General features: G+C 34.9%; 3 protein-coding genes across 3 annotated transcripts; 1 reads left to right on the forward strand and 2 right to left on the reverse strand.

Annotated features, from left to right (window-relative positions):
* Positions 1-656: 656 nt before the first annotated feature.
* LOC137923956 (RNA-binding protein 12) lies at positions 657-33,423 on the reverse strand. Its single transcript, XM_068767218.1, has 3 exons — positions 33,270-33,423; positions 28,712-28,868; positions 657-3,920 (listed from the first exon to the last, which is right to left on the reverse strand). The coding sequence occupies exons 2-3, from the start codon at positions 28,852-28,854 to the stop codon at positions 1,244-1,246; spliced, it is 2,820 nt and encodes a 939-aa protein (XP_068623319.1). The 5' UTR covers positions 28,855-28,868; positions 33,270-33,423; the 3' UTR covers positions 657-1,243.
* A 1,504-nt stretch (positions 33,424-34,927) lies between these two features.
* On the forward strand, positions 34,928-75,373 carry LOC137924431 (sex-lethal homolog). Its single transcript, XM_068767835.1, has 8 exons — positions 34,928-35,045; positions 37,343-37,555; positions 52,366-52,578; positions 53,959-54,066; positions 55,523-55,704; positions 56,796-56,883; positions 57,067-57,139; positions 73,722-75,373. Exons 2-8 carry the CDS (start codon positions 37,475-37,477, stop codon positions 73,991-73,993), a joined length of 1,017 nt encoding a protein of 338 aa, XP_068623936.1. The 5' UTR covers positions 34,928-35,045; positions 37,343-37,474; the 3' UTR covers positions 73,994-75,373.
* A 1,031-nt stretch (positions 75,374-76,404) lies between these two features.
* LOC137924407 (serine protease gd-like) lies at positions 76,405-100,472 on the reverse strand. The gene is made up of 11 exons (XM_068767805.1): positions 100,376-100,472; positions 98,428-98,654; positions 96,477-96,922; positions 94,353-94,469; positions 92,141-92,255; positions 85,449-85,556; positions 84,655-84,831; positions 83,637-83,804; positions 79,882-80,038; positions 78,434-78,466; positions 76,405-76,999 (listed from the first exon to the last, which is right to left on the reverse strand). Exons 1-11 carry the CDS (start codon positions 100,470-100,472, stop codon positions 76,806-76,808), a joined length of 1,839 nt encoding a protein of 612 aa, XP_068623906.1. The 3' UTR covers positions 76,405-76,805.
* Positions 100,473-144,179: the final 43,707 nt, after the last annotated feature.

Here is a 144,179-nt window from a genome sequence, read left to right on the forward strand (position 1 = left end):
ATAAAGTCTTAATGAAAATACTGGTGTATGTCATACACGGAGTCAGTTTTAGTGGGTAGGAATCCCACGTAATCCTGTCCATCTTCCAAGGTATCTTGAACATCCAAAAGATTTTCCCTCCGAACCAAAATGCATTTGTAGTCATGAGTTTTGTCGTGTCAGTGTACATTGAAAGATTTATCTGTTCTAAAACATCTCGTGTGCGTATGTTCATTGGTTATATATCTCGGGCTGTGATTACTTCTGCTACATGTATAGATCAAGGGCTGAATTTAAAAGAAATATACGGACAAAATACATGGAAATATTTTATTTATAAAAAAATAAACAATTATTTTGTACAAAATACTGTGTATACATTATAGAACGCTATATCTGTTGTTGAAGTATCCAGGGGTGGTCAAGCGTCTTAATAATACGATACAATTTTCGAAATTTAGGACAGAATTTTTTTTGTCACAAATAATAGCGTTGTAAAAAGGTATTATTTTTACAAGAGTACAAAATATTGAAATTAAATATTACATGAATTTGCTTACATTTATCGCGAGCCGCAGGTTGGTCACCCCTGGTATATAACACTATTGATAGATGTGGCAATGTCGATCTGAGAATTGCATTTTATTATCGAATTCATTCCTTCAATGTATATTGCATCGTTTGTGTTGTGGCCGATATCGTCGCGGTTTGTGTTGCGCTTGTGTGATAGAGGTAACACAGCGACGCGATAAATATACTATATCTGTGGCTTGTGAAGAAACTTTGTATGTGTACAAAACATGTCTGTGTGAGCTCCTAAACAGCTTCAACACACGGACCTTGAAATGTCAGAATGAGCGAAATTAAACCACGAATTTAAATAAAAATAACCGTATTTTATTTATCAAATCCTTATATTACATTTTAATTAGCCTACAACACGCAAGGGACTGCGGTAATTAACCTGAAGATAGTAGTACCTCATACAGCGCAGAGGGCGACCACCGAGGTGGTTTTGTTGGTAGAAATACCACACAACCCTCTCCTATCTCCAGAGGTTGGATATCTGGAACATCCAGAAGATCCCACCCACCCCGAAAACCAAAAGGCTTTTTAATAATAAGTAGTTCTTGTGCGTCTCGTCCATCGCACGCACATTTCGGGAGGGGATTACTTCACCAGAGGTAGGGTATCTTCAATATTTAAAAGATTTCGCCCTCGAAACCAATGTCTACATGTCACTGAGGGGCGACGAGGTGGTGGGCTATAGTATTGCTAGCGAGATGCGTCGCTCGTGTATGGTGTGTGTGTTGCGATCTCTCACGGCGCGCTGCGCGTCGCGTGGGGAGCGGAAGGCCACGCGTGCGTCACCCGTGGGCTGCCCGCGCTCATTGTAGCGCCGGATGATGTCATCCTGCGTGAGCTCGAAGTCGGAAAAGAAGGACAATATGTCCTCGACGCTCGCGCGGAAAGGAACGTTCTCCATGCACACCACGCAACCCGGGGCGCCGAAGCCTTCCAGCGCGGGGTCAGACTCCTCATCACCTCCCGCCCCTGTTCCTGCCGGGGGCTCCCGTCCTCCGTTCTCGAAACCGCCGCGCCCGCGACCAAAGCCTCCCCGCCCGCGGCCGAAGCCACGAGCTCCTCTCTCCCCCCAAGGCCCTCCTCGACCTCGGAAGCCTCCCCGTTCAAATCCACCCCTGAAACCGCCGCGATCAAATCCCCCTCGACCTCTAAACGGTCGCGGCGCAAAGCCCCCGCGCGGGTGCTCGTAGTACTGCTGCATAGGTTTGGCGTCCGGCTGTTTCGGACCTTCGAGCGCCTCCTCGACTACTTTCCGCGAGACTAAGTCGATTGTGATGCGACTGCCTTCCAGGTCGCGACCGTGCTTGGAGGCCGCTTTGCGCGCTTCTTGCACCGAGCGGAACTCGCAGAAGCAGTCGCCCGAGGGCAGGCCGCCCGCGTCCAGCATGAGATGGATGCGCGCGGGCACGGCGCCTGTGTCCGACAGGAACGTTACGATGGTGCGGTCTGTGGCCGCGCGCGGTAGGCCTTTCATTAGCACGCAGTCTAGCGGCTGGTCATCGGCTTCCGCGGACTCCGTGCCACTCGTGCCAGCTGCAGTTGCTGCGTGGAATGCGGGGCGATTGGCCCAATGCGCAGCGGCGGCGCGTGGGTCCATGGTGCCGGCGTTGGGGAAGAATTGCGGTCCCGAGTGGAATGGCGCGCCGAAGTTCTGCTGCACGAAGGGAGCGCCGGGGAAGAATGGTTGGCCGTGGTGCGCGTGTGGAGCGGGCGCGCGTGGGCCGGAGTCGGGTTGCCGGCGCTGGCGAGGGTCTCGTGGTGCAGTCGGGGGCGGAGCTTCTCCGCGCTCGGGCTGCTCTAACTTCTCGCGCTCGAAGTGCTCGTCAGCCACAGGCGTGATGACAGGCTGCCGGCGCCCGAACATGTACAGTTCGCGGCGCTCGTACGCCAGTTGCGCGTCCTCTGGCTTCGCGAACTGCACGAAAGCAATCTTGGACCGCGACACGCGGCAGTCGTTGAGTAAGATGGAGAGCAGTGAAAAGTCGCTGAACGCCTTGATGATGTCGTGCTCCTTCACAAAGTGTGGCAGTTCGGTCAGTTTGAGTACGCTGTAAGGCGCGCGGGACTCGTCCTGGTCTGCGATGACGAGTGACGCATCCTCCTCGTCGTTGTCGTCGCGGTACGGCAGGAACGAGTCCACGGCGGCCTCGTACGCGTCGTCGTCCAGATGTTCAACAGCGACGATTGCTCCCTTCAGCTCTGAACCTTTGCGCTGCAGCGCGAGTTGCTTGGAGCGCTGCTCGCAGAACCTGACGTAGATGTTGCCGGTGCGCCGCCCCATGCTGTCGTTGATCATCTTGATGCCGTGCTTGTCGATTATGTACGGGAAGAATCGTCGCACGTCGCCGTAGCTGGTGTGGGTGGGTGCGTTCTTGACGGCCACGCAGCAGTCGCGCTGCTGGTCGTCGAAGCGCGAGACGCGGCCGTCGCGTCGGAAGGGCGCGCGGGGCGCCGGCGAGGACGTGCGGGACACCGGGGTGCCCGCCTCGCCCTGGAACGCGTTCGGGTTCCGCTTCTTGCCCAGCTCCTGCAGTTTGGAGAATGCTTCTGCCATCGAGGGGTCAGTAAAACGGCTCTGCGGCGGTTCGAGTAATCCGGGCCCGTTGGGGAGCAGCGGTGCATTTAAGACAGGGACATGGGATTGCGCGTGTATGGGCGCGTAGAGCATGGTAGGGTCGGACACATCGTCGGTCTTCTCCTGCGAGTCACGCGCGTCGCGACGGTCCCCGCGACGTTCGCGCGCGCGCCTGCTGCCCGGTGAGCGGTCGCGACTCCGGCTGCGCTCCTTGCGGTCGCGCTTGCGGTCGCGTCGCTCACGACTGCGGCTGCGGTCGCGGCGACGTCGCTCGCGCGACCTGGATCGGTCCCTTCGCTCCCGCTTGCGATCCTTACGGTCTCTATCGCGTGACTTGGAGCGCGACCTCGTGCGTCGCCTGTCCTTCTCTTTGCTGAGCTTCCTCTCGCTCCTATCGTCGTTGTCGTCATCACCGTTGAGCAGGTTACCAGTTGGACTGATGAGAGGCGCGGGTGGTTCGATGACCGCCGGTTGTGGTATTTCGAGAGGGTTCCCTATTCCCGGGATGCCGAAGCCGGAGAGGGAGACGTTGCCGAGGGCGGCGGAGAAGGGTGTGATGGCGGGCTGGGGCAGCGCGACGGGTTGCGGCGGCGTGGCGAGGGGCGCGGGCGTGTGCACGGCGGGGGCGGGCGCGGGGGCGAGCGTTATGAGGGGCACGCTCTGCCGCGCGGTCTCGATCACCTTGTGCATCTCCGAGCGCGAGCTCAGCAGCAGCTTCACTTGGATCTCCTTGATCTTGCCGCAGTCCAACATCATCGCTTGTCGCGCGTCTTCATCCGTGCTGTAACAACGAGATACTTTTTAATATTTGTTAGCGGCGTACTACTGGCGATAACGTTTTCTTATAATAAATCATCAATAATTTCATCGAGCGCCACAACCTAACTAAGCGAATAGACTGCTTAGTTCAAACAGCTCGCACGTCCTTTTGCTCGCAACACGACAACGCTCGCCTGTTTATTTGTGCTTTTTGCATAACAAATGCACATAAGTAAGAAAAGGACCAATATTTAGCCACTTCCGCACATGCAGTGGTAGTCGTGCAACAAAGTGCACCGCCCGCCAGCCCGCTGATAAATGCGCGTGCAATACGAATTACACAACTACCACCGTTAAATTACTCAACACGTGTTTCACCCCTCCACGGGGCATCTTCAGGAGTTATGTTACACTGATTAGTGCCAAACCAGAGTCAATGGCACTAGGCATGTGCGGAAGTGGCTAAATATTGGTTCTTTTCTTACTTAGGATGGACTTCCACAAAATAACGCCTGATTCCATTAAAGAAATGTGTATAGAAAAATATTAATTACCCGCGTATCATTAAGACACCTGCCTATTACTTATCTCTTCACCGCCTTAGGTAGATAGATTGAGAATTTATAAAAGCATTAAAGCCGCCATTACATATATTGTTGGAAGGGTTAATTTATCTAATATATAAAATTCTCGTGTCACGGTGTTCGAACTTGAACTCCTCCGAAACGGCTTGACCGATTTATACCAAATTTTATATGCTTATTCAGTAGGTCTGAGAATCGGCTACTATCTATTTTCCATACCCCTAAGTGATAAGGGTTGTTCACCTATAAATATTTCTTTTTAATTTTTTGACGAAATTTTTTGTTTTTATTTTTTTATAATACAGCATACAAAAATACATACAAACCTGAATTTTCACCCCTCTACGATCAACCCTTATTTTTTATTTGTAAATTAAAAACATTACTTTTTTTGCATAACAACGTTTGCGGGATCAGCTAGTAATAAATAAAATTGTAAACGAACAACGCCCGAATATGGATTGAAAAGAGCATTGCCGTACACGGCGGAAGGCTTTCGGAACGATGGTTTTTCATATATGTCATTTTATATTTATGTCTTAATTGGCATTCTTTGAACTTCAACCACGTAGAAATTCAACAGCCATAGCTAGCATAATTTAATTTTCCTATGCCTTGTTCCAATAGCCATCTAAATAACAGTGTGACTTTCCACTTGCCTGCACGGCAAACTATGATTACCACTCGCCGATGTCGCGCCGATATGGGCACATGTAAATTTTATAATATTGTTTAAGATATAGATATTTTTAACACGTTACGTGCCGCGGCAATTTTTATAGATTTTTCATTTATATAGGCGCGTATACGACCCACACTTTAAAAAATCCAAATAGTTTAAGACGTATACTTTACACTTTTTCAAAGCTGCACCAGCTATAATTAGCGGGAGAAAATTATAAATTTTAACATGCAATACGTACGCATGCGTGACGTGAAGTTATCTATATTCGAGCCTGCAATTCATTTTAAGAATCCTTTGTTTTTCAATGAGAACTGCAAATGGCCTGAATTAAAAGTGCAGCGGGAGTCGTATATAACCCGCACGGCGTGGAATGTGTTAATGTTAGAGTACCCCACATTAAGAAGCTAAGTATTATTAATTGTAACACTGAAGATATACACATGGTTCATTTTTCAGTATAGTTCGTAATATATGTATACCCTCTACTTTAAGTTTTTGTAATCTTATTAAAACAATCTCGTTCCACAAAATATTAAAATTAAGTTGCATAGAGGTGACTGTCGATGTATTTTATATTTAAGCACTGTAAGAAGAGACGAAGACATGACCATATTAAAGTCGTTAGAACAAGGATTCAAGCCACTTCGGTTCTATTAGAAATCTATAGTAGAAGCCTATATCTAACACGTTCATTTAAACTTGATTTTTATTTAAGTAATTTCTTTTTATAAAGTAATAAATTTCGACCGCTATTTTGACGTGATCACAGAATACAGCCTCTGTCTGGTATTAGGCTCCCTCATTATAACAATTGCAAAAGAAATCATATCGTAAAAAATACGGGTTATTATAAAATACTACATTAATAAACAGATAAGTGTTTTTAGTGACCCATAAAGCATCTTTCTACAAGTTTTTTTTGAAAAATAATCGACAGTCGTTGAAAAAAGGGCAAAATGTATCCCTGACAAGAAAATAGTGATTTATATCTTTTCGATCTTGGGATATATACTCTTATATCTTTAACTCATTTAACTCAGAATGGCTCAGAGAGAGAATAAGGCAGCTAACACTAAACATATATCCTGTATATCTTCGGCTCTTTTAAAACGTGTGAAATATTCATATTAAATATATTGTCTTTGTCATAAAGCACAAAAAAGCTAAACGCCCGCGCGTGTGATTTCGTTCCGAAAATCCTTAGTTTACATTTTTATATAAAAATGCAATAGCTATACGTCTCTCTTTTACGTGTAAATTGTTAAATAAGCCCATCTCTTTCTCTCTAACTCTGAACAAGCGGTAATTTATCAGGAAAATTGAATCTTAATTATAAAGACATAGAGATATAATTGCAACACACACGCGCTGGAGAGTGATTATGTCTTTTGCAATATCTTTGCAATTTTATATCTTTCTAGTCTTTAGCTCGCGAACTATCCCTCCCTACAGTCGTTTGTCATTCTTGTTTTGACGTCCGCGCCCACCACACGCTGTTGAATGTTGTCTCTTTATTTCATATGCTTAACAAGCATATGTTGTAATATAACTTTTTATTTGACAAAATATTTAAGTTATTTTATTAGATTTTATATTAACTACTTTTCACAATAAACAAAACCACTTTATATTTATGATCAAAATATTTTACTTAAGTAATTTAAAATCCAAACATTAATTTTTCGACTAGGCTAAAATGTCGGCATTGTTGTCCCTACAGGAAGCTACCACCGACTCGAAAGGCAGTTCTGCTAAGAGCCGAGAAACTCAACAGTTGCTCTTTACAAATATAGTTTTATAGATGCGCGACAATAATTAGCTTCCTGAGTGAGCATCGACAATTAATTCCACGCATTAACATGAGCATAGTATTCTCGGATATAATAATATACTTTTTTAAATATTGGTTTTAATCTCTCCAGTGGCAGATCTAAAATTGTTTGTTGAATTTTATTGTACTTGTGCCATAAGTGATTTATTTAACTTTTGAAGACGAAAACTAAGAGTATACACTTACTAATTTTTATTTATGTTATTTATAATTGTGTTTATAATTTTATTAATTTTATTATTTTCAATGTATATTATGGATATAGGTAGCATAATATCGTCACATTCGTGGCAGACCTATATACCTTGCAATAAGAGTCTACCGGCTGGTATATATTATAATTATATTTATTACTTTACTATTTTATTGTTTTATTACGTCATATATAATTATAATGGCACTTAGTTCTAATGTTTATTATGTTAGTGATGATCTTGAAATGAAATCCTTGTTGATTTTAGGTATACCTCCAATATTCTTTTTGTATACATCCTGAATAAGTACAGGATATATCAGGGGCGGTTTAAACCTTGATAGCCTGGAGTTTCAATTTTGATACCAATCTTTTAAACCGAATGTTCACATTACTATTAGTTTTTTTTTATAGGTTGGCTGTACGAATTTTACTGTTGCATAATATTCTTTCCAACGAAATTTAAAAAAAAATCTATTTTTCCCTTCATCTAGACCCTCAAGCAAACACAGTAATATTAAAAAAAATCACTTTCGTGAATCAGGCTATTAAGGGTTAACTTAGTACAGGGTGTGCAATGCACACGAGCGCCGCCTTCACCCTCCCTAAGAGAGCTAAGAGCATCGTCTTGGACCATCATGGTACAACAATGATATGACAGAAGCGGCCAGCCGGTAGTTATCAAACGCGCCCTATGTGCGGCTTCTTTTTCAAACAATTTGTTTTAACTCTTAATAAATCTTATTTCACGTATTTAAAGTTTAGAAGCTACGGCAAAATTAATAGTTATAGCCGGGAGAGGGATGGATCAGGCCTAGAAGGTGCCAGGGTTTCATTGCACACGGGCGCTACACGAGCTAGAGTCGCCCCTGTCTGAAATTGCACGTGTAAATATTCAGTTTGGTGTTAATTACATATATCCTTCCATACATTGTCCGTCTGAAGTGATAGTTAAGCACGAAGTGGCGACCACGAGCCGGTAGACGCGGCATGGGTTGACCCCCCGTTAGGTGGAACAAAGACATTTAATGGAATCAGGCGATGATCCGTGGAGGGGTGAAACACGTGTTGAGTGATTTGGCGGTGGCAGTTGTATATTTCGCATTGTTTGCCGCATACGCATTTATCAGCGGGCTGGCGGGCGGTGCACTTTGTTGCACGACTACCACTGCATGCGCGGAAGTGGCTAAATATTGGTCCTTTTCTTACTTAGGAACGAAGACAGTCAAGGTCGCAGGATGCAATCTTTGAAGATTCCCATATTATGCCCATGAAGGCATTGCAGTAGGCGCCATTGTAACATGGGCAGTATTATGCGATATCCGAATTCTAACCCGCGTCCTTTCGATCGTATCTGAACCAACGCTACTCTGCATTGAACTTTTGGTATCTTATATTTCTAAACGACAAGCTCAGCGAATTTAAACGATGTTTAATATATATATATATATATATATATATATATACATATATATATATATATATATACATATATATATATATATATATATATAAATATATATATATATAATACTTAGTGTCCTAAGCTATTTTAAATATATATACAGGATGATTGGTTATGGGTATAGACTTTAAAAAGGTAAATATATAACTAATTTGTTAACAGGAAGCTTTACACCTTAATAAAACTATTTGCAATTACCTTTTTAGCTGAAATATGTTACATTTTTTATTTTATCTATTGGTAAGCGACAGACCAATATCTTCTGGCAGTACAAACTCTGCTGATAGATAATAAACAATAATTATTTTTAATATGTGTAGAATAGTGTATTCGAATTTTAAACACTTTCTTCCTGTATTATCAATACGTTATAAATTTTTGGATATGTTGTACCATAATTGATAGCAGGTAAAGTATACATTTACCACATTGTAAACTTCTTATATCTGTAGACAAACACCCTGTACAATGTTAATATTTGTATTGTCTCGGACGAAAAGAGACTCCGGGCCAACAAGTCTCTTTTACATTAAAGAAAATTATTAAATAATGTGAATAAAATCAACAAAAATCAGAATAAAGTATATTGACTTATTTTGTTATTTTTCCTGTCAACTGACTCCCGTTATATCGTGTGGGGCGAAGGAGTATCTCTGGCCTGGGCTTCCACGATGAAGTTCAAAGCAACCTTCATGGCTGGCCAAAGGCTGCTTGGAGTGGACTCGATCCATCCACCATGTCCAGCAGGTAGGTTGTGAATCAATAATGGGTGTCTGTTTGCTCTTGCAGACGAAATGGTGTCGTGGCATGGAAGGAATTCGGTATTGCATTTGCCAAAAAATTCTCTTGTTAGATGTATAAATTTACACTACTAGAGATAGTAATATAATCTCTATACTTCTTGTTACAGTCTTCTTTAGACGACGTACATTTCTCTCTCTCTATATATATACATATATATAGAGAGAGAGAGCGCGTTTCGTCGTCGAGTCTCCTTTATTAGTGTCGATTCTACCCCGCGGTGCCCCTTATATACGTTTAAGAGCAACTAGCGCCATCTATCGACACCGGCCGAAACCTCTGTTCCGACATTTATATATATTGTAGCAACGAAATGTTCTCTGTACCTATGGCAGACCACTTTGAGCTCCTGGGTCTGACTCTTACCCCGACGATAGCTACGGAAAAAAACACGTCTATGGCTAAATTAGCTGGTAAAAAGCAGAGTGTTTTTAATAAGATCAGGCGGCATTTTACACCGGGACCGTTGCTTCCTCTGTATCGAGCACAGGACCGGACGTGTGGAATCTTGTCTGCCACCTTTGGTATTGCTCGGCTACATATCAACTTATTCGGTAGAAAGGCGTGCTTTTCGACTTATAGGTGATGAGTTGGTTTCTAAGAATACTTCTCAACCTTGAACATCGCTGGTGAGGAAGGAGGCTGTGGATTTTTTACAGGAATCATTTTTGGGAATACGCAGCGGAGCTTCACGACCTTGTCCCATCATCCCCGTTTTTCTACAGTAAGAGTAGGAAGTCAGGTCACCACCATTATTACACTGAATTTTCCTTAGAGGCGTGTTGCGTGTTGATTAAACGTTCCTGATCTGCACAGTCCGAGTATGGACTTATTTCCCGAAAATTGTAGCCCAGGTCTCTTCAGAGTCAGAGTGAATAGGTACCTTGGAGCTGCATGAATTGTCAACCACGCGGACTCCATAACGAACGAACGAAAATTCCAAAATGTTATTGAAACATTTAAATCAATCATTATAACTTTTATATATTTTTTCTCATATAAATGTTCTACAAAGTTTTAGCAAATTTAAAAAGGAAGAATGAAAAACTATTTCGTTTTGGGTATAGATTTAAAAAATGTTTAATAATTATTAGTTGCTTTTTATTTGAAGGTGTGCGTGCATACCAGTTTATTTGAAGTTATAGCTCCCTTGTTCTCCTTTGTACTTATATGCAACATACGTAGGATAAAGTTTTAATGTTATATAACTTAGTTCTGCAGAGAAATACAGTTAACTATAACAACGCAGTAATATATCCGACTACCCACATTAGAGTACAAGAAAAAAAACTATATACATTTATATATATATATATATTATACATTCCAGTGACTCCCGATGTTAATTTAGGTTTAAGGCTATAGGTAATAAAGCTTTCTCGCTTGACTAAGTTGTGCTGGCCAGCTAGTGATAGACTTTAACAGAATTTTTTGTGTTAATTATATTCCAGCTTTTTAGGTGAAAAAAAAATATATCATGTCGTTTCTGGACCAAACACTCCAAGTATATTCAGATATGCTGTGCTTAGTTTATAAGGGGAAACTTTGCATCCGGAATAGATACTATGCCTTTGGTTATGATGTTTCTGCTTCAATAAAAGCCTCACATTAAGGCTCTTACGGTCAGGTTTTGTGCTGCAGCTTATGCCGTTAGGAAGATAAAACGCTCCTCTAATATTGATACTAATGGGACAGTGTATTTTAGTTATTTCCAAAGCATTACGTCCTATGTACTAATGCCTTGGGGTAGAGTTGCGGATATTGAAAATATATTTGGTTTGCAAAAGAGAGCCACCCGAGCCATTTGCGACATGAAGCCACGAATCTCCTTAAGATATCGGTTTAAAGAGGTTAATATTGTTACAGTGGTCCCATAATATTTTTATGATAATATCTTGTACGTTCACAATAATGATAATAAATTCACAAAAAAAGAGGGGGTTGTCCATAGTGTATTTACAAAGAACCGTGAAAAACAGTCTGTACCAAAGAATCAACTGCAAAGTTTAATACATTTGTAATAAACAGTATCAGAGTTTTTAATAATATTCCGCAAAACATTATTGGACTACTATTTACGAAATTCAAAACGTATAATTAAAATTAAATTGAAGGTAAAAGCTTATTATCCAACAAGTGATATATTTAAATGACAAGAATCCTTGGCAGTGATGTCGCTTGATTGTTTTGATTTCATTTAGGCTTTATCTGATAGTGTATATGTACACATCTGTATTGTTAAACTATATTAGAAGATGTGTTGTTGTGGAGTTTCTTCCTGATTCTTCTCCACAACTATACATCTTGCGAAGCAGAGTAGTCAAAAGTAAAATATATTAAAAAAGTTGACCAATAAAAGTTGTGTTAAAAGTTAGGATGTTATCCACTACTGTATTCCACGCATGTCAGAAGTTTCAAAAAGGACTCTGTGTTTGGCACTAATCGGTGTAACATAACTCCTGAAGATGCCCCGTAGAGAGGTGAAGCACGTGTTGAGTGATTTAGCGGTGGCAGTTGTGTGATTCGCATTGTTTGCCACATACGCATTTATCAGCGGGCCGGCGGGCGGTGCACTTTGTTGCACGACTACTACTGCATGTGCGGAAGAGGCTAAATATAGGTCCTTTTCGAACTCAAAAAGAACAGTCAACAGACCAATACACTTATCTATTTAGAAGATTAGAGCTAAAAGCCCTAGTGGAAACCGTAGATCTTGACTTGTTTGGTTCCAAACCACTTTAATAAAACCACTAACACAGTCTTAGTTCTCTACACGTAACATCTCGATGTTCCATGGATTCACAAAGCGGTGGCGGGTCCATCGCTCTGTATAGGAACTGGGTACGATGATCGGGTCTACCCGCGTAACAGGTTTATGGAAGTCTCCTTGCAATACGGTATATAAATAAATATATATATATATATATATTACTATATGTATATATATATTCTCCAACGTTGTCAAAACCACGGTTAGACACCCTAGACCACGGTTGCACAGACTTATTAAAGACTAGGAGCCACTCGGGCAAATCATGAACTGATGGCGGGCCGGCCGCCAGAAGTATAGGTAATTAATTTTTTTTGGTTTTATTCTGGAATAGAATTCAATATTTTTCGAATGTACGAGTATTATTTTTGCTGTCGGCGGGCCACCAGTATTCGACCGGGCCGCGGTCTGTGCATCCATGTCCTAGACTAACAAATCTTTCCATACATGAAAAAACCTTCAACATTATCCTTTATTAAAACCTTAAATTTATATGTTATCAATTTTTTCAAAGTGATCACTGCGAAAGGCTATTAACTTTTGACAATAGTCTGTCTGGCAATTATTGCTGTATTAATCCTTTCGTTACCAGCGCCGGAGTTAGACGGCATCCACCTTGTAATGTTCGCTTATGTGTAGATCCCTGTTTTAAGTTTCATCACACCCAAATAAATTACTACGAATTATCTTAACAACGAATACCTTAATAACGACAAGAATGTGTTTCTTCTATGCTAGCATCTAACATGGTATACCTCGTCATTGCTTAACATCAGGCGAGACAGGTCAAATGAATCGCCTAATACAAAAATAAACCAGCAAACTTAACTAGAATTACAAAAATATTAAATGATACGGCATTAAAAAATTACGCATTTATCACTTAAGAATGTGAACAGATTTAACCCTTTCGTTACCAGCGCCGGAATTAGGTGGCAACCATCTTGTAATGTGCGCTTATTTGTAGATTTATCGCAGCCATATAATTTACTAATAATTATCCTAACAACTTTTAATTAATAAACCAGTAAAACCTTTAAATATGTAACACAAATGAGAAAATTCGAATATCAGCCTACCGCCATGCAGTGTGCACACTTCGCGGCGCGCTGCCCGGGTTCAGTAGAGGCACTTCGGCAGAAAGTACTGCGGCAAGGAAAGGGTTAAACCAGACATTTCCATTACGTTTTCTATTTCATTTATGTAGGAGAATGCAAAAAGTGTAATATTATTTTTGTCATTTTATGTCTGCATATTCCTTAACCCTTTCCACTCCAATGTCCAGTGTCACTCGACACTGATTTTGTTCCACGAGCTCCACTGTCGTGTGATACTCGACATGGTGTAATACTTCTTTTTGCGGATAATTTTAAAACAGGAAAGATTTTTGTTACTAAAATGTTTGAATCACGAATGAATGAAACATATTCTAGAATCGCAAGATACTATAATTCAATTAAATTTTATCGATGCTACATAACAGCCTTGGAGTGGAAAGGGTTAAAATAAATGGATCAATGAAGAAAACTCCCTCAGTTGTCCACCTCTGCATTGGCGAGGAATTCCTGTAACTCCATTAGGAACACAACTATAGCTACCTCTGGCCTTTACCAAGATAAGGTAATGTGACATTTTTTTTTAGAGACTTTTTATCACAACATAATTGCTTTCAATTGATTGTGGGGCCTTGATGCCACTCAAAGACAAGTTTCCATATGTATATTGAAACATTCTAGATTGATTAAATTCCATCTTTGATTACCAACTTGTATAGCCTGCCGACAGTCTAACCAAACCGAATATTTTATACATAAATCTTATCTACTTGTTTTAATGTTTTATTATATCATGATAATAAAAAAAATATTTCAGACAGCGAGTTGAAACGTGTCGTTTCAGCCCATAGAAGCAATAACAATGTTAACAATGTTAAAGATATCTAAGGAGGGTATATCATAATCGCCACGATGGGCAGGTGGGTCAGCGATCGAAGTGTTGTATTATGGTACGCAGAGAACGCTACTGCCCATCCTCAATCATCCAAATCTTTGTGAACACTTACAATCTTATGTATAATTAATGCACACAGTGTGATTTAAAAGATTACATCTCAGGAAACGAACTCTCTACTTACGATCGCATGTCTCAGATCTTTATCGCTACCACTGCTAAAAAATATATATGAATTGTAAAATAGTCCAGCCTGATGATTTTTTAATGAACATGATACAACTTGCAGGAGCTACATTACGACACCGAATCCCACATTGGTGACCCCGACATGATTCAACGTGGGATTTTTCTTGAGGTCTTGTAAATAATGAAAACACGAAATCCAAAACAGAAGTGTGTATATTGTATTGTCATATTGTCTCATGTGAAATTTTTGCTGTTAGACTTGCGATTTTTACAACTTCATCGGAAACGAGTTCGCGGAACGGAGGGGTCCGTGAACTATATAAAATTACAGGATTCTAGTTTCCGAACCTGTATCAGTACTCGGCGGGAAGACGAGGAAGTCACAAAGGTAGTGGCCGCGAGACAGTAGCAGCGGGGCTCACCCAGCCAGCCCTCGAGGACACAAACCCAGCACGAACCAGTGGGCCGGCAGAACTCGCGACTAGCGCGCCTGTCTGGTCAGTGTTACTGAATGAGGAGGTGTATATTGATCAAACAGGCCATATTTATATCGATTTTTAAAACTATATTCGACCAATGAAAACCGTCAGCCAATCTCAAGGCGACAAGTATAGTAGAGCGCTCTCTTTCGCCCGACGTAAATTTAGAACACTCTTGCGTGGGATTCCCCTGTTGACGATAACGTAATGAAGTTCATGTAGACTGTGTGTGTGTGATCGTACCATTTTCTACATAAGTTATTGTTGTTACATAGAGTTTACTACTTATTTCCCTTGCAACTCGAGCGGCGTCATGTCTGTCTTTTGTAAATCGCATTATTTATGTGCGACGAGTTCCTCTCGGAAGTACTTTCATTGACTCGACTCCGCTGTTATTGTGGCCAAGCGAAAAAAGCCTGAGTGCAGAGTTAATTTTATTGAACACTACAAACCCGTCTGAAATGTCAGTCTACCCAAATGACTTCATCAGTTAGGTTGTATCCACTGGTAATGTTTTGTTAAATCAATAAAATTCTATTATTTGCATACTATTATTGCCTTTGGTGGATTCTCACTCCAAACCCTATCAAGCTTAGTCGCTCAACGAGTCATGCAAAGAGCAATTTCTATAAGAGATAAAATCAAGAATGAGATACCCAGAAAGTAACAGCTCAACATAGCTCCGCAGATTTGAAATAGCAGTGGGCAGACGATATATCTCGCATAATTGATGACCGTTGGGTCATTAGGGTTTTGGAATGGAGACCACAGGCACACATGCACCCATAAGGTTTATAGATGTCTTTGTTAACTTCATCAGAGGTTAAATGTGGGCTGCCTTCTATAGATCTTACAGAAAATCCATGAAGGAAGCCAATGTCCTAGCATTGGACATTTATCAGATGATATGATGATGTTCGCCTTAGGACCCCCTACCTCTTTGCAGTTCCAACGTACCTTTTTTTTAAATAAATTACACTTTTGAATCGATTATTTTAACAAGTAGTTTAAGTAGTAAGCTACCACCGGCTTAAATTCAACAGTTGCTATTTTTAAATGAAATTTAAAAATGTTTAATGTGTACGTTATAATAACAACCATATAAATGAGTCAACAAATCAAGATCCACACATTTAGATCAACAAAAAACTATGGAATGCTATAATAAGATTTATTTAATAATATACTTTTAGTTTTAGATATAAAACTAAGATATGGAAAGTATAAGATATCTCGTGGAACTACATTATATAAGCTTACACCCAAACCCATGAAGGACCCTCTGTGTGAAAAGCTGATTTTGAAGATGTTTACGTCTTCGAGAATACTTTTATACTTTTGAATGTTCTTCCTTTAGTGAAATAATTTTAATAAAATACACAATACCTCTGAGTAGGTAGGCAGCTACAAACTACCCAAAATTAACCGTTGCATACCAAACTTTGCCTTTATTGTTTATAATCGTGTCACCTTCCGAAAGTCTAGTTTGCAAGTTTATTAGGTGGCAAATTTAACACCAATCACTGTAAGAAAAGGACCAATATTTAGCCACTTCCGCACATGCAGTGGTAGTCATACAACATGCACGCATTTATCAGCGGGCTGGCGGGCGATGCACTTTGTTGCATGACTACCACTGCATGTGCGGAAGTGGCTAAATATTGATCCTTGTCTTACTTAGGATGGACTTCCGCAACTTAACGCCTGATTCCATTTAACAATCACTGTTTTGTTGTCACTACATATAGTTGATTATATATATACACTGCAGTCCAGGCTTGCTTATATTGTTGGCTCTTCAAACATAATTTTATTTAATATAACTTATAATTTCACGCCCATTATGTTATTTTACCAGGTCTATATGATCCATAGAATCGCTACAAGGTCATTAAACCACCTATATTTTTTTTGTATAAAAGACTCTGTGGCCGCGGATGATTTGACTGGTTGGGTCGATCTTGAACGATTTCGTTCGTAATTGTTTAATTTTGAAGCAAGCCTACGAAATCGTTACTAGAGTTTTTTTCCCATATATTCTCGCTGCCCGTTATCATGGATCCTCGGCTCGCCTATGGTCCACGCTGCGATCCCAATCTGCATGCACACAACATCTAGACATTCAATACACAGCTCTACTCGGGTAGAGCATTTTACTTCGTGCAACTAGTACGCGCCCTAAAGCCTTTTTAGTTTTCAAGTTCACGTCATCTTTCGCGCCGATGAAGCTGTAAAAGCCTTCGGGCTAACAGCATTAACATCAACAGAGAATAAGTGTTATGGCTAATATGAATTTGTGGTCTTTATGCACAAAAGGTTGAGTGCCACAAATATAGTGTTAGAGATTGTAATGTCTATACCTAATTGTATATTTCCAGGTCTTAAACTTAAGAATAACACAGTTCTCATTTAAAATATTAACTCATAGTTAAAATGTTTAAATAAACCAGAACAATAAAACAAGTACATGATAAGAATTAGACAAACTTTTAATCTACGAACTGTCTTTGTTATATTACTACACGATGTAAGATACTCGTATGTACAAAATGTTGAATCCACCAGTAATGACAACATATTTAATTTGCTTATTGCAATAACAAATAGTATACCTATTATTGTTACGTCTGCCTTGTAAGTCAAAATTTGTCACTTGCGGTTGGCCTTGAGTCGAAATGTTACGCGGGACCCAGGACCCACGCAAAGAACTCCATGAGGCGTTCAGCCAAGCGATTCAAGAACTCAACGGCTTAATCCTGGACCCTACAAGCCTGAACCGAGGCTCCAAGGTAGAGTTCCCTTTACCACTAAAACCGAGGTTTAAAGGAACATCTACGCCATATCCTTTCAAGATCAAAGAGTCTGTAATGCCAACAGGGCATGAATGACAATCTGTACCCAAAAAAATTTCTGAATATTTCTTTGTCGTTAAAGAACTCCTGGGTGATTTATTTTACGTCTTTTTTTAAATTATTTTACTGTAAAAGTCTCTAAAACTAATGAGGATCATTCAAGAAATCTATGATAGTTATTGTAATATGTTATACGCATTGTTGATTAAACAAACCACCTACAATCAAACAAAACCAAAACAATTTTCAACAAACTTTTGATCAGCAGTGTACACGATATAGAAGGAATGTTTTTATCACTTACCATCATTTTAATCTTTCCGCTTATCTTATCACCAGCTGTTTTAATTTTCACCAGAACTTTGTTTATTAAAACGCGTAGATCAATTTTTGTTAGTCCTTTATAGGCGAAACATTTGACCTGTTTTGCCTGATGGTAAGCTACAGCGAGGTCTAAGATGCTACATGCTTGCATAGAAGAAACCTATTCACTATTGCCTTGAAATTTTAAGTTCACGGACCCTTCCGCTCCGTGAATTCAGCTCAGATGATGTAAAACCCTCTGGGCTAATAGCACCTACATCTACAGAAAATAAGTGTCTTGAAGACTCCTAAGTAATAGTCGGTAGTTTGTTCCACTCCTTAGCTGTTCACACTATAAGTGCTAGCACTTAAAACGAAATAACGAAACACTTAGTGAGGGTGGAAGGAATTTGGGAAAATATCAAAGATATCTACAATGTGGTAGTCAATCATAGAGACAAAACTAGTTATAATATGACTGTGTTTGGCACTAATCGATGTAACATAACTCCTGAAGATGCCCCGTGGAAGGGTGAAACACGTGTTGAGTGATTTGGCGGTGGCAGTTGTGTGATTCGCATTGTTTGCCGCATACGCATTTATCAGCGGGCTGGCGGGCGGTGCACTTTGTTGCACGACTACTACTGCATGTGCGGAAGTAGCTAAATATTGGTCCTTTTCTTACTTAGAATGGACTTCCGCAAGATAACGCCTGATTCAATAAAATATAGTTATAATATTTTGTCTACGATTTCTGTTGTATTCTTTTCCTTGAATTGTTCCCACTGTTGGAATTTCCTGTGGGAATTAGTGTGCACCATTCAGGACCATTTCGAACTAGGTGGACACTTTTCGGTCTTGTGTTATATATGATGATTCCATTTTTCATTTGCGTGCAGTAACGTTGTAAAATTATACTTGTAGGGTAAGAGTCTGTAAATATCGCCACAATGTTTACATGTTTAGATCGATTATACTTAAATACACAGTTGATATTGCTCGCAACAACACATATTGATTTCTTTTAGTATGGTATTACAAAATAGAGATTATAGGTGACCAATTTTAAATGAGGGTAGTTTAACTTGTCAACGCGTTTTGCATAATAATCTAAGTAGCATGAGTTGAAAAGGAAATACGATAGAATAAGTCTCAGGATTTCAGACATCAGATTTTAGCATCCAGAAAAAAAAAGAAACGTTTCTAAGCGCTCATATTAATGAGCGCTTAGATATTAATCTACCTTGATTTTGTACTATTGCGTAATACATTAAAATAACCACTGTCAATAGGATCTTCAAATCGGAAAAATGTTCGCCTTAATTGATCGTGTAAATTTATTTTATTGCAGAGTATTCTTTCAAAAAAACGTCCGATCTTCTGAAACGCTCCAAAGCGACTGAATTTATAAAATCTCTGCATACCCTCTGCACCTCCCGCGTGCGTTGATGTTATTTTGTATTCACAATAATAAGCTAAACAAATATTGACTTTCTCTTATGACAGCATACCGAGATTAGATAGTTGACATTTTGATTTAGCTTTACATTCTATTCAATGAAGTTAGAGAAGCATATACAGCTCTGACGATATTGATTAAAGCTAAAATCACTTACATCACACAAATATTTGTATTTGCTAACGTTAGCATGTAAGTAAGATCTGAAGATTCAAATCTTGCGGTCGGAAGGCGTCTCAGCTATTCGGGTTGCAAGTCAGAAGGCGCGTGAGCGGCGACAACGGTGTTTATGTTACATTACATTGGCTCCAAACGATAGGAATGCCTTACTGGTAGTTGAGAAGATTCTGAAACTGTTGATGATGACCTTTCGTAATTCTATTGTACCTATAACACGCCCGACACATTCGCGAAAATCGCGACGACTTGCTACCTCATCCGGTCCAAAATGGCGACGGCAAACGGTTAATACACCTCGATGTGGTCAGCCTTTATCAGTACTGTGGGGTAGTTTTATTTTTCTATATATCGTAGAAATCGCTCAGCATCAGGTAAACGCATTTTAATAAATTTTTACAATAAATACCTTAACGTCATTGTATGAAAGCATAAATGTGAGTACAAATTCATTCGATTACATTCTAAAAATTCTTTTTCATTTCATAAGTAGGTGAATTCTACAGATTCATTTCACTGCAAGTTATTATTATAATTTTATTTTGAGATTTAATTCTATATTAATATAAATAAACTGAATATTGAAGAAAGTGGCCATATAAATCATAAGTTTTAAGATGCACTCTGTGTTTGGCACTAATCGGTGTAACATAACTCCTGAAGATGCCCCGTGGAGGGATGAAACACGTGTTGAGTGATTTAACGGTGGTAGTTGTGTAATTCGCATTGTTTGCCGCATGCACATTTATCAACGGGCTGCGCTTTGTTGCACGACTGCCACTGCATTTAAAGATGCAGCTGATAAGGCTTCACTGGTATTCATGTCATGACATTCACAAGTCTGCCATAATTGATCCAAAGAGGATAGTAATATGAACATCCTTTAGAGTACTACCTTGCTTTATATCAATATATACAACAGAACGATGCAAAAATAATGAAGATAATGAAAGAAGAACATTTAAGAGTTAGGCAACTATTTAGATGATGACCCTACAATGATGCGATGTGTGATGATATTGGTGATGATGAAAACGTTCTCTCTCGCCGACCTCGTTTTGTGCTGCGTGAAATCCTATCAACAATTTAAATACCAAATACAGAGACGAAGACAATGATTTCTTACATATCAGCTGTTATTTTTCTTTGCTCCATTTGTCATTTGATGTGCTTTTAATAACAAAGATAGGTATAGCGATTTACTTACCTTTGCTATATTTTTTTTGAATGAAACTTATTATAATACAACTTTTGTTCTATTTTCAAACGGCATTATTAAAAACCAGCTGTCCCCCGACCGCGTCGCGTGCTCGCAATGATTTTGTGGGTATGATTACATTATAGGATTTTTTTTAAAACAAAAGTAACTTAAGTTACTCCTTATTACATCAGCTACCTTCTAAGTTCCTTTATAATCAGGTCAGATATTTCAGAGATTCGCCAGAATAAACAGACACAAAAATTAAAAAGAAAAATAATTTTCGTATATGTATCGTATATATGGATGTAGTAAAAAGCAATTATTTTAAAATTACAAACAGATTCAATTTTATTTGTTTGTATAGATTAATGCATTGTTGAAAAAACAATGTTTATCAACGAGAAAAGTATCATAGACAATATTGTACATTGACGGTATTTGTCAAATTAGAAATATACTTTTTCTTGACGAAAGGTCACTGGCGTTGGCATTCACAGATTCCAAGGTTAAAAACAGGGTGCAGATGGTTCGTAGTTTAAGGAGCAGAAACAAGGGCTTGATTAAGTCCCAACGTACTTTTTGTTACCAGATAAAAAATATGATATTGGTTATCACTTGCAAGGACCAATGCCTACCAATATATATTTATTCTCGTACCTCTTTTTAAAACTTTATGAACAAATTTTGATATCTTCATACTTACTTTCTAAATTGCCTCGATTCTCTGAAAATCTATCTAGTGTCAATCCTAAATTTGTGCTTAATATTAATTTGCAATCACAACATACTCATAAAATGATTAATGGAGGGTCCATTACGTATGTTATAAAACACTGTTCAATGTTTTAATGATCTCTTTTCAGGATTACCGCCATTACTATTGAAATTTTCACATACCCTCAACGTCCCACTTACCCCAGACCCGTACAAGTTTAGAGCAGATTCCTAGATTTATAATCTCATATGCAGCTTTCATAATTTAGTTGGTTCCGATGGACGATATCTACCGTATTCAGAAAAATGGACAAAAAATGTGAAGATCGGATCCGAGTACAGATTTTTTCATGAGAAAGTCACTGAGTTTTTTAATGTATTATCTGTCTACACATAGGTGAACTCAAGCCAACATTTTAGTTCAATATCCGTTCCCCATTGTATTGTCATGCAAATGTATATTCCTAAAGTCTCCCGAGTTGCCCTGGAGGTCCAAGGGTTAAGAGCAACATTTCATTCTTAGATATGAATGTAGACCATAACAGCTCTCAGTTCACCTGCAGATGCTTATAAAAACATTGAAGACTGTGTTTGGCACTAATCGGTGTAACATAACTCCTGAAGATGCCCCGCGGAGGGGTGATTGGGACGCGTGTTGGGTGGTTTGGCGGTGGCGGTTGTGTGATTCGCATTGTTTGCCGCATACGCATTTATCAGCGGGCTGGCGGGCGGTGCATTTGTTGCACGACTACCACTGCATGTGCGGAGGTGGCTGTATATTGGTCCTTTTCTTACTTTGGATGGATTTCCGCAAGGTAACGCCTGATTCCATTAAATGCTTATAGAAACATTGTCAGTTATACAAGTTGAGGTGCTTATATTCTTTGAGGTTTAAAACTACGTGTTCGTTTGTATTTGACATACGTTTACAGACTACCTCATTTACTAATTTTTGGTAATGGTGCAGGACAAAATTGTTGCCAAGTAAATCTAGCATTTGTAGATTTCCAAGTCCCGTTTTTGAAGCCTCTAGTAATTTCATTCAATTTGATAGAATTGTTCCTTTTATGTAGCTTAACCTAACCTCACCATAAAGAAATGATCAAAAATTATTTAACCATAAAAACAAATTACAAATTATTTAATTACATATCACACCACGACTATCAAAATGTTAAACCTGTAGAAATAACTTGAAAAAAAAATTTGATCCACAGCGTAGCATAGTTTTCAAACAAATGAACCATCGAAGCGTTAGAAGTTAAATAATAGCCTGAGGCGATCATTAGAACGCACCCAAATTCATTATCTAAGAACGCATTTGTTTTTCGCCTCTCTTTTACACTCTGTACATCTCGCTCTCTCTGACGCCGCGCTACCGAACAGACGCGTCGCTTCAACCGCTGTACAATAAAGGAAATAATTGTAACTTAGATTAAGATTTCTTCTGTGATATTATATTATACGTTTTAAGCATCCGGCTAGTGTTTTTCTTACATCAGATTACCTGTTAAGAGGCGAGGAGCCTGTACTAACAACCGCCCCTCAATCCCAAGAAGAACTACGCATTATTATTTATGAAATTAACTAGAATTATTTTGGTTCATTTCAGTCAGAATTCATCGTTACAGATATTTCCTAATTAAATTGTGGTCGTCAACAGGTATTTCTATCTTTATTAAATATGTAATATAATTTTATATTTCAAATTACATATTCACGCAGTTGTTTTTCGCGTGTTATTTTCAAGACAGAGGCATTTAATCCGGCTAGCTGGTAGACATAACTTTACATCAATAAGAGATGTATCCATAGTATTTTAAAAAAAGAATTTTTGATTTTAATTTGCAGCATACCTTACCACTGTAGTTGACTCAAGATTCAAAAGTATATCATCAACTTACTGGGTCTTCAATTTATAATCATTCATGTCATGCGTTATTTATTCTATTACCTGGATATAGACCTCCTTCTGCAGGTGTTACAGGAAATCTATAAGGATAGCTTACGCTTAGTAGGCGTCATTCGATTGAAATGATGACTAGCGTGATTGTTAATAGGCCGGAATTTGAATTTGGAATTTAAAAATATTTTTAGTGTGGACAGACAACCTTATAAGTCCCTGGATGCAAGCCGCGTCACACCAGTGTTATTGGAAACCTACATAGATCTGCGTCTAGCAATGGATGTCCATAATGATGATGATATGGTGATGATGATTAGTGTGATTATCGATCAGAAATTTGAGTATTTGAAAATACCGAATACCATAGAAAATGTTCAAAAATAAAAATGTTTAGTATTCACAGCTTAACATGAAAGGTTCTACGAGCGATTTCCAAAAAATCCAATTAGCAGTATCCATATTAAAGTCCTTTTGATGATAAAACTGTTCTTCTGGTATATGATATAACGTGTCTTAAAAATAGATCTCTGGGCACCGAATCTTTGACAATCCTAGATAAAAAGAAATTCATAGAAAACACGACGTATTCCTATATCACATAAAATATACGAGTACCCTACAGAAATTTGTTGTCTATTAGATAGAAAGATCGCTGATGGATGGATTTGAAAACCATTGACGTGTTTTTATAGAATCTCCGAAGCAATAAAGAGACTTTTATACCGGCATCACAAAGCGATATTTCTATGCAATATCAAAGATGTTTTCAGCACGACGATTTAATAATTATTAGGTATTTTAGTTTAAATCATTGCAGAATAAAGTGCATGTTTTGTTGTTAAAACAATAACCTATTTTACACATTCGTAGGTGATCTTCGGTGAGATTTTTACGGGCAAGGGTTTGCAGACTTTTTCTTACAGATACGACGAATAACTTTCATTATTTTACTGCTTTTAGTGGATCTACCATACTGTCCCTACTCGACAAAAATGTATGTACTAACTATGGAAATTTCTGTTTTATCGTTGACATTCGCATTTATATTGGTAAAGAATCACACATGTTTATACAAGACTGCACACACCACAAGTCGTATTTTGTGCCTTTGCAAGTCTGAACACGCATTGCGGACGGAGACGGCACTTTGCAAGTGTCGTCAAAGATAACTGAAATATGCAAGTCTTTACAAGTAACAGTCCCGCTCCGGGAAGTGTTATCTACTTACATTGACAGGTGAAGCCAAGCTAACATCTAGGTCTTCACTATCGAAAGCAGGTAAATTTTCATGAACTGCAAACGAATTGCGTACCTCCATTTTATTATCACGCCGACTTGGTCTACGTTCTCGTGGACCACTTTGGGATTTACTGGTTTTGGACAATTACGTGATGAATGACATCAGATGGTAAGTGGTTAGCTTTACTCGTAACATTGGTGATGGACTTCGTAGTTACACAACATGGTGTAGGAGCTGAGAAGAGTTCATCATAAAATTGGTAATAAATCAGTTGAACGTGATCAATTAGAAGTCTAGACGCAATTATACACGAAGCATTTGGATGAGTCGATGGTTTAAGATTTTGTATCCTTTGTGTTGTTTTATCCCTTGGTTTGTATTTGTGTAAAACGAAACACTCGAAGTACTTTCAGACGTGATTCAATGTAATTGTCACAGTTGTCATTTCTAGATTATTTTTGCTTAGATTCAGTTTAGTTAGATTTGGATGTTTATTGATCGCTCTACCGTAGGTGGTCTTGACACAAGACCTGCGTAGTTGAAACTACGGTGGTTTTCGAAATCTTCCCGCAGTTTTGACGTTAAAAAACCGTAAGGTTTCGCAGGTAGGAATCCTGTATAAGTCATTGGCTCCGCCGCGGTTAGATCTTCTACATAAGGTATTGTCACGGAAAAATAGATATTGAATAATATGATGGTAAAATGGCGGTGACTGTTAAAATGGTTATAAACTAAAAAGCCAAGTAGCGTACAATAAATTGTTAGATGAAATAGTAACCTTTATCAAAAGTTGCAAAAAAGGACATTGAATATAAGAAGTGAGTCAACGAGAGTTTTTATATATTTTAAATGAACGTATCTAAAAACGATTGACCGTTACAAAAATGTTCTTTGACGATTATGGTATTTATAACATTCGCACAGACACTCTGACCCAATTTTAATTTTTTTTATTTGTAATTACACTGTAAACAATTTAGTTTCAGTTAAGTTTAACTACCATTGGTATAGTAAGTCAGCGCTATAGAAAATTTAATTGCTTTTTTAATGATGGAAATACTACCTGTATATTGATGAGATATTGACTCATATGAACAGTTGTCCCTAGAACTTTCGTATTTGTTTCAACCCTCAGTTGGTATGAGAACCAGATCTTATGTTTTTCGTCTCCTGGTCGTTATTTTACCTATGTCCTCCACTTTAGACACGAGATATTTAGTGCAGAGTCGAAGTGTTACACAAGGATTATAATTTTAGTTCAAGTAACATATAGATTTATAATTTGGTGGTAGATATATGTATGATACACCATTTAGCTGAGAAGATAATATCCATAAATCTATTGCCTCGTCCAAAAGTATTCATTTAACCTTATAATAAAAGTAGACTTTTATTACAGGGTTAAATGCATTTTATAAATGGGATTAAATAATTTATAGAGATAAACGTTTGCATTGATTTTTTAATTTGAACATCGCCGTTTAAATTCATCCTGTGACTAGGCAAGCAGGTCCTTTTGATTGCAAACCTTCAAATCGTATCGTGTAGCGTGTATTGCAATCTTTAGATATTTGATCAATTTCGTTGAATAGCGACACATGGGTCAATAAAATACACGCGTAATTTATTCTTATGCTATAGAATTATAAAATTTCTTCAATACAGTGCCCACCACATATTTATTTCATCCAGCCAATAAATACCTCCTAAATATAATTTTTATTTATACACTTACCTTCTTTACCACAAGTTCAGAATATATTCAGAGATCAACGCCTACATTGATCCCCCATAAATTTTTATACTAAATAGATATGAAATCATTAATTGTTAACTAAATCCATTGCATCTCTAGTGTTTTTTTTTTTTTTGATTTACCCACAAATATATTTTTTACATATACGAGATATTTCGTTATTATTTTTTTATATCGAAAAATACAGTTACGAGTAGAATTTTCAATTGGCCATTACTAAGGACTACAGTACACGGCAATAAATATGGCACATCGAACATTGGAAAGAGACGATCGGCTGATTTCGGCTTCGTATAGCGTTATATCTGTCGCACGACTGACAAAACGTCACATAGGTAGTGTGGGACAGAGATAATGATCTACGATGCCATAGCCGATTGTCTCTTTCCAAAGGTCGATATGCAATATTTATCGCATGGTACTATAAAACACAACGAAGTTAATGTTATGATATAATATACAATTGCTTTAGGAATCCAGACTGATGTCATCTTCGATGCCTAAATTCTTGATAGCAATTGTAAATGGTATATACAAGTGTAAGGTTTTATGAATTAGATCAAACCCAGCCGTGCCTGCTGACGATCCCACAGCTGAGGAACCGGCTGAAGAAGTAATAAATTTTGAGGCGCCATTTATACCTCCAAAAAGTTCCAATAAACGTACAGATATACTCAATGGAGAATTCTCTCTAACATTTTACTGTAGTCCAACGTTCTGATTAATCACATGATAGTGAGAAAAGAGATCAAACCCAATAAACACTTAACACACATTATATATCTTAATCCTTTCCACTCCAAGGCTGTTATGTAGCATCGATAAAATTTAATTGAATTACAGTATCTTGCGATTCTAGAATATGTTTCATTCATTCGTGATTCAAACATTTTAGTAACAAAATTTTTAAATAAAATAAAATTTTCCGCAAAAAGAAGTATTACACCATGTCGAGTATCACTCGACAGTGGAGCTTGTGGAACAAAATCAGTGTCGAGTGACACTCGACATTGGAGTGGAAAGGGTTAAAACTCAGATCACTATTGCAGCACGTACCTAAATGAGTCATTAAAACTGTATCTATGTGTGGTGTATGACACCTTTTCAAATACCCTCGATTTCTAACAATCACTTATAGGACTACCCTCACTTAGACATACCATTTTAATTCTTACTAACATGAGTAAAGTTAGAATACATATCCATCCTATCTAGGAAAGTAACATATTGTATCCATCCATGAAATATTTAGTCTTCTGGTGTTATTGTAAAATATTTTTTAAAATCAGGTAACTTATGAAAAATATTATTTTATGTGTACATCTCCTCGTGGTATCTTCACAGGTTTTCAATTTTAACCATAATATTTACCTGATACCAACCAAGTATACAGAACTGTACCATTTTTTTTATATATTTCCTCTAATATTATTTATGTACTCTCAATGGGGTCCATTTATCGCAGGTTGGGTATTGTTGATTTGAGATTTAGAGGATAAAACCTATATTTGTTGAATAAATCCAATGTTCCCATAGTGAAAGAACAAAATACATAGTTGCGGGTAGTTATAAAACTGCAAGATATGAAGCCCATATCCATTTAAATGTATAGTTTTCGTTAAATAAATCATGATGTGATCATATTTATAATTCTCATTGAAGTCTTAAATAATATTATTTATTGATAATATACTTACTATATACAATACCATGTTTATCACAGTAATGCCATTAAGTGAGAATCTAATATTGATTATCTACTTACTAAACAATATAAAGAGTACTAATGGTGTAGTACCGTACTATGAAACCATTAAACTATGAAATATTTTCAAGTATATGTTATCTGTGCCAGGCGTACGTGCCATTTATATATATAAATGCATCCTCTCAATTCCTCCAAGCGAGAATTTATTTTCAAGTTTGTTGTAAATTAAAAACAGGATATATTCACCGCTTGACCGCATTGAGATTTTTTTAAGTAAATAGGTTTATTATTGTGCAACGAATACATTTCCATTGTTCCAGTATTTTTTTAATAGTCATTATTTTTTTTAGGTATAAAGACAGTTCTTGTAAAACTCCATTTATTTAAATATCTTATACTAAAGAATACTTATATCAACATAAATCTATAATAGAAGCAGTTTTAGTGTTTCATAATGGGTACAGTTTGTACAGACAAACAATATTTATCTAAAGATAAAAAAAAACTCCAGTTTTTATATATACTTGAGAATGGTGCGTATTATAGCTACCTGAAAGCAATGAATGCATCTCCGAGCTCGCCTCCTACGATGTGAACCCCGCCTTCGGGAATGGAGAGCCCCCGAAAGAAATTCCTAATGTCCAGGGCATTGGCCGACCATGGAAGGTTCTGTAGTCTTATGATGACACTCATTTTCACCGCTGTACCTATAAAAATTGAAACAGCCTTTCCATTTTTTTGATTCGAGTAATTTGACCTACAAAATAGGTATCATTAACAAACAAACATATACACAACATCATATATAATTGTCTAACAACAAGTACATTACAAGTGTTCTTTACCAATCTTTTATGTATGTAATGTCCTCCTAAAACTTATATGTCGCTATGAAGGTTTCAAATACAGCTGATCTAAAAGACCACGACAAAGTCCGTTAATTTTTTAGGTATTATTTTTATGGATCACATTGGCAAACATTTTTAAAACAGAAGTTAGAACAATATATTCCCACACTGTGAAACATTGAAACAAATATTTATTCTTATGGCTTTGCTTTCCTAAACCACCTCCGAAAAGTTAAAATTTTTATATTATGTACATTAAATAAACCATTAATTATTTATTCTCTTTTTTTTACTTTCACAGTTTCTTTATTCTTTCTGAGACAAATGCGATCAAAGTTGGTATGATGTTTTTATTTATTATTGTATTTATAATTATGTATTATAAGTATATAAGAATAATTGTAAGCTATATACATGTGTATCTATATGTATGTATGTTTTGTCTATATATACACATTTACTATGCATTACTTATCCCTCTAATTTTTCCATACCTTGGTTGTCTAAAGTTGCTTCGTGTAATAAGACCTCCTATTGTACTTTTTCTTTACTATTATGCAACTATATATTCTATATATATATATATATATATATATATATATATATATATATATAGTAAATATTCTATATAGTATATATTCTAGTGTGTATAATGAAAAGTATTAATAAATAAATAGTATTATTGATTCTATACACCATATACTTTGGAAAGGTTCGGAATATTGGTGAAATCAAGAACCTACCAAATAGACAGTTATTCTTTTAAGGCAATTTTATTATTTTTTCATATAATAAACATTACATTTATCACTGTATTTATACTGTTGTGGGGTTCTCTTAACTAATTTATGTTTGATAAACTTTCAAATGTATTGCAAAATGGCATTTATATATCTATATGTTGTTTTACTATTATGTGTAAAATCTTAGCATTTGAATAACAAATATAAGTATATAAAACACTGTATCCAACTTGTGCAGAATAATATTCTTAAAATCATATTGAATTCAAAACTGTTTGGCCCTTTTCCTGGATTTAAAATTTATCTTTTTGGTTGTATGTGGTTGTATTTTTTAGGTCATCAATATAGACCTATTTTATCCAATTTACATATGTTACATATATAAGACAAGTGGATCATGTTACCTAAATAAAATACATGTAAGTTGCTTTATCATTAATATTTGCCAGTTGAATGAAATGTCAATCCATTTATATATCTATATTTAGTAAAGTTACTACAACATCAAACATATTTGTAATAATATAAATACAGAACTGAACTTAGGATTCTGAAAGATGTGATATTCATATGATATTGTACTTAAAGCTGAAGCACTATGATATACACATGTTAAAGAACATTGAAACAGGAGTGTGCGAGTATCAAACTAAACCTGTTTATATAGAATAGAAATTTCAAAAGTTAATGATCTTTATATCATATATATATATATATATGTAGTTCATTGAAGCCATTTCCATAATCTCTTAACCAAAAATTCACAGCTAACCTTATCTAGCTATTAACGGTATGCTGAATTATTAATATATCGTCATAATAAAAATAAGTAACAATTAATAGTAATTTTATGTTTCATTAGATAATTACTTAAAATGTATAATTAAATCTCAGACTAATAATCTAGAAAGATGTTTAAGATCGAAAATAACTCAAATCTAAAGTTTTTTTTTTGCCCGACTGCATAAACTGGTTGTGTGAGAAAGCAGGAAGCAGATACCATCTAGCCTATGGATGCACAGACCGCGGCCCGCCGGTCGAATACTGGTGGCCCGCCGACAGCAAAAATAATACTCTCGTACATTCGAAAAATATTTAATTCTATTCCAGAATAAAACCAAAAAAATTTAATTACCTATACTTCTGGCGGCCGACCCGCCATTAGTTCATGATTTGCCTGAGTGGCCCCTAGTCTTAATAAGTCTGTGATCTAGCCCGAAACGTCTTATAGGTATCAAAGCTTGAAGACTTCCTTTTAAAGATTTAACTTCTGCAGCTGATATTATCCATAAATGAGAAATATGTACATATACATGAGGTTCCAATCTCTCTGCTACTCAATTGTAATGCTATACATGTTTCAAGTGACAGCCCTATATTTTAGATCTAGGTCATTTCATGGTAATCCTTGTGCCCAGTCACTTCTCAATGCTATCTTAAAGTTCAATGTCACCCTAATCTGGTGGAATTTGTATTGTAATAGCTAGCGAATTACAATACAGATACCATATACAGTACCTGGTGATAAATATTGCACATAAACCTTTTGAAAGAGACAATCTGCTAATTTCGGCTTCGTAGAGCACTACCTATGTGATGTTTTGTCGGTTGTTGTATTTCAACAGACATCTCTATAATGTTCTATGAAGTAGAAATTAGCCAATTGTCTCTTTCCAAATGTCTATGTGCATTATCTATCATCAGGTAATGTAGTACTATTTAAAATCTGGTAAAACTATAAATGCTATTTACTAACGCCACTGACAAAAAATATACAACACCTATCTCGTATTTTGGCAGGTGATGGTCAAATAACTCCTTTTTTTGTTTTATTGTAATAAAAATGCTTAGCAAATGAACTATCAGGGTTAATATTATATTATGATTTTAAATTAATACATCCAGAAACATTTTTTTGTAAAGTAAATACACTGAATTGTATCATGTCCATTTTTTTAAATATTTTATAAATATCCAAAATAACAAATACAAAGATAGAGTTGTAGAATAGATCTAATATGAATATAAAGGAACATAAAGCTTGCATTAAAAATTGTTTTGAATGTTTTGACATATTAAGCTGTTTTGTTTGTTCTTATATAAATGTATGAGCAAAACAGAATTCTAAGGAGCAGGTTTCAAATATACGTCGGATAGTGTGGTTTAGTCCTTTATAGACTAGACTTATAAAAAGCAAGAAAAACTCAAATAATAAACTAGAAATTCATTAAGTAGTGTCTGAACATGAGGTTGCGATATCACCATCTCGCATGATGTTAACTGTAGGAGAGATCACATTGTGTTCTACAAAGATCATCACTAAAATTCTTCACAGATCAGTGAGAAATACAAACACTTGCATACCAGACACCTTTCAAAGACAAGATTTCTGATAGCAATTAAATTATTATTATATAAACCATTCATCCCAAATTATGGTGAAACATAAATCCATTGTAAACCTTATTGCTCTTGCAGGAAGTGCTTCACCAGTAATGGTGAGAATCTATGGAGGAAGCTAATGCCTTGCAGTGGGCATCTATCAGCTGATATCATGATAAATTCTTTATAGATCAGCAACAAACTTATACTTTCTGATTTTAAATCTTCAACAGACCCACTGTAAGAACTACACTCTGTTTATAAATTATACATGACCTACATAATGAAGATTATATCTTCATATGCCGAAGGCTTACAATATCTTTCTGCCACAACCTGTTTACTGCCTAAAATTGAACATTCAGAGCATATAAACCAGTATTAAGTACATGGCTCCCTTGCCTAATCTGAACTTAGTCAGCAACAACGGAGTGGACCATGGATCTGACAGGATTTATGTCCAAGCTGCTGGAATGCCTAGTTTGTTACATATATAAAACAGTAAATAACATTTGGTATTATTTGGTTGTCATAAAGTTATGTTGGATATAGAGGTATACAATATAACATTAGATATTGTAATAGCATCTAATAGCCCAAGTGAAGTCAACTGCTAAATTATTCAGGATTCTTTCCGGGTGTTGAAAAATTGCCTTAGAACATTACTTCAATATACCTAATTACAAAGATAGTTCGAGCATTTTTAATATTTCTATATAATTTATGACGACGCATTAGAAAGTTTTAAATAACATTGCCGATTTTAGGTTAGTGATAGATTAAGCAATTCCGGCAAATTACAACCGCACGTGTTTTCGTGTTTTAACAACAGTATCTAAGAATTTATTAGTCTGAGATGATATTATAACATATTCATAAATCCCCACATGTTTTATATAACTTTAAAAAATAAGCTTCTTGTAAAATATAAATAAATACCATGTATGAATCCAAAAAAGGTTGATTAAGTAAACTTGTTTGGAATACTAATAGTTATTTGTAAAATATTAGGAAGTACATATGTAAGCTTAAGTATAAAATATGTACGCCGTATAACTTGTAATAATAATGGTAGGAAATTAAAGTGTTGTACAACTAGCGCTTCGCAACGATAAACATCTATTCACAGACTTACCTACTAATAAACTACAAGATTAATTTCAAACACGCCAAAAAGGCAGAAAACATTACGAAACACTAGATAATATCACTAACATGTAACGCAAATCCTGTCACATACAAATTAAAATCATACGATTCACACACCGAGTTGAGGCGGACGAAAACACAAAATGGCGGCAAGCTTGCAGTGTTGTGCTGACGTTTGAGCCCAGATTATAATGAAATTAATTTTGGAATGTAATCCATAAATATTATTTAACTAAATGTATTTATACTAAATACTATAATTAAATACACTATTTATAATATTTATTTAATATACCTGGCGACTTGTAGTTTTTGTAGGTGTTAACGAAAAAGTTTTTAAACAGAAATATAAACATGGCACTAAAGTAGTGCAAGTAATAATTTATTTATTTAAAAGTAAATAATACGAAAGGCAAAAACATAATTTGCAACACAGATAGGTTAAAAACATTTTTTATTTCATAGAATCGGAAAGATCGACATTTTCCGGTTTATTTTCAGTGTTTGAATTACTTACAATAATAATAGACAATAATAACAATTTTCTTGGAAATGAAATGGAAACAATCATGGTCATAGCCACAGCATATGTTTCTGTAGCCTCCACCCTCCTTATTTATTTTATTTCTATTAATAATCATCCAGAAAGCTTGAGTTAAATTTGATGATCAAATTGTTATTCAACGATTTAGGTTCTCTTTAAATTGGACCTAGTCTTAATCATTTTAAACAAAATACACTCCCGTTTGTGCTTATCAAAGACTTTGTTTAAAAGTTCTTATGTCATATATTTCGAAATATTCCAAATATTCGTGGACATTTGTAGTCATAAAAACTGTAGTTTTCATTTAAGAATGTTTCGTATTGCTGGCCACTGCGGCCGCAATACATTGCTTAAAATAATTTTTGCGCATTTGAATTCAAACTTGAATGAGAATTTAAATTCGGACGCCTCCAGTTATGATCCCTTCGTCTTTGCATATGGGTTAATTTTTGAGGAGCAAATGCTTGCACATGTAGTGGTTTCCAACCACCCGCTTAATGCGTAAAAAATCACGAAGCTCTAGAAAGGCATTGTTTTTAAGGCGTTGTTCGGGGAGCGTTGGAGTGTTTCAATGTATTCTCCATCTTATACACAATTTTTACTTGACATTTATATTTTATACATTTTAAGTTTCAGTTTTTACCATTGATTGTTTATATTTGATTGCTAATATGAATCTCGTTACTCAACATGTCTATTTACTTCACTAAATATATATTTTTAATTGTAAGCAATAAACAGCACTGCTTGTATTTTTCCTCTAGAACGATTTTAACTTTTCCAATATGTAAATACATGTTTATGCTGTTAACATTAATAAATGCGCAAATTCTGGATTTAATTCTTTCCGGTAAATATAGTGAAATATTACTATTACCAATTATTTTTAATATAATATTCTACATAAGATAAACAAAAACCATTTTCAATATACTATGTTTAAAGGCTTTGTAGAACAAAGAAATATTTTTTAGCATCGGTAGTTTTAAGGAAATTATAAATTAATGATTTTATTATTATCATTAATAAATCTCGATTAATAACAATAAAAATACATGACATTAATTATATCTTTTCAGTCTGTGAGGTATATCGCTGAACTGTAGTATTTGTCATTCATGAACTTCTGATTCGTTCTGTTCTGTTAAACTCTTTAAAAATACAATACAGTAGTGTTTTAAGATATTTAATACATTTAATAGGCGACAAAGCATTATTGTAAGTATATGTATATTTAATTAACAAACAGAAATATTAATGATCCTACAAAGCAGCTTTTTTTAGTGAGCCTGTCAAACTTACCACGTAAATATTTCTTTATTTTTATACGTTATTATATATTATACTCATTTCCGCAGCTAATATGTATTTGTGTAAGGTTGTAGGTTTAAAGGCAATAACATAAATGCGCGTATTAAAGAAAAACAGCCTGAAATTATATAAATATGAACAGCGCGATTTCCTAAGGATTCCCGATTGACGAATCGAATGTTAAAAAATATATTTCCGTTGTTTATTCAAGATAAATAAAAGTTTCTTTGCAAATATAGCACTGTTATATAATTTATAACGAAAATAAATTTTAAATTCTGTGTAATTTCAATGTCATTAATTATTTTTAATGGGCTTTTTGAAAATATGAATATTTCTTATAATTTCGTTAAAATTAAACTGTGATTTTATTTCGCATACAAGCCGAAATAATATGTTGAAGGACAAAACAGTACATGTATATATAAATGCTAATAATGTTAATGAATATTAAAATTTATTATTTAGTTATTTATGTTATACCATTCAGGTGCTTATAAGTTTTAATGGAGAGAATATATATTACATTTGTCAGCAAAACATTTTCTAAACACCTGTATAAAGTGATCACTTTGAAATATGTTACATTAATTTACTTTTCTTATTAGAATGCAGCATTTCAATGACAGTATAAAGTCTGTAGGGCCAGATAATAATTAATAATTGATTTTATACATAGTAATTTAAATTTTAAAAATTCTTTTTAATTGTATTATTACTTCACTTATTATTTCTGAAACCATTGATTTATGAATATTATATTTTATAGCAAATTAGTGATGCTTTGACATCTTTAAACAATCACTCTGTGTATGTAGATTTTATTTTATGGGCAAAAAACTGGCCACCACTATCAATTAGTTACTGGTTTTATATAAAATTGTAATTTTTTTATTTAAAAAAAAATACAAATGGTTATTTTAGTGTACACAAAAAATATAGAGCAATAAATATTTTGTAGATATCACTAATAAAATCAAACATATAGGAAATGTATTTTAAATCACATTTCTACCATTTTATCCTCTTTTCGTGTCACCGTTCACGCCATAAGATGACTGCTGGAGAGCTTTCCCATATTTCCAATAAGACCAATTGGAAGCTGCTTGCATCTAGCGTTTTCTGAGGATCCTTACCATGTCATATCCTTCTTATGGGTGGACATATTTTATATAATAGTCCTTGCTGTTGTTGTTTACAAATTCACTGCCTTTATAGTGATAACCATATAAGGCAAGCAAAGATATCTTTATAAATAATCTTGGAGCTTTGATTTCTGTTTAAAACATTTTATGAATAAGAAGTAAAAGACATTATAGAAAAATAACTAGGGCTTTGATATAATGTATTGTGACCTTCAAAATTAAAATATTGTGATACCTTAAGAATGATGAGGGATGTAAAGATTGTTTGAATTTCAAGACTGAAAGCAAGAATGATGAAGAACAGAAGTAGAAATTGTCAGAATGGAAGGAGAAAATAAAGTAACAATTTTAACTGGAAAATATTAAATGCACAGACATAACAAGTCTCTATTCGACATGTGAGCACCATTAAATAAGAAATACAGTTTATATTATGTCCCAAGGTTTATATGTAAAAGAGATTTCTACATATCTACTGATTCATTACAATGTGTAATGCAAAATTTGTAGCAATGTTCCTTTTGTTGACCTGGGGTTAGCTAAGCAGGGATTTAAAGAAAATCCACCCACAATTGGGTTATGAAGGCCTTCATTGTGTGAAGCACATCAGTGATTGCTAGCTGGAATATATATAATAGCTACTGTGATTATATATATTCTTCTTAGTTTCTTCTACCATATTTATACAGGCTGTTCAATTTTGTGAAAGTTTAAGAAGTCGGTACCACTGTGTTACCACTATTACCATAAAAAAATTGCAATTATAGATAAAACCAGTAACTATTTGTATTGGTTAAATTATATTATACAATGGTCACCGATGTAGATCAAAGAATTGCTTGTCTGGTGGCAATAGGTGGAGCACATCGCTTGTGTAGATGATGGCTGTTGAAGCCGAAAGGTACTTTTGTGGTGGCCACGAGTCAGTAGACTGGATGGAAAGTTGCTATATAAGAGCAGAGCAAGACCATGTTATATTGGAGGAGGCCTAGGCTTTGTAGTGGGCGTCTATCAGCTAATATGATGATGAAATTGTCTAATATAGATATTCCTTTTCAGGTAAGAAGCGGAGTGACTAGATTATTTTAACTTATTATAATATCAACAATGAAGCTATAAATGTGTTGCTCAATATAAAGTAGTGGATAGGGGTATTGTTTTTATTGTGTACCGTGCATAAAAGACTGATAAATGTGTGAGAGATACCCTGGATACCTCTTCGGTGGCACTCCTGTCAGCAGTTGGGACAGGAGTTTCAACCCGTTGGAGAATGTGAGTATATTTAATTTTATATAGACTTATTTTTTACCGAATTGTTTATATTCTGATCTTTATATTCTATGCAAATCATAAGTCACACACATCTAATAGATTCTAGCGTTACTTTGCAGAAGTCCATCCTAAGTAAGAAAAGGACTAATATACCGCTACGTCGTAGTAGTTGTGCAATGAAGTGCACCGCATGCCAGCCCGCTGATAATAGCGCATGCAGCAAACAATGTGAATTACACAACTACCACCGTTAATTCACTCAACACATTTTTCACCCCTCCACGGGGCATCCTCAGGAGTAATGTTACACCGATTAGTGCCAAACACAGAGTGAAACGCCTTGTCTTGTATCTTAGGCTTGGTTTCTGCAACTAAGTGAAATTGCTGTCATTTTGCATCGGGATTAGACTTATTCAAGCCAACCAAAGTAGTTGAGTTGAATCCAAGCAGACCTTTGATGTTGCTTGAGATCTTGAGGAGGCACCACAGTAATCCAAGAAGTAGTATGTGGCAAAGGATTTGGATTATTTAGTAATTAAAAGTAAAATTAAATAAAAAAAACTAAGAATTTTGGGTATCACTAATTATCTTGTTTAGAAAATATTATAGGTATCCCATTATTAATCACCCCATTTATCTTTGTGTAAGTTTATTAAAGTGATAAGATATATGATGATTTGATTGTAATTTTGGTGATTGTTTCTAAATCGTCATTTCGTAGATATCCCTTAGATAATATGATAACACAACCAGTTAGAAGCAGTCTGATATCCTACAAGGACTTTAACAAGACTGACTGTCCACCTCACAGGTGGACAACCCGGGGTTTTTCACTCTAGAACCTGACCTAGACATATACTAAAAGTAAGAAAGGGACTAATGTACAGCTACTTCCGCTATGCAGCACTAGTCACTCGGTGTTTGTCTAACATCTCCTGAGGATGCCCCGTGGAGAAGTGAAACACGTGTAAAGTGAATTAACGGTGGTAGTTGTGTTTCGTATTGTTTGCCGCACGCGCATTTATCAGCGGGCTAGCGGGCGGTGCCATTTCCCACTTCATTGCATGACTACTGCTGCACAGCGGCAGTAACTATATGTTAGTCCCTTTCTTAGTTAGGATGGACTTCTGCAAGGTAACGTCTGAATCTATTAGATATATACTAAAAATTTTTGTTGTTTTAATTAGTAGTAGTAGGTCTCAAATATTGAATGTTTGAAGTAAAGCAACATTTAAGTTATTGACAGTCATGAACTAACATACAATGAAAAGATATATTTTATATTTCATAATATTGGAATTTCTCTTGAAATACTTTTAATGTGATTAAGTCACAGTTCAAGGTAACCCAGTGTGAAATGTGACACATTGAAATATCTTTAAAGCCTTAAAATGTGTGGTTTTTAGTTTAGTTCTCAGTTATATGAATTTATCTAACATAGGCCGGTTGATTACCAAGTTTAGTGCAGAACAGATGGCTGTTGGGGCCTCAGAGTTTTTTTATGGACCTCTTCTTCCCTCCTTGCTATGCAGGGATGTCACCACTCATGTCTATTTCTTCATTTTTCTTCTTATTTAAATTTCTCCCTTTTACCCTTCGGAATCTCTCATATTACAATTTCATTCTGTCCTTCACAATCTCTAGAAGCCTTGGTGTTATAGAGCGGAGACCACAGAATTAATGTAAGGTTAGATGTCCACCCAAAAGGTGGATAACTTTTGGGTGGTGAACGCCTGGTGCAAGCTGCTTCCTACAGGTGTTATTGGAAATCTGTTGCGGAGGCTTATGTTCAGCAATGGACCTTGTTTTATGTTCAAGGCATATGCCTCCATCAATGATTGCCATAATCTCCAGTCTCACGCTGCTTGCATCCCACACTGCCTGTATCCACTATCCGTTAGTTATGTTGAAGTATTATTATTCTTTAATTGTTATATGAGATCTAATCAGAGATGATCTGCAGAAGAACCAAGGTCAAGGTTATAGCTCGAAGAATTGATTGTTTGAAATGGCACTGGGCACAACGCTTGTCTTGTCTTGTCAACTTTTTTTGACACAAGGTGGACGGATGACATAGTTAAGGTATGGGAAAGTAGCTGAAGCAGGTCTTGCAGTGGAAGTCTATTGGCTGTATTGATGATAATGTATTATCAAATCGATTTTTAAGAAATATTTGACCTACAAGAATATTGAAAATTTTAAATTTGGAACAATAAGCCAACTAGATTAAGTCCGCATCTAGCTGGGCGTGGGAGCCGTTTTACTTTTTGTTATTTCTTTCAAAGTGAACACGCGATTTTTTTTTCAATGATTTTATTTAAGATTGTTCCGTTGCTTTAGATTATTCTTCTTTGAGTGCAAAGTTTACATAGCTGTTAATTGATTAGGTGAGTGTTTTTATATTCATATATAAATATGTTAATTATTAACTAGAATAATTGGTAGCATTATATATTACTTAAGCGTAAAACGAGTGACAGTCCAAGTCGATGTCCACTAGTGGGGGCCCTTGACCTTAGACACTTCATGGAGTGTTCACCAAAAAGATCTAAGATTTTGACGCTTTCTGGTGAAATAGCATGTAGCGGCCAGAGCCGGAGCTTTCCCTTGAGCTTCGCTATTTTAAAAGTTATCTTGGACTAAGTTCACTTTGCTTCCTGCTTCTTCGAATAAAATGATAAAAGTATTTGTATGCATTAGTGTACTTCGTTTTTTTATCATTGATAAATCCTGTTCGCTTATTGGTATTGTGTTCACCGTAATTCGGGTGATTTTTTTTTAATTTTATTGGTGTTTACGTTTTTGGAGTTTCTCGTAGGAGTAACACGATCTTTTTTAATCTTTAAACTTTTTTTTCACTCCATAAAACAATTATTCAATAACCTTTCCATGGATGTACCTAATAATTTATTAAATTATATATGCATGTGTGTGGCTTTTGAATCTAGCGAGCACAGACAGACATTCTTATATATATTTAGTCTGAATGTAAGTACTGTTATAATTAAAAATGAACGGAATGTTAGTTTTGAATTTGGAATATATTATCTTAAAAACTAGACCAATGTTAGGAGTTTGTTAGAATAAATTGACACACGTGCTTCTTTACTCAAACACTGAAACAAAAAAAAACTAAAAATGGAGCGGATTGATACATTTATGTGTAATGTATAAATATATAAGATCTAAGACTTTTCATGTATGTTTTAAAGTCGAATAGAATTAACGTGGGTCGGCCATAAATTAAAACTGCATCCGTCGCTAGCACGTCGGCCACTTGACACTTTTGACAGATGGCGCGCAAAAAAGCGCGGGAAAACGCGTACGTATGAAAAGCGAAGCTAACGATGCCCTCGTGATACATTATTAATGAAGCCGGCGAGTGAGCCGCTGGTAAGTTTATAAAGCGTGCACCATTTACTTTGGAACACTGCCAGGGGCGCCCGTCGAGTTGGTGCCAGTTCAAGATCTATGTGGGCGTGGCTAAGTGATTCTTTGGAATGTTTATGCATCGCGCCTTTTTGCCATTTGCGTTCGTGACTACGTTTACTAAAAAAAATTGGGTTAATTTTTTTTTAACGACCCATTTTTGTATATGTCAAATTATTATACTTTTTTTTCTCTAGTTTATTAATTTATTTATATTTTATAAGGAATAAACCCGCTAATTGGGTGTCATATAAGGTTTCACACAATTTTTTTTGTCGTCGTTTCAGTGCAAGGCAAAGGTGCCCACTGGTACAGGCCAAGGTTCAGGCCTTCCCCAAATATATCTACAAGGGTATATACCACATTTTGGTGATGGATGATTGGTGATCGCAGTGTGGTATTATGGTACTCAGAGGGCGCTGCTAATTATCTTCTGGTAACGCAATCTGTCTAATCCAACAAAGTGTGAATTATATAAGACTGCATTTCAGTAATCGAACCCGTTACCTATGATCTCAAGTCTAAGTGCTCCACCGCTAGGCTACAATTGCTCATTTATTTCAAAGTATGTAAACAAGAAAGATGTTTGGAAATGAATTGTTTTAATCTCTGAACAAATTCACTTTACTTTTTGATCACAGTATTATATCACAGTCTCCTTGTGTGTTTAACTTTTTTTTTGTACAATTTCATTTTCATATTTAGCTTACTATGTTTAAAAATTGTTGGATTAACATTTACAAAATGTAAAGCGTATGTTAAAAGTATATTGACCTAAAAGGCTTTTTATTCAATAAGCGAATATGTAAATAACATTAATCCTTAGCAACGATGTCGTCTGATTGTTTTGATTTCATTTAGGCTACATCTGATAAAGTATATCTGTATAAACTTTTTTAAAAGACGTGTAAAAGTTTCTTCCTGTCTCTTCTCCACATCTTGTGAAGCCAAGTTGAGTAAGAAATAAAATAGATAGAAAGTTGTCGATCAATAAGATTTCTTTTATATTTAATGGAATCAGGCGTTACCTTGCGGAAGTCCATCCTAAGTACGAAAAGGACCAATATTTAGCCACTTTCGCACATGCTATAGGATGATTTGATATTAAATAAGATTTCTGTTAAAATTTCTAATGTATAAATGAATTTTATTTTTATCTTTATGTGAAACTTTTCGTGTTTTTTTTTTAATTTTAAAAATACAATTAAAACTTTGTATAATCTGGAATATACTATATTATTATCTAATCGTCGTATCGTTCAAACGGTTGTCTTCCACTCGCTTCGTCACTGAAAAATAAGTGTTGTAAATAATAAAGAGCATCGACCGACCCATTTCAGAAAGGCGGAATTAAAAGCTCTTATCTGTGTAGGCGATAAAAATAAACAATCACAAATAAAGACTGATTTAAACTGTTCGATGAAGTACCGTTCTAAATTCAAATTTGCATGACGTATGTTTCGTTTGAATTAAGAATAAGATTGGTTTTTAAAAAAAAAAAAACTCAGTCATTTATCATTGATATATGACATTGATATCTATTAATGCAGAGAGATCTTAGTTAGATACGAGGTGGAACCAGATATGAGATCCTCAGAAGAAGGTCAGGTAGTCCGAAGAATTGCTAGTTCGAAATGTTTTTCTTTCGTTCCCCTATCTTATTAATGGGACAGGGACGTTTTTATCTTTTAATGATTTACTTTATTTTCTTTTTTATTTCCATGCTCTTTTATCATGCTTCATATGATCTATCTTTCTTCTGGTTACATTCTACAGTTACTATTTTTCTTTTCCTTACTTTCTGCCGTTCATTCATCGCCTCACTTCCTTCGCCTCGTTCTTTACTCACTGATTTTGGTTATCACATTATTTTTACTTTATCTTTTATTTTATATTTTATTAAAGATTACATAGTTTTTATTTTATTTACTTTATAATTATTTCTTATTGTTTTTAGCTGCGATCTGTATTAGTTTTGTTTACATTTATTAAATGTTTTGCTATTTATTTGCAATAATCAAGGAACACTGGTCTGCTAGGTTTTTAAACCTTGTTAAAACATGTTAATTTATACATTTATTAATTGAATTTAAATTAAAACTACTCAAAAAAAATTTTGTACATGTAATGTAAAATATACGTAACATTAAATAAACATAAATTAAACTATAAATAAAATGACATAAGCAATAAGTCAATATTTTTAGTGAGAAGTATGAACCTGATGCTTTAATAATAAATTGTAATCTAGTGAAATGAACAGATATGTAATACATAGTGAGATATAGGCAGCGCTGACATGAGAAGGCATGCGGCGATACGGGTCATGGTCAAGTGTGTAGTTCCACTTATTGGCAAAGTGCCTGAAAGTGAACAATGAATTATGTTGGCTAAACCTACACCACACAGCCTCTGTGGCGCCTTTTCAAAGCCTTATTGGCTTCCGGTAAATCAATTATATCGTCATTTTAAAAAAAGAATTACCTGGGCAGTCGTGCGTGGATGATATTCGTAGCAACCACTCTACCTGAGTAGGGGGCGTAGTATCTAGGGGCTTACAATACCGGAATTTTTACATGAATACCGGACGTAATTTGTCCGGTATTCATGTAAAAATTCCGGTTTTTTGGTATTACATTATACATACAAAACGCAAGTCGTTAATATTATTTCATAAATACTTTCAATTTGATTATATTTTTTGCTTCTTTAATTATATAATGCAATACGAGTCTATTATATGTAAAATGTAACATAGAATTTATTATGTACTTTCACGTTTTTTTTTGTATCTATCTACTTCTACTCTCTATGTAATAAGATAAATAATATCTGCTGATATCAGAACAATATTTATTGGATTTAATATATTATTTGTTAACAAGTCAATATAACAACTGAGGTAAGTAAATATATAACTAGTAATTTTTTTATGTATAATACCGGTTTTAATACCGAATATTTCAAATATCGAATACCGGTATTCAGATTTTAATTCGGTATTGTAAGCCCTAGTAATGTCGTTTTTTTTATGGCTCCCGTTATTGGGAGCCTCTCGTACCCCCTATCTGGTGTGGGACAGGGACTTTTTGTTTACATTTATTTTATTTTTTCACATACTTTTTATTTTTTTTTATTTTCTTTCTCTTCTTTCATACTTCATATTATCTGTTGTTCATTTCTTTCTTTCCACAATTCCACTATCTTTCTCTTTCTCTCTGTATCGCCTTTCATTCATTCCTCATTACTTTTACATTTTCTTATAGTTATTCTATATCACATTTATTACGTATATTCTATTTTTATTCTATATCACTTTATTTTGCTTTTATTTTATCTTTGTGTTATTTGTTTACAATTTTTTACTTTTTTAGTCTTAATTTTATCTATTGCTTTTCCTATAATTTTTTTACATAGGTGAATGAACTCTTTTTAGTTTTTTCGTCGCATATCAGGGAGGCTATGGTTTCCTCCCTAGTAATGTCGTTGTGTGTGCAACTTATTAATTTATATCGCTAGGGTGTTTTGTTTACAATATTTTTTTTGCCATTATTAAGCAGGCAGTCTTCCAGGGCTTGCAGATATCTGATGAATTATACCAAATATTTCTTCCATCTTTCTTTCATCAGACAAGACGTACGGATGTATGGGTACACGGTTAAAATTCCTTCCACCGGCACTAAGTGTTTTTGTAACACTTATAGTGCGAAAGCCAAGGAGTGGAATAACTTATAGGCGTCATTGTTTCCAACTATAACTTAGGAGTCTTCAAGATAAGAGTGAATAGGTTTCTTCTAAGCAAGCGTGTAGACCTCGTCATTACTTAACATCAGGCACGACAGTGGTCAAATTCTTCGACTATAAAGGATAGAAAAAAGAAACATAGGTCTACATCAGAGTTCCCCAAACTTTTTTGTTCATCTTAATTATATCATCGGTCCATCTAGAGGAGCGCCTATCCTCGCTGCATCAACCAGCTCAAGGTCACACGTCAGCCCTGGTCGAAGGTTTCACGAGCGATATGAGACACCAGATGCCACTACATACAAGCAGTTTGTTCTTCATACAGAAATGTATGTAACATAATAAGGGGTTTAAATTCCAAACCAATTTGCACTTACGGTATTCAGATTTAGGGTTCAGTTTAAAAAAATATTGAAACACATGGACAGATTTCTTTAGTGTATGTATATGAACGCAGCATTAATAAGTATGAGGGATAGAGATTGACGCTCTATGGCAGAGATACCCAAACTTTTTTGTGTCGTAGACCCCTTGCCATGTTTTTCCGTGTTGGGTAGACCTCCTACTTACCTGATATTGATTTCCTGTAAATTGCTAACTGTAGCGAAGTTTAGTGTATGTTCAAAATGTATTGCGACAACAAAGCGAATACCAACATCCTACAAATTACACAATTTTATAAACATATATAATAATGTAATGTAAATGTTTTGATATTATAAGACAGTATGATGTAAGTAAATAGGTACTATCAGTGTATGTGTTGAGATCTACTATCGTGGACCCCCATTTTCATTTCATGGACCCCCAAATTTTTTTTCGCGGAAGTAGACCCCTTGCAGGTTGTCATAGACCCATATATAATAATGTAATGTAATATAAATGTTTTGATATTATAAGATGGTATGATGTAAGTAAATAGGTACTATCAGTGTGTGTGTTGAGATCCACTATCGTGGATCCCCCATTTTCATTTCATGGACCGCCAAATTTTTTTTCGCTGACGTAGACCCCTTTCAGGTTGTCATAGACGCCTAGGGGTCGATATAGACCACTTTGGCAATCACTGGTCAACATAGATAACACGCGAGACCTTGTAAAAATGGCACGCAAAGATTTTACTGAACTTGTGCCAGGGAAATACAAAAGAACTGGTTTATGAGGTTAAGGTGGGGAAAGAGTTTGCCAAGTTTAAGAACTTTATTGGCTGCGTCGACGTTAAAGGTCGTGAAAGTTCTTCGACCTTCGGAAAAAGTATCACAATGTTTGCATCCTAAAGGTTTTTTTTATGGCCCCCGTTGTTGGGAGCCTCTCTTACCCCCTACCTGGTGTGGGACAGGGACTTTTTATTTACATTAATTGACTTATTCACAGACATTTTTTTATTTTCATTCTCTTCTTTCATACTTCATATTATCTTTCATTCATTTCTTTCTTTCCACAATTCCACTGTCTTTCCCTTTCGCTCTGTATCGCCTTTCATTCATTCCTCATTACTGTTACATCTAATATATGTTATATAATTCTCGTGTCACGGTGTTCGAACTTGAACTCCTCTGAAACGGCTTGACTGATTTTTACCAAATTTAATATGCGTATTCAGTAGGTCTGAGAATCGGCTACTATTTATTTTCTATACCCCTAAGTGATAAAGGTTGTTCACATTTAAAATATTTTTTTTATTTTTTTAACGAATTTTTTTGTTTTTATTTTTTTGTGATACAGCATACAAGAATACATACAACCATAAATTTTCACCCCTCTACGATCAACCCTTATTTTTTATTTGTAAATTAAAATATCAATTTTTTTTTGCAAAACAACGTTTGCGTTATCAGCTAGTTTTCTTATATTCTATTATTGCTCTATATCACATTTTTTACTTATATTCTACTATTATTGTTACTCTTACATATTTATTATTTCGTTTCTTTATAGGGATATGTTGATTTGTTTTATATTATTTTTGATTCTTGTTTTTACATTTTTATTGGCTTTTATTTTTCTCTATTACAATACTTATTATTTTTTTTACACAGTATGAGGAACTGTTCTTTTCTTTTTTCGTCGCTTATCAGGGAGGCTATGGTTTCCTCCCTGATTTTTGCGCCAGACCGGCAATCGAATTCGAGCCGGGACATCCTATAGGTTGTAGAGTGGAAACTAATGATGCATTACGGTTTACAAAATAGGAACATTATATAACGAATATACAGGGTGTGTGAGAAGTGGTAGCCGAGCGGTAGAGGACTGAGGTTATATAGGATTGTCACTGCTCACAAACTAGTTTCCAGAGGATATGCAGTAACCTCCTCTGCGCACCATAATACGATCACCAAGTGTGGCGATTATGGTATGTGGCGATATATCTTTGGTGAAGGTCAATGTCCAGCTGTGCACGTCCTTTGGCTTAAATCATGATCCTGGTCACGGGCGGTTCTCTGAGTACCTTCACCGGTTCAAGCTCATGGAGGACTCCTCGTGATTCTGTGAACCGGGCGTGGACCAGACCGTGGTCCATCTGGTAGCCCACTGTTCCGTATTCTGAAGACTCCAGGTTGACTCCGAATGCCGGTTGGGCGTAAAAATAAATGAGGGAAACATTACCTCTATGTTTTTTTTTATATACTCGTACCCCTATTTTGTTTGGAACAGGGACTTTATTTACAAATAATTTTGTTTTGATGGTTTTATCTTTATTCTACACTCACTTTCATTCTTCTCAATTTCTTTTATTCTTTCCTTTTATCCTTCACAAAATCTTGCAATTTTTTTTTCCTCTATGTTAGAAGATGTCAAAAGTATGGAATCGTGTAAAGAAATAGTTAAACATGTAACAAACTTGTCTGTTCGCTCTATAAAAGTATTAGCAAAAGATATCTATACTATATTTTGCCATCGTGTAAACACATGCTTACGTCTATATGAGAACAGTATCCGGCGATATATATTGAACATCGGCTTTTGGAAAGAGACAATCGGCTAATTTCGGCTTCGTAGAGCGTTATCTCTGTCGCACTAAATAAACACTAGACAGAGATAGTACTCTACAATGTCGAAACTCGCCTATTGTCTCTTTTCAAAGCTCGATGCGCAATATTTATCGCCGGGTACTTTAATCAATAAGTTATGTGTTTTCTAGAATTACCTTCGATCCAGCGAATGTTTTATATTTGCACTACCCTTTATTCGGAATCGTGTCAGCGACCGTTGAATCGGCACTTGTTCCAAATAATCGTCGCGAATCCGCAACGTGCCTCTCCAGTGTAAAATCTTTGTCGAGCACGATCTCTATAATCTGTGTAAAAATGTGAATGTATTAAAATGTGTATTTCAAATTTAGAAGGTAAGAATTTTACATGTTCCTAATTTAAATTTGTATTCAGGTATCATATCAGAAAAACTAAATCACAGCACGGTAAACACTTTTATTCTACTTTCAATACTCTTATCGGCCAACTAGCATTCCACTTGACAACTTATCACCTCGATGGTTATCGAACGAGTGACCGAGCTCTCGACTCAATAATCAAAACTCTGTTTCAACCCCACCACTCTCAATACTTTTTCCAGAAGTTGTCACAAAAGAGTGACGGGGTCGAGTAATGTTGCCATTTAAGAAAAATAAAATTATCTAATGGATTCAGGCGTTACTTTGCCGAAGACCATCCTAAGTAAGAAAAGGACTAATATGTAGCTACTTCCGCCATGCAGCAGTAGTTGTGCAATAAAGTGCACCGCTCGCTCACTCGGTTTGGCACTAATCGGTGTAACATTACTCCTGAGGATGCCCCGTGAAGGGGTGAAACACGTGTTGAGTGATTTAACGGTGGTAGTTGTGTAATTCGCATTGTTTGCCGGATACGCATTTATCAGCGGGCGGTGCACTTTATTGCACGACTACTGCTGTATGGCGGAAGTAGCTATATATTGGTCCTTTTATTAAAAATATAACTACCTTTTATAAAAAATATTACAATCAGATTTAACATTTTATATAGAGTAATCGATGTAAAATGTTAAATCTATGATATAAGGATCCGAGACGTGACTTATGTCAGGTGTCATGATAAGGCTCAAGGTGAACCAGAGAGCAATAGAGAGAATTATGCTAGAAGTTTCGATGCGAGATCGTATCAGAGAGAGATCCGCAGAAGACTCTAGATCACGTGGCTCGAAGAATTGCTCGTCCGAAGTGACAATGAGCAGGGCACTTCGCTCGAATAATCTCCGTTGGTGGCGACCACGAGCAGGTAGACTTAGGTCGCGTTAATTCTCTGGATGCGGACAGTGCAAGACTGGTTTATGTGGAAGTTTTCGTGTAAGGACTATGCAGTGGATTTCCATCAGCTGAAAAGAAGAATGATTGGGATAAATTTGAAAGGGAAGAATGTACAGCATATTTGTGAGCAAAAAGCTTCAGTTTTTACACATACTTCCAACTATATAGAGTGAACGCGCTATCGAAGATGTTTTTAAACGGTTTTATTTAGTTCGACCCGTACGGAATTTATTTGGATCAAAATTAGAAATTGAAATTTAGGCACCTTCCCGTTGCCAGATTGATCTGAAATTTGTTACACACATTTAATTTAGATGACAATACAATATAATAAAATCAATAACATTATAAATCTAAGATGGCCGCCGATACAAAATGGCGGATTACATATTTTTCCTTAATCCCCTCAATATGGGTATCAAATGAAAGGGCTACACTAGTAAAACACGATGATTATGTCAAAATTTAAAATTCAAGATGGACGCCGTTCCAATATGGCGGACTAGGTACATATTTTTCCACAACCACCACAAACCGTTTAACTTAAAAGTTTTTTAAATGTATTTTTTCTTTCTATCTTTACGTTATTTATTATTTTTGAAACAATATATCAATTGACAGCAAATGAATCGATCATTCGGTATTACATTATTGTGTAGTTATAAAGCTTTATATAGACATTCAATGAAACACTTCGCTGTTTTTAATTAGGCAACCAAACTCAAGTACTGCTTTAATGAATTAGGTCGTGGTTTCGCGTAGAGATTCTAGAACTTCAACTCTGCTGTTTGTATGATTATACAAAATTTATAAAACACTGCACCTCAGTTATTAAATGTCTGATAGAATAAGGCGTTACCTTGCGGAAGTCCATACTAAGAAAGGGACTAATATATAGCTACTTCCGCTATGCAGCTGTAGTCGTGCAATGAAGTGCAGAGTCTAACATCTTCTGATGATGCCCCGTGGAGTGGTGAAACACGTGTAGAGTATTTAAAGGAATCAGGCGTTACCTTGAGCAAGTCCATCCTAAGTAAGTAAAGAACCAATATTTAGACATGCAGTGGTAGTCGTGCAACAAAGTGCACCGCCCGCAGCCCGCCCATAAATGCGAATGCGGCAAGCAATGCGAACTACACAACCGCCACCGCTAATTCACTCAACACGCATTTCACCCCTCCACGGGGCATCCTCAGGAGTGATGTTACACCGATTAGTGCCACTTGGGGCACAGTGAGACTCGGTGTTTGGCACTAATCGGTGCCACTGCATGTGCGGAAGTGGCTAAATATTGGTCCTTTTCTTACGTGTAGAGTAGATTAACGGTGGTAGTTGTGTTTCGCGTTGTTTGCCGCACGTGCATTTATCAGCGGGCTGGCGGGCGGTGCACTTTATTGCACGGCTACTGCTGCATGGCGGAAGTAGCTGTATATTAGTCCCTTTCTCACCTAAGTTACTATCAACAACTGCATCATCTAATGTAGCAAATGACAAAGCTAAGATTTGAAGTCTAAGACTGCTATGTAATGTTGCTGTAAGTTTCTGGACTAGACGGTCTACATTTTGGATTGATGTCGTTCACTGCCCTAGCTGATCCGAGGTCTTCATTATAATCGTAATGACCCATCAGCTATCTTTTCTCCTTTAATTGTATCCTACCCTCTGTCATTTCAATATTCTTACAGTGGCTTAACAATATATTTATGATAATATCTTGTACGTTTAAAATTATAAATATTAAAAAAAGAAGGGACGTCCATAGTGTAAACAAGGCAAAGTTTGGAATGGAATTAGATTTTTTGTAATAAAATGCAGCATAACATTATTAAACTAGGAAAATGACAAGAATCCTTGGCAGTAGTCGCCTGATTGTTTTGTTTTAATTTAGGCTATATCTGATAAAGTGTATATGTATACATCTGCATTGTTAAACTTTATTAAAAGATGTGTTGTTTTGGAGTTTCTTCCTGCTTCTTCTCCACAACTATAACACCTTGCGAAACAGAGTAGAGTTAAAAATAAAATAGATAATAAGTTGACGATCAATGAGAGTTCTGTTAAAAGTTCCAATGTTGAATGAACTAATTTTGCCTCATTTTAGACGAGTGATTCCCAAAGTGGTCTATATCGACCCCTAGGGGTCTATGACAACCTGCAAAGGGTCTACGTCAGCGAAAAAAAATTTGGGGATCCATGAAATGAAAATGGGGGTCTACGATAGTGGATCTCAACAAATACACTGATAGTACCTATTTACTTACATCATACTATCTTATAATATCAAAACAGATTGAATTGACACCAAATGTTGATAATTTATTATTAAAGCATTAGGTTCATCCTTCTCAAATATTGACTTATTGTTTATGTTATTTTATTTGTATTTTATTTTATGTTTGTTTAATGTTACGTATATTTTACATAACAGATACAAAATTTTATTTTGAGTAGTTTTAACTTAAATTCAATTAATAAATGTATAAATTAACATGTGTTTTTACTTTATTTTTAACACTAAAACTTCACTACAGTTAGAAATTTACAGAAAATCAATATTAGGTAAGTAGGGGGTCTACCCGACACGGAAAAACATGGCAAGGGGTCTACGACACAAAAAAGTTTGGGGAACTCTGTTGCTATAGGCTGACATAACGAACTAAGATTTTAAATAAAAATCATATCTCTTCACGTATGAAAAAAGTTTCAATATAGTTAGAATTGACTTTGATTAAGTTATAAATTTGCAGTATTCATATAAAGTTAGTTGAAGTTTACAAAAGGTACGGAACCCGCATAGGTGCTTAGCGTTGTAAAGTGGGTCGTATTAATATATAATTGAAATGTTAACCCCTAAACTAACAGTACAGTGGAACTATGAAAATGTTGAGAAATTATTTGTGAGGGTAATACGAAGTTTTTGTTGAGCATGTTAAATATGCTTTGTGCATATAATAATACTGAACTCTAAGATCTGCAGAAGAACTAATAATCTTGATTTGGTTAGAGTTTAGTTATATTTTTAACGAGTATGTTACGCATAAAGGATTTTTAGTTGTTAGTGTAAAAACTAGGGAAGCTGAATCCGAATTTTGAAAACTCTTTTTTTCTTCTATTTTATTATTACGTTATCTATTATTCATTAATTGATATATGTAACCAAGCACACTGTATATACCGAGGGAAGCACTTGTACGATCGCTTGCAACAAACTATACCGCGAGGTAATCGACTGCCAACGCCATCTACCGGTGTTGTTGAACTTACAGCGTTTTGAACGCCATCCTATATCACGATTAAGAAACTTTACGTAGAAGAAACGTACGTTACGTTTATATGTTATATTTGTTCTCCACAGCAAATCCAACAGCAGTACAGAGGTCGAATAGGGGCAGGGGCCCGGTGCTGGGGCAGCATGTCGGAGGGGGGAGGGGTGTCGGCCGCGGGCGACACCTGCAGAACGAACCTCATAGTTAACTACCTCCCACAAACGATGACAGAGAAGGACCTCTACGCTATGTTCATGACCATAGGACCTATAGAGAGCTGTCGAGTAATGAAAGACTTTAAGGTAAATTTAAAAACGCTTGTTTCAATTTCTTTAGTCAGTACCCTAGTTTAATTATATAGAAGTACACCAATATCTCACTTTGCGTCGTGGTTACGTTCCAAAAAAAAAACGACGCAAATTGAAACGCCGCAAAGTGAATTAATTTTTAATTTAAAATTGCGTTGATTTTTAGTTAGAAAGGTAATCCACGAGTTTTGATAGCATGGCGCAATTAGAAACAAAAGTGTTGCGATCTTTTGGAAAAAAATTTTTTTTTAAAAAAAAAATAAAGACTCGAACCCAAAACAACGGAACCTCGAAAATCTAACGTCTAAATCTAAAAAATAGTACTAATTAAGCAGCGACGCTACTTCGAATAAAACGCAAAACGAAACGACGCAAAGCGAGGTATTGGTGTGCAGATTTTATGTCTTGGGTGGAAATAGTCCAGGTCGCGGGAAGTCGTTAAATGCGGGCAGTGTAAGACCGGTGATTGTGAGAATTGGCGGAGGTTTATGATGAAGACATGATGGTGATGACACAAATGCTGTATCAGCAAATGTTGCCAATTGTCTACGTTCAGATAACCTTCATTTTATTAATTAAAGTACTTGAATGACTATGATAATTAAAGACCGTTTCAAAACATATTTTAATTCACAGTGGATATACATATATATGATAAGATCAATAGCTCGAATTGCTTGTCTAAAGTGGCAGTAGGTTGGGCGCATGGCTCGTGCAACCGATGGTTCACAAATGGTAACCACGACCCGGTAGACGCGGCGTGGGTAGGTCTCCCACTATGGGGATAGACGACATAGTCATGATGCTGTAAATCGCTGGATGCAAGCAGCTCAGAACTGAGTAAGAAAAGGACCAATATTTAGCCACTTCCGCACATGCAGTGGTAGTCGTGCAACAAAGTGCACTGCCCGTCAGCCCGCTGATAAATGCGTATGCGGCAAACAATGCGAATTACACAACTGCCACCGTTAAATCACTCAACACGTGTTTCACCCCTCCACGGGGCATCTTCAGGAGTTTCAGTTTCAGCACACCGACTAGTTCCTCTTTGTGTTTGGCGGGCGGTGCACTTTGTTGCACGACTACCTCTGCATGTGCGGAAGTGGCTATATATTGGTCCTTTTCTTACTTAGGATGGAATTCGGTAAGGTGATTCCATTAAATAGCTCAGAACTGGTCATGGTTGCGATCTCAGAGGGAGGCCTAGGCCTTTCTGGTCATACACCAGCTGAAAAGAAGAATGCAATTTAAGTTGAATTTTTGTAAATATAAACTTTGGAAACTTATATAGACATGGACCTTTCAAATACCCCTAGTAATTACGCGTGTGAAGTCTGTAGAAATTGCTGATGATAGATGATGTGATTCTTCTAGACTGGATATAGCTACGGCTTTGGCTTCGTCAATTTCACGAGGGAAGAAGACGCTGCGAGGGCCATCGACACCTTCAACGGTTACCGGCTAAGGAATAAGCGGTTAAAGGTATGAACTATCTTTTATTAATCACTGTTCCAGAATATTCCAGGTGCTGTAGCGTTGAGTTCCCTTATCTTTAACCTTTACGGAAATAAATATCAAGGGATTCGTGGGAAACTTCGGTTGCTCGTTGCATAATTAAAGGTACCTGATTGAAAGGCCAAAGATATTGTCATGACCTAGAATTAGACTCAATACAAAGTCGAGCCAAAAGGTTGATTGGTAAAGATACATATCTGAGCACTAAGCTTCAAAACTTGGAGCATCGGCGAAAATTTACCAGTTCTTCAGTACTAACTGCATTTTGTAGTGCGAGTTGAAATTTCACAAAACAATTCTCCCACATTTCTTCCATCGGTCAACAAGACGCACGGATTCACGACATTATACGGTTGGAATTCCTTCTAACCGCACTAAGCGTTTTGCTAATACTTTTATATTGCGAACAGACAAGGAATGGAACAACATACCGTCGTCATTGTTTCCAACAATAACTTAGGAGTGTTTCAGACAAGAGTGAATAGGTTTCTTCTAGGCAGGCATGTAACATCGTAGACATTGTCATCGCTTAGCATCAGGGGAGACAGAGGTCAAATGCTTTGCCTGTAAAGGATAAACAAATTGGAGAATCACAGCTTAGGCTAGCAGTACGTTTAGAATTCTATTTCATAGAGGTTTTAAGGGGAAGAATGCTGTTTTTACGACTTTTGTAGAAGTGATCACCAAAAAAATCATGTCCAGTTATTTAACTATATTTCGCGTTCATTTTACCCGCCATGATTTATAAATAACAAAAAATCTGATAGTTTCAGGCGTTAGTTTGTGGAAGTTCATCCTAAGTAAGAAAGGGACTAATATATAGCTACTTCCGCCACTTGGTGTTTGGCACTGGTCGGTGTAACATTACTCCTGAGGATGCCCCGTGGAGGGGTGAAACACGTGTAGAGAATTAACGGTGGTAGTGATTAAGCGGGCTGGGGGGCGGTGCATTTCATTGCACGACTACTGCTACATAGCGGAAGTAGCTATATATTAGTCCCTTTTTAAATAACAAAACCTCTCTCAACCACGAAGCGTAAAAAATGAATCAACGCGTCACGCTACCGCCGACTGCCCAGATGGCGCGCGCGTCGTTGCAAAATCAGTTCTCAGGATCTGGCCCAACTTATTAAGCGATAGCGATAAAAATCTAAGGCGATGGCCCAAGATATCATAGCAGGGACTTCAGTCGCCACTCTATTAAGTGAAAAGTCACCACAAAGTAGATCAGTGTGACAAGGAAGCTCAATTTGATTCTAATTTCTATCAAATTGGACTCCATTGTAATTCTCTTGATGTGTGTGATCGCTGGCAATTGACTAAATACCGGAATAATAGTAGATAAAGGAGATGTATGTATGTGTTCATGTTATTCACAGCACATTGGTATTGGTGCAATGCCCTCAGTATAATAATTTCGCAGGTATCGTACGCGCGGCCGTCTGGTGATGACATCAAAGACACGAACCTGTACGTCAGTAATCTCCCTCGTGCGATCACCGATGACCAGCTCGAGACGATCTTCGGCAAGTACGGCCGAATTGTCCAGAAACACATCCTTCGTGACAAGAATAATGGGACGCCTCGAGGAGTCGCTTTCGTTAGGTAGGGAGGGCTGACAGGGTAATTTACTTTTAGTGACATCATTCACAGAAGTGGTAGCAGCGAAGAAAAGCTTTCTGGTAGCCTGGAGCAGAAGGAGACTGTTGATCAATCGAAAGCCGAAACTTTAGTCTGAGTTTCGTAAAATAGACCCATGGACCAGACCCGGGTCAGTCCCAGCCTAGGGTCTAGGTGTAGGCATATATAATAAAGTTCTACAAGATTTAGTTGATCAAAATGTGTGGAACTGGTGGTAGCTTACTGCTTATAATGTTAAAATAATCGATGAATCAATACTGCACGTAAATGTCTACTTGAGTAAAAATATTTTGAATTTAGACACCGTATAACGCTCATTCAATCGACGGCGTTTGGGACCAGAAGGATCTCGTATGGCATCTTCGAGAAGGCAGGGGCGCGGTGTGGGTAAGATCCGGACTAGTTGGACCGACACGAGTAGGGTAGGTAGCCTATGCCTTCCAGTGGGCACCTTTTGGCTGATATGGTGGTGATGATGATAGACAGAGGGCTTACGGAGGAAGATAATTAAAAAAACTGTTGTACATTATAAATAAGTAAAAAGTGATGTCAAGTTCTCAGTAGGTAAGAGTGGGAGCCCTCGTGTTTTATAGGGAGGGTAGAAACACCAATTTGACTAGTTTTGCCGGAGGGCGTCTGGCACGACTTACGTTGTCATCTTATAGATCTTAATCACGTATGTTGAATATGATGAATATTCAAGCAGATTCATTCAAGCAGAGGCATGCAAAAAGGTCGCAGCGCAATTAATTACTTATACTAGATACAAGATGGCGTTGAGGTCGCTGTAAAATTAGACGGTGTCAACAGATGGCGCTGGCAATCGATTGTTTCACGAATGACTATATTTTAAAGTATAGTGATTCTTTTTGATTGATTCTGTAAACTTAGATGTTTTTCTATGATCACCAGTGTTATGGAATTGGTAGACAACGTCATATATACGTTGTACCTACACGCATTCTTTTTTAGCTAATAATGCTAACATTGGAGTCTATTTCATATATCATATCATATTGTTATAGTTGTTAAAATTAAGTAATGATGCTTTCCAGGTTCGATAAGAGGGAGGAGGCCCAGGAGGCGATAGCTGCACTCAATAACGTCATACCGGAGGGGGGAACGGAACCGCTTAGCGTAAAGGTAAATTCACTATTACTCTATGTTTGGCACTATTCAGTGTAACATAACCCCTGAAGATGCCCCGTGGAGGGGTGAAACACGTGTTGAGTGACTTCTTCACTTATGATTCGATCCTTTTATCTATCGTAAATCATCACCAGTGAGATTCGTAAGCCATAAATTTTATATATTATGTGATTCAAGGTGGCAGAGGAACATGGTAAACAGAAAGCGGCGTACTACGCTGGTTGGGCGGCTGGGTTCCAGCACAACAGAGGTCAGTTATTCTCCAATATTGTAGACCATAAATTCCAGTTGCTTCCATAATTAAAAAAATATGTTCATATATTACCCTAAATATTTTATAAATAGGACATGTATTAATGAGGTACATTAAAACCATAACTGTCATATATAATATAGATTATAAATATCTAAATACGCATAGATAATTAAAGTGATATTTAATATGCTATATCGTTTGCTTAAATTTATTTATTCAAGTGAAAAAAGATGTTTTTATCTCTATTTACAATTGTTTATATAAAATATATTGTAAATAGTCTATTGAGTGTATAATGTAATAATTTTTTAATTTCTTTTATTAATTATTGAATAATTAATGTAGGTATATTTTATTTAATATCTAGATATATAAATAAATATACCTATATGTTTACATTTTTTAAATTTTTGAACACTGTGTCAAAATTTTTTTAATTTTATCGTGTTCGTATATTATGTCAAAAAATTTAAAATGGCGGGAAAATGTAAAAAAATTTTTTAACGAAAATTTTTTTACAGACATTTTCTATTGCAATATAATTTTCTTCCTTTTTAAAATATGCATATTTTTATTATTTTTAAAAAAATTAAAACTATACATAAATTGAATCTCCATACAAAATTCATGGCTTACACTATAGTATATTCATTAGAATATAGATGAATATAGTTTTTCATATATATTACAATATACATGTATAAAACTGTTTATAACAGTATGACTTAGGCTTTGATTGAAAAGGTTCATTCCGTTCCAAAATTTTTAAGGCGTGAGGCGTTATATGTGTTCAGCCAGGTGTTGGATGTACAGGTGATAAGGTGATAAGGTTTGAAATACATTAATTTCAGGGCTCAGGCCACTTTCAAAGAAATTATTGGGCCTTAGTCAACCTTACTGCTCTACTCAAGGTTCGTGAGACAATTATATTCTCATACCATCCCCGCTTGATGGGTCCAAATTATTACCTGGTAACACCACCTTGTCCGTTTCAAGAGCTACGACTCCTGGTGATAAATGATAAATGCACCACAGTTTTTACAATCAGAACTTAGCACACAGCACAAGAAACCTGCAAATCACTTTATTCAACGTACAGAGTTAATACCATAAAAAGCAATTCTCGTAATAAATAGGTAAAGATGTGTTTACATGGAGACAAAATTTAAGGCCGTTTTAACAATCGGACGCTTTTTATCAGTTTTATTACCATGATAATAAGTTGGTTTATTTGATCAAACATTTCATGGTATATTTTTTAAACTTGATTCCTAAGTTATCTGTAACTTAGTTTGTATTTCCTAAAAAAAGTATTGCGGGTACACTTATAAAAAGTAGACACATGTAAACACATCCTTACAATTATTTGAAGTTATCGTTTGTCCCTTTCACTTTCAAATGTGCGAATGAAAAAACACTATATTGACTCTGTGCAGTGAATAGAATATAAACGTTGTATTGACATAAGTTTAACAGGATTGTATGTCACTGAAAATTGGGTGATGCTTTCGATAAAGATATATAAAAGTTAATTATAAAATGTCATCCACGAAGACTCCTTACTCCATCTTGACATGAATCTAAGGTGTCACTAATATTTAAGTGTTTTATACAAATTTTTAATTAATATATGATGTACAGGATAGTCTGCCTTCGTATCAAATTAATAGATCAGATAAAATATATTAGAAAGTGTCTTGATGGATATCATATTAGTATATGAGTGTCCATATTTAGGTATAGCTCGCGCCAAATTTCTAATCCACTAAGTTGTTTCACAAAGGTACAGTCAGACATCATTAGAATACATAAATACAATTTTTAATATTTCGTTATGTAAAGTAATAACGGTAGATTAATTCCGCGTTATAGGAACACATCCCCGTATAACGCAGCATATAGAAATGTTACAGGTCGATCATTATTAGTAAAACATAATCTATTTAAACAAAGATGTATGTACGCGTAAAGAATAATTTGTAATCTGTCATGGCGTCTGATTAGTCGACCAAATGTAAAAGCAGTTATCCACCTGAATTCTCTTTCATACTAGCGTGCTATTTAATTTTGAATCATAAAGTTTTGCGTTGATTTTCTTAAATTTTTTTTTGCTGGCAATTTCGAATGTTTATAATATATCAAGTTTGCAATTTGAATCTTTTTTTTAAATATAGTTGAATATCGAAAAACATGAAATATATATATCTGTGGGAGACAAGGTACTTCTGTAGCTTCTTGTTAATGTTGACCACACCTCCGCTCGCAGTTATAATGAGCGCCAAGACTCTCAACAGCGCGATGCAAACTTTTGTTGCATCTACTGTGGCGCCATCTATCATTAATCCGTTTCATTACGACGCTGCCGCGATGCGATCGACTGCGCGGATACGTGGGTAAGAGCTCGTTTCTAGGCGACGCGTTTTTCGAGGCGCGGTCCAAAGGCGGAGCGGGTATTAGTGTAAATGGGAGAAAATATTTAGTATACAGGTTGGTAACGCTGGGAAGTATGTGAGGCCTTAAGGACACCCGGAGAACAATGGAAGGGTATATTGTCAGAAGTCCGATGCGAGATGGGATCATAAATGAGGAAATCCGCATCAGAATCTGTCACTCGAAGAATTGCTTGTCGGAATTGGCATATGGCTCATTCAATCACTGGTCTGTAGGAGGTGGTTCCAATTGGTTTAGGTCTTTGTACAGAAAGATGAGGACATCCTTTACCTTGTCAAGTTGAACAACAAATAAACCAAGGTCACTGACGGTGTTTCCTCTGAAGTGGCAGCAGAAGCGAGGAACATGGGTCATGTTACTATGAACTAGTAAACGCGGCGTAGGTATGCCCTCCCGCTAGGTAGACTGACTAGTTTGACTGCGAGAAATCGCTGGATACCAGTAATAAGAATGTACTACGTGTCCCATTAATCAACGTCAATGCGAAGTCTGTAATAGGAAAGGTAGACATGTAAAATAAATTTAATAAATCTAGAACTACCCATCATTTTTTAATATTATATATCGTTGGAGCATTTATTACAGATATATTTTGCACATTATCTATATTGCAATTATTTAAATCTGTATGTACACAATAAGTTTTATTTGCACTTTATTGTTCATTTAAATGCACCGAGTACATCCATCACATGCACAGTAGCACAAAAATGTTAAACTACCCTCTCTTACTCCCTTTTAAATATTATCCAAAATTGTTCTAACCTTTTGGGCTCTGTGGAAACATATGCGTTCGATGCTCACTGAAAAAGACACGACATATGTTTACTGTGTCAGGGGTGATAAACTAAAAAGTTAACTGGGTTCAAATGTACAATTATTAACTGGTAAAATCGATGTTTATACTAAAATTGAGTTTAATAAAATATAGTTTTTTGATACATTCTTTAGTATGGAGTAATTTTTTTTTTTCGGATATATTGACTGTCAAAAAACGTTGATTTCGGGCCGCGAGTTTTACACCCCTGTCTGGGTATGTCGATATTTAAAGAAATTTGGTTAGTAATTTATAATTTTAAAATTGTAATGGTTTATAATTTACAATTAAAGCTCTTTATTAGAGGGGTATATGTTCCATAAATATGCCGCGAATAACACCGTGAATACGGAATGGTGGTATAGTGTAATATAGGGGATACGATGCCAGGTGACAAAATATATAAAAAGTCAAATATATGTAAAAATCGATTAATTATCTTTAGGCTTAAACAATGGTTTGAATAATTTTGTAATTTTCTCTTGCTTGGCTGTTTTTAAAAGCCTTAATTCAGACTGACACGCAGTCGTATTAGCAATTTGCCTTTCTAAAATAAGACTTCGTTCAATAGACGGGTCAATGTTCGTAAATATAACGTAAAGCTAATTTGCCATTCTTAAACTTTCACTAAGGTTTTTCAAACTAAATGTAACGTTTCCAGCGCTTGCTAAAGCCTCTCCAATGGGCTATGAATTTAACAATTATAATATTTTTTTAATTAGTCCATTTGACGACATTTACAAAGGATATTGTGTTGGATAGCTATTGGAATCCTTTTATAAATATGTATGTACTTATTAGATCCTTGAAAACGTATAGTGTTACTAACATTATACGTTTTCACGTCTTGAAAGATCAGTTCAATTTAGAGCCCAAAAGGTTGATATGAGTAAAAATAAAATCGATTATCGTTTTGAAGTATCGATTATTGTGAGAATAAAAATCGAGTTGGAATTGTGCACGCTGCCGGATATAGCTGCGGTGGTGCCTCAGCGCCATCACAGCCTTGATCAGCTCGACACGCTACACAGCCGCAACGACTACGCGACCGCCTACGGTGCCTACGCGGCAGGCGCGAGAGCCTTCCGCCGCGACCTCTACGGGCAGCCGGCTTATGCTACGCATCATCGCCCGTTTTGAAAAGGGCTTTACTGCAAGAAGTTCCGCCTCTCCGACTCGAGGATATGAGGCGCTCGCGGACCGCCTCACAACATGCGCGGAGGAATTGCAATCGTCCACGCATGAGGGGGGGGGGATTGCAATTATCCTCGCAATGGGGGGGATTGCAACCCTCCACGTGCGGGAAGATTCTTCTTTCACGTGCGGAGGCATTGCGCGTGGAGGAGACCCATCACCCCCACGCGTGGACCTCACACAAAGGCGGGACGCGCGTTTAGTTTTAAGGCGCTTTTGGTGTTGCGGGAATTGAAACGGAATAGAGTTGGTTGTTTCTAAAATATTTTTTTCGTATATTTAAACATATATTTATCTATGTTATCGAAAGTATTTCACCAGTTGCCTTGAAATTTTGATATAACTTTGTATTTCAATCCGCGTGCTATAACTACGTATATACATACAGATAACAGTTATTCTCTTGTAATTTATATTGATAAATAGGTGGTGGGGGTAAGTTCAGGAAGGTGGTGTAAAAACCACATATCCCCTTCAAAAATAGGTATATTTAAATGTTTTGTTAAAATTTCACGGCACCTGGAGTAATATTTTTCACTCATTCTCTATCTCAATCTCTATCCTATAAGCTGTGGTGCTGATACGCGTGGGCGATTTCATTACACGTTCTGGTCATTTAATGGAAAGGTTATATTGTTCAAACTATGAATACTTTTTGAAGGTAGTATCTAAACCTAGGTGACGAAAAGCAGAGTCTAAGTAATGATAAAGCTAGTTCGTGCCCTCTATTTCTACCTCCTTCTCCTTCTCCTCCTCTAAGTGGGGAAAATATAGTAATTTACGAAATATATTACCTGTTAATCATGTGTTTAGATTCTTGTTTTGAATCCAATTACCAAAAATTGGAACAGAAAACAGGCTTTCAATTTGACATTGAAAAGAGGGTAATATTTACCTAAATTGTTAAATGTAGATTGAAATTCGGTCATGTATGCACTGTTCTGCGTCGTTAGCATGTATCGAATGATCTATCTTCCTTGTCTGAAAATTAAAAGAGGTTACTTTGTTGACAGAAATTATCTCTACCAAAAGTAACTAATTCTACCAATAGAAACTATTTCTATCAATAAAAATATCTCTACCGATAGAAACTTTTTCTATCAATAGGAATATCTCTACCAATAGAAACTATTTCTATCAATAAAAATATCTCTACCGATAGAAATTATCTGTACCAATAGATGTTATCTTTACTAATACAATTGTCTTTACGAATAAAAATTATTTCTACTTTAAAAATTATCTCTACAGGTAGATATTATTTCTACTAATAAAATTGTCTACCAATAAAAATTATTTCTACCAATAGAAATATCTCTACCAATAGAAATTATCTCTACTAATAGAAATTATCTTTCATTTTATCTTTGTCAATGGACAGTATCCCTACCAATGTAAATCAACTCTATCATTAGAGATAATCTCTACTAAAAATGTCTCTATCGATTGAAATTATTTCAATAAACAGAGAATAATTCTATTGGTAGAAATAATTTCTATCAACATTGATTAACTCTACCGTCTACCTACATCATATCTAGGATCACTATATAGAGAAATTATCTCTACCAATTGAAATAATCTCTTGATAAATATTATCTTTATCGCAAAAATGATTTCTACCATGAGAAATTATCTCTATCAATGGAATAAATCTCTTTCAATAGAGATTATCCTTATCAAGAGATATTAATTGTTATCGATAGAGATTGTGTCTATTAATAGAATCGAAATTTTTCATATAAATAACATATTTCAAAAGAAATTATCTCTACTAATACAAATTAATAAAGTTTTACTCTTTAGCCCCCTAAAGTAATTTTCGGTAGAGCTTAACGTTTTCTATCAGTTTTCCGGGCTAACAACAATATCTACAGAAAAAATGCAATAGAAATATCTCTATCGATAGAGATTAATTCTATCAATCGAGATATTTGAAAAAAGTTTTTCTCTACTAATGTTATGAAATCAATTGGTTAGATTATATCGGTAGAGAATATATGTCAATTTTCACTTTCACTTCCTTAACCTTATTTCGCGACTTTGTTTTCATTTTGCACTTGAAGTATATTTAGTGATGTATGGTGGTGGGTGGTCGAAGTCCACGCAGGTCCCGCACGCCGCTGCCTGGCTTCTTGCAGTACGGCATATATAGTTTAGTTGGTACAAACGATTCGGGTTAGTTAGCGAATGCTGTGAAATTTAGTTTATTATTAAGTCTTTTGCCGCAACTCCGTCATTCGATATGTTGAATGTACACCTTCTTTTCTCTCTTCTGTGGTCCAGAAATTATTTATATCTAAAATCTTTGGTAAAATAAAATCACGTTTTGTCTTGTTGAATTCGGTGACATTTTAGTGGATTTTTAAACGGTTTTATTTAGTTCGACCCGTACGGAATTTGTTTGGATCAAAATTAGAAATTAAAATTTATGCACCTTCCCGTTGTCAGATTGATCTGAAATTTGGTACACACATTTAATTTAGATGACAATACAATATAATAAAATCAATAACATTATAAATCTAAGATCGCCGCCGATACTAAATCGCGGATTACATATTTTTCCTTAACCCCCTCAATATGGGTATCAAATGAAAGGGCTTCACTAGTAAAACACGATGATTATGTCAAAATTTAAAATTCAAGATGGACGCCGTTCCAATATGGCGGACTAGGTACATATTTTTCCACAACCACCACAATATGGGTATCAAAAATCCGTTTAACTTAAAAGTTTTTTTAAATGTATTTATTTAAAATCATTATTTATTATGGAGGGTTTTAATTGTATCATGAAACCTACATAGGACTCCAAAGCATACAAATACAAAATGTAAGATTTACTTGTTATAAATATGTTTATAGCTGTCGATATAGGAAAAGCCGAATATTATACACCAAGGGTACAGATACATTTTAAATGCTCTGGGTCGTAAAAATAGTACAAGAATATCCAGGATTTTAATCACTTCGGTATGTGCGTCGAGTATACTCGACAGCCACAGGTGAATGCGCACAGCCGGCTCGTTCCTGCCGCGACTTTGCACGTCTTGCTGTTTAACACACTTGTCATGAGTGTTTCAAATTAAAAGCTGATCCAGATACGCATCACGTTCACCTAATGTCACTGTAAGGAACTGTAATTGCAGAGATAGGTTAAAATTTCTTAGTTGACGACTAAAGTCGACGCTCGGCCATGCGCGCTCATATTACAATCTGCGATAAATGCGGAGTAAAGATAGTGCTCTACGAAGCCGAAATTAGTCGATTGTCTCTTTCCAAAGGTCAATGTGCAATATTTATCGCCTTGTATTGTACGGCTGTCGAGTATAGTCGACGTTCGGCTATATGTAAGGTTTTGTGGCTGATAAGCACCGCACCGAAGTGGTTAATTTTGATAACATCAAAAAATACATCGAACCTTTTAATATCTGGCAATCGTTATTTGAGGCCTCTTGATCTCGTTCCATTATCTTATTATTGGGACAGTGATATATCTCATCTTTCACGGTTATTCTCTTTCTTTCTTCTTTTGTTAAACATATTTTCTCTTATTTTCACAATTCGTTTACATCCCATTTTCGCATAGCCACCTATTCTTCGACACATTTATTATTATATTTCCAAAATTTTTTTTCTTCTATTATTTTCTGTTTAATGATTTTTAATCGAAATATATTAACATTCTATAAAACATTCACTTGAGGTCAAGTGATCCCGTGAGCTTAGTTAAGCCAAGAAGCCTCCGCTGAAGTGATCTAAGTGCTGGAAGGCCTTCCCCGAAAGCGCTCGAGTCTCGTTACCTTATAAGGGGTCTTTGAAGCAAATGACATTTGGATAACAGAAAGAAAAACTTTCTTTTTGTGTACTCCTACAAGAAAGTTTTATTTTATCAAGGTTTGTCTCAGATGTTGTCGCAGGTTTTTAATTGCGGTTATATATCTGCCGCAAAAAAACACGTTTTAACATATAAAAATGTATAAAACTGCATTTATTTGTGAAATATTAAAGAAAAAATATATGTTGCGGGTTAGTTTCGAAGCAGACGGGGTTGTGGCTTGCGTATGTGTCATTTATATAAAGTGTCAATTAACTTCTAAATAAGTTCGCCTTTATTCAATGTTTTAATATTTTTAGTGATAAGATACACGGGACTATAAAGTAGGAAAATATGGGACAGTTGGCATAGTTTAATATTTGTAATTGTTATTTGGAAATGTATGTTTATTTAACAAATAAATTTTCAAAGGATGGACAGCAGCGTCCTATGCGTAATATCACATTGCGACCGTACGCCCCGAGCGTGCCGATTGCGGTATATCCCCCATAGATATCTTTGAGATAGGTCTAGGTCTTGCAGCGGGCGTTTATGGTCTGAAACGACGGTAATATCTCTTATAGACATTTGCATAACTTCAATCAGACGATTCGACTAATTCAGAAAAATTGTGTTCACCGGACTTACCTCGAAGGATTGCTCGTTTAAACTGACAGTAGGTGGATCTTATAGAAGCGACGACCATTGGGGTGGAGAGGCTTCTTTTTTATTAAGCCTCCTGAAATACTATGACGTCAAATGGTCTTTTATATAGGTGGTTTATTGGCGCTTATTTTTCAGCATTAACAAAAAAAAAATCTTAAAAAATCAGATATCTTAATTCAATTAATAACCTCTCAATTTCGTAATTTATTGTCACGATCGGTTTTTTTATTTATTATTATTGCTATAAATGTTTTATTACTATTTTTGGAGGAAGAAAGATCTCGAGTAGTGACTACGAACTGGTAACACAGGCCCCACACTAGGTCGACAGACGAAATAGGCAAGGAAACGCATGACTGGTAACCTGGGGGATATTTAGGAAAGTCATTTGCAGTTGGGGTTTATTGCAGACATGAGACAGAGAAACAAAATTACAATTAAAATCAAAGTTTATGTATATATATATATACATAAAATAGAGAGATGTACTTTTATACAATAGTATGCCAATTGTCGCCATAAATATTGAACGGTATAGATAAAACGATTTTAGGTTTAGGATCAACTTCTAAAATGGATATACCTTACTTGTATATTACGGTCATTTTTAACTATAAAGATTTATTTTTAAACTATGATTATATTGATTTAACCTTGAACATGCGTATGCGAGTTTAATTTAACTAGAACTGTGGTTTGAACTAACAGACGCGACGTGTATATATATATATATATATATATATATATATATATATACACGTCGTGTCGTTGTCGATTCTTCTTTGTTAATGTCGATGCTACCGCTCGGTGCCGCTTTTATACGTTTATTCGGTGAAACTACTAGCGCCATCTGTTGGCGCTACACGAAAGTATAGTTTCGTCATATATATTACTATATAGACAGAACAAGATAGACAGTCTATTATATATATAAATATATATACTGTGTCTTTGTCTATTCTACCGTTGCCCCATTTATTTTACTCAGTGAAACTACTAGCGCCATCTGTTAACAATGGCGGAAACTAGAGTTCTGACATATATAAAAATATATTGACTTTGTTGAGTGAATTACGGAGGTATGTTAAAATATATGTTTGACGGTCGAAAATCGCTTCACTAATTTAATTTATTAGTGATGAAAAAACATTCTATCATCGAAATCCTACGACACCAAAAGTGTAGAAGAATGTTTGTACAGAGTTTTGGTAACCTTCCCAATCGTTATTGTAACGCTTCCTGTTTACTTAAAAGAGTATTTTATGTATTGTGTTGTCAGTTTTGTGAACAAGGTTTTTGGCGGGAAATTATTTTTAGAGATGTTCACGCAACTAATAGTGTAAGATTTCGACTGAGAAATAAATGGATCTATGTTAGGACGATCTGATTTTTGTATCTATATCAATGCGTTGATTTTAAAAAGTCTAGAATGTTCTATATCTTAAGATCGTAATTAAAATATACAAAAGTCTAAATCTTTCTAGAAGTTCAGATAATCCTCTAGATGTTTCTATTTTAAACGGAGCGTGACTTTAATATCATGATTAGATTCAAATTTGACATTTATTTTTCTATTATTGTGACTTTTTATTGGAAGCATCCGAAAAGCTTTAGGTACAGGTGAATAAGGACTTTGATTTTCTTGCCCTTTTTTCTTTTTTTAGGTATTTTTTTCTTTTTTATAAAGTCTTGATAGTTGAATTCGAGAACAATTTATTATATAAATGGTTTTTTTTTGTATTTCGAACGATCGATTCGCAACGGATACGTGACCGTACAAAGAGTGGACCAATCAGGAACGCTGGTTTCACCCAATGCCAATCTTTTACGTTCTATATTCAAATCTTTCTCTTCTTTTGGTTATTCAAATTCAATTTTTTTTTAAATACGACTAGTTAATTACATCAGGTGGTGCAAAAGTAATATCATAATTTGAACCGGCAGCCATTTTGTTATAAATTAAAAAAAGTTACGATTTATTGTTTAATTACACTCGTTTTAGGAAATTTTGAATCTTCCACAGAAGAAATAGACTATTTAAGAGATGAGATACAAATCAATGCGGTCAGGTCAATCTACTCTGGACTTTAGTTCTAAAGAGTAAATTTTTAATTTGGTTCGACTGTAAAATTTCAAAATTCAAAATATCTTTATTCAAGTAGGAATTTACATACGCTTTTGGATCGTTGGAACACTGATCTGTTGAGAGAAGTCGGGCAGAAACTCAACAGTTGCTCTTCTAAATGAAATTTAATAATTTTTGACTTGTCCATTATAATATCAACCATGTAAATGAGTCAACAAACCAAGATCCTCATATTTCGATCAACAAAAAACTATTGAATGCTATAATAAGATTTATTTAATAGTATACTTTTGGTTTTAGTTCTAAGTAACGGAAGGTCTAAGATATCTTGTGGAACTCTATTATATATGCGTAGCACAGACTTATGAAGATTCTGTTAAGTTTTCGACGATGAAATTTAGTGCTAACGAGTTTATTTTTATTGTATTTATACTGTCTGTCTAACAATATGGTATTAAAATGTATTCCGAAGCAACTGTTAAAATACTAATTTATTATAAATCATTTCTTAGAGATGTACGTGAATGTATCCGTTGCGAGGTAAATCGTCACGTTGACAATATCGTGGCTGTTAGGTGTTATGAAGGTTGACCATGTTATAATTCCTGAGTTATTGTGTTACTCTAGTGTAGTTGACGTTGCTTCGGTGTTGAGATGTGAATCGGTGACGTCTTGTAGTACTCTGTGATCAAAAAGTAATGTGAAATTGTCATTTAAAACACCCGGGCATATTAACGCAAGTTTTTCTCCTAGGTTGGTAGGACTATCTATAACATTTGCCAAGCGTCTGTTTGTCAATAGTTGTAATATAATTTGGCTCAGCCTAAACCATTTGAAGTATGTTTTGGTCGGAGGTCGATGTCATACTGCATTAGTTTTACGCGCCTTTTTTTCGCCAAAAACTGGACATTTCCAACCGCAACAACACGATATTCGCTTGATTTGGCTCCGTGAGACTTCTGGCTATTCAGTAAACTCAAAAAACCAAATTGGAGGACTCCGTTTTGACACGATTGAGGAGATAAAAATATAACGAAGAAGGTCGTGAAGGCTGTACCGGTAAAGGACTATTCTGAGGAGGATTGGAAAAAGCCTTGGCAAAAGCGCTTTTTATCCGATAGGAATTACTTTGAACGGGAAGTAATTGATTTGGAAGAACAAATAAAGAATTTAGATATGATTTACAATTTCACTTTACTTCTTGATCACAGTATTGTGTATAATTGTCTTGTAAGACTCAAGTTTTTTTGATAAATAAGGTCAGTTTGAAGTTATATCAAGACTTTAAAACCAATGTGTAGGTCTTTAAATTGCGTAATGGTACTTCGGTTAGTTCATGATCTTTAGGTTCAAGTAGTTTAACTTTTGGTGGTTAAATTTAAAGTTATAGCAAATTATAACGAAGTTGAAGGAAAAATCTCAGTATTCCGAAATAAAAGGAAATCTGAAAAAGTCTCACCTTGAAGAAATTTAAAGATTCGTTAGAAAATCTTGACGGAAAGGCATCAAAAATAGGAGAACAAATATCATGTGATTTTTTCACGAAGTTTTGAATGTCAAAATCTAAGGTAGCGGGTAAAGGCTTCGTTTTGGAAATATACATCAGAAAAGCAACTAAGTGCGATAAGATTTAAAGGTAGTTGTCATAGGTCTTTGCAATATTTTCAGTTAAATCATGTCAAAGTGTGTTTGTTTATGGGCTTCAACTATATCGATTTTTGATGATCGTTATCTTCATTGCTGAAGGTCATGCTACCCTGAGCATGGAGCTATCTTCGACTTTTAGCCACGTCATCTGTTTCTGTGTTTGGTATTGTGGAGAATTTGGAGTAGTATCGAACTACATATATGTTTATTTAAATTAGGCAAATTCTCATTTGCGATGATCACACCTGTATCTCTGATCTTTGTGATTTTGAAAAAGTACTTTCAACTGAATGCGATCCAACAACTTAGCAATTTCAAGTAAGAAAAGGACCAATATATAGCCACTTCCGCACATGAAATCGTAGTCGTGCAATAAAGTGCACCGCCCGTCAGCCCGCTGATAAATGCGCATGCCGCAAACAATGCGAATTACACAACTGCCACCGTTAAATCACTTAACACGTGTTTCACCCCTCCACGGGGCATCTTCGGGAGTAATGTTACACCGATTAGTGCCAAACACAGAGTGACAACAAATCGCTGAAGTGGCTATATATTGGTCCTTTTCTTACTGAGGATGGACTTCCGCAAAATAACGCCTGATTCCATTAGCAATTTCAAATTCCTTGTAAAGTTAGTACGGATCTAGAATGTTAGGAAATAGTGGGATAATGTCTAGACGGTCTGAGATATACCGACGACGTTATTGGATGAATCAAATGGATTTTGATCGTGCAGGCCTAGGATGCAAGATCTAGTGTCCAAATGAGAAATGTGCCTAAGGCGTAACCCTAAGTAAATTTAATGTCGGTTCTAAGCTTTAATCATTTCACTAACATAAGTTCATCTAGATCAGTGTTTCCCAACGTTGGGCCAACGCCCGACAGGTAATTCGAAAGTGGACTAGACACGAGTTTAACCCTTTCGCTTTAATTTAAAAATATATATATGTTACATAGGGGGACGTGAGAATTTTAGACAGGCTAAGGTGAGATATGGCATTTGAGTCTAGAGATTATTCTGGAAATGCCAAAAGTCTGTGACCCATGCCAGGCCTGGCAAAACGTTCTATAGACATCTCAATGACGTCATAATTATGGGCGGGTATATCCTATTAGATATTTAAGATTTATTGATTTATTCTAAACAACTGTTGGACTGTTATCTTTATTTAATATACAGGATGATTAAGATGTGCAGGCTTAAAGATTAATGATTTTCAATTTCTAATCACCTCGTATAAAGTGATCACTGTGAAATGTGTGACTTTTTTTTTTCTTTTCGAATGTGACAGGCCAGTGACATCTGGCAGTACAAGATCTGAAGAGATAGTAGACAATAATAAATTCTTATTATATTATAATTAAGTTATTTATCAATATTGAAACTTTATGTATAACCAAACACCCTGTATAATTTTGTTTACATTTAAAATTAATATGTTAATTACGAATGTTATATCGAATAGTTAAACTTTTTTGTCAATTCTGTAGTGAACGTATTCTGTGAAGTTTCTGATATTCAGTTAATTTGTCTATAAAATTATTAAATCTAGGCAGCTATTTAAAAATGTTAGTAGTGTGTGTGTGTGTTTCCGATTTATTTTTAAATATAGTAATTATATTATTTAATGAAAATTGTAGTATATACATAAGGATTTAAATTAAAATTTATTTTCTTGTTTCTATTAGGTACATGTTTGAGTATTTTCTATATGTATACATTATAATTTGATAGAGTTTGATATGGTGTAGATGTTTATACAGAAACATGAAGGCTTCTCTTGCCTTGTCAAGTTGAATAGATAAACCAAGGTCATTGATGTAGAATTTCTCGTCTGAATTGGCACTAGGAGGAGCACGTCGATCGTGCAACCGAGCGAGTGAAGACTCCGAGTCCCAGCTGGTGGACTGACGTAGTCAAGGTACAGATAAATCGCTGGATTCAATGCAAGACCAGACATGGTGATCTTTAAAGTCCTATCATGCAGTGGGTATCTGATGTAATGGTACAACAGTTTTCGTATTTGAAAATCACGCTCATACTGTAATTTGAAGGTTGTATGTTCTGTTTCATCAGAAAAGATGTCCTCAAAGATTTCCACAATTACAAGTCTTGTTCTGCTACTTTTTGACTAATTTATCGGACTACCCACACCGTGTTTTATTGAAGCCACTCTAGAAAATTTGGACCCCAACGGTCGTCGCTTTAATGAACCATGTGCCAAGTTCATTGTCACTTCATATGTGCCATTCTTCGAGCTACGTTACCTTGTTTCAATTACACATGATTCCAAATGGACTTTCTTTCATTGGACAAGATGCATGATGTTGAAATTCCTTCTATCATCATTAAGCGTTTTGCTAATACTCTTATAGTGCGAAAATTCCAGAAGTAGAAGAATCTACCAGCGTCAATGTTCACAACTATAACTTGGGAGTCTTAAAGACAAGAATGGGTTTCTTCAATGGAGGTCAAGTGCTTTTATATGAAGGGTAAAAAATGTCTCTCAGCGAAACTCCGACTCTAGCCTCTCCATTACTCTCTGAGTGAATTTGAAAATAAATGAACGATTTGTTTTATTTCACACGAAAATAAGGTACAACTTAGCTTTACTTACTCTAAATATTTATAGGTATTTAATATAGGTATAGTTGATTGATTTTGTCTAACTTCGAAGTAATGAACTGAAACAATTGAAATGTTCCAACGAATACGAAACGGAATAACGTGTTAAATGTTCCGATAACGAAATGTATGAATGCCAATCAAATCGCTAACTCTAGTTATGTTAGTATAGTATCCGGCATTTGATTTGGCACGTATATTTTTTATTACAGTTTTTAATTCTAAACACTGTACAATGAAGATAACGCATCTACAAAACTATAAACAGTTGATTTTTGAAGTCTTAATTTTATGTGCCAAATCACATGCCGGATGCTATATATGTTAGAAATGTACAATAGTAAGAAATATATTCATTGTTATGTATAGATATGAGAATATAATATATTTATAATGGTGTAGTTTGCAGATATTTGAATATTTTTTTTTGTCTTCGATTTACGATCACGGGCGGTGCTCTTGGATTGCAAAAGTCCCACGCTGGTCCGATTGAACGCGACCAGCGGTGGGCACAGCGGCTCTGTGTAATCGGAATTTTCTTTCGTCTTTATATTTCTCCGTTTTACACAGAGGATCGAGTTTTTGGTAACGTGATCGTTTCTAAGTGTACTTGTATCGATGAGGACTATGTGAATTTGTTCTTCCATATTATGGCCAAACGGTAGTGATTAAAGATGAATTATTGAAATGTGTGTGTTTGATTCTAATGTAATATTCTTTTTTTATTGCACGCAAACCTATGTGATTTTTCTTGTAAGTGTTCATTACTTATATATACTAATGTCTTTGTTTGTCTGGTAGTATATTCCGAGAGGTGGTCGATTAAAACGGGACTAAAACAGCTCTAGGTGTCTATAATGGAGGGGTGACCGTCCGAAGTAGCAGCGGGCGTGGGACTGAACAGTCAAGGTCCAGTACCAGCCGTGGCGATATTTAGTGGAGACCTATGCCCTGCAGTGGGCGACAAGTGGAGAATCAAGCGTACAACTTGATACGAACTTGAATCAAAATTATCTGCACAGTAATGACATTCGCCAACTTAAAATAAATCTGAGATCGTCTGTCATTTAGTCGAATCTGTTTTTCATGTTTCATTATCTCAAGCGTTTTTAATATGATATAGAATATAGCTTTAAAAATTAAAAACAGCCGAATGCTGCCATCATTGTTCTTGATAAAAAATGAAATTTGTACCACAATTATAATTTGTCACTAAATAATCAGTGTGAATGATGTTGAACGTTGATGGTGAGTGTTTTCTCCGCAGGTGATTTTTCCTGGAGCTGCGGAAACTGTATGATGCCGGAACCATGGGATAAGTTCCCATCGCCGCCTCTAGGGGGCAGCAACCCCAACACACCAAGGAACGGATGCAGGCCAGGAGCATGCGCTAACGCAAGAGTCTATCCAAACTACATCCAGAATAAAGGAAACCCCAGGGCGCAGAGGTCGGCTAGGAATCTTCCCTGGGCTCCGGCGTTCCCTGATGAGAGGTTCAAGGGTCAAAGGTGTCGGAACGGAACAGCACCGTATTGGTAGCAGAGTTTAACTTATGTAAATAGTGGTATATATAGATGTACGGTTGTGGAACATTCTAGTTGTTCACCATGATATGGAATTGTTTCCATACGAAATTATGATCTGGGTTTGAAAAGTCAAAGTATATATGGGGCATTACATCTAAGAGTATCCAAAGCAATGTTTACTTGTGTGGTGATGATATTTTTACACTTTGTTATAGAGACCAGTGGATTCTTCATCTGGTTAGATATATGGTATTTGAAGTATTGTCAATGGGAGGATTTACACATGTTTCATTCGAAGTAGTCATTCCAATGGTTTTTAATCTGGACGTCTTGCAACTCTATACTAAATAAAGAAAGGGTTCCAGGTCAGGTTTCTGCGGTATCCCTATGTCTAAAGATTTCTGCTTCAAACAAATTCAATAGCATTGATCATGATTAAAATTTACTTCTCTTTAGTTATATATACCTTCAGTTCCAAAATTAAAATAAAATGTATCTTTAAGATATTTACTTTGTCAGCTCTAATGATTTATATATCTATAGAGTTGATACTCACCTTGACAGTATTTTCATATAAGGGCAGATGTGAGTGATTTTGAATTATAAAATTCTGTATGGAAACCTCCTGTTTTTGAATTTAGCCAATAGATCTGATGATTTACTATACTCTTCTGTTAATTCTGAGGGTGGTGACCTATCCTCTTCAGAGGGGTTTTGAGGGAAAGTTAGTCGTACGACTGAAAACTAGACATGACTATGAATGTTGACTTCTAATTATATCGTGATCTCTTGAAAGTATATTCTGAATTTGAATTTTAAGAGATTGCTACATAATACATTTTAAATGTTGTAAATATGTTTTTTGTTTTAGCTTTTTTGTTTATTTTTAAACTTACCGTAAGCGACCAGTGGTGTCGTTTCACGTATGCGATTTATGTAATAAAAGCTAAGAAAAGTTTTATTTTCCGGAATATATTGTTTGAGTTGTTTTTATTACGTGTGAGATAATTTGGCGGCTGATAGGCTGATATATACCTTAAGGTACAAACATAAGGTTGATTTTTGATGAAAGGACACTTGAAGAATATTTTTTTTCTAAACTGCTATGAAATTTCCTTTTATAGTTTACCGTGGACGGTAAGATTTGGAATTGAAAGTAATTTTTCACTGCACTGTGGGATGTCTATACATCTATATGCGGATGCCGATTCGGATTCAGATGTGCGCATGCCGTTTCGGTGCGGAATTAATCCGGAATATACGCATAATGGCATCCGAGACTAATGTTACAATATTTGTATTATTATACACATCCCGTCTTTTTTTAATTAATGCGATGTATTTAAATTGTTTTCAAACTAGCGGAATTGTTTTTATTAAAAAAGATTTCAAATTACACAGGGATGATGAAAAGTAATTATGTTTTATTTTATTATTCCTTTACTTTCCATACTAATTAAAGATTTATTTATTTATTTATTTTATTTAACAGTTTATTGTACACAATAAAAACATTAAAGTAACAATACAAATATAACTGACACAACAGGCACTACTTATTTCTAACCAGAAATTTCTTCCAGTAGGCCTACAGATGTAAATTTTTTTAGGTATTTTTTGAAAAATATTTTTTTTGTTTTGAATATTCCTTGGCATTTAAAATAGGATATTGTATATTTGTATTATTGTATATTTGTATTGTATATTTTATGTATGTAGCATTTCATTTTTATTTGTATATATATCATATATTCTCCACTTACAATATTCATACACATATATGTATATATAGAGATATGTGTATCTTAATGTATGTATATTTGTGTATACATGCTTGTAACTGTATATAAATTGTTTCTTTTTTAATTATTGATTATTGTAAACTAAAACTATTTAAATAAATAAATATAAATTTAAAGAGGATTTCAGAAAAGACTAAAAGACACTTGCGCTTGCGTTCATCGTTTAAGATCGTATTACAGCTTTTTAAATTACTCGTCATATCAGCTGATAGAAACTTTCTGCAGGCTTTCTCGGGAGGTTTTTACAATGTCGTTCACTTAGTGACGGGTTTACCAACGCCGCGTCAACTGGTGTATTATGGTTTATGTGACTGAATAAAATAAAAAGATATAATAGAGAGAAGTATTTTTATTTGATTCATATTTAAAAATTCCTTTATTTAAAACAATATGTCCATTAAGATTTTTTTATAATTATAGCACCGTACATTACGCATATGTTAAATTTGACGTTTTGTGAAAAATACATTATCTGTGCATTTGATTCTATACAGATATTTTAAGTCAAATGAGCATTTAAAAAAAACTAATAATTAACATAAGTACATGTTTATAACTTTATAGTAATATTAAAAAATACCGAATAATGGTCAAATATGCCCACATTTAAAAAAACATCTTAAAACAATCAGGGAGTATATTATACACTTCACTTATATATTAATAATATTAAATAGCAGTGAAAATATTAAAAAAAGGTATAATGGTGTATAATGAACGGTATCATAATTGACATATTGGATTTTATTAATAAAAATACATTGATTCGTAGTGATTAAAAAAAAACAAATTGACTGACAATCTGTATTTTTGTTTCAATAAATCGTATAGTTGACGGCTTAATCTCAGTAAGTTGCTAAAATATTGGCCAGTATATTCTTTATATGTTTAATTAAACTGACATCTGTAATGTCAAACTGACATCTGTCACTCTGACATTCAGTAAATGACACATGTGTTGCCAGTAGAACTGAACGTATTTCGATACATAAATATACAAATAGTGCTTATAATTAAATGGCTTCAGTAATTATTTATGTTCTGCCTAATCCATGGCAAGAATTTGGCTAAGTCAGTAAACACGACGTAGTGTGTCGGGTCGCATCTGTACTCGTTCTGCCTGGCGACGGACAGCGACACCAGGCCTCGTAGGTGCCATGAGTCGTTTAATTCGAAGACCATACCGCCTCCACTGTCTCCATTGCAGACTGAAGTACCTATGACATTTCAAATTATGTTACCATGATACGATGAACAAAAAATTTCAAATGCACGTGTAACTTGCAATTGTTCCAATCTATAGATAATAATAAAAAAATAATTCTAATAATAGTAGTAGTAATTGCCAAGTGGATTGGCAAGTTAAAATGGCACTTGACAGAACAGATATCTGCTCTGGCTTTAAGGTCCTCGAGTGGAGATCAACGACTGGCAATCGGCAGATCAGGACGCCAGCGCACATATGGCGGATGACCTTGTTAAAGTCTTTGGCAGACGCTGGATGTAGGATGCTTTTGGAAATATGAGGGAGGTCCCAGCTGTTAACGTCCTTCGGCTAAAATAATAATGATGACTGTTTAGTTCTTTTGGAATTGAAAATCTGATTAAAATAAATGCATTTCGGTCCACGCATTTATGTGTCAGATTTTTATTAAGTTACCGTGTGACCGAAACCGCTGTACCGCGCCTTAGAAACCTGTGGTGTGGTGTGATGGGTGGACGCTTATGCTCTTTTTTATCCTCAGCCGAGGATAAAAAAGAGCAAAAGCGTCGCCGCTGAGCGTTGATGTCGGACTGACAAAACAAAGCGGCCGATACTCACCCCGTCTCTTTGCGGTTAGGAGCGGTACAGCAGTTCCGGTTGCTACAAGTAAAATTATTTTCTTATCTTATTTCATTAATAATATTCATGTCAGCATTATAATATTAGCCAATTGATATTCATTTTAAGAGACATTCCTCCACCAGAGATCTTCAACATCCTGCATCCTTGACCATGTCGTTGGCCCACCTAGTGGAGCCATGCCGCGTCTACTGAATCGTGGTCACCACTCGATAACCCTTCGACTGCCACTTGTTAAATGGTACATGTTAAAAGGCTATATATATATATATATATATATATGTAAGTGATTTTTCTACGAACTACACTGTGCTAATTTTAAAAGTTTATATTTTATTTATATGCAATTTTAATTGTAAGTATTAATAAATAAATAATTGTAATTTTAAATACTCGTTTACATTATTAAACGAGTTATAGTACCCGGCTATATATATTGCACATCGACCTTTGGAAAGAGACAATCGGCTAATTTCGGCTTCGTAGAGCGTTATCTCTATCCCACACTACCTATTTGACGTTTTGTCTGTCGTTGCATTTCGTGCGACAGAGATAACGTTCTACGAAGCCGAAATTAGCCGAATATCTCTTTTCAAAGGTCGATGTGCAATATCAATCGCCGGGTATTGTACACAGTGCAGGTTAGTTTAAGTATTTATTTTTTTATTACTTTTAGTTGTTATAGAAATAAAATAAAATGTGTTTAGACAATTGTGTGTGATCATTTCTATGGTCACATAGTATTAAACTGTTAGGTAGGCAGTGTATTAATTTTGTTAGGTTTTCTTATTATTTCGTATAAACCTACTTTTCCTGGTTCCGGTTCTTTTGTCGATGACCCCTGTAATGAATTATTTATATATATCAAGTTAAAATATATTATATCCTTAGACATGTGTTCGTAAATGACATGTTATATACAGGATGATTAGAAATATATATATATATATATGAAAACTTAAATGCAGTTCATTTGCTATTCTGTTAATGTATACTATACTGCTTTATATAAAAATAAATGTTTTTAATTAATATAAAGTAAGAAAAGGAGTGATAAAATATTCAGATTAATTAATATTCTTTATTGTACACGCTAAGATATATTTAGTTTCATAATAAACAAAAAGCACCATGGTCGGTCTTATCACACGAGGCAATCTCTTACAGACAACCATAGTATGAAAACAGTAGAAGTAAAAATAATTGGTAGTTAACGTGTACAAAACATACATATATATATGTGTATAACATATATACTTATAATTAATAAGTTATAATACATATTAGAAATATAATACAAAAGTAAATAAAAACATCAAACTGATTTAGATCGCACTTGTCTCAGAAAGAATAAAGAAACAGAGAAATAAAAAGAAGTGAATTAACAGATAAATAATCATAGGTCTAGTAAATAGTTCTTAGCCGTTTTTTTTAAAAACAGGTTGTGATTTAGTAGGTCTTTTATTCAACGCTAAATCATTCCACAATATAAGTATTATGAATAATACAAAAACTATATAATCTGTGATAAAATAAAAGATAAGACAAAGTAAAAATGTGATAAACAAAAGATGTGATATTAATGAACGATCGTGTTGCACCTTGTAACCCACGGCCCCACGTTCGGAGGACTTCGGTACAATTTCGAAAGCAGGTGAAGTAAAAAAATAAGTGAGGACACCGTCGCTGCATTAATACAAGAAAAACCTGACAGACCAGTGTTCCTTGATTATTGTTAAATCAAATAGCAAAACATGTTATAAATGTAAACAAAACTAATAGAGTTCGTAGCTAAAAACAATTACAAATAATTATTAAATAAAACAAAAACTATGGAATCTTTGATAAAATGTAAAATAAAGGACAAAGTAAAAATAATGTGATAACCAAAAGCTGTGATAATAAAGAACGAGGCGAAAGAAGTGAGGCGATGAATGAACGGCAGAAAGTAAGTAAAAGATAGAAATTGTAGAATGTAAGTAGAAGAAAGATAGATGATGTGAAGCATGACAGAAGAGCATGAAAATAAAAAAGAAAAAAAGTGAATCATTAAAAGATAAAAACGTCCCCGTCCCATAAATAAAATAGAGGGACGAAAGGCACCCAATAGCGTGGGCCATAAAGATTGTATTTTGGTAATCAAACCCGCTATTTTTCCTTCTACCTCTTCCCTCTTCCTCTTCTACTCAATTCACTCTATTCTCTACTTTTCTATATACATTGTATGTGGTAAATAAGGACTTCCGTTGAACGTACCGTCTCTATAGCCCGCGCAATAGGTATACTGGGAGGTGAATTTCGCGAAGAACTCGCTGTAGGAACGGATACATGTCTCCTGGTCCACGACCGGCATCTCCACTAGCGTCAGTTCTTCTGTCGCCACGCCTGTCGCATCAAAACCCCAACCGACCACCTGGAAATACACAAGAATTAACACACACATACACACTTACATATATATATATATATATATATATATATATATATATATAAATATATATAGATATGTAAAGATCTGAAACTCTCTCGTTAAAAAGACCGTAATGTTTGAAGAGGAAGATTGTAACGTTGCAAGTTAACGTCCCATAAATCTTAGTTAAAATTTTATCCAAAAAAATATAAACACGAGAAACATCTCATAAATCGCAATACAGCAAAAAAATTGTTCAACCCTTAGCGGTAATGGTACATCTCAAGTGGCGCAGGGTCATGGAAGCGTGCTATTGGTTTAGCGGATCTTTGTTTTCATAACAAAAATTCCAATGCGCCCGCGCACCAGCGACAGCAGTTTACAGATTGCCGGGCAGAAGAATCCTGGCCTCGGTCGCGTTCACTAGCTAGGTGTCGTCTCACGGCACAAGATCTTTGACAAACGTGTGCTGCTGTTGATGATATATGGATCTGAGACGTGGTCACTCATGATGGCCCTCAAAAGGTTCAAGGTCATCCAGGGCAATGGAGAGTGCTGTGCTTGGAGTTTTGCTGAACAAAAATGACATCGGCAGAAGAACCAAGATCACAGACGTGGCTTGTCTGAAGTTGCAGCGGAGCACATCGCTTGTGATTGCCGTTGTGATTAAAATGTTCTTTCTTCTTCATTCTTTCTACAGTTTTCCCAGTCTTTCACATCCATTCTGTTATCCTTACATCCATTCCCAGCCACTAAATGCTAGTTCTAGTTTACATTTATATTTTACTAGCTGATCCCGCAAACGTTGTTTTGCAAAAAAAATTAAAGTTTTTAATTAAAAAATGTAAGATAAGGGTTGATCGTAGAGGGGTGAAAATTTAGGTTTGTATGTATTTTTGTATGCTGTATCATAATAAAATAAAAACCAAAAAAATTGTCTAAAAAATTAAAAATCAAATTTAGGGGTGGACCACCCTTATCACTTAGGGGTATGGAAAATAGATAGTAGCCGATTCTCAGACATACTGAATACGCATGTAAAATTTGTTAAAAATCGGTCAAGCCGTTTCGGAGGAGTTCAAGTTCGAACACCGTGACACGAGAATTTTATATAACAGGTTGTCAAATATCTTCCTTCCGCTTTTTTGCTCTTTATTCAATGCTTTATTAAAAGTGTTACAGTGATCGGATTTAGTTCAAATATGCGCCGTTTTGTTCGATAATCTGTTTCCATCTAGACGGCAACTTCATAATACCTCCCTCGTAGAAGCCCCCCTCCTTATTTGCGAAGAACTCGGACAGCCACTTTTCACAAACCTCTTTTGAGTTCAGCTTTACACCACCAAGGGCGTTCGCCATGGACAGGAACAGGTGGTAATCACTTGGCGCTATGTCCGGGCTTTATGGTGGATGTGATAAAACCTCCCATCCGAGCTCCCGTAGCTTCTGACGAGTCATCAACGAAGTGTGTGGTCTGGCGTTGTCCTGGTGGAACACTACACCCTTCCTGTTGGCCAATTCTGGACGCTTCTGGTCGATAGCCTGCTTCAAGCGGTCCAGTTGTTTGCAGTAGATGGTAGAATTAAGCGTCTGGCTATATGGGAGCAGCTCATAGTGGATGATTCCCTTCCAATCCCACCAAACACACAGCAAAACCTTCCTGGCCGTCAATCCCGGCTTGGCCACTGTTTGGGACGATTCACCGGCCTTCGACCACGACCGTTTTCGCTTGATATTGTCGTATGTTATCCATTTTTCGTCGCCAGTCACCATCCGCTTCAAGAATGGGTCGAGTTCGTTCCGTTTCAGCAGCATATCGCAGGCGTTGATTCGGTCCAGAAGGTTTTTTTGCGTCAAATCATGCGGCACCCAAACATCAAGCTTTTTTTTGTATCCAGCCTTCTGCAGATGGTTTAAAATGGTTTGGTGACTAACTCCCATCTCCTGGGCGATGTCACGAGATGCCACATGCCGGTCTAACTCGATGTAGTCCATGATTTGATTGGTATTTGTCGTCACAGGTCTTTCGCCGGCTGGCTTATCCATGGTGTCGTTTTCGCCGGCTCTGAATCGTCGAAACCATTCCTCCGCGGTTCGAAGTGATAGCGTACCATCCCCCAAAACACCATTAATCTCACGGAACGTTTCTCTAGCGGATTTGCCTTTAACGAAGGAAAACTTTAAAATAGCGCGAATTTCGGCGTTAGTGAACTCCATGTTTACACGTCTATAACTGTTGAACGCAATATCCAAACTAATCATGCATAGCATCGTTTTGTAGGTTATGTCAAGACCTTTCAAATTATGTATGGTATTGCCAGATACGAGCTCTGTAGCGCTTTGTACATAGCCGCGAAATTCAAAAGACAAAAAGGCGGAAGGGAGATATTTGACAACCTAATATTAGATTTATTATTTATTACAATTTCGCATCATATATATTACCCATTTTTATTTTACAAATTAATTGATTCTTTTACTATTTTCATAAATATTTTACGTATTATATGTAAGTCTTATTTAGTGTTTATCTTTAATACGTATTAATGTCTGAATTATAAAGTGTGTAAATGAGAATATTGAACAGTGGAGGGTAGACGAGTTGAAAGACTAATATTTTTACTTTATTCGCCGAACCCTGGGAGCGACCACTTTAACCGACCGCAAAATAAACTCGCAGTATCCGCTGTACCAATTAATTAAGCTCCTAATTGATTGCAGGCCATTTTCCCGCCAATATTTTTACAAATGGCCGACTTGTTTTTCTTGTTCGAATATTTCTTCTTTCACTATGTTCATTTCACTTTGGTTTTGGGAAGGTTTTTTTTTAATTTCCATTCTCTTTAAGATATACGTTTGTGATTGCGTTTTAAATTAATCCATGGAATATTATTCAGGTAAAAAAGATTCAACAGATTAAATAGTAAAGTGGGTGTGTGATCTCTTCAGTTGTACGAATGACGTGTCCAACTACTTTAAGAATCTCGGTTCTTGTACGGATATACTCCCTTTGATTTGAACTCACAAACATACACACACACACATATATAAATATATATTAAAGCGTAAAAGTTAAACTGGTATCGCGTCCACATTCGAATTGCCACCCTGTGGGACGTGGGACCCACGCTGGGAAACACTGATCTAGATAAACTTATATTAATGAAACGATTAGTTTTGAATCAACTTAAAATTTACTTACGTCCCCCAATATAACATATATATTTTTTTATATTAAAGCGAAAGGGTTAAACTCGTGTCTAGTCCACTTTCGAATTGCCAACCTGTCGGGCGTAGGCCCAACGTTGGGAAACACTGATCTAGATGAACCTATGCTAGTGGAATGATTAAAGCTTAGAACCGACTTTATATTTACGTAGGGTTAAGCCTTAGAGGCACATTTCTCATTTGGACACTAGATCTTGCATCCCAGGCCTGCACGATCAAAATACATTTGATACATCCAATAACGTCGTCGGAATATATCAGACCGTCTAGTCATTGACTATTTCCTGTTAGATTGCATTCAACTAAAGTACTTTTTCATAAAAAAACTCCCTCCCTGTGGGGGTAAGAAACACTGAACTGGAGAGTGACTTACCGAACCCTTCTTATCGATGACGTTGCTGAGTTCGACCTGGTCGTCAGGCCAGAGACAAATGGGCCTCACGTACTCCGTATACTGCACCGGTTCAACCAGCGTCAGTATGGCGGCGTCATGGCTGTAGGATGATGCATTGTACTGCGGATGCACGGTGATTTGATCCACCTGGAACAATCACAAAATTAAACTGTTAATGTGATGTATTTAACCAGGGTTCCAAGAACCGATGTTTTCGGATTTCATATGACCTTATATTACCCTTGTGCTGTCTCGCTCGCACAGTACCTACACGCAGACCTGTGCGCGTTCAATCACCCACTAGTTGTACTATCAAAAAGAACCAAATCGTCTAGCAATATTGAATACAGTTTCTCATATACGTTCGACGAACTTTTGCTTATCTCTTACAACCTTTTGATAATTTTTTTATGATAACTTTTTTATAACCCGTAACGTATTCGCGTCGATCGATGGCGCTAGTTTTTTCCTGCTTCTTCTCTACAACTATAACAATTTGTGAAGAAGAGTACAGTCAAAAATAAAATAGATATTAAATTGACATTCAATAAGAGTTCTATTAATTGTTCCAATGTTGAATAAAATTTTATCTTTGATCTATAAATCTTTAATTACACAAAGTAAAAAAAGGCGAAATTATATATAATTATAAAATATAAATGTACATATATATATATATATATATATATATATATGTATAATTCTTTTATTAACTTTTTTTTTAAATTACATCGAGATATATATGTATCTGGCCACTTTCTCTTAAGCACTATGAATCTGGCAAGAGGTACCATGGAATGGTCGCACTAAAAGTAATTTTTAAAACTGGACATTTTCAAGGCATCGTCAAAAATCAATTAAGTGACTTAGTAAAAACTTACATGCAAAAACGTGACCAAAAAAATTGTAAATATTGAATGTAATTGTAAAAACAAACGGACGCTAATATCTGTGAAATATAGATCCTAATATTATATAAATGATTTTAGTTACTCACAAATCGTATTTGAACTCCTCGTACGGATGTCCTGAGGTTGTGTTTCCCCAGGTAGACGGTGAGCGTGTCCTTGTTGACGACTCTGTTGGACTCGCGTCTCGTGACGCAGTGCGCTGCCGTGATGATGTGAAGATGGGTCAGTAGAGTTCCACCACAGATGTACTTGCTGTCCACCGTCTGTGAAAGGAAGTAGACGTGATATAATTGCCAGGTTTTTTATAGGATACACTTTGAATAGTGCTCGAAGGCTCTTTTCAAACTGATTGAGCCATCTCCATTCCTTTATCGAACTACTAGACGCAGGCAAAAGTTTCATCCATACGTTGTTGATATTCCCAAAAGTCGACTATGTCCACTATGTGACGTTTTGTCATTTGTGCGACAGAGATAACGCTCTTCGAACCCGAAATTAGTCGATTGTCTCTTTCCAAAGGTCGATGTGCAATATTTATCGCCGGGTATTGTATGAATCATATATGTCATATAATTATATTGAATTAAAGCTTATATTCAATATTATTGTATAATTTGTAATTAATAATTGAATCTTTATTTAGACTTGTATTTTTTAACCTTTTGTATGTCATTCTCCATCTTCGCATATCTAAAATTTTTATGCCCCTATATAACATATATAATTTTTATTTTAAAGCGAAAGGGTTAAACTCGTGTCGAGTTCACTTTCGAATTGCCTCCCTGTTGGGCGTGGGCCCACGTTGGTAAACACTGATAGGAACTGTTATATATCAACTAACGTATTTAAAATAAAGGTCAATGGATATATTTATTTTTACCTGAGCTTGATAAAGAGCTATCTGCCAAGGCCACTGTCCCTCCAGCGTGGGCTTCCCGTTGACCACGAGTGGGTTAGGTTTATTCATCACCACTTTCCCACATTGCCTCTGAAAAGAACTTTGGTTTAGTTTACAGTATTGCAACATAACCTATTACCTTACCTATAGATTGCGAAAAATAAACAATTCATATGAATTTTTTTTTCCCCCTCTGTTTATTGTCTGTGGTGTACAAAAATGTGTTAATAAATAAATAAAATAAAAAATTTATTAAATAATTGTAATGTATAGGTGAGAAATTAAACAGGGTTATTAAAATTAGGTGTAAAAGTTTTTTGCTGATAAATGATCTATAAATTTATACATTTAATGATTTTAAACGTGCATCCAATCAAACTGTATATATTGATCATATTTGCATGTTTTTTTCTGGACGAAACTTTTCTTTAAGGCAGTCAAAAACTTTATAGAAGGCTTTCGTCTTATCTATATGTATGCATGTGTTTATATGTGAAAGGTAGATAACTTATTCAATAAGTAAAACATTCTGCGCAACAATACCACGCTGTCGTTCAATTCTCGGAATCCAAACCGGATTTAATAATGAATTTCGTCGCGGGGCATTCCCGCGTTTGGGATTTCGTATCAGTTTTTTTTTTTATTACATTCATACGTGTTTTACCGGAAATTAAATGCGTGTTTTTGATCATTACATTATAATGTTTTGTTTGTTCGCAAAAACACCGAAACTTATTTAATAAACAGTGATACACACAGTGTTACACGTGATAATAATATGCTATTATTTATCGTACAAGGTTTACGTATGTACAATAAAATTCCACAATTTCAGATCTGCTATCGGAGAGATTGAAAAACAAAATTTAAAAAAAGTATATTATATATACAAGAATACTATACTGATGTTAATGCGTGGAATTAAATGTTGATGCACACTTAGAAAGTTAATTATTGTCGCGCATCTAACAAACTATATTTGTAAAGAACAACTGTTGAGTTTCTCGGCTCTTAACAGAACTGTTTTTCGGGCCGGCGGTAGCTTCCTGTAGATACAATACCGACATTTTATGTTGATTGATTCGAAAGTTCTTGTAACAGCCTATTCGAAAGAATATTTTAATTTGATTATTATTGATTATAATAATAATAATAATAAACAAGCTTTAATCATTCCATACAAATGACTTAAATATTATTAATTTAAAATAATACTTTTGATAATTTTGTATGAACCCCCACAGGGTAAAACCCCCTCCAAAGTTTACCATTTTCCTCTATCTTTGTCAACTTGGAGCCACCCTTGACCTGCCGTAGCCACGATCTCGTCAGCCCATCTGGCATTAGATCTGTCGCTCGCTCTGGTACCTCGTGGTCCTGTCCATTTTACAACCCTTTGTGTCCACCTGTTATCAGCGGACCTGGCCACGTGACTTGCAATTCCACTTTATATATAGGGAATAGGTAAATGCATCTGTTATACACGTTTTTGCCTGTGTTCCTTATTTTGTCTTTTAATTTGATATCCAAGGAGCTTCTCTCCATTTATCTTTGAGTCTCAGAATCTATCAATTTGATTATTATTAATCGATAATATTATGTGATAAATGACTTTAACAATATTTTAGATATTTTTAGAGTTTTTTATTTGTAAATTTCGAAATATATCTTTATATTGCAAGGATAACCAAGTTATTTTTATTTGCAATTTGTTATTATCACATTCTGTAGACTATTTTATTATGTTGATCAGTGGTAGTCTAATAGTAGAGGACTTATATGCGATCGTAGGTCGCCAGTTCGATTATTGTGCGTTAATTATATAGGATCGCTACAGCTCAACAATATTTAATGGAATCAGGCGTTATGTTGCGGAAGTGCACCCTAAGTAAGAAAAGGACCAATATTTAGCCACTTCCGCACATGCAGTGGTAGTCGTGCAACAAAGTGCACCGCCCGCCAGCCCGCTGATAAATGCGCATTTATTCTAGAGGATGGACAGCAGCATCCTCTGCGTATAATACATTACGAATATAGTATATCCCTCCATAGATATCTTTGGGGGAGGCCTATACCTTGCAGTGGGGGGTTTATGTGCTGAATAGACGAAGTACGATGACTGCAGACTGAATTACCAGAAGTGATTGGTCTGTCGCATTTTAATAGAGTTTTAAAGTGATCACTTTATACAGGTGATTGGAAATAGGCGGTGCACTTTGTTGCACGACTACCACTGCATGTGCGGAAGTGGCTAAATATTGGTCCTTTTCTTACTTAGGATGGACTTCCGCAAGGTAGCGCCTGATTCCATTAAATACATTTAATAGAGCAACTATTGAGTTTCTGGCCGGTTCTGCAGATCAGCGATGTTAGCCGGTGGTAGCTAATTGCTTATAATGTTAAAATAATCTACTGCTATGTACAAAAACTGTTATTTTATTTCGAACAGAGAATCCCTTCTTATTCCTGAACGACTATATCTTTGTCAAAAATAAAATACTGTTTTTTTTTTATAAAGAAAACATCTTTTATTATTTCAAATAGTAGTGTTTTGTGTTTTATATTTTTTATCAAGAAATATATTTTACAAGGCTAAGGTCACATTGACTGAACAATAAATATGTCGAGACGAAATTATTGAAATAATAATTTGTTTAATAATCGTGTTTTAAACTGGTTCGTATAATAAAATGAAAAACTTTTATATACTCTTATACAGTATGATTCATAAGTGTAAAATTTTTGAAGGTGAGAATGTCATTTATATAGGGCCAATTAATATGTGGTATATTTGAGACGAAAATAATTAGTTTCATATATAATAAATAATGTAATAATAAATTCGGATTACTACATATTATAATTAACTATTATGGCTTATTATTATTATTAGAAGTTATTAGCTTGTTGCATACGAGTAGAAAAAAATAATGTAACGTATTTCAGATCACTTTATATATGGTGATTGAAAATACGTGCATAAAAGTATTGTTAATATATGAACGTTAATCATGTACTTTTAAAATAAAAGTAAGAAAAGGACCAATATTTAGCCATTATTTAGTTTCTGTGTTTGGCACTAATCGGTATAACATAACTCCTGAAGATGCCCCGTGGAGGGATGAAACACGTGTTGAGTAATTTGGCGGTGGCGGTTGTGTAATTCGCATTGTTTGCCGCATACGCATTTATTAGCGGGCTGGCGGGCGGTGCACTTTGTTGCACGACTACCACTGCATGTGCGGAAGCGGCTAAATATTGGGCCTTTTCTTACTTAGGATGGACTTCCGCGAGGTAACGTCTGATTCCATTAAATACTTCTAAAACCAATCTTCCTGTATGTTTAAATAAAGCAATTCTTTTGCCTTCATCACGAGATGTTTAAATGATTACATCAGATAAACACACCGAGTATAGTTAATAGGAATAATACACATAACAGAAAAAGAATGTATCTGTACAGTGCAAATGACAGTTGAATGTAAAGGCATCCTTACCACACTGTTACTAATCCGAGACTAAGGATCGACAAGCGTATGACGTTCACAAGGTGGACAAACAACCTGGTGACGAAGTCCAGTGGATTTACAACTTGAAGTGACAGTTGAAGTAGCAGTGAGGTATAGGTTATGTTCAACCACAAGGTGGACAGGCTATTTCAAGGTCGTTGAAAGTTGAGGAATGCAGTCCACTTCCAACCATTCCTTTTGAAAAATGTGGAGCCTTTTCTCCAGCTGTGGACTTCTTATTGATACGGAAACACGGCATAGTGTACATTGTAGATACAAGAAACGCGTGAAAATGAAATATATTAATATTATTAACATAAAATTTAATTTCAATTAGTGCATCCAATTAATATATTCAGATAATTAATGCGAATGTAGATGAAGTAGTTGTGTTAGAGTAAATATTATTATAATTAATTAATGTTATATATTATATGTTGTAAATGTTCGACGGTGTAATAGATTTAATAACATATGTTAAATATTGTTTACGTGACATATATAAGTAGATATAAACAACCTTTAGTGGTCAATGGTTACAGAAAGGGCTTACAATACCGATTTTTGTCAGTTATTAAAAACCGGTATTTATGTAAAAATACCGGTATTTTGGTATTACACTATACATACAAAACGCAAGTCATTAATATTATTGCATAAATACTTTCAATTTAATTATATTTTTTGCTTCTTAAATTATATAATGCCATAACATAGCCATAACAAAGCCGTAACATATAATTGAATATGTACTTTTTTTTACTTGCACATATTTTTGTATCTATCTACTCCTACTATATATGTAATAAAATAAGTAATATCTACTCGTTTCAAAATAAAGTTTATTGGATTTCATATATTATTTGTTAACAACGGGTAAGTAAAGATATAACTACTACTTTTTTATTATGTAACAAAAGGTCCCGCACGTGCAGTGGTAGTCGTGCAACAAAGTGCACCGTCCGCCAGCCCGCTGATAAATGCGCATGCGGCAAACAATGCTAATCACACAACCGCCACCGTCAAATCACTCAACACGTGTTTCACCGCTGCACGGGGCAACTTCAGGAGTTATGTTACACTGATTAGTGCCAAACACAGAGTCACGGAAGTGGCTAAATATTGGTCCTCTTCTTACTTAGGATGGTTTTCCGCAAGGTAACGCCTGATTCCATTAAATGTTTTTTTTATTAATAATATCGGTTTTAATTCTGGTATACCGATATTTCAAATATCAAAAACCGGCATTTAGATTTTAGTTCGGTATTGTAAGCCATAGTTACAGACCCGAAAAGACACCGAATGCCGAGTAAGAATACAGATTGAGGAGGCGATAAGTGCCTCCATAAGTTTCTGCAGGAGGGTCATAGAAAATGTCATAGAAAGAAATAAAACTTAGGTTAAAACGGTCGCCCAATAGTAAATAACAAACATAAATAATAATGTAAATGTGAATAAACATTAAAATAAGGACACAAAACATAATATAAATAAAATACTTAATGAAAGAAAAACCGAAGATGAAACTGTAGAAATGTATATATAAGTAATCTAAGTAAATATATAATATATGTGTACATAAAATAAACCTAGACTTTAGTGTCTGAGAATAGGATGGAAGGTGACGAATAAAAGGAATAAGAATAAATGAAAAATGTAATAGAACAAATGGTAAAGAGCGAAAGAAGAGAAAAGAAAGTAAAATAAAAAGAGAACTGAAAAAATTATTGCCCCAACAAAATAGGGGGTAGAACGAGATGTTAAATACTATAGGTAACAAGTTCAAAGCCTTTATATTCATGGGCTTTATAAAAAGGCTTAGTGTCAACCAGAGACCAAATCAGAGATGGAGAGGCCTGTGTTCAGATTCGTTGCTACATTGAATCGTTTTATAATCCACACATAAGTGTGGTATGATCTGTTGGATTTCTTATTTATCGAGAATTATCAATCAGATCTCTTCAGGATCAGTGAGAACAGGTACCTTCTGAGTCTTCGTTCATCTTCAGTCACATTTCACATTTCATCAGACGAGTTTTTGGTGAAACTAGTAAAAGATTCGTTGAAGAACCGACGTAATTGACGTCTTGAAACTGACGGACGTTGGTGTCGAAAAGTTTTTCGTGTGATCAGAATCAGGTAGACGCGTTAACAGGGGGGGGGGGGTTAGGCCTAGGGAGCGCCGGGGTTTCATTGCACACGGGCGCTACACGAGCTAGAGCCGCTCAGGATTCTTCACATGATCTATCTTTCTTTTAATTACTTATCAGGTAGACGCGTTAACAAGTCCCCGTGAGGTAGACTGACTGTCAAGGTTGTAAGAAGTCGCTGGAAGTAATATTTGGGGTTAATCCATGCCTTTCAGAGGGCGTCTATAGAGTGATATGGTGGTCAAGATGTGATTAAAAGAAGTATGCTATTGTGTAGTCTTCTCTGCCAATATAAGCCTAATGCCATAGAAACCCTCTGAAGATTTGTATGGGGGAGATATACTACCACGTTTGGCTGATGGGTTGATGATCGATCTATGATAGTACCGGTAAAAATTGTCAATTTATATATATATATATATATATATATATATATATCCTTCTTTTACTTACTTTCTACCGTTGATTCATCGCTTCCTCCGCCTCGTTCATTAATATCACATGTTTTGTTTATCACATTATTTCCTTTATCTTATATTCTATTTTGTAAATAAAGCTATATTATAGCATAACTCACTTCAAAAACATCGTTTAATGCCACCAGCCAGTGAGGTTATATAAATTCTTCATGCTTCGCTAACCAAGCATCAACGCATTATAAACGTCGTTATAATTTTAATGCCACTCAATAATTATTTAATTAATCTGGTAATTGTTATATAAGTACACACACACACATATATATATATATATATATATATATATATATATATATAATATCTATTTCATCTTCTTATACCTTCAAACGTTCACTGCGAGGCATGGATCTTCCACAAATGTTGCCACAATGACAGATCTTTGTGGCATATATTTCTTTATATTACACGTATTATTATGTAATTGTATATGTTTTAAATAAATAAACTGTTTTTTTACCGCATCCAACTCGAAACTGTTAATACCGTAAAGAGATGAAGTAACATTTCGTCACAAAAAAAGATAATGTAGTACGTACTCTTTTTGGAGGCTGGCTGTGATTATTGCGGTGATCATTTGAGTCGCTGTTGGAGTTACTTGGAACAACGATGGTCTGGAGACCACCTCCGAAGTATTCGTTCCGGTCCGGCTTTCTGGAAACAGGACTTATTATTTATCATTTATCCATATAATTGATGTAAGTGATCTCAATTTGATAGAAACTACAATCAGGTTGAGCTACCATTATGGCAACCTTCAAATTTAAATTACGAGAGTTACTACAGCAACCTGATTTATAAAAGCCTTCACATAGTCGTAGAGCAGTTGAATACGATATTCACTTAAAAATCCTTCACATTGTATTAGAATATTTATACAGGTTTTTGTTTAACAAGCGTATTAAATCAGGGCTGAACAACACGCGGCCCGCAAGCCACCGGTACAATAAAAATGTTAATTCGACCCGCCAAGCGTTTATTAAATATATTTCGTTTTATCTACTTCCTCACGTCAATGTATTTTTAAAATTAAATCGATGAAATTTTTTATACAAAACTTATGTTAGCCCTGAGAAATATTTCTAGTGACTAAATTTTCAAATCAAAAAAATATTTTCAACAATGAAATTAATCAAAAATGACCACTGATCATATTAAAAATGATCATTTAAGTTAGACTGTTGGTTAAAATGTTGCACACCTCTGTTTTACAATGTAATTTAGTGACATACTATTATGAATTGTAAAAACGCACACATTTGACCAGTAAAAACCTATTATCAACGAACCAGTTGATAAGAGAACTTATCACAGCCGTGGCCTGATCATCCATGGTAGCGTTAAAAGGAAACTATGTTACCACATCGAGGTGTAGAACTTCATTAAGGCTGTTTCTTCGAGTTAGTTCCTTTCACTTTAGATTTTAGTTGTTGAAAGCAGAAGTATGTCTGCTTCTGCCTACTGTATGCTTCTTAACTAGGTGAAGTAGCATTTAGAGAGGAGGGGGAAAAGGAGGGGGAAATGACTGTCATTTACCCCCTCCTTTTCGTGGAGTGGCTACTGCGATATTGTATTTGCGGGTGGAGCCATAGACAAGGTTTACCGCAGACTGAGAAGGTATTATATGTCTGAGTTTTCTCTTCGTTCTTGGCGCTCTTTCTCTTGGGAGGAGAGGAAGTCGTTCCACTTCCACGGGGCTGAGCTGTTGATGATGATTCTAAGAAATATCGTGGATTTAGAAAGTCTGATATAACCAGTTGTTACGAAGAAGCAATGGTATACGAAGGTATTTCTTCTGTTCAAAACAAAAGAGAAATACTATGTCCATCTATACTCCGATGCGGACAATTGGACGTAATAAAAAAGTAGAGTTCAAAAATCGAATTGAGAGAGAAGAGAGCTCTATAACATCTTTCAACTTAAACTAAAGATCCCATTGGTGTTCTAAACGAAGTAAGAAAAGGACCAACATCTAGCCACTTCCGCTATGTAGCAGTAGTCGTGCAACAAAGTGCACCGCCCGCCAGCCCGCTGATAAGTGCGCATGCGGCAAACAATGCGAATTACACAACTGCCACCGTTAAATCACTCAACACGTGTTTCACCCCTCCACGGGGCATCTTTAGGAGTTATGTTACACCGATTAGTGCCGAACACAAAGACTATTGGTCCTTTTCTTACTTAGGATAGACTTCCGCAAGGTAACGCCTGATTCCATTAAATGTTCTAAACGAACTCATTCGAGTTTTTTATGACAAAAGTTCAATCAGATAGAGTCTAGAATCTAGTTTAAGAGAACCCCTATATAGAATTTAATTAGATTCTAGGAATCCTTTAAATGATACGAAGATTTCAAATTGTCGTACGAGAAAAGCCCACAACTCCTTCCGAAGTTATAACAACATATAATCTTTTACCAGCCAGCTACCTCCATTATTATAGGTATTGAATAGAAGAAAAAAATATTTAATATGATTTGAAATATTGTGTCAATTCTTTTTTTTCGGCTTGTTGTCGCCACTTGAAAATATCGGCCCAAAAGACAAGTGGTTACAAAAGCGATGTGTCTCACTAGTCATAACTTGAATATAATATTTTATTTCATTTCCTTGATTTAGTAAAAAAAAATTGTCAAAAATTTACCCCATTTTTGTGTAAAAACATCGTATGATGGCAACATTTTAACTGTCAAAATAGCCACATAATTAAAAAAAATTCCTAGCCATGTTTATAAATGATGAGACCACTCACCTTACAGTATCGAAATCATCGAATTCGTTGATGTCGGTGGTGGTGGTAGCGTATGTTGTGGTGGTCAGACCGAAGCCAACTCCCTGTCTATTGCCAGACTGCGGCTGGCCATCACCGCTGGTAAGGAATGGTAGGTTAGACTACATGGAATTGTTAATAACTCGCGATTTCTCTACATGTACTAATAGAATGGTTATAAAAAGCAATAAAAGAAGAAAAGTCAATTTATTTCATGCATTTAAGTTTAACTTATAACTAAACTAAACGAAAAACATAAAAATATGTTTTAAATTTATAACGAAAAACAAAAACGTAATTTTTAAATAACCGCCATTTTGTAAAAAAAAAAAACATTTAACAGAATGATTGGTAAACGGTTCTATTTTCAAATTTATTAATTATTTTTGTTAATCTTTAAATGAGCCAATTATACATAAGACAAATCAGTGCCGCCAACATAAGAAGCTTATATATTCGCTGACATTTAAAATATGACATTTAAAACGATTGTCCTACATATAAGTGTTGCTTTAGTTACATCTGCCACTTCTTCAAGTGTTTCCGAAGTGGTAAAAGTGATATTAGCCAGCCAATAGCAACCGGCTAAGCCGAAGTTTGGTCCCTTGCCCTATCTAAGAGTTTAGCGGCCTCCCAACCTCGTAAAATATTAGTATATAGCGGCCTGGACCTAGGTCTCCTCTGGAAGCCTTCGACCTTCGTTATTTTCAAAGAGGTCCTACGCCAGGCGTATTCTGCGGCCTGCCACTACAAATCCAGGCAGCATTGAGAATCCATTCTTAAAAAAATATGGATATGGCGTAATATTTAAAGATTTCGATGAACTATATATATACGAGTATATGTATAGATGAGATCTCAAAGATGGAAAATATATCTTAACGACAACATGACCTAACCTTGTCAATTATATAGATCTCATAAAAATTTCCATTGCTGTTCTAGGAATTTTATTTCTGTTTTGATACCGTGAATAACTCTGTTTACACGTGTATAATATTTTATATCTGTGTATTGAGATTGATTCTTTTAGATAGCCTGTATCACATAATCGACGGTCCGTGATAAACCCCATGTTAATTATCTATGAATAAGAATGTAATATATATCCTGAAGATGTCTTTGACTAGTGTGTGTTAGAGGTGATAACTTTCGGATCTGAAACGTAGTCACTTATGTCAGATCTCATCTAACCCAGTGAACTAAAAATTGAAGTAAGAGTGAGAAGGAAACATAAAAGCAGAACAGATGTTCACTGCAACCATAAAGTTCAGGAGAGGAAACACTGAAGGGCAAACAGAACGAAAGATATCTACCTACAAGGTGGACAGATGACGCTGTTAAGGGTAAAGAAGTTGACTGTACTTTTCCCCCTATTGGTACAATCTTTGAAGAAGGTCTGTGGTTAAAATGATCATGATGAAGAAATATATCCAGATTAAGATACTTTAGGATCTTGCTATCTCAAACACGTTGAAGCTATTATTACTAATGAACAAACAACTTTAGTTTATGATCAACAAAAATTTAACAAAACTCGTTTTAAGCGTGGATAATCATAAATAATACAGAAAATAATTAAGTTTGTAAAAAATATAGCGTTTCTTCCTCAGTACGAAGCGCTTGTATATAAAAAGGCAATAGAACAATGTCAAGATGAACCTGTTTGATAAATATACTTTAGATGAAGTTACTTCGGAAGTTTTTTATTCGATACAGAGTGGAGGAATATACAAGGGAAAATTTTACATGATTTAACATGTACTTTTTTCATTCTAAATGTCTGACATTGAGGGGCAAGTGTTTTAATTATTTTTACATTTCAATTTGCTACTTAAAAACAAGTATTGTTTCACAAGTATTATCAATTTTCTCCCTAAAAACCTTCACAAAAGCCTTCACGAAAGTTTTAAATATCTGCGTATTCGAGCCGTTGCCCAGTTTTTCTCATGGCAACACATTTAGCGACTAATTCCTATATAGTCCTTGATTTAATTCGTAATAAAACTATTAAGGTAAAGAAGTAGTTTATAGAAGAATAGCTGCTAGAAGTTAATGAAGCTGATGATAAGCGAAAAACAGTAAAGGGGCTTCATAACCACTCACATGACGTAGGGGTTGACATTGACTTTGTCGATGGGTGGATTGGCTGTTGGTACGTAGACAGGCCCCGAACTGGATGGGGTCCCGTGAACTGGACGGGAGACTGGTGTGTCTTCTGGCCGGAGTGAGGGTCGGCTCTCAGACGGTCTGGCAGCAACTGGTCTGATAGTCTCCTCATCTTGCCTTGAAGGTTGACTGCGACTCGGCGTCTCTGGTCTGCTAGGCCTGGTGGAACTGTATGATGTTTCCAACACTGGCTGCCTAGTATTCGCGTTGCAGATCTCCCGTCCGTTCAGTCTTATCACTTGTAGACGAGGGATCGGAGACTTCAGGGGATTATATTGGACGAAGAACCGCACTGCCACCGCTGGACCTGGATGTATCTTCATCTTGGTGTTCTCTATTTTGAAGTCCACGTTATCTGATGTAGTTACATCTCCAACCCAGTTCTGTAAGAAATAAGAGTGAATATTTGTAATACACCAATACCCCGCTTTGCGTCGTTTCGTTTTGTTTTTTTTTTCGAATTTTCACTGTGCGTTGTTAGATTTTCAAGGTTGCATTGTTTTGGGTTTGAGTCTTTAATTTTCTTTTGAAAAATTTTTTTTTCTAAAATATGACAACACTTTTCTTTCTAATTGCGCTATGCCTTAAAAACTCGAGGATTCGCTTTTTAACTAAAAACAACGCAATTTAAATACAGTTATATTTTCACATTGTTTTGCTAATTTTAGAGTTCAGTTTCAATTACGTAGTTTATAGTAATGAAGTGTGTTGTGCTTTTTTTAAAAGAGAATAATAAATTTATAAATTTTTACGTGTTGTTTCTGGTAACAAAAAAGGTAAATATTTTTACAACTTATTTATTAGCAGAGTTATATTATTTTTGTTTTTTAAATGTTTACTTTTTTCAATTTTCTTTTTAAAAAGTAGTATTTTCGTAACCCTGGAACCTATCTTCGATCTTTACATGGTTTGATGTAGAAAATCTTAATTCACTTTGCGGCGTTTCAATTTGCGTCGTGTTTTTTTGGAGCGTAACCACGACGCAAAGTGAGGTATTGGTGTACTGTGATCAAAAAGTAAGGTGAATTTGTTTGTTATGTAAATTTTTCATTTATTCTTCCATCCATTTTGTCTATTTCAACCCCTTTAAAGTAATCTCTGTCCAAAAAACGCAATTCAAGATTTTGGATTCGGTTTTTATCTCCTCAATCGTGTCAAAACGGTTTCCCCGCATCGGCCTTTTGAGTTTGCTGAATAGACAGAAGTCGCATGGAGCCAAATCGTCGCGGAACGATATAATTCGAGTGTTTGATGTTTTTTTTTTCCTAAAAATTGATTGATGCGTCAAGCATTAGAGATACAAAACATCTTTCAAAATGCATTGGAATGAGTCAAATGATTTTCTAACTTTTGAGAAACACATTTGGAAATTATTTTAGACAGTTTTACCTACCCGGGTGTTTTAAATGACAATATCACTTTACTTTTTGATCACAGTTGACTAGATTCTGGTTATATCGACTGCATAGTGTCAAATTTTTTAAGATTTTTCTCTAGGACAATCAAATACCTTAAATATTTAATGGAATTAGGTGTTACCTTGCGGAAGTCAATCCTAAGTAAGAAAAGGATCAATATTTAGCCACTCCGCACATGCAGTGGTAGTCGTTCAACAAAGAGTACCGCCAGCCAGCCCGCTCATAAATGTGTATGCGGTAAACAATGCGAACTACACAACTGCCAACGTTAATTCACTCAACACGGGCATGTTGCACGACTACCACTGCATGCGTATAAGTGACTAAATATTAGTCCTTTTCTTAATCAAATACCTTTTATATCGCTCTGTTGTTTTGTGTGTGTGTTTACATGAGTATGTGCGAGTATGTATATGTGTGCGTTCGTGCGTGTGTGTGCGGGTTGGAAGATATATCCAAAAATCACTTACCCCAAGTATATCAGCCTTGCTGTCCAAGACAATGTTGAGCCAGAGCGAATGAAGAGTGCTGTCTGTGGAGAGGTTTACCACTCCGTACCATCGGCCGGGCTCCGTGCCTGACGGCTCGTACATGAACACATTGGGGCACGGCGATGGCGGCGTGCTCTGTTCAACACTTGGCCCAACCAGGCCGACTACTAGAAGGCACGCGATCGCTCCAATCTGGCGAATAGGCGGAAGTTAAGTAAAGGCTACATTTTTAAAACTTACATATAGAGAACTGTGTAGATATTATAACGCAAAACACTTTATTATATATTTGTACACACATACGCTGTATATAAAGGCTTAAAGTCAAAAAATACGCAGAAGAACAAGAGTCAACGACGCTCATAGAAGAATTTACAATGCACAAAACAAACACTTTACTCTTTATTTATACACACCAACCCCGTATATAAGGCTAAAAATCAAAAAATACGCAGAAGAACAAGAGTCAACGACGTAGATAGAAGAAGTACTTAGTTGGCGGTGCACGGTTACTTAGTTTCTTCTGCGTATATCCTCTTTTACTGTAGAAGTTTATTATCAATTTCTTCTCCTTCTTTTCACAGCAGGTCTGCAGGTGTTTTTGCTGCTCGCACCCAGAGTTTTCTCATCACTTTATTAATCAACTATGTCCTCGATCCACCTGTTGGAAGATGTTCCCACGTCTGGTCTACCAGCTTGTCGTTGCAACCTCTATCGGCATCACGAGCGACACCACTACCATTTCAGACAAACAATTTTTTGAGCTACATATACTCCTCGTTTCTAATTCGGTGTCGTAGCGAAATCATCGACTAACATTATCGTAAACATACGAGTAGATTATATATGACTAACTTGCAGGATTTTCTATATTTTTAAAATGAGATTAAATATAGGGCAGAGGTGTTTAGAAATATAAAATAATGAAACAACCTCTTCTTTCTGATAACAATGAAAAAAGTAAATAATAGTAAATGAACTTTGGTCGCAACGGAATTTTTTCATTTATTGTTTAGGTAGAGATGGTTTTCAAAAGGTAAAAGGTAAAGGCTTTATAATGCGGCTCAAGATCATCCAGAGAGTAATAGAGAGAGCAAAACTAGGTGTTTGGCACTGGTCGGACATCAACATCTCCTGAGGATACCCCGTGGAGGGGTGAAACACGTGTAGAGTAAATTAAAGTTGGTAGTTGTGTTTCGCATTGTTTACCGCTCGCGCATTTATCAGCGGGCGGTGCACTTCATTGCACAACTACTGCTGCATAGCGGAAGTAGCTATATATTAGTCCCTTTCTTAGTTAGGATGGACTTTCGCAAGGTAACGCCTAAAAACTGAACTGAAAACGGAGCTTTGATGTGAAATCGAATCTTAAATGAGAAATTTTTACATTGCACGAGGAATATTCATCTGCAGTGGTAATATACGACACAATCATTGGAGCAGGAAGGTAATAGAGTTGTGATCACGGACTGGTAGAGGCAGTGTGGTTAGGCCTCTTTTTTTATATGGTCCCCGCTACTGGGCCCCCCCCTTTCCCCTATCTCGTGTGGGACAGGGACTTTATATTTCTAGTAATTTATTCATATTTTTTATTATTATCATTCTTCTTTTTCATGTATCACATTATCTGTCGTACTGTTTCTTCCATTCTACAATTTTCCCAGTCTTTCTCTTTCATTCCATTAGCCATACATCCATCCCCAACCACTACATTCTAGGTTTCCTTACTATTTCATTTTGCAACATTACATTTATTGTTCAAACATTTAACACATATTTTCTATATAATTATCATATTATATAATACTGTTTATTGCAATATTTTTGATACCACTTTATTTATTTTATTTCTATATTTTAGTGTTTGCTTTACTTTTTTTATTCATATTCAAGTCTCTTTGAATCTATTACTGTGTTTTATTTTTACCTATAGCATTTATCACCAGCTTTCTGCAGTAGCTGAGGAAGCATTCTCTCTCCCCTTCGTCTTGCATGATATTCCTTTCCTCTAGCTTTTTGCCCATCCGGCATTCGGAATCTGCGCGCAGTCTTCTGAACGCCGGACAGTGGGCCACAAGGTGGACCACGGTCTGGCCCACGGTCTGGCCCACGCCCGGTTCACAGAAGCACGAGGGGTCCTCCTTGAACTTGAACCTGTGAAGGTACTCAGAGAACCCCCCGTGACCCGTGAAGAGCTGTGCCAAGACCGTATCCATCTCGACACTGCGGAGCACGCGGTAGGCTGAAATGGCGTCCGGGAAAAATATCCTCGTCACTGAAGCCGTCGTTCCTTCCATATACCTCCTGTTCCATTCGTCGAGCGACTCCAGTCTCAGTTGTCGCTTGACGAATGAAACGGGGCATCTCTCATATTCAGGTCTTCTTTTGCTCTTTAGGGCCGCGTCCTTGGCCAGCTGACAGGCCTCTTAGATGCGGATATATCAAGACTAGTTGTAGCTATATATAGAGGGGGTCTATACCTTGCAGTAGGCGTGTTTTTGAACTGGGGACTTCTTAACCAAATTAGATATTATCGTATTTTTAATGGTATACTGGGGATTTCCCGTCTAAAATTGATTAGTGTTTTGAAAGCTAGCAGATGACCTTTTAGAATTTAATATTCGACTATATCTGTAAGTTAATTGTATAAAGTAACCGGTTGGGGCTTTCACAGCACCGCCGGGACCTGTTTGGAGAAATATGGACAGTGACCCTGGTGGCGAATAAATTGGTCGAAGCAGAATTATCTAGAAAGACACGTATATTAAATTTATTTAAAGGTCAATTTTAACGTTCTCTATTAGAATATAATGTTCATCTTATTTTTTAAATACAGATTAACATAGTATATATTATAATAAACATTAGCCTTTCTAAATTTCTTACGTAACTCTATGTAACATATATTTTATATTTTCGAATTGTCAACCTTAATAATCGAATCGCATTCCTGTAGGGCGTGGGCCCAACACTGGGTAATATATATATAGCTGATTTGTACCAATGGCTTCATAAATAATAAATAATGTAATGATAATATAATAAAAAATCGTTTTTAATATTCGGATAATTACATATTTAAACGAATTATCGTTTTTTATTGGAGTCTATATTTCATAGACATTAGCATTCGTGCCTTTGTTTTTAAACGGTTTTATTTAGTTCGACCCGTACGGAATTTATTTGGATCAAAATTAGAAATTAAAATTTAAGCACCTTCCCGTTGTCAGATTGATCTGAAATTTGGTACACACATTTAATTTAGATGACAATACAATATAATAAAATCAATAACATTATAAGTCTAAGACGGCCGTTGATACAAAATGACGGATTACGTATTTTTCCTTAACCCCCTCAATATGGGTATCAAATGAAAGGGCTATACTAGTAAAACACGATGATTATGTCAAAATTTAAAATTTAAGATGGACGTCGTTCCAATATGGCGGACTAGGTACATATTTTTCCACAACCGCCACAATATGGGTATCAAAAAATCGTTTAACTTAAAAGTTAATATTAATATTTCCACAACATTTTTTTGGGCCGCATTTTTATATGTTACTTCGTATAAGTCTAATAAACTGTTCACTGACTTAAATCGTAAACTATTTATGATTAAGTTAAAATCAAGTTATTATTATGATGCCCTAACAATGTCCACTTTCTCGTCCCTACTCCATATTACCATCCACAGGTTGTGCGCCAGTATCTGTGCGGTTGCCGTATTCGTCACATCGATGAACCTTGCGATCGCATCTTGAGTCTCGTCCGTGCAATACACGCACGTGTGTGACGTGATATCGCTACCACTGCATGATAGACACTGTTATACAGCCCGAGGGTGTCTGTTGTTCAACGCACAACAATGACCACCTCGATCTTTAGCCCCTGATCCTCGTGGATGGAGAGCATCCTTGAACCTGCCCCTGTAGCCTTGGCTAATGAGAACTTGTTTATCAGTTTGCCTGTTATATACAGGGTGTTATTAAGTTTCTGGATATTTGCGTCTGAGTATGGAGGTCTGCGTCAATCCATGCAAACTTTCTACTGCAAGAGTTTCAAAGGTTTTTTTTTGAGAAATGACCTTTAAATTAAACACTTTAAAGCTATTTGACCAATAATCAATCATCCTGTATATATAAATGATCCTAACTTGTTCATAATACGAATAAACATTTCTTATGCAGTTATAATTAAACGTATCATGATTGTCAAAAACGATAAAAAAAATGTGAATAATGGTTTTGTTTACAACTTCAATTCATTTATATGTATATACAAAATTAGTAAGCATGTCGGTTATTTTATACTAAGTTTTATCTTTACATTATTAGTAATACCAACGAATGCAGTAATTAATCTAGTGGTAAATTTATATATATATATATATATATATATATATATATATATATATATTAATCATTAATATAAAATACTACCGAATGGTCACTTTATACAGGGTGATTTGAAATAGTTGTAAATCTTAAAGCTGACAAATAAGCAATATATCTATCCCTTGTAAGGATTTAGCAACCAATCAGCTATATATATATATATATATATATATATATATATATATATCTATATATATATATATAATCAGTATAATCAGCTATATATTGCCTTACAGGGGATAGAAATATTGCTTATTTATCAGTTTTAAGGTTTACAACTATTTCAAATCACCCTGTATAAAGTGACCATTCGGTAGTATTTTATATTCATGATTTTATTTCTGGAAATCGACAGACGAGCGACTATAGGTCGCGGATTCGATTCCCTATACAATCTTATGTTATTCACACTTAATCCTTTAATTATAATGGATTGTGATTGCTCATAAGGAAAGTTCAAAGGATGGGCAGCTGCATTCTCTGCGTACCATAATACCACACTGTGGTTGCCAACCTTCCTGCCAAAGGTGGCAATTATTTTATATTCCCTCTTAGATCTTTGAAGGAGGCCTTGTAGTATGTATTTTGAAACGATTAATTTGAATTTAAAACGATTTTTCACTATGCCAGGGGTGGCCAAACTTCGGCCTGCGAGTCAATTGCGGCTCTTAGAAAGATTATTTTTTGCTCCGATTGATTGTCGAATTATTTCAATATTTAAATTTATATTACCTATTTCATCAATTACTATTACATCAATTACTGGTGTGAATAATTATTATTATTATTGCACCATTAAATTAGCGAAATCCAATCATCGATTGTAATTAACTAACCAGCGTCTTAAATATCATTAGGCGTGCTGTCATATACGTGTTTATATATCTAACTTTAATACACGTGTTGTAGTTTTATCATGTAAATATAATTTTTGTAAAACAAAATATTCGCAAGCGTGTTTTGAATTTCGAACAATGGATTGAACTATCAAAAAGGTTGGCCGCCCCTGTTCTATACTATCGTTATTTAATGTTTCTGAAATCATTGTTTTCAGGATAATGTATACCATATGTTAATTGACAATAAATGAGCCATTCATTCACTAGTTTAAAGGTTTTACGATTTTTAATCATTCTGTATATAATTCTGATATATAAAAGATTATATATAATATCAAAAATAGTTAATTTATTTTGTTATGGATTCATTTAACACTGGTAATAATGTATTTTAATTTGAATTTTACCACAGAGAGGTTAAAGTTGAACTTTTCTCGTATTTTTCATGTTGTTCACAAGTGTTGAATATATTCAAAAACAAAATGGCCGCCTATAGACGCTTCTTGTAAAAAATAGGCTTTCCCCAAAGATCACATTTGACGCGTCCTTGAGTATATCGTTGATCCGTTCGTGGTCTACACTTATGGACCTCAACGTCCACAGGCTGTATGGGCGATATGACCTTCCGCTGCCGGAAGACGAGCAATTCTTTGAACTTCGCCGGTGGGTTTGGTTCTTCTGCCTATCTCACAGAATCAAAGCTCTCTCCATTGTTCAGATGACATTCAGCTTCTTTATAAGGTCCACCAAGACGTTTCGGATCCATACGCAATTACTAGCAACATATAATATATATATTGTAAATAAAACATTTTTTGGACAAACTCGCAGGGCGTTTTAGTATTGTACAACTGGTTTTTATACCATGAGTTATTTCCAATATTATCCTCATACTATAACAAGAATAAGTACTTTGTAAATGTTCCAGTGGTTTTTGTTTTTCGTTTGAATAATTATTAATATAATATTGGAATTTACGTAACTATAATATTCATTTTAATTAATATCTTAGAGAGGTATTATACATATACAAATGGTTGATTCTAGACAGACATAGATAGATTTTTTTAAATTAAGATCAATGTGTGTTACTAGATAAATTATTGTACTTAATGCCCATTATATGTTTGCCCAAAAATATTGCCTTAAATGTAAGCTCAAGATTTCAGTAATTTCATCCGGGTTGAAGTGGCACTATGCAGGCTAAATGGCAAGCAAAACTAAAGTGCTGTACCTTTTGCTTTTTTTAAAAAGCATTTGACCTCTGTCTTGCCTGATATGACGAGGTCGACAATACTACATGCTTGTATAGAAGAAACATTTTGATTCTTGACTTGAAGATTTCTAAGTTATTGTTTGCTGAAAATAACGATGTTGGTATAATGTTCCATATCTTGACTATTCTCGCTATAAAAGTATTTTATTATTATCAAAACTCAAAGGTTGAAGGTATTTAAACTGTGTACGGATGTCGTGAATGCGTGCGTCTTGTCTGATAGAAAGAAGATGGATGACATCTGCGTTCAAACTTGACAGAAGACTGTTAAGGTATAATATATTGGATACAGGCTGATTAGAGTCCTATTGTAAATCTATGGAGACCCAGCTCTTCACGGGGTACGGGGGGTTCTCTGAGTACCTTCACAGGTTCAAGCTCAAGGAGGACCCCTCGTGCTACTGCGAACCGGGCGTGGGCCAGACCGTGGCCCACCTTGTGGCCTATTGTCCCGCACATGGATGCGCAGTGCCCTGAAAACGTGGACTAAACTAAAAGTAAATATGGAAAGCATCGCCTTAATGATGGGCGACGACAACCTTCGCCCATCATGCCCATCGCTCGCAGGGAGGTAAGTAATGATATTAAAAAGAACAAAACCTAATAGAAAAACTGGAACCAAAAATGAAATAAATGCACGTGTAAACGAACTTATCAAATAATAATAGAATATAAGACAATTCTAGCAATGTATTAAAATGTTCAAATCCAAACAAATCTGTGATATCAAAAAATAAAGATAAAGATTGGAAAATAAAAATATACATAGCCACCTAACAGTAAAAAAGATGATGAAAGGAAGACGATGAAAGCAAGAAGGAATGGAAGAACAAAAATTGCAAGATATTGTGAAGGATAAAAGGAAAGAATAAAAGAAATTGAGAAGTATGAAAGTGAGTGTCGAATAAAGATAAAACTCTGAAAAAATTATGTGTAAATAAAGTCCCTGTCCCAAACTAGATAGGGGGTACGAGAGGCTCACCTATCTCCTGCAATAGATATCTTACGATAGATAAATAGATTTTAATTTTATAACATTGTTACAAAGCACAGGTTACAGAACCCTCTAAACAATAAACACGGAACCCTAGAATCAAAAAGTGGCGTAAACACGCGTGACCTTGAAGTTATTTATAGGTTTTTGTGTGTGGTTCTCGGAAATTCTCACCGAGTAATATCTAGAACCTACTAGAACCTTCTACGTAGTATAAATAGTGTACTCCACGAGTAGATAGTTCAATCTAGTTAACTGACCCTTCCGCTCCGTGAATTCAGTACCGATGAAGCTGTAAAAGCCTCAGGGCTAACAGCATTAACATCTTCAGAAACAATACAACAGTAGATAGTTCAGTGTTGTTTTTCGAGTTATAAGATTAAGATCTACTATCAGTGATACAAAGTGACTATTTAGTAAGTTATTTGGACAGTGATTTCTTGAGCGATTTGGAAGCGAAGTTTGGACTAAACGAAAGTATATTTTGTGTTTAAGTAGGCTGACCATTTGATTTGTGAATAAAGGACTCCTTGTGAACCAGTGGTGTTTCATTCCGAGTCGGAACCCACAGTATATAACAATATATGTATAAATTACACTTATGTACTGGTCGTGTCGCTGTCGAGTCTTCTTTGTTAATGGCGATTCTACCGCACGGCGCCCCTTTTATACGTTTATGAACAACTAGCGCCATCTATCGACAGGAATACATAACAAGTACCCACAGTACGTAACAATAACATAGATATGATTAAATATTTTGCGTATTTATAATGTGCAATTAATTTTGAAACGTATCTGATTAATGATTCTAGGACGTTGAAAGATGAACGGTGCAGGCGCCCATGAACCTGTCATATTGGAAATTGACGAAGGAAATTTATGAAAACTGTTGATTCGAGTTACTGCTGAATATACGACCTATTTGTAATAAAATGGTTAAGAAATATTTATTAGATCAATGATTATTTGTTACTTAATTAACCTTTTTATTTATTCTTTCTGAAGCAATTGTGATCAAAGTCAGTTTTATGTTTTTATTTATTACTAGCTGATCCCGCAAACGTTGTTTTGCAAAAAAAAAATGATATTTTAATTTACAAATAAAAAATAAGGGTTGATCGTAGAGGGGTAAAAATTTATGGTTGTATGTATTCTTGTATGCTGTATCATAAAAAAATAAAAACAAAAAATTTTGTATAAAATATAGAATAAAAAGTTTAGGGGTGGACCACCCTTATCACTTAGGGGTATGAAAAATAGATAGTAGCCGATTCTCAGACCTACTGAATACGCATATAAAATTTGGTAAAAATCGGTCAAGCCGTTTCGGAGGAGTTCAAGTTCGAACACCGTGACACGAGAATTTTATATATTAGATGATATTTATAATTATATATTATACCGTATTATAAGTATATATGCAATACATGTGTATTGTTATGTGGGTTTGAGATAGGAAAACGCAGACTTTCCCAAAATATGCCTTTTAATGTTGTAGAGTTCGGGCATCGAAACAGGCAGCGATGCTGCCCATAGCTGCACTTTCTCTACGGATATCTTTTATAGTCGTCAACGGCATTATAGTATATAATATTTTGATATTTGTAAGTGTGAAACGATTGTCAATTTTCTTGCAAGCCAGCTGCAAAATAAAACCTCTGCAGTTTACAAAACTATAATTTGAATTCTCTTTCTAATGGATTTCAGTCATACGAAATTTTTGCAACTTTTCAAAACACCTTGTGTGTGATAGCTATATTGACGTTTCCTGCCTTCGTGATTGTATGTAGCTATATGTATGTTTATCCTTCTGTTTCCATACTATGTTTGTCTTGAAGATATTGCATCGTGTGATAAGACTGCCCATTGTATTTTTAAACGGTTTTATTTAGTTCTACCCGTACGGAAATTTGTTTATTTGGGTAAAAATTAGAAATTGAAATTTAAGCATCTTCCCGTTGTCAGATTGATCCGAAATTTGGTACACACATTTAATTTAGATGACAATACAATATAATAAAATCAATAACATTATAAATCTAATATGGTCGCCGATACAAAATGGCGAATAACATATTTTTCCTTAACCCCCTCAATATGGGTATCAAATGAAAGGGCTACACTAGTAAAACACGATGATTATATCAAAATTCAAGATGGGCGCCGTTTCAATATGGCGGATTAGGTACATATTTTTCCACAACCACCACAATATGGGTATCAAAAAACTGTTTAACTTAAAAGTTTTTTAAATGTATTTATTTTTACTATTATGAAATTATGTATATGTTTTTTTGCGTGTAATAAAGAATATCAACTAACTAATTAGACGTGTAATGACTAAAATGGTGATGGTGATAGATATTTTAGTGTATTTACAATGTATCACTAACTTTTATATGTATATATATATATATATATATATATATATAATGATTTCAGATAAAACGTTTAACCAAGTATCGGAATTTACAATGGATAATATACATTGTGTAAAAATCTTAATTGATTTATTATTATGTGTATGTTTTCCTCGATATATAAAATTTAATAACAATTGTAATTATAAGATATATTTCATAGAAGAATGGAACAAAATACTTAGAAGAAATTAACAATGTGTGTAAGAATATTAAGATGTAAGACAAAATCATACAATAATATACAGTATGATTGATTATAGGTATAAAAGTTTCGAAGGCATGAATGTATAAATCATTTGTTGTCAATTAATGTTTGGTAGATTAATAAATAACTAAATGATAAAATATTTAAAAAAAAATTATATTTATTTTACACTTTCAAGTAAACTTATTTCAATAACAGACTTGGTTTTGTTTTAATTTATAACAAAATGGCTGCCGATTTAAATTATGACATTACTTTTGCACCACCTGTTATTATAAACCTATTTTGATTTACTTTCAAAAGTATATAGAAATATGTTTACATTTATTTTAAACGTTTTTTGTAAGATATATCTATTTTATTTATATATGAAATGGGTTTTTTTGTAATATAAAGACAGAGTATTGTCATAAATTTTATTTAACCAAACTTGTTTCTGGCTGTGTTATTACTTATATATATATATATATATATATATATATAATTGTTTTCTGCATTATATAAATAACTGTAGTACACATCTGACACAACTACTAAGCGGGCACGGGTACTGCAAGCAGTACCTGCACCGTTTTATAATCGATAATGAGACTTGCCCATGTGACGACTCCACAGAACAGACTTTTCATCACTTACTCAGACATTGCTCCCGATTCGCATCCAAAAGACGTAACCACGTGACCTTATGTGAAAACCTTAATATACCTCCGTTTATCTTACCGGACCTTCTCAAGAAAAAATCTACAGCAGAATCTTTTGATGAGTTGGCCCAGCACATTGTCCTAAACCTCAAGGCATTTAACGGTCTGTAGCGCTTGGGCAGCGACTTGAAATAAAATAATGTACCAACTAATATGTAATTGATTATTCCAAATTGTATTGTTAATATGTATAAATTTTAGCTGTATTTATCCATAAGAGAAAGTTGTGTAAGAAAAATTGTAAAAAATTATAAAACGCTGTCGTGCCTCGCAGATGGGAGAAGAAAGATCCGTATCAAATAGCGGCAACCCTCTCCCAACTGTCTGCGCTTAGTAAGAGCGAAAAAAAAATTGTTAAAAAAAGCTAGTGATACAAATTAGAATTTATTTAAAAAATGTATCAATAAACTAAAGGAAATAGTGGTTTTCATTGTTTTTAATAAAATTAAATAAACTTTGAGAGTTAAAATTAGACAATTGACGGATTTTTGTTGGTATGTGCTGTTTCGTTCTTTGCTTGTTTCATATCAAACTGTCATCCGACATGGTAAAGAGGTAGTTAGTTCATAAATTTGGCAACTGCAATTAGCGGAGGCGATATTACATCGAGAAATAATGGAACAAAGCCACCACTAGCCGCACGGGACAGGCATGCCCTTTATAGTTGTTCAAATATCAATCAACATACAATTAATATGATTTATCGTTTCATTTTAAATGTGGTTTATAAAATCAAATATTTTAGTACAAAAAAATTGTGAAAATTGAAATTTGGTGAAGCATAAAAGGCGAATGTCGTTTCTGTCGACATATACAGAATAAAATACATTTAAAAACTTTTAAGTTAAACGGTTTTTTGATACGCATATTGTGGTTGTGGAAAAATATGTACCTAGTTCACCATATTGGAACGGCGTCCATCTTGAATTTTAAATTTTGACATAATCATCGTGTTTTACTAGTGTAGCCCTTTTCATTTGATACCCATATTGAGGGGGTTAATGAAAAATATGTAATCCGCCATTTTATATCGGCTGCCATCTTAAATTTATAATGTTATTGATTTGATTATATTGTATTGTCATCTAAATTAAATGTGTGTACCAAATTTCACATCAATCTGACAACGGGAAGGTGCTTAAATTTCAATTTCTAATTTTAACCCAAATAAACAAATTCCGTACGGGTCGAACTAAATACAACCGTTTAAAAACTGATTGATTTGTTACCGCTCCGGCATTGATTTTGTATACTAAATGGCAAAAGGTTGTTGATAAGGTGAATATATTGTTAATTAGAAATAAAAGCTTGATGTAATGCAGTCGTGTGAATTTAACTTAAGAAAGCAACATTACTTTCCGGTATAACTATTATATATATTTACACTTTATCGTACATGTATGATAATTAAAAAAAAATCATGTAGAGGTACAAGAGGCAGTCTTATTGCTCGTGGCGATTCTACCAGACAACCTTTGAATGGAGATGAGAGACATGAAGGAGAGGGCAGTTTAGTATGTATGTACATACAAATACATAAATTACTATCCACACATACACCCATATATATAAAATATATACAGGATGTATAAATATTTCGTAAGCTAAGTTCCAGCCATGAATTAAGATAGGGGAACTAGATGCCCCCAAAAAGGGGGGGTTGAAAGGTAAAGGAATGACTGCTCAAGTCGATGTCTGTAGGGTACAGCAAGTGTAGTCACTTTTAATTTTTTTCTCTACTGAACTGAACATAAAATAGGTATAATTACAGCCAGAAATATACGAGTATATACGTATAATAGGCAAACATATAATTGTGTGTATTTTTAAAATAACATCATATCAGCTGATATACACCCACTACAAGTTAAAGGCCTTCTAGAAAGGTCGCCATGATACAACGACTTCCCGTGAACTTGAGTTTAAGTTAGTTAACTTGAGTCAGTCAACTTAGTTGAAGGCTTAACCATGCGTGTACTTTTAAATTTATTTTTGTTTTTAAATATAATTTTCTTCTATACATAACAATTTAATTTATATATTTTAATTTATATATATATATATATAGATTCACAAGATATATTAGACCTTACGTAGGTTGGATTCTTTTACAAATGACTCAATTCAAAAGTATCTTTTTTTTAATAAATTCTAATTTGTATCGCTAGTGTTTTTTTTACAATATTTATTTTTCGCTTAAACTAAACGCAGACAGTTGGGAGAGGGTTGCCGCTATTTGATACGGATCTTTCTTCTCCCAGCTGCGAGGCACGACAGCGATTTATAATTTTTTACAATTTTTCTTACATACAATATTAACAATACAATTTGGAATACTCAATTACATATTAGTTGCTACATTATTTTATTTCAAGTCGCTGCCCAAGCGCTACAGACCGTTAAATGCCTTGAGATTTAGGACAATGTGCCGGGCCAACTCATCAAAAGATTCTGCTGTAGATTTTTTCTTGGGAAGGTCCGGTAAGCTGAACGGAGGTATATAACTCAATAAGTGTCTATTCACACAGACTCTGATGAGACCTGGGCTATATTTCTCAGCAAATAGTAAGTGAACCGAACTGTACGGATCAGAGAGGTTGAATGGTTTTAAATATATAATTAAAAGTATATTATATATATCTTATTATATGATCTGTGTGGAACTTGATTTATTGATTCATTTACGTAGTTTATATTATAATGTACATATGAAAATTTGTTGAATTTCATTTGAAAGAGCAATTGTTGAATTTCTGGATAGGCTATCTTCGTCAATCAAAATTGCGTATAAATGTCTAATTAAATGAAGATATTTAAAATTTTCAGTAAACAATGTTCGCGTTAACAAGGAAAATATTTCTAAATAGATTTAACGCAATAATAAAGGTCGAAGATATTGTGCAATTGAGTTTTTTCTTCTTTAGAGCGAGACGAAGTTATTCTTTTACCTGTTAGGAAGTGACGAATTATTTATTGCAATGTTATAAACACCTAAAAATGTTGAGGACTTTAGATTTGTAAAAGAACAATTGTGTGTAACTACTTAGTTTCTGTTGAAGTTGATACTGTTGTTGAATTTTTTACGTGAGCTTGAATTATTTATTTGTTTTTTGAATTGAGTATTTTGAATTTTAATTTGGAATTACGAACTTTTAATTTTGAACGTGAGCTTGAATTACGTATTTGTGTTTTGAATTATAATTTAAATTAAGTATTTTAATTTAAATTAATTATTTTAATTTTGACTTTGAAAAGGGGAATTATGAATTTTTAATTTGAGCTTGAATTGGGTATTTGTATTTTGAATTTTAATTTGAATTCAGTATTTTAATTTTGAATTTGAATATACATTTTGAATACGCAGACTTTCTAAACGATATCCTGGTATCAACAGATATCTTTTTTTCATTGCAGATTTGATTTTTATAGTATAGTCATCGGCACTTACATAAACATTAGGCATAACACAAAACAGCAAAGATTAAATCTTTCACACAATCTTTGTATTAATATTTTTTTGAACTTAAAATATTATAGTTTTAAATCAATTATATTAATCTTAATAAATCATATATTAATGATAAATCAGTTTATTTTAATATTCGAAACAATATACATGAAATATTTTGGATTGGACTTATTGCTTTCACCTTCTTAAATCTGCTACGGGGGTGATGAACCTGGATCGTCGTACAGGCTACCCTCTCACTATAAAGCAGTGGTCTGCTGTCAATCATTACCTGACTCCGAGAATACGAGAGAGCACATTGACAGATCACCCTGTAGATAATTGTAAGACTACATCACATTTAAAGTTCAAGGCTTGTGAAAACAGATAACCCGTGAGATTGAATAAACAATAAACACATACAAGTCGATATTAAAACGCATTTGTATACTGCAATTTATGATATGGTTTTCCTAGTGTCATTATTTCTAGGATACATTTAATATGCCATTTACAGAACGGATTTACATATATATAATTGAAAAGAATCTGTTTTTTGTTTGGCTGTATGTTATTTTTATTTTCAAAATGCCGTTTGCAGGTTGGCATTTATAGGTTCAATGGATTCTAGGTGGTAGAGTGCTGGAGGCACTAGGCAAAGTTACATCTATATATTGAGGAATCCATAGCAGGTTCTATGTATGTTTCCGGTTCAGAATTACCCACTCTTACTTTTTCTTATGGCCCCCGTTTTTGGGACCTCTCATACTTCCCCTGCATCGGAGTATTTTTTGCGTCTTTTATTCTTCACAAATCATTTCATTCATCACCTTTCCACCTGAATACTACAGGCTTACATGTTGTTATGTTTTACTTAACTTCCTAGCTTAGATCGAAACATATTTATGGAAAGGAATGAAAGATATTGTGAAGGAAATTAGACTAAATAATAAAATACGTTTAGAAGGACGAGAGAAGATTCAGGAAATTAATTAAAATTATTTGTAAATAAAGACCATGTCCACACATATAGTTGAGCAGTAGAGGTCTCAAAATGTCCAGAGGATTGACAAGTTAAAATGACAGTAGGTAGTAGACATGACTGAAGGCTGTTGGGGTGTTTAATTCAGTTCAAAGACGTGTCCGGTCCGCTTCACTCTAGGATTGTGGTCGCCGGAAGACGCTAGAAGAAGGTATCTTCTAACTTATCCTAATGGAAGTCAATATGGGAGGCATATGTCCCGTACTAAACGTCTTAGGGTTGAAATAGTGGAATTATATATATATCCAGCTTCGTCATATCAGGCAAGACAGAGGTCAAATGCTTTTAAAATAATCAAAAAGTCCCGAACATTAGTTTTGCTAGCCATCAACTCATTGTGACGTAAGAATTTATGAGAATACTGAAAAACATGTCCGGCACACATAATTAAAATAAAAAAGAAAAATACTATACATGTAATATTTTTATTGTTAAATTCCACGCGGGCGTACTGTCGGGGTACAGTCAGTATTCAATATAAATCATTTAAAGATTTTATAGCTAATACAAACAAATGTCCAGAGAGTACACTACCTGTACACTCATCACCATATCCGTGGACCCTATTAGTTTATATATATTATTGTTAAAATTACTAATTTGTGAATAGAGTGTATCATACATGAATTTAAGACAAATAAGCTGATCATTCTCTCCTTTTTATGCACATATTCAATCATCCTGTATAACCTCGTATATACAGGAGGTAGCGTACTCCCTGAGTAGAAGTCCTTACTCCGGGGAAAATATCCGAAAACAGAGAAACACTCCAATAAATAAGTCATCATTAGTAAAGTGTACGGTACAGGGATAGGTTCAAGGATGCTCTCCATCTACAAGGATCAGGGGCTAAAGATCGAGGCGGTCATTTGTTCGAATAACAGACATCCTCGGGCTGTATAACAGTGTCCATCATGCAGTGGTAGCGATATCACGTCACACACGTGCGTGTATTGCACGGACGAGACTCAAGATGCGATCGCAAGGTTCATCGATGTGACGAATACGGTAACCGCACAGGCATGCGCGCACAACCTGATGGTAATATGGAGTAGGCATAAGGAAGTAGTCACACGAAACGCAATTTTAAAAACTGAACATTGTTAGGGCGTTAAAATATATCAAGAGACATACTTTTTCACTTAAACACTGAACAATCAAAAAAGTGACCAAAAAAAAATTCGGAAATGTTTAACGTAAATGTAAAAACAAAGGCATGGACCCTAATGTCCGTGAAACATATCCTTTACGTGAAATAAAGTTTATTTAAATTACTAATGTACTTATAAATGTGTACTTATATAACAATTACCATATAATTAAATAATTATTGAGTGGCATTAAAATTATAACGACGTTTATACTGCGTTGATGCTTGGTTAGCGAAGCATGAAGAATTTATATAACCTCACTGGCTGGTGGCATTAAACGATGTTTTTGAAGTGAGTTATGCTATAATATAGCTTTATTTACAAAATAGAATATAAGATAAAGTAAAATAATGTGATAAACAAAACATGTGAATGAACAGTAGAAAGTAAGTAAAAGAAAGATATATATATATATCTAAACTAGCTGATCCCGCAAACGTTGTTTTGCAAAAAAAATATTTTTAATTTTCAATTTAAAAATAAGGGTTGATCGTAGAGGGGTGAAAATTTAGGGTTGTATGTATTTTTGTATGTTGTATCATAAAAAAATAAAAACAAAAAATTTCGTCAAAAAAATAAAAAAAATTTTAAGGGTGAACAACCCTTATCACTTAGGGGTATGAAAAATAGATAGTAGCCGATTCTCAGACCTACTAAATACGCATATAAAATTTGGTAAAAATCGGTCAAGCCGTTTCAGAGGAGTTCAAGTTCGAACACCGTGACACGTGAATTTTATATATTAGATTGACAATTTTCACCGGCACTATCATAGATCGATCATCAACCTACCAGCCAAACGTGGTAGTATATCTCCCCAATAGATCCCCCAATCTTCAGAGGATTCCTATGGCATTAGGCTTATATTGGCAGAAATCACTACACAATAGCATACTTCTTTTGATCACATCTTGACCACTATATCAGTCTATAGACGCCCACTGGAAGGCATGGATCTCCCCTAAATATTACTTCCAGCGATTTCTTACAACCATGACAGCCAGTCTACCTCATGGGGACTTGTTAACGCGTCTACCTGATAAGTAAAAGAAAGATAGATCATGTGAAGAATCCTGAGCGGCTTTAGCTCGTGTAGCACCCGTGTGAAACCCTGGCGCTCCCTATGCCTCCCCCCCTCGAGGCTATAACTATTAACTATGCCGTCGTAACTAGAAAGTTTGTTCATATTCCAACAAGCTATTTCATAAGTAGGTATAGCTTACAGTATGGTTTAGTTACGGCATTTCTTCTTATGACGGCAGAATAACACTCATTGCTCCGCGCTGTCTGTTGGCTTCTAAACTTTAAACACGTGAAATAAGGTTTATTTCGAGTTGAAACAAAATGTTCGAAAAAGAAGCCGCACATAGGGCGCTCGCGTTTGATAACTGCCGGCTGGCCGCTTCTGTCATATTATTGTTGTACCATGATGGTTCAAGACAATGCTCTTAGCTGTCTCAGGGAGCGCCGCGGCGCCTTGCACACACTGCACTATAGGTTAATTCACCCTTGTGAAGAATGGCTGAACAGTATCGAAATAAAAAAGAAAATATAGTGAAAAATTATTTAAAAAGTAAAAAACATTCATGTCCCATAAATACGTTAGGGGAAGGGGAAGCCCCCAATAGTCGAGAACACTAAAAAAAGCTTTATTTGAGGTACCTTTGCATAAACCTTCCTGTTCACTATACCTATGTTTAACTGAATGATAATTGTTAACGTTTTAGAGATATATTTGACAATAAAACAGATAATAAATAATTTTATATAATTATTTTATTGAAAATTGATTATTACACCATTATTTAATTCAGTTTTGTATACATTTTTATTATATCAAACAATAATGGGAAGTTATTCAAGTTAATTTGACATTTAAAAAGTAGAGTGAACAGGTTTCTTTTGAATGGGCGTACCGCCTTCGTCTTCATCTACACTTTCCATCAGGCGAGATGGAAGACAAACGCCTATTCCATTACAACAATATATAAAAACTAGCTGATCCCTCAAACGTTGTTTTGCAAAAAAAAAATTGATATTTTAATTTACAAATAAAAAATAAGGGTTGATCGTAGAGGGGTGAAAATTTATGGTTGTATGTATTCTTGTATGCTGTAAAATTTAAGTGTGAACAACCTTTATCACTTAGAGGTATAGAAAATAGATAGTAGCCGATTCTCAGACCTACTGAATACGCATATTAAATTTTGTAAAAATCAGTCAAGCCGTTTCAGAGGAGTTCAGGTTCGAACACCGTGACACGAGAATTTTATATATTAGAAGTACAGTTCACAGACCCTTTTGTTCCGTGAACTCTTATCAGATGAAGCTGTAAAAGCCTTAGGGCTAACAGCCTTAACTTGATAAGAAACAATACAAAAAAATCTTACAGCAATAAGGATAATTGTAATGGTAATTACCACAAGAAATCTAACTAAGTTAGTTATTGGCATAAGAACAATTTTTAGATCCTCGTACCATTAATTCAAGTTGAAAGTCGACATTAAAATGGAAATCATTTTGATTGTAATTTGTATTAAATTACGCTATAGTTTAGGGGTGGTCAAACTGCGGCCCGCGCGTCAATTGCGGCTCTTTGAACGATTATTTTTTGCGAAAGACTACATTAAAATCAAAGTCATTTTGATTGTAATTTGTATTAAATTACGCTATAGATCAGGAGTGGTCAAACTGCGGCCCGCAAGTCAATTGCGGCTCTTTGAACGATTATTATTGCTCCGATTGATTGTAGAATTATTTCAATACTTAAATTTATATAACCCACGTCAGCTGCTGGGTAATCGAAACAAATTACTGGCGTGAATAATAATTATTATTGCACCATAAAATTAGCGAAATCAAAACACAGATCGCAATTAACTAACCGGCATCTCAATCATTAGGAGTGCTGTCATATACGTGTGCATATATCTAACTTCAATACATATATTTTGTACTTTTGTCATTTATTTCAATAAATATGATTTTATTAAAAATATTCGTTTGAGTGTTTTAAATGCGTAGTAAATTACGGCTCGCGAAAAATTTCAAATTTCGAACAATGGCTTGAACCATCAAAGAGCATGGCCACTTTTGAGATGATCCTAAGTATAATACCTATTAATTGATTCCTATTCTTCTTTTTAGCTGCTAGACGCCCTCTGCAAGGTATATGCCTACCTCAAAGATCGCTACAATGAGTGACCTCATGCTGCCTGGATCCAGCGATCTCCCGCGACCATAAATATGTCGTGTCTACTACCTGCTCGGGAACCTTTCAGTCCACTGCCAGTTCATACGAGCAATACTTCGAGCTACGTCAGTGTGATTCGATCTCGCAGGGAAAATCCGAGCCTTCTTACCAAGCCTGTCGTAAGCGACCACATCTCAAGATTCATTTATTAAACATCGAAACTTTTAACATAACTCTTATTGATCGACAACTTATTGTTATTTATCTTTTTAATCTATTTTATTTTTGACTCTACTTCGCATTGCAATATTGTGGAGAAGAAACACGAAGAAATTCCATGACATCACATCTTATAATAATGTTTAACAATACAGATAAAAGGTAAAAGGAAGGTTGGTAGGAGAAAGAAGTCGTGGCTTCGTAACATTAGAGAGTGGACCGGAATCGCCAGCGCTGCTGAGCTATTACGCAGAACCAAAAATAAGGAAGAGAGCAGGAAGCTGATAGCCAACCTCCACTAGTTGGAGAGGCACTTCAAGAAGAAAAATACAGATATATATACACTTTATCAGATATAGCCTGAATGAAATCAAGAAAAATAACAATGAACAAGAAAAAGTTAAAATTCATTTATTCAAGAATGGATCTTTTGACAGAACTGTTATTGATCGACAACTCATTATTATTTTTTAATATTTTTTCATTTTATATCTACTATTTTTGCAAGGTTTTAAGATGTGTAGAAACAGGGGGAAATTCAACACAACACATCTTTTAATAAAGTTTAACACAGATTTATATATACACTTTATTAGGCGACATCACTGCTAAGGATTCTTGTCATTTAAACATTAGTTTATTGAATAAAACCTTTTTCGTATATTTATTTTTAATATGCGTTTTGAATTTTTTAAATAGTAGTCTAATAATATTTTGCGGAATTTTACAAAAAAATTAGATTCCGTTTACTACAAATGAATTAAAGACGGTTGAAAGCTTGGCGCAGACAGTTTTTAACTATGCCTTTTCACCTGCCTCGGAACCGTATGTCATCACCGTCAAAACACATTGGTGAAAGACCTTCGTCTTCAAGCATTGCTGTATTTTGAAACGCTTCTCATTAGATTTGTAATTTAATATATAATATGTATTATAAAACATAGAAACAGTGTGAGATTTTGTAATATTTCTTGTGTAACCACATCCGAGTTCATTGTCATGATACGTGATATAATATAATAAATCTTAAACGTAATTTGCATGTTAAATAACTTATTTATCTCTTCTTTATTCATATAGTCTTTATATATACATATATATCGAGCACTGGTACTTCAGCGGTAGAGAACTGCGATTTGCGATAATAGGTCGCAATTCGATTCCCTATACAATCTCATATAATTCACATTTTGTGTATTTCTAATATATAAAATTCTCGTGTCACGGTGTTCGAACTTGAACTCCTCCGAAACGGCTTGACCGATTTTTACCAAATTTTACATGCGTATTCAGTATGTCTGAGAATCGGCTACTATCTATTTTCCATACCCCTAAGTGATAAGGGTGGTCAACCCCTAAATTTAATTTTTAATTTTTTAGACAATTTTTTTGGTTTTTATTTTATTATGATACAGCATACAAAAATACGTACAAACCTAAATTTTCACCCCTCTACGATCAACCCTTATCTTACATTTGTTCATTAAAAACTTTAATTTTTGCAAAACAACGTTTGCGGGATCAGCTAGTAATATATATTTATTAGACGAGTAATAGGTAAGGTATTGGAGTGAGACTTGAGATCGAATGTCGCGATTTCGATTCCCGGGATTCAATCTTATATAATTCACACTTTGTGCATTCATTATATAGGATTGCAATTAAAAACCAATAATTTTGCAGAGGATGAATAGCAGCTTCCTTGGCGTATTCTAGTACCACACTGCGATCATCAACCTGAAAAGCGTGGCAACTATGGTATACACCAGTGATTCCCAAAGTGGTCTATATCGACCCCTAGGGGTCTATGACAACCTGCAAGGGGTCTACGTCAGCGAAAAAAAATTTGGTAGTCCATGAAATGAAAATGGGGGTCCATTATAGTGGATCTCAACACATACACTGATTGTACCTATTTACTTACATCATATTATCTTATAATATCAAAACATTTACATTATTTATAAAAGTACCTATAAAGTAAAAAATTTATTGCTAATTGTATTTTATTTATAGTTTATTTTATGTTTATTTAATGTTACGTATATTTTACATAACAGATACAAATTTTTATTTTGAGTAGTTTTAATTTAAATTCAATTAATAAATGTATAAATTAACATGTGTTTTTATACTTTAAGTTTATAACACTAAACTTCACTACAGTTAGAAATTTACAGGAAATCAATATCAGGTAAGTAGGGGGTCTACCCAACACGGAAAAACATGGCAAGGGGTCTACGACACAAAAAAGTTTGGGGAACTCTGGTATACACCCATAGATATCTTTGAAATCTAGGCCTTGTTGAGGTGAACACAACCTTCCAAATGCAATCTTTTATGAATTAAATCAGATTGAATTAACCCTTTGCATGCAAAGGTTCTTTGGCAATTATATAAAACCTAACTATAGAAGCCTTTTTAATGGAAGAAATCGGCGGCTTAATATCTGACTTATTGAAAATTAATGGAAGAGTCCCATGTCCATCTATGGACGTTCGATGCAGAGAGATGAGGTATGAAAATTTATTTTAAGGCCTTTTTTGAAGGCTTCTCATTTCCTCTGCTTTATGTCATGGCGCATGGTAAGGGGCGCTAAAATATACAGGCTAACTATATTTTTCAGTATTTATCTTTCTTCTATCATTTTTCACAAATGCTCTCATTTATCACTTTTTGATCTTTCGCACATCACCTTATTTTCATTCAACATCTACACTTATTTATTTATAGAATTTTTTTCTTTATATAATATTTAAAATTTCGTTAATATATTAGATCACACGTTTACGTCAAGAAATTATTAATGATTGTCAATTCATTTTGTTTACAACTATGTATTCAGTATATTTAGAATGCAAAAGCAATCCATTTTTATAGAAATACAAATAAAATTAACTTAAAATAAAGAACTTTAGAAAAGTTTGCGGTTTAAGTAAACAAAGAAACTTCTTTCGAGCAAGTAACCAAGTGTCATTAAGTTAATTAAGTATAAATAGATCCATAGATCCCCGGCAAGTTGTTATTATTCAATCATCTTGCATATTTCAACCTTGACGTGAAGCCGGAATAGACGTGTTGAGGTAAATACATATTTTATAACGATAATTCTCCGATTATTAAAAAACCCAAAAACCATTACCTCGACTGACATTTTCTTGCAAATGTCAATGTAAAAATTATACCAATCCCACCACCTGTCGCGACAACCGGTTGGTATCCGTTTAGATTTTGAAAAACAAAAACAAAAAAAAAACAACTTTGCAATAACACGACTAGTATATCTCACATAAACTATGAAATTCACTTGCACTTAAACATGTATTATAATAAAAACTTTCACAAACAAACATATCTTACCATTTTAAACACTTTATATATTTAATTAATTGATGTAAATACGCCGGTGGACGACGAGGATACGTCCACTGTCCGCGCGCGTCTCTTACAGAATGAACGCGAAATTTAAAAATAATGATATAAAGTTCAAGTTTAACACGGTGCGAGCGAGAGGCAAGATCTTTTGCCAAGCGAAAGAGAAGGTCAAGTATATGTATCGCAGTTCTTATTCAGAACATGCGCAAAGGCAAACCGGTTCACAATGATCTTCCCAATGATACAGCAAGTATTATATATTTTTAATTACCTTTGCGTTTATGTGCCCCTGGTACTTTGAAGTTGTTGCAGCCATTCCCTGTGTATTGACTACTTTTCTTTTTTTATGTAAGTTTCCGTATTTATCTTGTAGGAGGACCTCGAGAATGTATTCCTTGGGATCATTGCGTCCTAAGAGATTGGCGAACTTCTTCTCCGGTGAAATAACTAATGAATCATCTAATGAAAAGCTTATTGAAAGGCTTTTGGGGTTAGTAACTATATAAATGTTTAATCTAAGCGCTTTCAGCGGTCAGTCACTTCAAACATTAATAAAATATATTTATTCAAGTTATAGATTTACATGCGATTTTAAATCATCGATTATTTTAATATTAAAAGCAAAAAGCTGCCATCAGAACGGCACCAGAAACTCAACAGTTGCTCATTTAAATGAAATTTAATAATTTTTGATGTGTACATTATAATATCAAACATGTAAATGAGTCAACAAAACAAGTTCTAAACATTTCGATCAACTAAAAAGAATCAAATACTACAATAAGATACATTTAATAATATATTTTTAATCTTGGATTTAATAATAAGAAAAGAAATGTGTAAGATATCTCTCTATATGATATATAGGGAGATATGTGATAATCGCAACGCTTGGCAGGCGGGTTGGCAATCGTGATAGTGATAGATGGTGATAGAACAGTGATATATAGATATAATGGTACGCAGAGGTTGCAGCTGCCCATCTTCTGGAAACTTTTTTGTGTGCAGTGGCAATAAAATATGATTAATGTACTAAGTGTGTAATATATGAGACAGTACCCCGGGAATCGAATCCGTGAACCATGATTGCAGGTCTCAGTCCACTACAGCTGGGCAACCACTCTTCTTGCGTTGGTGTATATATATATATATATATATATATATATATATATATATATATTTAATATTCTTTATTGTACACGATAAGATACATAATAGGGTAGTTCACGTGCACAATTTATATATAATGGGCAAACATTGTACCTCAAAAGTAAGCTCAGGATTTCAGTAATTTCATCCTGGTTGAAGTGGCAGTATGTAGTCTAAATGGCCAGCAAAACTAATGTTCGGGATCTTTTGATTTTTTTAAAGCATTTGACCTGAAGATTTCTAAGTTATTGTTAGCTGAAAATAACGATGCTGGTATAATGTTCCATACCTTGACCTGTATGTATATTTATTTTTGTGTCTATATACACCCTTAACTGCCTTCTCCTTCATGTCTTTCATCTCCATCCAAATGTTGCAGTGTCGTGTGTGTTGCAGTTGTAGAGGTCGCTTCGAGCAACAAGACTTGCAGTATCCGGTGATTAATATTGCACATCGAACTTTGGAAAGAGACAAAACATCACATAGGTGGTGTGGGACAGAGATAGTGCTCTACGAAGTCGAAATTAGCCGATTGTCTCTTTCCAAAGGTCGATGTGCAATAGTCATCGCCGGGTAATGTAACCTATTTTATTGTTACGTTTCCATTAACATGTATTTTTATTATTATTGTGTTGTAAAATAAAATGTAAATAAATAAAAATAAAATCTCAAACGAGTGTTTAAATTAATTGATCATTTATTTCCGTGACGCGGTTCAACAAGCACGAAATTCGACAGTTCCGGGACAGGCGCTACGGAATAAATTATAAAAACGAAATTTTAATTACATTCCATTTTACAATAATCCATTATTTCATGATTCTCTGTCCTATGGGAGTTCATTTTTAAAGTGCTTATGCTTTGAATATGTTTAAATGGAAATAAATACATTTAAAAAACTTTTAAGTTAAACGGTTTTTTGATACCCATATTGTGGTGGTTGTGGAAAAATATGTACCTAGTCCGCCATATTGGAACGGCGTCTATCTTGAATTTTAAATTTTGACATAATCATCGTGTTTTACTAGTGTAGCCCTTCCATTTGATACCCATATTGAGGGGGTTAAGGAAAAATATGTAATCCACAATTTTGTATCGGCGGCCATCTTAGATTTATAATGTTATTGATTTTATTATATTATATTGTCATCTAAATTAAATGTGTGTACCAATTTTCAGATCAATCCGACAACGGGAAGGTGCTTAAATTTCAATTTCTAATTTTGACCCAAACAAATAAATTCCGTACGGGTCGAACAAAATAAACCCGTTTAAAAAAACAATTCGTGTTAACTTTTAGTTGTAATTTTGATATATAATAATACTTTACTTTGTCAGGATGTTCAGCAAATTTAAATCCTGTCTCATGTATCTTTACAATCCTGTTATCTATATAAATAAATAAAATTGTTGTGTCTGTATGTAATATTAAAATAACCGATTTTGCACGCATATGAATATATACATATTTTGTCTGTCTATCTGTTTGTGCAGGTAAATCTCTGAAACGCTGGAGCCATTTTGACGGGACTTATACTGGAAGGTAGCTGATGTAATAAGGAGTAACTTTGGCTACATTTATTTCAGAAAATTATCAAAAATAAAACAAAATAAACTAATTGTTTTTTAGTTAAATTCCACGCAGACGAAGTCACGGGCACAGCTAATATAATAATAAATTTTATAAGACTTAATGATATAGGAAAATAATAAAACAAACAACGGTCTATATAATAAACTAAAAAAAAGGAAAAACATTTTAAACGGTTTTATTTAGTTCGACCCGTACGGAATTCATTTAGATCAAAATTAGAAATTGAAATTTAAACATATTCCCGTTGTCAGATTGATCTGAAATTTGGTACACACATTTAATTTAGATGACAATACAATATAATAAAATCAATAACATTATAAATCTAAGATGGCCGCCGATACAAAATGGCGGATTACATATTTTTCCTTAACCCCCTCAATATGGGTATCAAATGAAAGGGCTACACTAGTAAAACACGACGATTATGTCAAAATTTAAAATTTAAGATGGACGCCGTTCCAATATGGCGGACTGGGTACATATTTTTCCACGACCACCACAATATGGGTATCAAAAAACCGTTTAACTTAAAAGTTTTTTAAATGTATTTATTTTCTTTCAGAACGAATACGGAATATATTTATTTAGACAAATTTATTTTTTGTATTAGAAATATAAATCTTCAAAGATCGCAACGATGCCTGCGTGCAGCGACACGTGACCTGAACTATGTTGCCCACTAGTGGGCGGCCCGCCCACACTGCGTCGACCGGCTCGTGGTGGCCTTTCTAGAACTTTTCAGCCCCAACGGTCATCGCTTGCACGAGCAATATGCAACGATCACTGCCACTTTATACGAGAAAATATTCTGCCAGAAATATTAACATTAACATTAAACATTATATTCAAAGATTATATGTAACTACAGTTCAACGTACACGAACATTTCGTATAGTATCAATCAACGCAAAAGGGAAGGCTTTTAAATTGAAAAAACTCCAAGCGATTTTCATGAAATTGAAAAAGTGAAATGTCCGCAAGGCTCCCTCGAGGCCTGGTCACATGAGTCGGGCAAAGCAAAGATATCGTAGATTGATGGATGGAATCGATTAAAGAGTCCTGAATTAATAGAATTTTATATATCACCCAGTGATCGGGGCATTCGTGTGTATATACGACACGTATATGTAACATTACGTATGTTTGTGTGTATATATGCAAGTGTATTATGTTTTTATTTTTTTTTATATGTACACCATAAACTGCCTTCTCCTTTATGACTATATCCCAGGAATCGAACCCGTGAACCATGATCGTTGGTATAAATGCTCTCTCTCTCTCTCTCTCTATATATATATATATATGTGTGTGTATTTTTGTGTCTATATATACACCCTAAACTACCTTTTCCTTCATGTCTCTCATCTCCATCCAAAGGTTGTCTGGTAGAGATCGCCTCGAGCGATAAGACCGCCATTTATAAATTATTTATTTTTTATATATTATCTATGTTATTTTGTTACATTTCCATTTTGATTTTCTTTATAAAGTTTTGTTGTTCAGTGTAGTGTACATAAATAAAAGTAAAATAATTTACATGAAAATACTTTAAAACTATTATTTTATACACAGGGTGATTGATAAAAAAATTACCAAGGTAGAATTTATAGCTCATTTGTCGGCAAATCTTTTAAATATTTTACATCCATTTCCAAACAGGCACAGAATATAATATAAGATGTTTAAAAGATTTTTTTGTAAATTCCAAAAAAAATTTTGGCATCTTTAAAAACAAGAGTGAATTAATGATCTACAATTGATTTAATTGTCAAGTTAAATTTTCAGTCGGTAGGCTTTAGTATGAACGCGCAGAGCCGGCTGATAGAGCCTTATGAAGCCTTCATGCACGTAGACAGCTTACAACCCTTCTTGTTAAAATCAAGATATCCGTACAAGCATTTTCAAATCAACATAAAATATCGGCATTGTTAGTCTGAAGACAGTTCCGTTGAGAGCCGGCGAGAAACTCAACAGTTGCTCTTTACAAATATAGTTTTATAGATGCGCGATAATAATTAGCTTATTGAGTAAGCATCAACACATAATTCCACGCATTAACACCAGGAATCTATTATAATCCATTAAAACGCCTAGGTCTAACAATAGGCGTCTTAAGTTTGTCTTGAGACACAACATATTTCAAAAGCAAAAATATTTCTCACATACGAAACGTTTCATATTAGTCACACGCTATTTAAACTATTTAAGTAAGAAAAGGACTAATATAAGTACTTCCGCTATGTAGCAGTAATGTAATTACTCCTGAGGATGCCCCGTGGAGGGGTGAAACACGATTTGAGTGATTTAACGGTGGCAGTTGTGTAATTCGCATTGTTTGCCGCATGCGCATTTATCAGCGGGTTGGCGGGCGGTGTATTTTATTGCACGACTACTGCTACATAGCGGAAGTAGCTATATATTAGTCCTTATCTTAGTATGGACTTCTGTAAATTGACGCCTGAATCTATTAGATAAACTATTTAAATACAATTAAGGATACGTTATTCTCCGCACACAGAGTCAGTTGACTGTGCAGCGGGGTGTCCTGGCATCTACCCCACATCAGTAGGAAGCCGTAATGAATTTAGTTTTGTATGTGAACTAATTTAAATTCGGTTCCAAATCTTTGGTGCATTCGATCTAGTTTAGGCGCATTACGCCGTTTCAATCGGGAATGTGTGATAGTGTACAGTAATACCCCGCTTTACGCGAGGGATGCGTTCCAAAAAAATCGCGTTAACTGAAATTCGCGTATAACGAGGTTTATGATTAAACATAGTCAAAAATTATTAAAAAAAAATACAAATCATTTTAATTAATCTCTTTAATTCTAGGAACACTTTATGCAATACATACTCTTATTTTTTACGGAAAAATACATCTATTGTTTTTTGGGTAACGTTTTGTTTACGTTCTTGTAAAATACGTTCATAACACCCAACACTGTTTTTAATTGTTTGACAGTTGGTCAAAACACCATAGAGAAGTTGATGACTACATTATATTTATACGCACTCTTTCGCGTAATTCGAGGCATTTGAGCGCGAAATTTGCAATTCGCGTTATAGTGAAACCGCGTATAACAGGGTCGCGTAAAGCGGGGTATTACTGTACCAGCTTTGACGTCATTTCGATGACGTGATAGCATTCTCTTCTGATAATTTTTGTTTTGTTCTTTGATCTCATGTTTCACGATTACATTCAGCGTATCTATCAGTGTTTTAGTTTGAAATTTTTATGTTAATTAAACGATTTTTAGAGGAACACATTACATCATACATTTTTATTTGTAATTTTAATTATATGTGATTTAAAATTGTGCAAGTATCGCAAGTCGCCATATTCGAAAGAGCACGCGACGCCATAGAGCAGTGATTCCCAAATTGGTCTATATCGACCCCTAGGGGTCTATGACAACCTGCAAGGGTTCTACGACAGCGAAAAAAAATTTGGGGGTCCATGAAATGAAAATGGGGGTCCACGATAGTGGATCTCAACACATACACTGATAGTACCCATTTACTTACATCATACTATCTTATAATATCAAAACATTTACATTACATTACATTATTATATATGTTTATAAAATTGTGTAAGTTGTAGGATGTTGGTATTCGCTTTGTGGTCGCAATACATTTTGAACATACACTAAACTTCACTACAGTTAGAAGTTTACAGGAAATCAATATCAGGTAAGTAGGGGGTCTACCCAACACGGAAAAACAAGGCAAGGGGTCTACGATACAAAAAAGTTTAGGGAACTCTGCCATAGAGCGTCAAACTCTATCCTTTATACTTGTTAATGCTGCGTTCATATACATACACTAAAGGAATCTCTCCATGTGTTTCAATATTTTTTCAAGCTAAACCCTAAATCTGGATACCGTAGGTGCAAATTGGTTTGGAATTCAAAGCCTTTTTTATGTTACGTACATTTCTGTATGAATAACAACCTGCTTGTATGAAATGGCAGTAGGTGTTTGGCCGCTCGTGAAACCTTCGACCAGGGCTGACGTGTGGTGACCTTGAGCTGGTTAATGCAGCGTGGATAGGCGCTCCTCTTGGTGAACCGATGATATAATTAAGGTAGCTAGAAGCAGGCAGTGCAAGATAGGTCATTGATCTTTAGGAAAGGCATGTATCTTATATAAAGCATCTATCGGAAGATATGATTGTGTATAATTTTAGTTGATACAACATTTAAAATGTTTTCAAGCTTCGTCTAAAAACAATCTTTTTTTTTATATAGTACCCCTACTTATTGTGGGATAGGGACTTTTTTAGTATTTATTTATTCACATTGTCTTTTATTTTCTCTCTCTTCTTTCGTTCTTCACATTCTCTTTCAGTCTATTATCTCTCTTTCATGCTACAGTTCTTCTATCTTTCCCTTTTGCTCTGTTCAATTTTCATTCTTTCCTCTTTTCTTTTTACAATTTCCATTTTTATTTTTACATTATTATTACTTATTCTATAGTTATTTTCTATCACAGTTTTGTGTATTGTTTCTATTTAAAAGGGGTCCTAGTTCTCGTGGTAAATCTATTCTGGCCAAGCTGATCTAAGTTGGCGTCATGTCCAAAAACAATCTTTAACAGTGATGTGTAGAACAAAACACAAATTCTCAAATAAACAGTGTCGAATTGTAATTTCATTTATTATACTTAAACCGGATATAAGATTCACGCGACTGGAAGTAACAAATTGGAGGTATACATACCTTACTTAACAAGTGTATTTGTAAAGGAATAGAGAATTTATTTATGACAATGGATTACTTTGCAAAAGAATATAATATGTTATTACAGAAGGAAAAATTGAAAATAAAAAACGCATTAATAGTAAAACGTATTTAATTCAAACAATTCGAAATTTGAATGGAACGCACATTACAAATATAGTATGTTAATGTAAAAGATCTCTAATAAAATTTCTGCGTAAAATATTTTACATTGTTCGAAGCAAAAATATAAAGAGTTGTGTTAGGATTATAATAAAACAGTTGATGTATTCCTAATTTTACTGTTAGGAATAAATCGACTAAGTTGATTGTTGATTCTTCTCTAGATTTCTTTACTACTTCTTCTCTAGACTTTATGTTATTTGTTGTCGGGAATCTATATATGTTTGTTCTTAGCAAACTTAATAGTTATACACTAAGATTTGTTCTTTATTTTCCCAAACGGATGTTTCCGGAAAAATGTCATTATCAACAATAATTCATATTTTGATCAAAATTATAAAAAATGTATATAAATCCTTAAACTATCATTACTTCAATAATAACTAAAGATAATTTCATTCAGACTTAAGTAAATCACAGCTGCAAGTAGACTTAACCTACAGATTTTGTCGGGAATTTTACATATAAGCACATAACATATGTTGATTATTATGTTATTATGTATTATTATATAATAATATATTATTAACCAACCTACATCAGGTTCTTATATTAAAAAAATTAGAATACAAACTATTTCAAGTCAATAACAAAGCGCCTGCAAGAAATTATTAGCAATATCCATTTACGCAATTATCTCTAGCAACACTTTGTAAGGCGTCTGATGTTTCTATTTATTAAATGACAATTGTATATACAATAATAAGCTCAAATACAATTTAGTTTCATACCGAAAGCAGTACAAAGCATTGTATTATCTATTTACTTCCATTTAAAACAACAAAGTTATTTATGTTCGTATATCTAACACATTGTATATAAATACTACTAAATATGTTAAAATATTAGTCTATTAAGTGTTTTTAGTCTAGTTTAGGGGTTGGTTACCTATTTCTTAACCTCGTAGATACCTCCTTGGGATTACTTTAGTTTATATAAGATTTCTGTCCACTATCTTCATAACATTAGTGGTTCTTATGATTTTGGAGTGGTACAGAAAACTTCTCCAAGACGCAGTGATGTTTCTTAGCTGAAAGTCCTCCATTAACGGGTTAAGAGGTAAATTAAAGTCCTCAGAATTACGACCACGCATAACCTGCAAGAGTTTTCTAGCATTATAACTAGAGTATAAAGGGTGTAAAGAATGGAACACTCATTACCCGGTGGATTAGCAGATTCAAATGGAAGTGGTTGAGTTCTGAGCACCATGGAAGTGCAGCGTGGGACGATCCCCACATAAGGTGGAAAGATGATCTTGTCAAAGTCATCGGAGAACACTTGCATATAGAAACTACTGTCTCATTATAATCTATTGGAGAGGTATTTGTCCAGTTGTGGACATCATGCGGCTTAATAAATAATGGATTGAAAACAAAAATACACCTATCCCTCGATTTACACGGTAGATATGTTCCTGAGAAAAACGTGTAAATCGAAAATTAAAAATTTTCAAGCCAAAACCGTGTAAATCGAAAAGCTTGCAGAAAATGCATAATTTTGCTTTTTAACAGTTGTGATTCTTTTCAATATTTTTAGGTGTACACAGAAATAAAAATAAAATGCATTGACAAGTTAAAATATTTATTATATTACGGAAACACTGTTTTTTTTTTAATTACAATACATTATTAAACAGAAGAACAGAAAATAAAACCGAAGGTGTTTTATTATCCTATATAGTAATTATGCACGCACTTGTATTTACGAATATGGAAAATTAAATCTATCTGAAACTGTGAAACTTTCACTCAAATACAATTTTCCTTAGATAAAACTTTAATTTTATGCGAAGAAATACAGACACAGTGTGCGTGTGCAGCAAGTCAGCGCATAAGCTCGGGATTCCCCGTCAATTGTGTACACAGACCACGTGTTCAATCACAGAAGCATTTAGTAGAGTGGGATAAAAACAAAAAAACACTTGTTTGTAAAACCGTGTAAAAGCGAAAACGTGTAAAACAAGTACCGTGTAAATCGGGGGATAGGTGTATTATACAAATAACTGGTTTTATTCTTCTTTACTTCTTTTATCTTCTGGTCTTGCCCACACATTCAGCGATATTCCGCGACCATATTTATGTCTGCGGTCTTCCTAGTGGCGGGTATTCTGGCTCCTGGTCGCCACTCAAGAAGAATTCGGTCGCACAAGCAATGTGGCTTGACTTGTCAGATGAGAAATTCTTCGAGTTTTTTGAATTTCGAATAAATAGTAAAATAAAACTTTATAATAAATGGATAAGTTGGTAACAGTTTTAACCAGAGTTCCCCAAACTTTTTTGTGTCGTAGACCCCTTGCCATGTTTTTCCGTGTTGGGTAGACCCCCTACTTACCTGATATTGATTTCATGTAAATTTCTAACTGTAGTGATGTTTAGTGTTAAAAACTTAAAGTAATAACACCTGTTAATTTGTACATTTATTAATTGAATTTAAATTAAAACTACTCAAAATAAAATTTTGTATTTGTTATGTAAAATATACGTAACATTAAATAAACATAAAATAAGATAAGCAATAAGTCAATATTTTAAGTGAGAAGGATGAACTTGATGTTTTAATAATAAATTATCAACATTTGGCGTCAATTTTGTAAGGGTTAATCTTAAATCTCCTCGGCTAATGATGTCCAGTCTGTGGACCCACATTTTCATTTCATGGACCCCCAAATTTTTTTTCGCTGACGTAGACCCCTTGCAGGATGTCATAGACCCCTAGGGGTCGATAAAGACCACTTTGAGAATCACTTGTTTAACCGCTTATTAACAAGGGTCAACTAATTTTTACGTTTACGGAGCCCGAATAAACAGCAATTACGACTAAAATAACAATCTTTTGTTAAACATTTGCACGTATTTGTTAAACTTAATGAGACCTTGCTTGCATAAGAAACGACCAGTTAATTGACTGCGGGCCTAGCAACGCTGGAACAGGGTTATCTAATATATAAAATTCTCGTGTCACGGTGTTCGAACTTGAACTCCTCCGAAACGGCTTGACCGATTTTTACCAAATTTTATGTGCGTATTCAGTAGGTCTGAGAATCGGCTACTATCTATTTTCTATACCCCTAAGCGATAAGGGTGGTCCACCCCTAATTTTTTTATTTTTTTTAGACAATTTTTTTGTTTTTATTTTATTATGTTACAGCATACAAAAATACATACAACCCTAAATTTTCACCCCTCTACGATCAACCCTTATTTTTTATTTGTAAATTAAAAACTTTATTTATTTTTGCAAAACAACGTTTGCGGGATCAGCTAGTTTTTTTATAATCTTAACAGTTTGATACAAAAGAACTGCATTATTTCTTCTCTAAAACTGCGACGCAGCGCTTTTGCGCTTGTAGTTTTAAATTGTTTTCATTGACCTAGCCTTGTTGCTGCCCCCGTTGCAACACCCATATCATATTTTAAACCTATTTTTAACTATATCATCACTGGAAACTTATAATAAGGTGAAATCATACGAAAATAATCATTAAAATTAATTGATATTTGTCTAAATGAGTGTTTTATTTGACTTTAAATCAAATATGTTCTGCATTTTTCGCGCGTTTTTCCAAGGATTGCTAAGCAGTCAAAGGGTTACGTAATGAATTTTCTAGAACGTTCGTTAAAAGCTAGCCTAGTTTCCGAAACGCTAATGAATTTTAATTCGCAATTAATTTCTAGCAAATCTTTTTTTAAAATGACTTAGCTGTTTAGAACGATTGTATACAGGATGTATGGATTTAAATGTAAAACCTTCAAAAGTGTGAATATAGCGAAAGCTTAAAAACATTTGCACCTGTTTACAATCACGCTGTATAAATTAATTTTTAAAATGTTACATTGATTTATATTTTCAACTAGATTTACCCGTTCCTTCGTCCTTGTGGAATTATTCCATAAAAATATTCAAATTTTTTTTATTTTTAGTTTAAGAATTTTTCTTAAACAAAACTAGATCAAGTTACTTCCTGTTTTACCTGCTACTTGCCAGTATAAGTACCGTGAAAATCACTCCAGCCGTTTCAGAGATAACCCGAAACAGACAGACAGAAAAAACTTAAAATAATTCGTATGTGTTTAGGCGTACAGTTGTAAAAGCCTTCACGAGTGGAGGTTGTGCGGTGAATTGGTGTCGGCTTTGATTCGGCCAATTGTCTGGCACCACTCGTCCTTCTGGCGTACTGGGTAACATATCTTGCCTCCGTCAGGACTGAATCGTGTAAATAAAATACAAGTCGAGTCAATTTTAAAGTTCCATTCCTATCCACATATGATTTATAGTGGTATATAAAATAAAAACGAATGTAATTTCTTTGTCTAAACTAAGAAATGGGGAAAAAGGAAGAAGCAGTGAACGTGGTCTTTATCGACCCCTAGGGGTCTATGACAACCTGCAAGGGGTCTACGTCAGCGAAAAAAATTTAGGAGTCTATGAAACGAAAATGGGGGTCAACGATAGTGGATCTCAGCACATACACTGATAGTACCTATATACTTACATCATACTATCTTATAATATCAAAACATTTACATTATTTATAAAAGTACCTATGAAGTTAAAAAATTATTATATATGTTTATAAAATTGTGTAAGTTGTAGGATGTTGGTATTCGCTTTGTGGTCGCAATACATTTTCATAACATAACATGTGTTTTTACTTTAAGTTTTTAACACTAAACTTTACTACAGTTAGAAATTTACAGGAAATCAATCAAATCAGGTAAGTAGGGGGTCTATCCAACACGGAAAAACATAGCAAGGGGTCTACGACACAAAAAAGTTTGGGGAACTTTGACCTAAATGGAAGGATAGGAAAGGATAGAATAATAGACTAGGTATGGAAGCAGAAGTCCATAATAACAGAGGCCAAATTAAAAAAAATCAATGGTGGCTGGATTGATGGCCTGAATTGAACACACTATAACATTATTAGGTTTTTAAGTATCGATTTTTCTGCTAAAATTATGTTTCATATACTTAAGTACTTGCTATGAATATCTTTACGATTTGCCAAACGAACTAAATGCGTACAGAGATTTTTACAAAAAACACTTGTTTAGTAAATTTTTAATATATCCATTTCATTAATTTAGATCGCGTATGAAATATTTTTCTTATATTATATATATATTAGAATTGGTTTTGTTTTGGTACAGATTTTTAAAGAGGTGCTTGAAAAAAAATACGATCACGACCGCCTTTTTGCTAGCAAAAATCGGGGAAAAAGTCCTAGTTCAGAATCCATTGCGAGTTGCACGAGAGCCAGGAGCGGTCATGATGATGGATCCAGCAAAGCGGATCATCGGTAGGGGTTACCTGACCTATACTGACCTGATCGCCAATAGTGAGGGTAACAACACAAGGAGAAGCAGGATATGTAAGGATATCATCTTCACTTCTGTCAAATGACCAGGGTTTAATGTTGAATATAGAAGTGAAGGATTTGCTTTAATTTTTTTAGCAGAATATTCTAGAATTTTATTTAAAACATTATCATTTATTGTTATATATATAGGAGATTACAGATTTGAATTAATTTTATATTTAAAATTAGTTTTAATTTATTTGCGTATGGGGAACTTTACATCGTTATAGATATGATAAATTAATATATTTATCTTGAAAGGGATATTTATATATTTTAATATTTTTTTTTATAATTTTTACTGTTGTAAAAATCAACGGAATAAATATTCTTTTTACAGTTTTCAAAACAAATGCTTTCAGAAACCCATTAATATTTTATTATTTAATAATTAAATTATCTCTATATTTGTTAATAATAGGATTAATAGTGAAATAAGAATAAATTAAAATAGTTAATAATTATCCTGTGATATAAGGATCTTCAACTGGTCGTGCTGAATATCAGCTTCCTCTAGAAAATCCAATAGCACTGGTTATATACAGCCTTCATTGGGCGTCTTTCGACTAGTTTAACATGATAAGGACTTTTTGTGGTCTCTTTTGTTTACTTGCTGTTTCGAGGTCTCCTTTCCAGGACCTAAAGGCTACAGTGGTCATCAGTTCTGTGCGCGTGGTCAACTGCCAATTCAAATTGTATGTGATAGTGTATTCAGCTAATATTTCCATGTTACTGTACCACAATACTATTATAATATGAATTGAGTCTTTGTTTGATTTGTCCGAGCTCAAACATAAGGAAAATCAGCCAATTAGGCGGTATTAATATGTGGATTAAAATAATGAATTGCATCTGACAAAGGAATTACGACTTTATGTAAACATTCATAAGGTTCAAGATAAAATGCTATCAATTTGGAATATAACCTAACAAATGATAGTAGACGGAATTAAGTGGATTATTGTGTTGATCAGAATTAACTTCTGGCGATCTACAAGGGAAATTCAACTATATGTTCATACAAATAAGGTATATATTCAAATGGGAGGATTTTTTCTTCTTAATGTTTATAATTTTTATAGAAGTGTGAGTAAGGGTGTGTGATATTCCGATATATACTGATGGTAAGTGTGTGGTCAGTTGGATGGTAGAATCACAGTTCACCGTCAAGTAGTAATTTCTAAATATGTCTGTTATCTAGTATATAGAAAGAGATTCTGACAATTGAAACAAATTGAATTGAACACACTATGTTATTGCTCAAGATGATAAGGGCGAATCGATATCCAGAGCAAACTTTATTTACAGCTGTTGGCACTGCTACTTCATCATCACCATATCACTCGATGGACGCCTACTGCAAGGCCTGATTCTGTTGCCATCAGCGACTTCCTGCGAACTTAATAATGTAGTAGCCAGGCCGCCATTTTGAAATCTTCACACAGCGGCCTTATTTTGCCTGCCAAATGCCACTTTATACAAGCAATTAATCAACCTTCATCAGTTATTTCTGTTCTAAATCGCGATGTTGCAAGTGTTTTATGACCTAATCTAATATATAAAATTCTCGTGTCACGGTGTTCGAACTTGAACTCCTCTGAAACGGCTTGACTGATTTTTACCAAATTTTACATGCGTATTCAGTATGTCTGAGAATCGGCTACTATCTATTTTCTATACCCCTAAGTGATAAAGGTTGTTCACACTTAAATTTTTTTTTTATTTTTTTAACGAAATTTTTTGTTTTTATTTTTTTATGATACAGCATACAAGAATACATACAACCATAAATATTCACCCCTCTACGATCCACCCTTATTTTTTATTTGTAAATTAAAATATCAATTTTTTTTTGCAAAACAACGTTTGCGGGATCAGCTAGTTTTCATATAAGATATAATAATTAAATGTACTTATTTCTACTTATACCCTGGTACCAATGCTTAGTACAAGGAGGAAAAGACTTCTATTGTAAAAGTTATGTATATTAATTTAATGCGAAGCTGTAGTCAAACAATTTATGTAAACGACGCTATCAAAAATTATACATTTCGTTGCTATATCTTCAAGCTGATGGAAGCCCACAACACGGCATAAGTTTCCCACTAAGATGGTCACGATGACTGCTCCTGCGTTGCCCACATCTAGCGAATTCTCTCGATCTTACCTATGTGGGTCCAGCTAGTGGGATGCGACGACAACCTTCGCCCATCATTCCTATCTTTCGCTCGTGGGGTGGCGAGTGATACGGTTGAAAGAAACAAAACTGTATAGAATAAGGTACTTAATAAACTCTGCACAAAATAAATTATTAACTAATAATAAGAAATAGAAAAAGAAATGTGTAATAGAGAATAAAGAAAGTAAAATAAATGTGTAAATAAAGATAAAATAAATGTAAGATAAAATTAAAGAATAAAAATAAATAAAATTTACCTAACCATCTTAGAGTAAGAAGACGATGGAAGAAAGGCGAGGAAAGAAAGAAGGTACAAAAGAGCAAAACGAAAGATATTGTGAAGGACAAAAGTAAAGAATGAAAGATATTATAAAGTCTCCGATCCCAAAATTTAGGGGTACGAGAGGGCCCCAATGGCGGGGGCTATAAAAAAAGGGTTCCTTTTTTTTATGGCCCCTGTTGTTGGGGGCCTCTCGTACCCCTATTTATGGTGGGACAGGGACTTCATTGGCAATTTTATTTTTCACATAATTTTTTTTGTCCGGCAGTAGATGTCTTAAGAACAATCTGAAACCTTTAAGGAGTTATTGAATAATATACGGTCACTGTGACCTTGCCTTTCTATTCGTGAAATAATATATATATATATATATATATATATATATATATATATATATATATATGTTTCGAAGTCCACAGTAGGACCACAAAGTCCGGCAGTAGATGTCTTAAGAAAAATCTGAAATCTTTAAGGAGTTATTGAATAATACAAATATACGGTCACTGTGACTTTGACTTTCCATTTCTTTGTAATGTTAGTTTAGCAAATTATGAACATCATCAAATTAAATTAAATTTTAATTCACTAAGTGTAAGAAACATTTAAGGTATATAAAATGTAACATCACACCGTAACAGAGAGCCGTGAAGAGTCGGAACTCCGACCAGATGTCCCTCTGGTTTGTAGGGCGCGGATAATTGCGACTTATTGTTTCTTGATTTAGGACAAAATTCGTTCTTTTCATTTAACTTCAGCCTCAATAATTATATTTTAATTCATTTACGTACATTTGATTAACTCAAAAATCATGTATGTAATCATTCAGTATTATAATGAAAAATATTATATATTAAACTCAAATATGAGTAGTACAGATTGTATATATATAAATGAAAAGTACGTGTTAAAAGGTTATATTCGGTGTTAAGCAATCTTGGCTCTGTTTCTGTATAAATAAAAAAATACGTCCGACACGAGACTTGATCTTTTGTTAAGATTAAGTGATATTCTCGATTGTCGGAAGGATTATAGTCGGAAGTTTATAATTCCGACTATAATTGATATATGCGGGAACAACATCACAAAAGGTAATTATAAACACAGCAGACGGCTTATTGCTTATTTTTTTTTAGACTTCTCTTTGACGAGTAAGCTGTGTAAAGATAAAAAAATGTAAAAATAAAAACAAACAAAACACAGTATTTTCATGATTAAATTCCATGCGTAGGTATTCGCGGATCAAAGCTAGTTTATTATATAAACAAAATAAAAATATTAAATAATGTATTTAATTAAGACATGGAGCTATAATATACATATATAGTTATCAAAAATAATTATGATGCGTATTAGAAAAAAAATACGTACATACGTAAAATATTCATAGTCACTGATTACCACACATCGTTGAAAGGGCGTGAAGATATCAAAAACATCTGACCGCACGCTTTGCGCAGCTGATAGCGATTTATAACAACTTTCGGACACGGGTCCGACAGACATCCAAAATCTAAACACTGGCTTTTGTATTCGTGACGCAACAAAATACCGAAATAATTATATAAAACGAAACTTGATTAATCTGTGGCGACGTTCTGAACGCGCCCATTACAATGACAACTGAGTGACAGCTGTCAAAAGTGATTAGTCCCGCGCTGTCATTTGTCACACGGCGTTTACTAATCTAAATACTTGTATATACATTGCGATTGTATTGTATTGTTGAGTATGTAGGCTTAATCGCTGTCAAATAATATGCCGTACACCCTGTACATAAATTAAAAGATTCCGAGATAATAAATAAAGTATACTGAAAACTTAAATTGCGTTGTCGCGGGTTTGATCTCTGGGACAGAATGTTATATAAGTCAATATGTTTTTAAATCGGAGTCCATCGGAGGGGTGAAACACGTGTTGAGTGATTTAACGGTGGCAGTTGTGTAGTTTGCATTGTTTGCCGCATGCGCATTTATCAGCGGGCTGGCGGGCGGTGCACTTTTTTGCACGACTACCACTGCATGTGCGGAAGTGGCTAAATATTGGTCCTTTTCTTACAATATGTTTTTTAATTCCACTGCTTCCAAAGATGTTTCCAGAGGATTGGTAGCAGCGTCTTCTGAGTAACATATACACATACACTATTAAAAATATAAGAAATAGCTGAACAATATAAATTAAAAAATCTTTGTCCATTAAGATAGAGAACGAAAGGTTCCGTCTAAGAGTGACCATTATGAAAAAAGGCAGTCATGTTCAAAATATGGGAGAGACAATATTGTGATATGATTAGAAACACCAGAACTACAATAAATTCATCAAATACTTCAGAAATTACAGTAATTGTAGCAATTTTGTCCAGCTGTGAACTTGGGGTTAAAATTATTATGAACGATTTATTTGAAAATAATTAATTTGAAATTTTGTCCAGTTCAACAGTCAATGTCATATCTGTTGGAATTCTATGTGCCTCTTCCACGATACCATATGTCCAACTATGGTTGTCCTTCAGGTGAAATTACAATGGACTTACTAAAAGTAAAGACTTGTAATTAGTTCAGCTGTGTGTAATACATTTAAATAAATATAATAAGTAAATTAATCATAAATAAATTAATAATTAAATAAAATGGAAGATGTAATAAAGAAAGTTAACAAATTAAAAGTTAATGTTAAACCTTTTTGTTAAATACAAAGTTGTGAATAACTTTTAATAAAGATCACGGAGGAATTCAACCCTCACTTCAAATTCCCGACGAAGGTTTAAAATCCCTTGGCACTAGTTCATACAAACAAATCCCAGTTTAAGATTTGTTGAGATTGTTTTTGGAGCCAAAAATAATGTGTTGAAAGGCTCCAATACATCTCATGTATTTCGTATTAAAATCTATATACAGGATGTTTGGTTTTAAGTTTATTTTTATAAATAAAAAAAAAATTAAAATTCAATAATTCATATTTTTTTTACAATTCATGTAATGGCGTATTTAATTTCTTCAGGCATTCTCTACCAGTCAATCCAAGGTAATGTAGAGATAATTATACGCGTCGTACATACATATATATACTCTAAGTAAGTAATTAAAGTATATAAATCAAGTAAGTAATTAAATTAATTAAAAAATTAATTAAAGTAACTCTAATTAGTGATCATAGATTGTCAAGAGTTTAATATATATCTCACACTTTGTCCATTAATTATATACGATTGCCCCAGCTAATTAACAAGTTTCCAGGGGATACGAAGTATAAAGTGGCACGATACATCTGAAGTGGCGTGGGAATGTGAAAACCTGCTATAGACTCAGCGGATCTGTGTAAAATGTATTAAATCTGTACAACGTTTAATAGACCCTGTATTAAGATAAGTATACATTATAACAATTTATATAAATAGAAGAAATATTTTTTATTTAAAAAAATTTGCAAAAACAGGCGAGGTGTTCCAACCCTTGTTTCAAATGTAACACATTTCTATGATCTTACGAAAGCAATTATTGATAATTTTATTTATTTTATACGTATTTATTAAACCTTGTCATCTTTCAAATGTCTAATGGAAGCTGTGTCGAATGAATTAGCGGAATTAGGATGAAATTCGCACGAGAAACTTGTTTCCTAATTAACCTATTTCTCTTGTAGTAACGCGGACCCGGTTCTACGGCGACTTGAAATCTAAATTTGTTCAGCTTGTTGCAGAAATCTCAGGTTATTTATAATTTAAATTGATGTAAAGTTATAATAAGCCTGTTTAAGAAATATTAAGTAAGAAATAGACCAATATTTAGCCACTTCCGCACATGCAGTGGTAGTCGTGCAACGAAGTGCACCGCCCGCCAGTCCGCTGATAAATGCGTATGCGGCAAACAATGCGAATCACACAACTGCTACCGTCAAATCACTCAACACGTGTTTCACCCCTCCACTGGGCATCTTCAGGAGTTATGTTACATCGATTAGTGCCAAACACAGACCTAATCAGAGCACGACTACCACTGCATGTGCGGAAGTGGCTAAATATTGGTCCTTTTCTTACTTAGGATGGACTTCGGCAAGGTAACGCCTGATTCCATTAAATGTTTAAAATAATTTGTGAGCTTATTATATTGTTTTCTAAATATCTTTTTTAATGTCTTCCTTATTTCATGAATACACGAACAGCTTTCTTCTGCAATATAAAAATGTATCTATATAAGCAGTATTATCTCATAGAAGTAATCGTTAGGCAATACAGTGGAACAGGATGTGTGACCTCCACAATTCATATATTAGTGATATTGATATATTCTCTTGCTCTCGCGTATCTTTTAAAAGACAGTTAATTTCGAAAAAATTGAATACACACAATACAATTTAAACGTCTATGGAATGTGACGGCTTGCTGTGATTCGTAATTATTGCGGTGTGATATGCAGAATGACTGTTTAGTAATGTTTTTATTTGTTTTGTCATTGTTTGACTATAAATCATTAAATGTTCTTAGTGAGATAATGAAAGGTAACAATTTTAACTAATTAAACGGTTTTATTTAGTTCGACCCGTACGGAATTTGTTTATTTGGGTCAAAATTAGAAATTGAAATTTAAGCACCTTCCCGTTGTCAGATTGATCTGAAATTTGTTTTTTTTTTTATTACATTAATTTAGATGGCGATACAATATAATAAAATCAATAACATTATAAATCTAAAATGGCCGCCGATACAAAATGGCGGATTACATATTTTTCCTTAACCCCCTCAATATGGGTATCAAATGAAAGGGCTACACTAGTAAAACACTATGATTATGACAAAATTTAAAATTCAAGATGGACGCCGTTCCAATATGGCGGACTAGGTACATATTTTTCCACAACCACCACAATATGGGTATCAAAAAACCGTTTAACTTAAAAGTTTTTTAAATGTATTTATTTTATATTTCTAAGTTTGTACTTTCCTACTGCCTTTTGTTACTGTTCATCTCCAATAAAGTAAATAAATAAATAAACTACAAAAGGCTTCTTATGGTGTGTTAGTTTTGACTTTTTTTTAATAGCATGTGTAGTAAAAAAGCTAAATTTTAAAGAAAGCTACTTAGCATTGGCTGGACATGTTGTACAATATTTTAGTGGGTTTCCTTGTATGTGGCAAACAATGCGAATCAAACAACCGCCACCGCCAAATCACCCAACACGTGTTTCACCCCTCCACGGGGCATACGCATTTATCATCGGGCTGGCGGGCGGTGCATTTTATTGCACGTCTACCACTGCATGTGCGGAAGTGGCTAAATATTGGTCCTTTTCTTACTTAGGATGTACTTCCGTGAGGTAACCCCTGATTCCATTAAATAGTATTTCCTCGTTGTAATAGACCAAGAGGGTGAAATAAATTATTTTAATTTTGTAAAATTTGTCTTAAATATTTCAAAGTTTTAGGGACATTTGAAATATGTTTGCACCGCTGACCCTCGCGCACCACATTCGTGACAAATTAAAGCAATTATCCCAGAGTCAAGTGCTCTAACCTTCGTCGTATAATTAAAACTTTCAAAGCGCACATTTCCTTAATAGAAAATAACATTTTAAGAATATTTAGGCTGATTTGTTTTATTTGCACACTAATAATTATATGTAAACCAGTATTTTTTTAATCATTTTTTTTAACCTCAACCTTGGCCACCGAACTGAGTCTATGGCTCAAACGGCGTTCAAGAAATCAACAATTCTTTTAAAGGTTTGGTACTTCAGCCCTGAACAGCTGCTTAATCTTTACACTGCCCAAGTTCGATCCTGAATGAAGTACTGCGGTCACCTCTTGGATGGTGCAGTCAAATATCATCTGGAAGCTTTGGACTCAGTTGACCTATGAGCCCGTATGTTAATTAACAACAAAAATCTCTCAAATAGCGGATTACACATCCTTGAACATCGTCGTCGAGTTGCCAGCTTATCGGTTTTTTATAGGATACACTTTGGAGAGTGCTCGAAGGCTCTTTTCGAACTAATTGAGCCATCTCCATTCCTTTATCGGACTACTAGGCGCAGGCAAAAGTTTCATCCATACGTTGGTGACATACCCAAAAGTAGAACTGAACGGTTTGACAGCTCGTTTTTAGAGTCGCCAAGATTTGAACGACCTGCCTGGGTCTATTTTTCCTGATGAATTGAACTCTGGAGCCTTTAAGAGCCTTCTTTTGGATGGGCGTGTACAACCTTCGTCTTCATCTACATTTTCCATCAGGTGAGATGGAAGACAAACGCCTATTCTATTACAACTATATAAGAAAATAGTTTGGTAATAATCTTTTTAATTTATATTGATATCCGTAATAAATTTAGAATTGCATTAGATTAATACTGGAGTATGTTTTGTTTTTAATTGGCACTATATCAAGGCGTCTGTCGCCTTAGAAAGGGTACCTCATTAGTGGTTGGAGTATCTCATTAAAGATAGCTCTAAACTGTAGAGCTTTTGTGGAATGCTACCTATGCAATTTGTATGCCGGCGCCAGCTGCCAACGGGTTCCGTATTCGAGAAAATGTGTCATACGAATCAAGATTTGTAAGCCGAGAACCTTATATAATTATTAGAGTTTTAATACTGCAGTGTGTACAGAGATGTACATATGTACTGACTAATACACATAATCAAAGCCTTAGATATAAGAGCTTAGGTCGTGAATTTAAAAATAAAACAAAAACTAGACGGACGCGTTCCAATTTCAAATTAAAAAGAAAATGTTACAAATCAACATAGTTGTAACTAAGAAAAGAAACAATTTATACACAGGTACAGTAAGTGGCGTCACCGCTTAAAGCGATCTCTACCAGACAACCTTTGGATGGAGACTAGAGGCATGAAGGAGAGTGCAGTTTAGTGTATACATTGTGAAAACAATAAAAACATTAAAGTATACTACATATTTAATGAAATCAGGCGTTATTTTGCGGAAGTCCATCCTAAGTAAGAAAAGGACCAATATTTAGTCACTACGACTACCACTGCATGT

Source organism: Battus philenor, unplaced genomic scaffold (genome assembly GCF_028537555.1).
Source record: "Battus philenor isolate CCGP_79_NKW_IND1 unplaced genomic scaffold, ilBatPhil1.0.hap1 SCAF_23, whole genome shotgun sequence".
Lineage (NCBI taxonomy): Eukaryota > Metazoa > Arthropoda > Insecta > Lepidoptera > Papilionidae > Battus > Battus philenor.

What these genes read in the sequence shown, in the direction of transcription:
- LOC137923956 (XM_068767218.1), bottom strand. Translation starts at nt 28,854, where the DNA reads ATGAGTGTCATCATAAGACTACAGAACCTTCCATGGTCGGCCAATGCC. An exon ending in GATGCATTCATTGCTTTCAG is followed by an intron (nt 3,921 to 28,711) that starts GTAGCTATAATA and finishes TCGTTGTTACAG; the next exon opens with CACGGATGAAGACGCGCGAC.
- LOC137924407 (XM_068767805.1), bottom strand. Translation starts at nt 100,472, where the DNA reads ATGGGCAAAAAGCTAGAGGAAAGGAATATCATGCAAGACGAAGGGGAG. An exon ending in GCAAGGCTGATATACTTGGG is followed by an intron (nt 96,923 to 98,427) that starts GTAAGTGATTTT and finishes TATTTCTTACAG; the next exon opens with AACTGGGTTGGAGATGTAAC. An exon ending in GATGATTTCGATACTGTAAG is followed by an intron (nt 92,256 to 94,352) that starts GTGAGTGGTCTC and finishes TCCTGTTTCCAG; the next exon opens with AAAGCCGGACCGGAACGAAT.
- LOC137924431 (XM_068767835.1), top strand. Translation starts at nt 37,475, where the DNA reads ATGTGTGAGAGATACCCTGGATACCTCTTCGGTGGCACTCCTGTCAGC. An exon ending in CGGAACCGCTTAGCGTAAAG is followed by an intron (nt 56,884 to 57,066) that starts GTAAATTCACTA and finishes ATGTGATTCAAG; the next exon opens with GTGGCAGAGGAACATGGTAA. An exon ending in TGGGTTCCAGCACAACAGAG is followed by an intron (nt 57,140 to 73,721) that starts GTCAGTTATTCT and finishes TTTTCTCCGCAG; the next exon opens with GTGATTTTTCCTGGAGCTGC.